The sequence below is a fragment of the Arvicanthis niloticus genome, chromosome 17 (assembly GCF_011762505.2).
Source record: "Arvicanthis niloticus isolate mArvNil1 chromosome 17, mArvNil1.pat.X, whole genome shotgun sequence".
NCBI lineage: Eukaryota > Metazoa > Chordata > Mammalia > Rodentia > Muridae > Arvicanthis > Arvicanthis niloticus.
The window spans coordinates 14,382,882-14,527,060 of NC_047674.1; the positions used below are offsets into that span (position 1 = coordinate 14,382,882).

General features: G+C 45.6%; 1 protein-coding gene across 1 annotated transcript; it reads left to right on the forward strand.

Moving 5' to 3' along the window:
* The first annotated feature begins 12,396 nt into the window (after positions 1-12,396).
* On the forward strand, positions 12,397-91,630 carry Col6a3 (collagen type VI alpha 3 chain). The gene is made up of 44 exons (XM_034521242.2): positions 12,397-12,636; positions 28,724-28,839; positions 30,360-30,977; positions 36,468-37,070; positions 42,372-42,956; positions 45,108-45,707; positions 47,071-47,643; positions 48,159-48,764; positions 50,621-51,226; positions 54,388-55,002; positions 56,133-56,732; positions 57,335-57,672; positions 58,828-58,906; positions 60,792-60,937; positions 62,391-62,483; positions 63,086-63,139; positions 63,967-64,038; positions 64,704-64,730; positions 64,832-64,876; positions 64,988-65,041; positions 65,916-65,978; positions 66,507-66,572; positions 66,990-67,043; positions 69,469-69,504; positions 69,611-69,673; positions 70,039-70,101; positions 70,335-70,397; positions 71,646-71,708; positions 72,214-72,264; positions 72,401-72,436; positions 72,904-72,966; positions 73,868-73,930; positions 75,765-75,797; positions 75,881-75,917; positions 76,025-76,036; positions 76,126-76,619; positions 78,120-78,216; positions 78,754-79,452; positions 80,641-80,743; positions 81,909-82,654; positions 84,013-84,276; positions 85,369-85,467; positions 89,983-90,147; positions 90,880-91,630. The coding sequence occupies exons 2-44, from the start codon at positions 28,752-28,754 to the stop codon at positions 90,891-90,893; spliced, it is 9,849 nt and encodes a 3,282-aa protein (XP_034377133.1). The 5' UTR covers positions 12,397-12,636; positions 28,724-28,751; the 3' UTR covers positions 90,894-91,630.
* The last annotated feature ends 52,549 nt before the right edge of the window (positions 91,631-144,179 follow it).

Consider the following 144,179-nt stretch of genomic DNA (forward strand, 5'->3'; position numbering starts at 1 on the left):
GAGGCCAGGGGAGGGGTTGGGCCTTGCAGAACAGCAGTTGCAGTGGTTGTAAGCTGCCATTTGTGTGCTGGGAACTGAACCCTGGACCCTTCAAGAGCAGCAGGTGCTCTTGTTCATTGAGCCTTTTCTCCAGCCCTTATGGTTTGTGTTTGTTGGCTTGCTTGTGTTTTGTTTGTTTTTGCAGTGCTGGGGTTCCATGTGTTCCTACCCCTGAGCTATATCCTCAGTCCCTGTATTCTTTCATATATATATTTCATATATATGTATATATGTGTATATATATTTCATATATATATGTGTATATATGTATATACTATATACATAAATATGTGATATATATATATATATATATATATATATATATATATATATATGGAGAGAGAGATACAGAGACAGAGACAGAGACAGAGACAGAGACAGAGACAGGGGCTGGGGCTGGCCTGGTACTTGTTACACAACCATTGGTGATTTTAACCTCCTGACTGGACTCCTGAGTGCTGGGGTTACAGGGTACAGCACCTGGTCTGACATTTGAACATTGTCAGACCTTCCTTTAATAAGTTCCTAGTCTCTGAAGGATCAAGAACTCCTTTCAAGGGCTTTACACATGACAAAGTTTTGATCATAGTGTCTCCTACTAGCCAGCAACACCGGCCTCCCAGGTTCCATACTCAGCGAAGCACCCACCCCGAGCAACCTGCAGACATTCCCACAAGTCACCAGGGTGGAGGTTTACATAGAATTTTGGGCAGAGACCAGAGTTAGTTTGAGAAAACACAATCTATCTTTTAATAATAGTAGAGGCAGAATACAGATTGATGGTGAATATAAGAAGGGCCCCCAGCTTTGACATCTGATAGGGTGACTTCTGGAAACAGTAAACTGCACCATTGCGGTTGCCCACAGTCCCCCTCCCCCACCGAAGCTGCCCTGAAGGGAGCTGTGGGTTTTAAGAGTGTGTCAGGTTTTCTCTCTTCCATTTTCTTTCCTTTGCAAATGTTAACAGAAAGGAAAAAAGCCATTGTATATTAAATTATGCCTGAAGGTTTTAAACTTTAAGCCAAAAAGTCTATTTCTTCACATTGAAAAGTACTACTTCGAGACCAACACAGTCAATACTGTTGCTAGGAAACCCATTCCCAATTTTCTACCCTTTAATCATCTTGGCGAACTTGAAAGCAATATCAAAGGGGAGCTAAGCTATTCGGTTTGCAGTCTGATTTTGTGTTCCTCCTTTCAAGAATAATATGGTTTCCCCCACCCCATCTCTGTCCTGCTAGTAAATCCAAACCTACCAAGCCTTCATCCCATACCTCTTCAAACCCTCTCATCTGTCCTGGCAAATACTCTGGTTTGGGCCCCTTATGTCTGTTCCTCCAGGCCTTCAGTTGTCCTTCTCTGGACACCAAATCATCTCTGTCTTATGTCAGCCACGCTCCCCTCCCTCACAAGTGTGTCACAAGTTTTAGTTACGTAACTCTTTAGCTCTAGTTCATGTGTGTCAGAGAATTAATTATGACCCCAGCATGGGTTTTAATGTGTATATATGAATTCATGTTGATCTCCTAAACCCTTTCTCCTGTTTCCCCAAGCTCCCAAACCTCCTTTAGAGCCCTGACCTGGTTTTTTGATCCTGGTACATTGACCTGATCCTGTGCCTCTTACACAGGGCATCCTTGAGTCTGCCTGGAGGCTGTTTTCCTGCAGTTTTCCCAGGCCCAACTTCTTCCCTCTTCCTTGGTTTCCATCGCAGCATCCTTCAGTAGATCCCTGGCCAAGGTAGTAGACAATAATTTTTTGAGGGCTTCTTTAACAGTGTCTTTCTTCTGACTTTACATTTGATTAATAGTTTGTTGAATGCAGAATCCAAATACTTCCCAGGAATTCGGAGGCACTGCTCCATTGTCTTGGGGAGAGGAGCAGGTATATCTTCTGACCCATGATCTTTTGTACAAACCCCTACAGCATTGTCTCTTGTTGCTGTGACAAGACATTTGAGAAAAGCAACTTTAAAATAGAATGCAAAAAGCCTATGAAATGACTGGTACTGGCTCAGGTCCCCAAAGATCAAGTTCTCGGCCAGCATAGAGGAGATTTATTTGTCCCAGGGGGACAGAAGTCAGGGAATAAAAGTCAAAGGCAGCAGAGACGAGAGAGAAGAGGCCAGGAATAAGAGAGAATAAGAGAGAATAAGAGAGAGGGTGAAGGGGTATTTGGGGGAAGGGGCAACAAAGCACTGCCTCAGAATAGATAGGAGACAGATGTGGCCCATAGGAAAATGGCAGTTTATAAAGGTAAAAAAGGAATCCCCATGTTAGGATGAAGGGCTTAATTTTGATCAGGCATGTTAATTAGGTGAGCCGAGGGTGGCCTTTGATCACTGGACTTCAACACTTGGATAGCTGGACTTTTGTAGCCAACTTCAGGAGGAGGAAGTGGCCACATAAGGATCTTTGTGACTAGCTTCAGGAATGGAATCTAATGGTTTTTAGCAAGGGAATGGGGGATGGGGGAAAAGGGCAAGGCCTTTCTGGCAGAGTCATCTTGTTATACCTCGGCTGGCTAGAATCCCTTCAGACACTGAGATGGATTATTGGGAGTAGTTTATTAGAAGAATTATTAATTTCATGGGCAGACAGACAAGACAGACAGACAGACAGACAGACAGACAGACAGACAGACAGACAAGACATGGCAGGGCTTCTGAGGAGAGTTTGCCATAGTGTAACAGCATGGATAGTGTCTATGAAGCAGAATCAGGTCTATGTAGCTGAGTCTGGAGTCAGGTACCTTCTCTGAGGAAAGATTCTCACTGGAGCAGCTAGGCTTCTTAATTCTTCCACAGAAGGCAGGAAAGGGGGTTTGGAGCAGGGCGAGTGGCCACTGGCATCCCTTTGATGTAAACTCAATTCTAGCCCAGAACCCTGTGCACCTGGAAGCCTGTTAGCTAGAGGTTCACACAGTGCTCTCAATAGGGTGCTGGTCAGTACCCGTAGGAGGGCAGGGGCTGCTGCAGGTCTTAGGGTCTCAGCAGAAGTCTGGTCTGGATCCTAGCACTGAGCAAAGATTTGTTTTGGCTCAAGCTTCTGAGGGTTTCAGCCCACAGTCTTGTGGCTCCATTATTTTGGGGGCAGTAGTACATAGACCTCAGTGACATGGAGCAAATCTCACTGTATGACAGCAGCTGAGAAAGAGAGAGGAGAGAAGAGAACGGAGAGGAGAATGGAGAGAGAGACACAGAGAAATACACAAACACAGAGACAGAAAGAGAGACAGGGAGAGGCAGATACACACACACACACACACACACACACACACACACACACACACACACGAGACTGTGTATGGGTTTGTGTAAGTGCCTTTGGATGCTAGAAGCATCAGGAGGCTGAGTTACAGGCAGTTGTGAGGTGAGTTGTGAGTTCTACATCCAGATCTGCAGGCAATAGGAAGAGAGAGAGTGACACTGAACCTGGCTTGAACATTTGAACCTCAAAGCCCGCTTCCCAATGACATACTTCCTCCAACATAGCCACACCTACTCCAACAAGGCCACACCTACTCCAACAAAGCCACACCTCCTAATCATGTTACTACCTATGAGCCTATGGGAGCCATTTTCATTTAAACCACCACAACTTAGGCTTTTTCTCTTTCTTTCCTGCTTTCTCTCTTTTTCATTTTACACTCTCTCTCCTTTTTCATTCTTGCCTTTCTCTATTTTTTTCTTTTTGTCTGCTGTTCACATTTCTGTTACTCTCTTAGGGGTTTTCTTAGAGGACATGGTTGGTTGTTCATATCAGGGAGGAGGCACTGGAAAGCTAGTTGGACTCTCTGCATTTATGGAATAATTTGTTTAACAGTGAAGTTCCCAGTTGAGTGAGGGCTTACCTATTTTTCCAATGACCTTATATACTAGCACAAAGACATCTTTGTTTAGGTCCAGCCTTCTATAGGGGAAGTCTGTGTTTATGCCACCAGGGCATTATAGATTGATGTGTGTTCTTCTGAATGGATGTATTAGAGCCTAACTTTCAATACTCAGTGTGCCTGTCCTTGCTTGGAAGCAGAGCCTCAATTAAGAAATGCCTTTATGAGATCAGACTGTAGGGAAGCCTATAGGGCATCTTCTCAATTATTGACAGATGAGGGAGGGTCTGGCATATTGTGGGTGATGTCATCCCTGGGCTGGTGGTTCTGGGTTCTTTAAGAAAGCAGGCTGAGTAAGCCAGGAGGAGCAGGTCAGTAAGCAGCACCCTTCCATGGTCTCTGCATCAGCTCCAGCCTCCATGTTCCTGCCCTGTTCGACTTTCTGTCCTGGCTTCCTTCAGTGATGAACAGTGCTGTTTAAATGTAAGTGGAATAAACATCATTCTCTCCAGCTTGCTTTGATCATGGTGTTTCATTGTAGCAATATAAACCCTAAGACACTGAGAAATCTGTCCTTGTCTCCATAAATGCAGTTTCTAGTTTTCAAGTCTCTCTGAGGACACAGCTTCTACAGATGTTAGTTGTCCAAGATGTAAAATGCAGATGCCCACTTTTGGCATTTCCAAGCAGGGGTGCTGGACTTTCTGGGTGCCCTTCAAGTAACATCAAGGTAATCCTGGAGGGACATCTCTATGGAAATTTGTCTAGGCACCACCTTCTGGTCTTCGGTCTCTACACAGAGCTTCCCAAAGCACATCTGTTGTATAGAAGCAGGGGCTGAGATGACATCGAGGAGGAGACTCTGGGCACAAAGAAAAAACTCAACCCTGAGATTACTAAAGAGAGACTACTTTTTCACAAATGGAAAACTACATTTCAAACTGAGAAAAAAGCAAAAAAAAAAAAAAAAAAAAGAAACCCCCAAAATGGAATTTTCATCTCACCCCCTAATTATAAAACCAAACATCTCTTTGCTAAAAATCTTTGAATTCCAATCAACTACAGAAAGTTTCTTGGCTCCTCTCATGTTGAGGCTTGTGACATCCTTAAAATTAATCAGCTAAACCTGGTTTACGGCTCACAGACTTCTAGGAAGACTGCTATATTTTTAACTAGGTGATCTTGCAAGATTTTCCTAGAGCCAACTCAGTGCTGACGTGCTACTTCTGGGTCCCACTATCTTCTCAGCTCCCTAGAGGAGGAGCTAGAGTACCTCACAAAGTTACTCACTCGAGATAAATGTTGACAGCCTCAGTATTTTTTTTTTTTTTTGAAAAAATATGTTTTGTCAGAAAAGGCTTCCCACAGTCTTCAGGTCAAAGATTGGTTGTAACACCATGTTACAACTGGGACACTCAACATTCTTCCAACGGTATTGAAGGTTTTATCCCTAGTGAGGGAGGTTATCAGAGAGGAGCTCTGAAAGTGAGTGGGACCATTCCGGCTCTGCTTTTGTCTGTGGATTAACCTAATGAATGGTTTATAATTAATTAGACCATTGGGAGGTGATGAGACACTGGAAGGTGGGAGCATAGTTGGAAGAAGTGAATTGCTGGGGTGTGCTTAAGACTGCCCGAGAGACCAAGGATTGCTGACACAGACAATGCCAGCCAATCGGGAACTGCTGTTTAGGAGAGATGCTTTCTTGGGACCAATGGGGTGTGTGTGGAGGGTATTAAAGGAGTGCCAGAGGAGCTTGCTACATTGTTTCTCATCTGCTCCTGAGTCTGTGCAGTCTGTGTCCTCTCTGCGCCACCTCACCTCTAACCCCCAAGGGCAGATAGGGTCAGGCAGTGAGTAGTCCGGGGCACAGGCAGCACTGTGGCATGCCGCACAGAGACATCCCCTCCCCCACGGTTCTTTCCTATTACTTTTATTCTGTTATCATGAGGTGACCGAGGTGAGCAGCTCCGCACCACAGTACCCTTCCTCCTTAGTGTAGCAACAACACAACCAGCTGGTCATGGACTGTCCTGTCTGGAATAGTCTACAAGCACTTCCTCCTTGAAACTGCCTTTCGTGGGTATTTTGTGACAGAAATAAAAGCCAGATTCCTCACCTGTTAACATTGTGGGGAGACACCCTGCCTTCAGTTTACTTTTTGGGCCTTTATCTCAGTGACAAAAGTTTCACTTTTGCTAGTTTGCTCAGAAGGTTGCTTCAAGGAACGCTTGTAGAAGGGGCTACAGAATTATAGAGGGAATTATTGTGTGGGCCTCTCTGACCCGCTGGCCCAGGACACTTTTTGTAATTTGTCCTCTTTGAAGGCATCATATTTGAAGGCAGGGCATATTTGACTGTTTCAGAAACCTAACTTGAATTGCTGCAGAAAATGAATACTCCCCCCCCCCCCCCCCCCCGACACACACTATAACTAAAGGCAGACTTGAGATGGAAGAGGGCGAGACCAAACTCTGGGGCATTCACGGCTGGAATCTGAAGGAAACTGTTCATTCTGTCTCCTACCTGCTCTCTGCTGTCTGCTTGGCTTCCTCCAGAGGGCAGCAGACAGACAGTGTCATGATTCCCAACATCAAGGGCAGAGGCTAGCTGTGTGAAAGGTGGAAACCCAAGGAGGGTCTGGATTGGATGCATCCACCCTGTATCTTCCCCGTGGAGGTAGCATGGGGAGGGTCTGCAGGAAGAGGGCAGTGTTCCTCTGAACTGATTAAGGGAGCTGAAGGGAAAGGGTTGCTGGAGGCCCAGACATGTTGATGGAAGCCGTGCTGTCAGCATGGCTTCCTTCATACCTGGGTTTCAGCGCGTTAAAGGGAGGGGCCATCTGTTGCTCATTCGACATTGCTCAGGACAGCATTGCTTGTGTAGTGGAACAGAGCCCTGGACAATCTGCACAAACATAAGTGTACAGCATGCTTATTAGGGACTAGGGGAGGGGCAGCAGACACTGGAGAGGCCAGAAGAGCCTTAGGAGTAGATGCTACTCACCTGCCCCATCAGGTGCCCGGCAGGAAGGAGACTCTGTTCTAAATACCAAGCATCATTTGGTTGGTGCCTGGAGTTGGAAAGCCTCGGAGGAGAAGCCTCGAGTCAGCCTTACAGCCATACTTCCTAGGAAGCCCAGCACTAGCCTCTGCTCCATTTTAGGACGTTGGAAGCAAGGTTGCTCCTTGGTTGCAATAGGAACATACCACACAGTTGTGAGCCAGGGCTGAGGGGGTGAAGAATAGTACCCCTCAGAGGCTGCTGGGTGCTAGAATGTGGACTGTGGATGTCTCCTCAGTTATCACAGCTTCTGGAAGCTGTGAGGCTGAACCCGATTCTCATGGCCTGTGACTGTCTCTTAACACCCAGAGGGTGGAGTTTTTGCTTCCCTAAGATGGTGTATCTGGGTTCAAGTGTCCTTGAAGTAGGGTGCCCTGTACACATGATTGCTGAGGGAGACTGCCCACCTCATGAGGGTGGACAAAAGAGGTGAAGGGCAGGACAAGAAGCCAGGGTGTGGCTGAGGAGATCCTAGGATCTTATCAGGGGCCAGGGGGTCAGGATGGCCAGTGTGTGAGTTAAGGAGGGATCAAAACAGGGCTGAGGAGATTCATGAAAGCTCAAAGTGTGGACTGAGGGATCCTAGGGAGTCAGAGTGCTCTTGAGAGTAACCCATGGGAATCTAGTATGTGGGCTGGGTGGGTCCCATGAGGGTCCAGGCTACGGGTGTAGGATGTGGGATCCATGGGGATTTGGAGTGTGAGTCATGATTGGAGGGTGTCTGGCTAGAGGCAATGGCCTGTCATGTTGTACCCACGTAAGCTGGTCCTGGATGTGGGCCACCCCAAAGGAGCTGCTCAGCCCTGCATTAGTCATCCATGGCTGTGCTGTGTAACAAGTTGTCACACAGTGCCTGCCTTGATATCCTGGTCTGGTGTCTGGGTGTGGCTACATGGGTTGGCATCTAGATGCTGGCCGAGGCTCATGTCTTTCTGAGATTAGGGTCTTTCCATGGCTCCTGTGGTGGGTTTCAGGAATCTGTTGTGATGGCTGTAGGATCTACATCCTCCTCCCTTGACAACTCTTGACGTGGGGGCTGTTGGAAGCTCCTAGAGCCTCCTACGTTTGCTTGCCATATGACGCCCTCATGAGGCAGCAGCTGACTTTAAGTCGTAGTCCACTGGGGATGCTGAGTAAAACACAGCTTATGGTGACAAAAGTTTCCACTTCCACAGTTCTGGGGGACAGAAGCCCAAGAGCAAAGCACTAACAACCTTGATGTTTGGTGAGGTCTGCATCCTGGGCCACAGACAGAGTTTTAAATGAGGGCTCCAGTCTCATGGTCTAAACCTCCCAAAGGCCTTATTACAGTTGGTTTAATGTCAACTTGCTATAAACTAGAGTCACTTGACTAGGGAGCCTCACATGAAGAAGTGTATAGGTTTTATTATTGATGTGGGAAGGCCCACCCTGATTGTCCTTGGTACCTTCTGCTATCAGTCCAGAAAAACTGGGATGGTAGACAGAAGACCATCTTTCCATGTGTTTTCTTCACCTGCATCCAGCTGCAGAATTGACTTGCCCTGTTGTTTCTGCCACTGAGTCCTTCACTGATAGCAGAACCAGTTTCCTTGTGAACTAGTGACTAGTGGCTCTCTGGGAACCTTGCTGGCTTCTGACAGCAGAATGGGACATCTGAGGTACTCAGCCTCATGGACCGAGTAACAACTGTCAGGTAACCAGTGAGAGGCAGGCATTGTGGGTTTGCTCTGACTGCTCAGGAACCCAGCCTCAAGCACAGAGTAACTACCATGTCCTCCGCCTCCTAGGTGTAATTACAATTGTCCCACCACCACTTTATATAGTGACTTCAGCAAGGGACTCATCGCCCTTGTCAGGTGCAAGTAATGCTGATTAAGACTCAGGTTCCAACTGCACTCAGGCAGAGAGATTAGATAGGATCTCCCTTCACTGGAGGCCTTTCTGGTACTGTGGCTACCTCACCCATGATATCTCTAGAACGTGCACCTCCCAGAATCCACAGACAGTGGCCTCAGAAAGAGTGCAGATGTAATCCAGTAGACACTGCCTTGACTATGGTGGGTACTGGGAGGGGCAACCACAGCGTCTTCTAAATGATGCTGGCCTGTGGAAACAAGGCCAACCAGAGTAGTCATCAGTGTCTTGGGTTTACCTTTTGTGTAGCACAGAGATCAGCAATGTGTCTGAGGTGCACCTAACCCCCATCCAGTCCCTGAGCGCAAGGGATCCTTGGAGATGGATCTGCTAACTCTTTGTTGGGAAGGCAATAGGGGGTCTTCTTCCTCCTGGGATCAAGCGGTAAGGTAGAATCCCAAATATGGGTGGTTGAGTGAGAAAGACATAGGGCTGGGATTTCCCCCCTCACCAGTATAAGGGAGATTTGTCATTGGGTGCCGGCAGGTTCCAGAAGACTCTTCAGTTACATGTGAGGTGGGAGAGGGTCTAGATCATGGTAACCATTGCATAATAAAGAGTTTAAGTCCTTGTTGAGCAGAGGCACTCACTTTTTTATTCCTCATTACGGCTGATTTAGCACCCTTCTAACAACGGGTGAGCAAGTAGTTATTTTGAAAAAGCGCAGTTGGCATTTGGACTCGACAGAGAGAACCACACGTAGGATCCTGTGCAAAGTGGGGTGAGCTGCTCACCACATTCAGATGTCATTAAAAGTTGTCTATTTGCAGCGGAGACGAGCTATGGGGCAGATGGCTCTCCTTGGTGCTAATCTTAAACTCTACTCAAGAGAGAGGCAGCCAGCACCTTGGTGCTCTGTAAGGCCAGGGTCCATACCTACACAGTGCAGAGAGGAGTGGGGTATGAGTAGGGAATGCTATCCCCCCAACCCACGTCATGTAGGGAGTGTAGTTCGATGCCTAGAGCCTCTGCTCCAGTTTTTACTTAAAGGGGGTGGGTGAGGACTGCCCCTATGCCCAGTTCAGGTCTGCATGCCCATTGTCCAGATCATGCCCAGCAAGTGTGTTCTCAGCAGCAGAGCACCAGAAAACCATAGAGCTCCAGGGTTGAGATTCTTTCTGGGATGCTGCCTCCCCCTCTCCCTTCTACTTGAAGGAGGTGACACATAGGAGTTAATGATTTCATCTTCTGCACATGACTTCAGTGGGATCTCCTAGTAAAATACAGATATCTCCCATGTTTTGCGACATCTAACTATTCACACGGGCCACCATATAACTGAGTGGTGAGAAGTGTGAGGGTATCCAAAGTTGGGGCTCTGACCTGAGCTCTGCTGCTAATTCAGTGGAGGTCATAACAATGTCACCTGTCCTCTTGGGAATATGGCTTTACTCACCTGCGAAACAGCATACTTTTCATGTTACCTAAATTCTCACGGGGTCTGGAGAGATGGTGGGGTGGGCAAGAACACTTGGTATGTAAGTATGAAGACCTGAGTTTGAATACCCAGCCCCCACTTAAGAAGCTAGGTGTGGCTGAGTGTGCACCTGCAGCCTCAACAGTGTGTGTGTGTGTGTGTGTGTGTGTGTGTGTGTTCGTGTGCAGGGTGTTGGGGAGGATGGGACAGGATTGGGTTGCCAAAGCTTGGCAGCTGACAGCTGAGCTCCTTTCAATCAGTGAGAGACTTGTCTCAAGGGAATAAGTGGAGAGCGACACAGCAGAAACCTGTGTTCTTCTCTGGGACCTGAGTACATGAATAGGCACCCCTTTTCCCAGCCCCTCTTCCCAGCCCCTCTTCCCAGCCCCTCTTCCCAGCTCCTCTTCCCAGCATGTATATCTGAAAGGGCTTCAGGTCGGGAAGTCCTTGAGATTTTTGAGAGATGTACTTAGTACTTTGAAAGGTACAAAGCTCCGTAGAAACCCATGTTCCCACTGGAGAGTTTCCATAGGAGTCTGAGCCAGAAAACCGCCCCCATCCCAGTGCGCGTCCCAGAAGGAGAGCCAGTCTCACAATCAGGATCATTATGTATAGAACGCCTGCCCTCTTGCCTTTTGCGCTGGCAAACAGAGCTCTGGTTAGCGGCAAGCCAAGGAGACGACGCTAATTGCTGGGTTTGAGATTTGAAAAGAGAGATTATTAATCGAGGTCTCAGTTCAGAAACTTCAAGAAGAAATGGGAGGGTGTGGTGAGGGTGGAGGGGGGAGATTGCATTTCCTGTTTTTCTTTCTGATGGTGGTGGAAAACCATGGATACCCACGGAGAAATTCCAAAACTCATTTTTTTTTTCCCTGCTAGAGGCCCGGCCCAAAAAGGTGATGGGTAGAAGTGCCTATTCATTAGTTTTTATTGTAGCTACTAAAGTGGGTTTAAATTTAAATTCTTTACTTTATGCGTATAAGTGTTTTGCCTGCATTTATGTCTGTGTATCGTATGTGCCTTGTGTCCTTGAATGTCTGATGGGGGTGTCAGGTCCCCTGGACCTAGATGATTGTGAGCTCCCATGTGGGCACTGGGAACTGAACCTGGGTCCTCTCCAAGAGCAGCCACTGAGTCATCTCTCCAGCCCCTCCATCTTTCTCTTCTCTTCTCTTCTCTTCTCTTCTCTTCTCTTCTCTTCTCTTCTCTTCTCTTCTCCTCTCCTCTCCTCTCCTCTCCTCTCCTCTCCTCTCCTCTCCTCTCCTCTCCTCTCTTCTCTTCTCCTCTTTTTCCTTCCTTCCTTCCTTCCTTCCTTCCTTCCTTCCTTCCTTCCTTCTTTCCTTCCTCCCTTCCTTCCTTCCTTCTTGTTGAGATAAGTTCTCTCTGCTTTTATTTGGAATTTGCTGATTAAGCTAAATTTACTGACCAGTGAGACCCAGGAATCTGTTTTTCTCTGCCTTCCCAGTGATGGTTTGACACCACACTGGCTTTTTTTTTTTTTTTTTTCAATTTTTAATATGTATTTTGGGGACAGACCTCAGGTCCTCTTGCTTAGGCATTGAACATTTTATGGGCTCTGGTGGTTCTCAACCTGTGGCTGGTGACCCCCATGGGGGTCACATATCAGAGTTTTACATTATGACTCATGACAGTAGCAAAATTACAGGTATGAAGTAGCAATGGAGTAATGGTGTAGTTGGGGGCCACCGCAACATGTATGGAAGAGTCACAGCATTAGGGGAGTTGGGAACCACGGGGCTAAATCTGTTTCCCTGGCTCTAGAGGTTCTTTTCTTTAATACACTTTAGTTTTACTTCCATAACCAATAACTGAAAATTATAATTCCTTCTAGCTCATGGTTGATTTCCTTTTTTTTTCTTCCTTTCTTAGAGTTGGAGTCTGCTGGAGTCCAGCTAAATGCTTGCAGGGCAAGACGGCCTTCATAGGTGACATAAGCTCGCAGAGCAGGCCAGAAGCAACAGAGCCCCAGGTCTGGTTTTCATTTACAGTTTGGGTCCGTCCTACGGCAGGGAGGGGAGAAGAGGGGTCTAGAGGAAGGAAGGAGAAGGAGGAGGAGAAGAAGGCAGGGAGGAGGGAGAGAGAGAGGCGGGAGCAAGAGGAGGAGCAGGAGGAAGCCCTGACTGTACCCCTGGACCCTGTCCAGTTTGGAGTTCGGCCTTTCACCAAAAGCTGCTCAGTTCTCCAGGCTTCAGCTCCCAGAAAGGATTGCAAGAGGAGACTGTGTCCTCTGATCCTGGATCCCCCGTTCCTTGGTGAAGAAGGGCTGCAGGAAGAAAAGGAGACTCAGCGAGAGAGAGAAAAATATGCATCCTGGTGAAGCGTGAGTGAGTTTAGAAGCCCAGGGACACGCATCTTCAGGTTTGCTCAGGGTAAGTGTGAGTTTTTGCTTGTTTGTTTCCTCTGTGGCATGGAGGAGAAACACTTCAATCAGAGGTGAGTTAGTGGCTCTTACGCTCACCCTGCCAGTCAGTTTTCTGTACATATTTTAGGTTTCTGGATGAGTCCTCTGCTTTCTTTCCTTTGTGGTCCTGGGTTTCTTTAACTTGCTGAAGGTCACGGATTGTCCAATTATGTCTAGGTTTGCTGCTGCTGGGAGCGTCCTGTGCGTCCCTGCCTGCGTGCTGTGCACCCCTGACTGTGGCGCTCTCTGCCTGCTGGTTTGTTGAAAGTCGTCTCTCCTTCCCCAGCCAGCTGCTTTGTTTGCAGAGGCATCTGATGGGAGCATAGGGCAACCTGAAGAGTGGACCCCAGAGAGAGCTCATCTCTTTGGGTTCTCCAAGGGTCATGGGTAGGGGTATATTTTAAAGTGCTGAGAGGCTAGTCAGGCAAACTGCTGCCTTCTGAGTTTGAAGAGATACTGGTACCAGTCACAAGGCTGGGCTGGAGCTACTCAGCCATGGCCATTAAGGCTGCTTCATCTTTTCAGGAATCTGAAGTCACTGTTGCAGGATCTGTCCTTTGAGGATGCTTAAGGAAACTTCAGGCCTAAAGTGTGCAGAATGTGATGCTAGGGCAACTTTCCCAGTGGATAAGGCAAGGCTCAGGGCCGGGCTTCCCTGGGTTGTCCAGATGGGAGGCCTGTGCCAAGTTGGGAGGCCCAAGGGCTATTCCCTGGCTATGAGGAGGCTGGGTGGGGTTCGGCCCTCTCTCACTGAGGATGGAAGAGAGTCCTTGGATGGTTGCCAGCCCATTTGGGGACCTATTTCAAGCTACCATGGGATCAATGCAAGGGTGGGGTCAATGGGAAGGGTTCACTGGAGTACTGGAGAGAGGCTAAGAAAAATGAATTTCACAAAAGCCCAGGCAAACTTAGGGACTGGCATGGACTTCAAGAACATGCTGTCATGAGCACCAGAGGGGGCATTACACCCTAGAGGAGTCCATTTCTCTCCTTACCCAGAGCTGATTCCAGATAAAAGCCCCAGAGTCTCAGAGCTTCCAGGGCACTCATGGGACCCAAGCATAGTTCCCAGCTTCCCAGAGGAAGGTGAAATGTGGAAAAGCCTTTACAATAAAAGCCAAATTGCTCTTAATAAAACAATATGGAACCAGCTGGTTGCTGTAGCTGCCACTACTGGGACTTTTGGCTTCTTTGCTGGGTGATTCTGGGCTAGAAGCTTCCAGTGTTGCCATCCTTGGCTTACGGCTGAAGAGGAAGCAGCTCTAAGATGCTGGACCACTGGCTGGGCTTCCAGCAGCATCCTTTCCCATTGCTGGAGTCATGGCGTTGATGGCCCAGCAATAGGGGACTCTTTAGACCTCCATGTGGGATAGATTGACAGATTGATCCCCTCAGAGACTGCCATCTGGTACAATCTATTCAAAGCCATAGGGCAGTTGGCTCAGTTGTCAGAAAGATACACAACTCATGGGGAAAGAAGGGAGGCCCACTTCAGGGAGGAGGGCATGGTGCTGTGATTGGGATTCCAGTGTGGGACTGTCTTATGTCCAGGCCATCTTGAGGGCATGGAGGGCTCACAGTAATAGCCTCAGTTTTATTCTGCTGTGGGTTTCTGCTGAGGATGAAGGAATGGGGTTGTAGAACTTCTTTGAGAGAGATTTATAATTGGGAACAGTGGTTCAATCTCTCTCTCTCTCTCTCTCTCTCTCTCTCTCTCTCTCTCTCCCCCTCTCTGTCATTCAGCTGACACTGGGTGGGGAAATGGTCAGGATAAGTGACAGGGTGACAGAAAATAGCTCTCCTGGATTTTTCCAGTTCTGGGAACTAGAGGGTGTGGCCACAGTACCTTCCTTGGGGGTGACTGAAGTATCCTTTGGCCTAAGAGTGTCTCTTACATTGGAGGTGTGTACCACACCCCATTCTGATGGAGACTGTTAAGCCTGGGAGCCTAATGATGTATCTGACACAAAATAAGCATGGTTCAGAGCAAGAGTCATCTGTGTCTCTGCATTTTGCTTTATCCTATGATAACTGCATTTTGTGACTTCAGACAGTACAATGTAATCTATCCCTGACCATAGAGTAGGGAAAATTCCTCTATTTGCCCAGCTTCTGGAGCTGTGGACTTTGACCTTAGTTTTGGAGTGAAACCTACAGACCCCAGTGCTCAAGGCTACAGTCTCCTCCTGTGACCATCTCCCTCCTTCGGAGTGGGTGGAGGCATTTACCATCCAGGGATCAGTTTGCTTTCCCGCTCTTTCCAGACGTTTGGTGACTTGGAGAAAGTGTGGTCAAAGTAGAGCTGCTGTCTGTGCTGTGAAACCACCTGCTCTTATGTGAGATTCCACATTTAGGATTGAAAATTCATCAGTGAGCTGCCAATTGCATTGTGTGAGATTCTCTTGCAGGAATGCGAACAATGTTAGCAATGAAACGGCTGTCATTTCTTTGTGGATGAAGCCTCGAATTGGGTGTCTTCTGGGAAGGGGTGGCAGGTGATGTCCAGGGCTGAATGAGACACTGTGTGCCGAGGAAACTTTTCTTCACTGACTGACCTACAGACAGGGACTGCACATGGTGTCCTGGCTGTGGCAGATAAACAGTAAAAACTGTCATAAACAGTTGATGACTTGGGAAGTGACATTTAAAAATCCTGTTGGTAGCTCAGCCAAACCCAGAAAATGCTTCAAATTTTAAGTATTATTGTTTTTTATTATTTTTAATCATGTACACGCACGTGTGTGGGTGTGAACACGAGTGTAGGTGTCTGCAGTGGCCAGAGGCCGTGGATCCCTCTGGAGCTGGCGTTGCAGGCAGCTGTGAGCAATCTAACATAAGTCCTAGGAACTAAACTCAGGTCCTGTGCAAGAGCACTGGGTGCTCTGACCTGCTGAGCCATCTCTCCAGCCTGCTTCAGTTTCTAACACACACGCTGTTAAAGTAGACGAGAACATTTTTCTCTGTTCTCCTGATTATAGTTTTCTAAAGCTTCTTTGTGCTGCCCATGGTCCAAACCCCAAGTGATAATTCTCCATAAAAACCACTGCCATCTAGATCATGGCCGTGAGTGTCTCGTTGGGGAATGCCCGCCAGGTCCTGGTTTTTAAAAGGAGAGACCCTCTTTAGGAATGAATTATGTTAGCAAAATTGAAATTCTTAATGCATCCCAATCTCCCAGGTCTATGTTGGGAAAGGAAGATTGAGTGGGTACATAGCTGCTTTTGGGACTGCATTCTGGTCTCTTTTCTCCAGAGGGCAGTGTATCCCTTGGAGTGCCTGGAAAATCCAAGTTCCTGGCAGTTTCAAGGGTGGGGTTTCAGGGCTCAAGGGGAGTCAACCAATTTACACCCCAGCTTGTGGGTGGCAGTTAGGATTGTCTGCTTCAGTCCAGTCTCTGTGGTGGCCATACATTTAAAATTCCATTTTTCTTCCTTGCTTGTATATGAGCATACAGAAATGAAATTATGCTTTCATATAACACATTCCCTGCTCTTAAGTAATTCCAGGGCAAGAGCCTCGGGCAACTGGGAAATTTTAAAGGAAACATATTGCCTGAATCTAAGTTATAAGTGCTCTCACGGACAGCATGGGGACCAAAGCACACTTGCGCACACACTGTAGAATCTCTTATTTGAACACCGGAGAAGGTATTAAAATCCTCTGACCTAGTAGCACTTAAAGGGTGCGTAGCCTGCCCTTCACTGCTGTCCCCAGCAGAGAAACATATTTGAAAGAATTTCACATAAACATCCTATTTTAAGTATTTGTTGATTAAAATATATTGGCGACTCTCCGACTTTTCATCATTTATCAGAGAGGACCTGAGGCACTAAATTTCATCTCAGAGCACCGCAACCTTCTGTCAGTTGTCCCACAATATGTCCTCAGGTTTACTTGTCAATCAGGTTCCTTCACTCCAGGGCCCTAAGCTTCAAGATCAGGTTGGCAAAATCCATGACTTCTATTGAGATATTGAAAAGAACATTGTCTTGGTGGATGCTTTCTTCATACCCTTTGGGGACATGGGATGTGTTACTCAGAGAGGTGAAGTGCTGGTGTGTGGTTACAGTGTTAGGAGCAGTAATAAAGCCAGCCCCACCCAAGCTTCCGCACCTGCCTGATGGATTCCACCAGGAATGCACCCAGGACACAGGCACGGGGGCGGGGCAGGGTTGGATAAGCCTTAAGAAGTACCATGGGAAGAAAGGTATCTTATGTTTTCCAGGTTTTCTTTGGAGTAGGTGTGACAGAGGAGTCAGGCAGAGGAGTTGCCTTTGTTTAAAAGTCTCTGGAGGATCTGGGATCCATAGCTCAGTGGAGGAGAGTGATTCCCTGTGCTATGGAATCTGGACATGGTGATGCATGTCTAGAATGCCAGCGTTTTGAAGATGGAGGTGGGGGATCAGAAATTCAGGGCTAGCCTTAGCTACAGTGTAAGTTTCAGGCCAGGCAGAGCTACATATGTGAAACTGTCTCAAGGGAAAAAAAGGGAGAAAAGCAAGAGAAATGAGACAAAGAGAAATCACCTTGCCAAGCCACCATCCAGAGGCATGACACTCACCTTGCAGGGTCTGGCTGTGTGGAGCCCAGTGCCATCCTCTTTCCTCCCTAACTTTAGCAATCAGAAAATACTGAGAACTGTTTGTGAGCTGGAGGTGGCCAGGGAAAGCCTCACTGGGAGCCATCTCTGTAGAATCTCCCAACATGTTCTGTACCCCGGATTTCCACAGTCCTAGCGCTTTGGGAATTGTCCACTGGAAGGAAGAACTCATGGGTCACTTTAATTTCAGAGTTGACCAGCAGCTGGAGATGACTCAGGTCTCAAGGGAAACTATTCCAGGAAACTGGCTTTTCACTTCTGGAATCTTCTCTATTGAGTCAGCAGCCAGCACTGGCATCTAGAATCAGCTCAGCTTAAAACCACCTATGGCCTTACAGGGGACGTGGGATGTCAGAGACCTGCTCAGTCAGATGGAGTGGATGCAGATATAACACAGTAGTTCAGGGATCACTGCCAGTTCACACAATTCACCTTGTTTCACTCCTAGATAGTAAATCTGGGGGGAGGTTACAGGTAGAGACAGTAAGGAGGTGGACAAACTGATACAAGCTCTGTCTACTTAAGATGAGTTTTTCTCTTACCCTTAAAAGCCAGCAAAAAAAAACAAAAACAAACAAACAAAAAAAAAAAAAAAAAAAAAAAACAACGTAACTTTTCCTTAGGCTACGAGAATGCCGTGGCTGCTTGCTTTCATAATTCTGTGTTGGCACACATGGTTTTCAGAGGCTGGTGGAACTCAAGTCCCTTGCCAAGAAAGGAAGAAATGGGGTAAATGTGAGACGTGCTGTGAGCTAGAGCCAACTGTGGCCGATGTCGTGGGTTGGGAAGGAGTGGCTGCTTGTATAAGTGCTTGTGAAGCACTTTGTAGCAGGCTCACTCCCTGACTGCTAAAACCCAGCCAGTCTCTGCCTAATGGTTATAATTAGCTGGATAAACGGGCACAGTATCTCATGTCATCTGGCTGCCACATAGTTCATAGAATGCCTTTTATGTTTCATGGTGGCCTCTGGTACGACAGATTCAGAGCTTTCTGCTTCATGGTTATTTTCGTGTATTTTAGGAATGTATTTTAAAGCCCACTTCTAAATATCTGGACGATTAGTCTGGAGTTTGCTCCTGTTCCCTCTTTAGGAGACAGGGACACATGTAGCCCAGGATGGCCTTTCAAACTCACGATGTAGCTTTCTTGCCTTGAACTCTGGAAATTTTTGCCTCTGCTTCCCAAGTGCTGCTTCTAGAGAAGGAAAGGAGCTGACCCCTGAGGGGCTTAGCATGTATCTGAGGGGCTCCCTGTCTTCTCCACAGAGGTCTTGCTGTTAGAGGTGGTCATGCCCTCTCTCTTCTCAGTAGTAACCTATGGTGGCTGCTAAGCATCTGGGCCTTGCTCTATGGGGTCCCACCAGGAGCAGCCAGCACCCTCCAGTGCTGGTAGGTGACAAGGAGGGGGTTTGTTCATGAAGGATCATATAGGATCAGAAATATTGAAAGAATTTCTGATCACAGGAAAGATGTAGATTCAAACTGTTGTTGTTGAGCATTGTCACAGACCAGAAATGCAAGATCATAGTTGTCAAGCAAACAGAATAAACTTGATTTCTGGTGCGTTTCTTTGAAATGTGTGTTCCAAATCATTTGCTTTGGAAGGTTTCTGCAAAATTGTGCCATACAGTGCTCTAGTAAACCCTGCCCTCTTCTCATAGGCTTCAACATAGGAGTCTGCGAGGGGAGGGGGCAATAAGGGAAATTATTATTTTTATGGCCAGGTGGTGGTTTCTCAGTTCATGGGAGGCAGAGGCAGGTGGATATCTGAGGCCAGCCTGGTCTACAGAGAAAATTCCAGGACAGCCAGGGCTACACAGAGAAACCCTGTCTTGAAAAACCAAACCAAATCAACCAACCAACCAACCACCCTCCAAACCCCCCAAACAACAAACACACACACAGACACACACACACAGACACACACACACAGACACACACAGACACACACACACAGACACACAGACACACACACACACAGACACACACAGACACACACACACAGACACACACAGACACACACACACAGAGACACACACACACACACAGACACACACACAGACACACACACAGACACACACACAGACACACACACACACAGACACACACATACACACACATAGACACACACACACAGACACACACACACACAGACACACACACAGACCACACACACACACAGACACACACATACACACACAGAGACACACACACACACACAGACACACACACACAGAGAGACACATACACACACACACAGACACACACATAGACACACAGACACACACACAGACACACACATACACACACACAGACACACACACACACATACAGACACACACACACAGACACACACACACACAGACACACACACAGACACACACACACAGACACACACACACACACAGACACACACACACACAGACACACACAGACACACACACACACACACAGACACACACACACACACACACACACACACACACACACACACACACACACACACACAGCAGGCCTGGAAGCCAGGGGTGCCGCTCACTTGGTAGGATGATTACTTAGCATACTCAAAGCCCAAGTTGTACCTACTCTGAGTCACTAACTAGTACCATATACGCCATGGTGGTGCATAACTATATTCTAGTACTCAGGAGGTGTAGACAAGGTGGTTCTTGGAGTTCGAGGCCAACCTGGTCTACAGAGTAAGTCCCAGGACAGCCAAGGCACCATAAAGAAATCTTGTGTCTAAATGCCAAAAAATATTAAATTTAATTAACTGATTAATTGTGTGTGTGTGATCACGGCCCCCAAGACCAGTAGAAGACATTGGATCTCTTAGGGCTAGAGTTTTAGGCAGTCATGTAGATGCTAAGAACAGAACTTTGGGCCTCTGCAAGAACAGTGCATCCTCTTAACTACTGAGCCCTCTTTGAAGTCCCTATTTTGTTTCTTAAAAGTCCAGAAATGAGGGTGGTAAAGGCCAGAGTAAGGGAGAACCCTAAACTCTATTGCGATTTGAGATTTCATTCCACAGCAGGAGACGGGGATGCACAGTTAGGCTTTGGTTGTGGCCCCAGTTTAAGCAGGACAGTGAGGTGTTAACAGAGGCTTTGGAACTCTATAGGAGAGCTGCCTGGCTTCATAAAGTGGTGCCCAGAGACAAATCAAATGAAAGACTTCAAAATGGGAGCTCTGGATGCACTTAAGTCTTTGTTTCAAAATTATTTCCTCGTGTGCATGTGTGCGCGTGTGTGTGTGTCTTTCTTAAAAAAAAAAAAAAATTCCAGACATGGAAAATGGAAATGCTTTTAAGGAGGCTTAATGAAAACTAATTTCACAGAATTGCAAAATGGCCTGGGAAAGTCTGTGCAATACGCTTATGATTTCAAGCTGAAGATTATGTAGGGCAACCTTGACAACCAAAGGAGTCTCCTGAGACTTCATGTGGGCAGCAACCACGTGGGAAAAGACACCTCAACTTTGTGAAAAAGAGACAGAGAAATACAGGACTTAGACGTGCTAACCAGAAAGGGGAGGATACAGTTAATGCACTTGGGTTTTTGAGTCTGTTGCCTTGAGGGCACCAGAGTCTTTGACAAAGGACAACCCACCCCGCCCAGCACCAGGGTCCCAGGCAGCCAAGTCTGACTTTTATGTTTTCATATGGGGGAGAAAAGAACCAGACATTCACCAACACCAAGGATGTTTGTTCTTCCCCCTACCAAGACTCTGGGAGTTTCCTGGAGGTCCCTGCCAAAGCCTGCCTAGCCTGTACCATTTCCTGGGCTTCGTTTCTTCCCTGGAGCCGTGGACCTGAGTCTGGATGCTGGCCCTATCTTGTTTCATCTACGTGGCTTTTGCAAATCACCTTTTCCACATCCGTTTTTAGTTTCTCAGCTTTAACACGGTGGGAGCAGTGAACAGCCACTGGATTGCAGGGAAGGAGGTGGGAAATCCTGCCTCTAAGATAGAAACCCAGTGCCTAATTTTCTTCTGCCTAGTGGTTACTTCTCTCTATTCTCTGAGAGTGATGAGTCTGGCAGTGGGAGAAGGGGTGTGGCTAAATCTGTTCCCCTCATTAAAAAGAGCAATCCAGGCCACTGTCTGGGAGCTGACACTTGACACTTTTAGATTAGCGCAATGTTGATAAAAGCTCCCTTTCCTGAAAGTGCTTCTTCTGCTCATCACCGTGAGGATGCAGTCTGATGATGTCTGGGGCTCCTACTCCTTGGGTGAATATTTATTAATGTTTTCATTTACTGTTAACTCTGTGGTGTGGTTCATTACATTCTAGAGTTTAGATTTCCTGACAGCAAACCACAGAGACATTTTTTTTTCATTTTCACACTTGGGGATTCAGCAGCTTTGTGGACCTCAACCACACCTCAACCTAGAGCATCAGCTCTTCCCTGCTTCTCAAGAGGCGAAGGGGCTTCTCCCATTCTCCTCTCTCACTCAACACCTGAATGGAGTCTGGGGAAAACAAAATCTTCTGTTTATGCTATGTTTATTTTGTCTCTCGGAGCCATTGGGTACCTAGGGTGCTGCTCTTCAGAGATGGATGCAGGGAAAATGAACATCTTGGCTCAGGCCACTCACATAACACTAGTGCCATTTCCTTAAAGAAGCTCAATTAGATGGTGGCTTCAAACATCTTCACAGAGCCATGGCATCACCACTTCCAGCTTAGAGAGCACGGAAGGCTAGGGACAGCTTTAGGGGTTGCTCCAGCATGACTCACTATGTGACTAATACATGGTGGGATTAGTGTATTCAAAGGAGTCCCCTGTGTGAGGGGCAGGGATCATTAGCAAACCACTGCATATGACTCAGCCACAGTGAGCTCTCTGTCCATGTGGTCTGCAGAGCCATCGGAGCATTTCCTGTCCTCAGTGTAGACTCAACAGTGGTCAGACAGCCCTTACCTCAGACCCCACCGTTTCCCTTCCATAGATCCCACGGCTCATTGCCTCATAGCAAGGTGCTAGAATATTCTTGCATCCTAATTCTCCCACAAAATGCTCCTTGAAAGATGAGTCAGTGGTTCAGCTAGTGAAGTCCTTGCCTTGCAAGCTTGGGGACAGTTGTAGCCAAGACTCACATAAAAAGCCAGGCGTGGCTGTGCACACCTGTTGTCCTAGCTCTGGGAGGCAGAGGCAGGATTCTGTGGGCTTGCTGGTCAGTCTAGCCCAACCGGTGAACACTGGCTTTAGTGAGAGAGATCTTCTCTCAGATCATGAGGTGGAAACCAGTTGAGGACAACACATAACTTTGACCTCTGTGCTCTCCATGCACACATGCACATATATGCACACACACATACATACACAAGGCTACCAAAGCCTTACATTTCCTGGATTAACTAAATATTTAAAGTCATTGAACTGGAATGTTAGAAGACCTGCATGCACATCTTTTGATGGAAGTTATGATGCTTAAAACTCTGATGGAAGGCGGTGGCAGGCAGTGACATAGCTGGATTTAGAGTCACAGAAGAATGCACCCTGTCCCTCTTTCTGACACATAGTTTGGTGCCCAATGGTGGGAGAGTTTTAGAGTTTTCACATATGTTGACCTGGCACTAAAATACAGCTCTAGATTAATTGTAAAGCCATTAGGGACTCTAGAAGAACAGACTGTATGCCTGGAGAGGGCCCAGAAGGATGCAGGCTCTCCATCAAATGTCTGATTACACAACCAAAGTAGAATGAAGCCTAGCATGCATACAGTGTCTTTTTGTGTTGTCCTGAGTGTGCATCATCAGTTAATTTAACACACACACACACACACACACACACACACACACACACACACACACACAAAGAAAGAAAGAGAAAGAGAGAGAGAGAGAGAGAGAGAGAGAGAGAGAGAGAGAGAGAGAGAGCGCTATTGCACTTGCTTTAGTCTTTTCAATGAAGAAAATCCTAGAATAGTCTAGAAGGGTAAGAAAGTCTAGGTTTCTAGGGTGGAACATGGGGTTGGCAGTGTTCTATAGAGTGAAGGGGGTGGAGCCGGGGCAGTGACATGGAGAGAGGGTGACCATCCCATCAGCAGTGGGTTCCATACTGGGCAGTGTCCCACCACTGCCACTGAAGGTGCATTAAGACATGGCACACTGTGGATCCATAGGGCTGAGAACCACAGACTGCTCTTCAGAAATGTGTGTTTCTGTGTCTAAGAGGCAATGAACACGTCAAGCCAGAAAAACTGGACTGGTCATTTGTACTGTTGCCGTAATCTGATGTCATTGCGAAAACAACTGTGTGGAGAGCTTCCCCAATGTCATTTTAGAATCATCCTCCCTTCTGCTGCTGACATTTTGGCCAGGGGTAGTTGTATTGACAGGTGGTTTTGTGGCAGCTGAGCTTAGTCCCTGAAGGCTTGGAATCTGAGGCACAGAAAGGGTTCTGAGTCCTAGGTGATTCTCACTGTTGATGTTCCTTGGAGATCTAAACCCATGGTGAGTCTGGAAATTGAGTCTCTTGATTATGGTTTCATCTTTGGACATGCCATCCTTCAGCCAGCTCTGTGTCCCATTCTTTAAGTCCTAAGGTTTGGCCTCAGGAAGGAGGCTTAGCAGCAAATCTGTGGATGAGCTGCAGGTATTCTATGCTCTGTCATCGGGTGGATGGCAGCCTCAGAAATACTCTTCTCTCCTAACCCCTGCCCCTCCCATTTTGCCAAGTGTCCCACCTTCTCCTCACTCACAGAAAAGCTCCATCACCAGTACCCTCTCACATCAGTCTCCCAGTGACAATTTTAGGGCCACGAGACCATCTCATCTGGGAAAGTGCACACTTGTGTTCGTTTGATGTGAAGCAGTTACGGTGGACCACAGGACCAGAGGCAAGCCTGTGGGAAGAAGCTCAGACTCAGACACACAAACTTTGGCCTTAGTCAGAGTCTGTACCATGCTAAGATACCAGTTGGGGGAGATGAGACCCTGGTACCAGGCGCTAATGCTCACACCAGATTCTTATTTTCATAAAACTCAGATTTTTGCTTCAAGCATCATCATTTTGCCACTGCATACTTCCCTTCCTTCTTTTCCAGGTGTTAGTTACAAGCAGAAACAACTGTGGTGTTATTTGAATACTGGGGCACAGACACATATGCTGCTTCCCTCTTCGGCGCAAAGTCTATAATCCCTCAATGATCTTCCATATTCAATATCGTTTCTATCAACTCAATGAGTGATTTTAGGGGTGCATCATTACCCGTGTTTTTAAAAAACCATCAGTGGGGCCGGTGAGATGGCTCAGAGATTGCCACCAACTTGTTAACCTTAGTTTGAGTCCCGGGACCCTCATGTTGGAAGGAGAGGACCACCACCTCCTCCAAGATGTTAATTGACTCCCACATGTGTGCTTGTGGCACACCTGTTCCACCCCAGTAAATAAGCAAGCAAGCAAGCAAGCAAACAAACAAACAAATTTGCTGTGATATTTACTGTCTTAATTTTCTAACTTATTTACTTATTTTGTCGTTGCAAATGCATCTTAACGGTGTTTAGCTATACAGTGCAACAGCATTAGCTGCATGTACCGTGTTCCACAGGTCTCTGGATGTTTTGATCTTGTAGAAGTTGCTATAGGAATGGAGCGTCAATACAGCCTTCCCTCCCCTGTATCCCCCATCCATTCTGTTTCTAACTTTGGTTACATTAAATGGCTCCTGTGAAGGAGTCATACACTTTCTTTTTGTTGGTGCTATTAGTTCCATTTCAATTTAAATGCATTTGACTTGCTTTGATTGCCCAATTGTACTAAATGATTAGGGCTTTCTATTTTCTTTTAAAAAGAAGCCAGAGAGAAGGTACATTTGCTGGTCCAAAAAGGGCTCCATTTTCAACCACGTCTTGTTGTTTGGAGATTGGATCTAGTATCTTTCATATGTTCATCAACTGCCCCATCACTGAGCTCTGCCCGAGTAGGGTTTTTTCCCTCGCTACTGTGTGTGATGCTTGCTGGGGTTTTCTGGGTATTATCTTTATTCTGTACTGGTTCCCTTCAAGTCCCAGTGTATTGAATGGTTTATTTTGTTTATCTATATCATGACAATGTGTTAAAGTTTGTCAAATGAATTCTCTGAGATGATCATGTGATTCCCTCTGTCTGTCCATCTGTCTGTCTATCCATCCATCCATCTCTCTCTCTCTGTCCTGTTTCACACCATCCTTGCATTCCAGGAACACATCCTACTTGGTGATGGTATATCTGTATTTTAAGCTGCTTTTGCGTTTGGCTTTCTAGAATTTGCCCGAGCACATCGTTATTTGTCAGGAATATTGACTGTACTTTTCTTTTCTGGTAGCATTTTTTTTTCTTATTCTTGTTTCAGAATAAGCCTGGCCACATGAAACAAGTCTGGAGATGTTGCTTTTTCCTCAGTGTTTTGGGAAGGGTTTGGGAAGAACCCGGTTAGTCCTTTAAACATTTGATGGGACTTCCCACTGCAGCCATTCACTCCTGAGCCTTATTTTCAGGAGGGTTTGACTGTGGACTTTCACAGTAGCTATATCAGCTCAGAGTTTTTATTGTTTTTTTTTTTTGACACAGTCTTGGTTATTGAATGTGTGCTCCCACCATCACACCTTCCTGGTCTCATGGAGTCTTCTTATTCTAACTGCATAATGGTGGAGGCTCTTGTGCAGACCGTGGTACATGACCACTTTGTTCTCTTTTCTCATTTGCCAATAGGCAGACTCAAACCTTTCCTGAGACAAGGGATATAGGAGCAGTTTACAAGTATTTGGAGTTTTAATAAGAGGCCCTGGATTATTGTCCACATTGATTCGAGATAGATCTAGCTAGAGTTTTAATTCACTAGAAGAGCCTCTTTTACCATTTGATACCCTAATAATGAAACATAAATTATGAAGTAAGCCCAATATCCTTAGATTAAATGATTTTCAGTTTCTTAAACCAGACAGACTTTTCCCTTCAACCACAGAATATTCTAGGTGATTTCTACTATCAGACAGTATGTTTCCAAACTCGGCACAAAAGAAAAAAGTGAGAATCTGAACCAATACTGATACTATTATTGGCTCTGGTCTCTCCCCTGGGCCTCTTTGAAATACCCTTGGTCACTAGCGCCTTCCAGCCTTCTAATTTGCTTACTGGGAGATGCTGAGTCCCACCACCAAAGGCCATGGTTCTCTAATGGCAGGAATCAGTGCTTTGGGGCACAGGGAAGAGGGGGAGGAGGAAGGAGACCTCAGCCTAGATGGAAACCCCCAAGCAACTCTGTGGAGAAGTCTTGAGGAAGACTCCAGCCCCAAGATTGGAGAGAAGAGGATGAGGAGGCTGCTGAGAAGCCTGAGGAGGAAGAGAAGATGTCGGCAGACTAATGACACAGCCTGCTAAACATGCAGAACCTGAACATGTCTGGGAGTGATGTTTGCAGTTGTTAGCTGGTGCATGATGGGAAAGTGGGCAATGAGTACTTTGCCCTCAGCTCTGGCTTTATTGTCTCCCAACCAAAATCTCCCTGGGTTTGTTCCATGGTGACGATACTCAAGGCTGTCACATGACAGGGAAAGTGCTGGTTAGCAAGGAAGGAAGAGGCACAGCTGAACACAGATCTCACAGCCTTTGGGTAGGCAGAGCCTATTCCCATCAAGAGAACCAGTCTCCCCCTGCATCCCTGCACCTGCTTCAATTTGGAAAAGCAGTCATATAGTTCCTGACTGTGGCTGGTGTATGCACTGTTTAGAGTTGGAGGTTCTTGCTTAGAGGGTCAGCTAATGCTGGTCTCAGAAGAGGATGCCCACTTAGCTTGTCCCTAGTAATCGGAGTGAAGAAAGGAAGTTCCAGGTTCCACTGACATCCCACTGAAGCTCCAGTAAGAAAATAGAACTACATCTTTCACACTGTGTTTGGGAATGGCCAGTCAGAGATGGGGATGGGTATAATTAGGGAGTGCATGCTCCCTTCCCAGAAGCCTCTCTGCTCCACTCAGAGGCTTGTAGCAGGGAGACCACTCTGGTAGAGAGAGCATTGTGACTCTGACCTTCTGGTGTTTTCAGTTTGGACTCAGAAAAGAATAAATTTTTATTTTTCTTTTAACTTGCCTTGGTCCATTTTTGGGATGCTAGCCCAAGGATAAGCCCCATCTCCTCTTGCCAGATGGCTGTTTGTCCATCACCACTGCAAACAGCATGGCTTTCTCTTTTCCTTGTCCTGATGTCCCTTCTGGCATCCACTGAGATTTACAGAACTTGTTGGCTCTGGTGTTTTCCCTCTTAAGCTCTAATAAAATTGTCCCCAAGCTTAAAAAAAAAAGTCCAGGTGTAAAGTGAGAATCTTCACCACAGAGAGATCTGTGTTCTGTTGTCTGCAAGAGTCTGAGGTCCTGGGGCTGTGGAGATTGGCTGTGTGTCTAAGAGCACTCACTGCTCTTGTGGAGAACTCAGGTTCTATGACTAGAACCCACACGGGGCATACAACTATCTGTAAATCCAGTTGCAGGGGAATCTGACACTTTTTTCTGACCTCCAGGAGTTCCTGCATGTACATGGTACACATACACACACTTTGGAACACACACACACACACACACACACACACACACACACACACACGCACACACACACGCACATATACACACATAGGCACACACAGGCGCGCACACACACACAGAGACACACACAGGCACACATACACAGGCACACACACAGACACACACACACAGGAACACACACATATGTAATAAAACAAATAATAAAGTTTGCAGTCCCTTGGGAAGAGCTCCATATACCCACTTTGTGTTTTCTAGTTTCTCCTCTTGACATCCAACTTGTTTGTAGACTAGAGGACAGAACCAAGGGCCCCACACTCATTAGACAAATGCTTCATCGCCAGCTCTTCTTTCACGTTTCATTTGACACAGGGTCTCAGTGAGTTGCTCAGGTTGGCCTTGAACTCATTCTGTCAATCAAACTGTCCTTGTTTTTGTAAATTTGTGATCTTTCTACTTCAGTCTGCAGTAGCTAAGATTACAGGCCTGCACCACAGGCAAGTGTGTGTGTGTGTGTGTGTGTGTGTGTGTGTGTGTGTGTGTTGTATAGTCATATGTCTCTTAACCATGGGAGTCCATTCTGAAAACTGCATTGGATGGCTTCATTCTTGAGGGGGCATCAGAGTGCATCATGAGAGAACTGTAATATGACTGGGTAATGAACCTTAAGGGACCACTGATATCTATTTACCAACCATTATGTGGCATGCAATGTATCTGTTGTGTTTTTGGATGTCATTATGTGGCATGCAATATATTTGTCTGTGTCTCCCTGTCTGCCCACCTGCCTGTGTATTTATTGTCTTCTCACTTGTTGCTGGTTCAAACACTAATCACACATGAAGCCTGTTCAGAAGTCCAAACAGTACACAAGAAAAGAAACAAATTTTGGAGAACTAAAAACTGATCATTCTTTTCACCCCATCCTTTCTTTCAGGTTCACACTTGGTGCTTAGACATTCAAAATGAGGAAACACCGGCATCTGCCCCTAGTGGCTGTCTTTGGCCTTCTCGTCTCAGGCATTGCCATGACTTATGCCCAACAGCAAGGAGGTAAGGTTGAATTTTGTTCAAAAATAAAAAGTTACTAGCAGTGTCTGAGTCTAGATCAGATCACCCAGAGGTTAACATGGGTCCTAGGAATGTGAGAGTCAGCAGCATACTGACAGGGCTTGACAGGCCTTTCAGATATGGTGTCTAAGGCAAGGTGGTTTTTCTTTTTTTTTCTTTTCTTTCTGTTTTCTTTTCTTTCTCTCTCTTTTTCTCTCTCCTTCTCATCTTCTTCTTGTGCTAAAACTTGAACTTCAAATATTGAGTTGCTTGATAGTAGAATTATCTTCACATTGGGTCTGAGTAGAGTCTCCATCCCATAAAGCTTGCCATCTGCGGGACTTTGCCACATCTCTGTCACTGGTCTACAGGAAGAAGACAATTATTGTGATAAAAATTCTTTCCTTAAAAACAAGAAAATAAAAAAACACAAAACCCAACTTCCTGGTCTCTAACCATAGACACAGAAGAATAGTTATACATGGGACCATTGGTTCTTTAACAAAGACATTTCCTTAAACAACTTTAAATAGCAGACCCCAACACTCCTATTAAGAATTTGCTTTCAGAATTTTGGGACAGCAAGATAAACTTTCTATGTTGGAACTGGAAGCCCTTGATGGGGGTCTCTCTGTCATTGGCCAGTGGTACTGGGCCTTCGGCAGGCCTGTCTACAAGGCTGGGTTCCTTAGATGGAAGGGGAGGCAGCCTACATCAGTGGGAAAGCAAGGCTTAGGGACCTCTCAAGTAAACCTGGGGTAAGTAGAGTTTCAGAGGGAGCCTGGCTGCAGCTTCTGAAGGATCTTCTCAGGGCTTACAATGGCCTGGTCCCAGTGTGTCTGTCTATACTTGTGGGGGAAGCCGATCATCCTCGAGCAAGCACAGTGGTGCTCAGGGTATATGCAGGATCCTTGGAATGGAGAGATGTAGTGACTGCTTCGAGAGCTTGTCTTCATGTTCAAAAATCCAAGAGAAATAAGACTTCTCCCTCTAAATATCCATGGTTTTCCCACTTTCAGAGTTACTTGTCACATTACATTTCTTGCAAGTTTTCTGAAGTCCCACGGGATGGGGGTGAGCTCACAAAGCATCAGTGGGCTCCTTATGCCTCTTTTGGGGCGACTTTTTACCTCACACTGAGAGGCGAGCTGCTAATGACGGTCATTTACCAAAGACAAGAGATCCCTTTGGTCTGGTCAGATGGACATAGGAGGGTCGTATTGTCCCAAAGAGTCATGCCTCAGTTCAAAGACACCCAGGCTTGTTTCTCCTCTTCTGGAATCTTCTGCTGACCCCTGACTTGGGGCTACTAAGTATGGAACTTGGGCGATTGCTGGGTATAGCAGCAGTTGCGTCCTCTTTTGTGGCTCTGCAGGTAAGTCCTCCTACTTGCCCTCATTTAACTGAGATGCATGACTTATTTGGTAATAGTAGAAGGTCTGCTTTAGCTCTTTTAGGAAGTGGTGATGGATGGGAGGCCACTGAATCAGTAGAAAAACCTGAACCAATGTCTTTTTTTAAAGATGTCAAAAACGGTGCAGCGGCTGACATAGTGTTTCTAGTGGATTCCTCTCGGAGTGCTGGGAATGACCATTTCCTGCTTGTTCAAGAGTTTCTGTCTGATGTTGTAGAGTCTTTAGCTGTGGGAGACAATGATTTTCAGTTCGCTCTGGTCCGGCTCCACGAAAACCCGCATACCGAGTTCCGGTTAAACACGTACCGCTCTAAACAAGAAGTCCTTTCTCACATTCAGAACATGTCTTACGTTGAGGGAAGCAATCAAACTGGAAAAGGATTAGAATACATAATTCACAGCCACCTTACTGAGGCTTCTGGAAGCCGGGCTGCCGACGGAGTCCCTCAGGTTATCGTAGCATTAACTGATGGACAATCGGAGGATGGCTTCGCTCTGCCCTCAGTGGAACTTAAGTCTGCGGGCATTAACGTGTTTGCAGTTGGAGTTGAGGATGCAGATGAACGAGCCTTAAGGGACATAGCAAGTGAACCACTCAGTATGCATGTTTTCAACCTAGAGAACGTTACCTCACTTCATGACACAGTAGGGAACTTAGTGACCTGTATACACTCCTCTGTGAATCCAGAAAGGGCTGGGGACAAGGAAAGCCTTAACGACATCACAGGTAATAGCTTCACTGCCAGGCTGCTCCCTGCCCTGCTGCTCTGTGGCTGTGAGCTTAGCAAATACTGCCCTAAAGCAACATAGTGCCTAAGAGATGCTGGGGACCTAGGGAAGAGATGTTCTCAAGCTTAAAAACAAAGGCGTGACTACCCTTCTTCAGTCTCCTCAAACACAACCTCCACCTGTACCAAGAGAAGGCTTCTGAAACAGCCAACATTCAAATTTCAAAATCCACATTCTGATGCCATCCCAGGGTTAACTTACATTTCTTAAAAAGAAAGCTTCCCTCGGATGGGCAGGCATTGCCCACCTAGGAGCAGAGAGCACCAGGAGGCACTGGGCTGAAGAACGAGATGGAGCCTGTGTTTGTTTTCAAGATTTATTAGAATCAGAGGACAGTGTCGTAGCTGTTATTTGGTCCAAGTTTTTTGTTTGTTTGTTTGTTTTTGTTTTTGTTTTAGAAGAAACGGAGTCCTGAAGCGTGGGTGACAAGCTTGGGAAAGAACCAGTGCTGAGCTGTGACATTACTGCCCATGATCTGCACTGTTGTGTCTTTTGTGCCCTGGGACTGTAACCATGAGATTCTTCAGAGTCGTGGTTACCCTGGGAGTATGCAGCAGCAGGTCCCCATCACATTGCATTGTATGTTAACATTACACAGTGCGATGGGCAGACCCAGTGACTGGAGAGTCCTTAAATCAATCAAGACTATTGCTTTTCCATCCATTGATAAGTGCCCAAAAGACTGAGAGGGAAGAAATGTGACAAGAATGTAAATTCTACTGCTCAACAGCAGTCTTGCCTTGTGGCCAGGACTAGCTTCCTCATCAGCCCGGGGGTGGGGGTGGGGGATGGGGGGTGGGTGTGGGGGCAGGGCACCCTGCGCCAGAGCCCAAGTCCTTGGAGAGCACAGGTCAGAGCAGCAAGTGGGAGGGAGGGAGATCTTGAGAGAGTGGGTGGGAAGTAGAGAGGCATGATGGGAGAGACTCATGTCTCCTCCAGAAGAGGGAGGGTCTGTATCCCTAGGATTCTGGGGTGGGGAAGCTGAGCAGCCCCAGGGGGAATGGGCGTGAATGGAGGAGAGTGCCAGGCATAGGAGCCTGCGGCTGGAGCTATTCTGATACATCTCAGATGTAATGAGGGGCTAACGCTTAGGAAATGACTAGGGACTTGCAGCAACACCCACTAAAAGCCAGAGCTTGCCAGCCAGGGGACATTCACCAGTATGGCCCTCCAGTAGCTTGCTTCAAACTCCTCAGGTACGTTCAGAAGCAAAAGAACTCCCCGACTGGGAGTTTTGAAAGAGAGAGTCACTCAGGTGATGCAGAATAGAAGCTACTAGAACCTTAGTCACATCCTCCTGGGGAGTCCTGGCAAAATGGAAAGGGGGTGAAATACTGGAGGGAATAGGGAGAAGTTTGATTGTCACAGGATGAGACTCCCAGAGACTGTCCTCGGGACAGTTGACTGTGTCTCAAGAGTACAGCCAGCACGTAGTAAGAGGGCATTTGGGATTGTGGAGTTGGAGAATTGGAAGGGTTGCTAATGAGGCCGGAAGGGCAACCTACGCGCACTAGGGAGGGCTTCTCGGGGAGAGGCTGAAGAGGTGAGAGGCTGGTCATCCACACAGCCATAAAGGTTAGCTCTTGAGTATGCAGTGTGGCCGCAGGTTGATTGCCATGCGACTGGGGCCATGGAGAGAGGCTAAGCAAAGTGGGTGGTAGCTGGTTCTTGTTGAGGGAAAAAGTGATCTTGCAGCCAGGACTCAGGAGGCATGTACAGGCAGGAGGAGGTGGTAGAGGAAGCTAAGTTTATGGGCAGCTTTCCCCCTCTACCAAGAGGATAGCCGAGGCAAGAGGCTGGAGATAAAGCATCTGGTGAAGCCAGTCTCCTTCAATGGAGATGCTAAGGAGTGGGCTGAAGAGGCAGTAGGGAATTTGAGGCATGAGTCAAACACTCCAAGGAGCGTGTGGGGGACCTGGGGGAGACAGACAGAACAGGGGGCAAGCCTTTGGGGTTATAATCAAACAGGGGTGGTGGGTCTGAGCAGAAAGAAACCTGCTGCCATGGACAGGACATGCAAGGCTTGGGTACATAGGGTTTTGGGAATGACACATCCTAAGAAGTTTCTGAAGACTGGTTCTCCCATGGCTTCTCCACAGTTCCCCCTTGATCTCAGCCCTGGTGGAACTGAGGTCACCAAGGTCTGCCAAATGACAGGGAGGAGACTACCTGGCCCACTTATCTGTACTACTAAGATTCCCTGCTTCCAGGGGGTTAGGGGTCTTTACTTTGTCATTGCTTTACAATTGCCAGGTTATAGGAAACAAATATGTGTTCTAGAGACCACCCTGGATGGTATTCCAGTTTCAGAGGAAGGACAAGGGGGCAACCGGAGGAGCTCTGTGTGTCTACTAAAAGTCTCTGACCCATTCTTTTCAGAATATGGGTCTGATGACATACTCAGTTAAAATGTGGTTAATAGAGAATGGCACATTTCTAAAGTTAATGTATTGGCCAACTAGCGAACACAAATAGGTGATGCAGCCATTATATCAGTGTCAGAAACGGAAATGGTCACGGCAAGAGCAAAGAGTCTACAGACTGCATATTTCTACACAGCTAAAAACCTTTGTTTTTATGCCAAGAGAACATCTCTGTCTTCTATATCTCAGTCACTGGCAGTGCCGGGGTGGAATATTATTAGTCTGTTGTTTTTTTCTGATTAACTGCACTCTGCAATTCCTTCGTATCATGTCTCACTAGGTGTTCATCCATAGTGAGACTGAAATAAGATAAAATGCGTAGCCAGGATCATAGTTGTGAGCCCTGCAGAAAATTCTGGAAAAGGTACATGGGTGGTCTGACCGAGGTTGCTGCAGGGACCTTAGACGTTCCCCGTGGACTGTTCTTGATTCTAACGTGAGAGCATACACACGTAAAGCCTTAAGGACCACCATTCTGAACAGACTCTGCCCTGCTAGTTACTCTTGGTTGTGTTTTCCTTTTTTAATTTCTTTGTCACCCTTTGGAAATGGGTGCTGCTGAGATGTGAGACCTTTATTCTAAAACAGAAGCTGAAGGTGATTCTGAGGAGCCCCACATACATTTTCTTTACAAATTGTGTTTCTCACAGGAAATAGGGGCATGATGTTCCCTGGGCACCCAGGCAACTGGAGCTTAGGGCTCTTTCACGGACATCTTGAACTCTTCCCATAGAAAGTACCACAAAGGGTATGACCCACGAGGCACATGGTGTAGATCACCAGACAGCTTCCACACTTTACACTTTCAAGCTGATCTAATTTCTCTTGGAATTGGTGTTGGCCGTTTGCGCGCCTTGCTGCACACAAGAACCTGGGATCCCTGGGTCTCTGTGTGGCTTCGGCTCTCGCGGCTAACAAAGCATGCTCTGTGTGTTCCATTATTGTGTGTGTAAGAGGATCATGGTTCTGACTCAGTGATGACAAATTATCCATCATTTTATGACCTACCACTGACAATGTTCAGCCTGCCCTCCTATCCAGAGAGCTCTTGAGTGATATAGACACCATTAGAAACTGCTACCAAAGAATGGTAGAGGTGGATGTAAGGAAGAGAGAATCATGCCACACTATGACTGAATATTTGTTTATTGTCCATCTTGATCACAAATAAAACCTTCTTTTAAAATGTCTAGATAGGATGTGTAAGAAACAGGTCTGCCTGTGTCCTTTGAGGTCACTGGAAACATGGAGGCATTCTGTAGTGTTCTCCATGCAATGGTAAGAGCTATTTTTACAATCCGTACAATTCACATTCCATGGCTTCTCTCAAGATCCTTCAGAAATCCTGTATTCTGGCTAAAGACTGGGGAATACTTTGGAATTCAAACCAAGGGGTCTGGTCTTATGTTGATTTTGTCTGACAGTTACTAACACATAAGATCTCAGCCACTGTAATAAAGTAATTATCCTCTTGTATCTTGTCAAGAAAACAGTGGTAACAACATTCCAAGTTACTACCTCTCCCTGTGCCAAGGATTAAACACTGAAGGGGTTGTCAAGGTCTTTTAAGTAGGTAGGGAAGGAAGATCGTGCCAAAGCCTGGTATTCCCTGCTTCACCTCTCATCAGAACACCGCCCAAGAGAAAAAAAAAAAACAATTTTATGAGATGAGCTTTTCCCAGTGAAAATATAAACAGACTTTCTGGCACAAGGAAAAACTAAATTTAAATATAAAAGGCTCACTGGCACTCAAAAACCTGAATGAATGGTCCTTTCTTGCATTACAGTGTAACAACTATGCTTCAGAGCCCTAGAGTATGAATATCCATCCTCACACAGAGGTCTCTCTTGTCCCCAGTACACCCTTAATTCATTAAAACTTTTGCTAGGGCAATTTTGCCCTTCTTCTAGTATAAAGCAGTTTGATTTTAGTGTGCAAGTTGAGCCTTTGGGCTTCCCTGTTCTGGTTTGTAGGCTGACTCACCGTTCCTCTTACCCCAGCCTCAATGTAACCCCCCATTTCCAGTATTGGAAAGTTCAAATTTCTCTCACTGGGAAAAAGAGGTCTTTGGCAACCATTTTTATGTCCTTCAATGATGACAACACTGATTGGCTTAGGATCTCTCAGCCAATCTTAGTCCTGTTAGGCAATCCACTAGGATGTCATAAAATGAGGTTGGATAATTATGTCATGACTGGCTTCACACCACTCTGCTTAACATTGTTCTCCATTGTTTGACTGAATACAGAGGCAATGCAAACCAAACATTTCTGATCCCAGCCCGACATTTGGATTTCACATAGCCAAGCACCCGAGAGACTACTGTAGGATCTGACACATGTCAAGGGATCTTAAAATTAAGACTTTAACTGTGCCTGAGTTTTGGGTCCCAGATGTGTATGGGGTCATCCATTTTGATTTTCAAAAAACAAACCAAACAATAGTTATCTAAGGAATTAAATAACCTTCTGGAATTATCAGTCACTGGGCCAGGAACCTGGGCTTTTGTTTACTAAACTGGGCATTTGCATCAAAATCTTCACAATCACTTAACAAGTTGGGAGAAATGAGCACAAATTATAAACAACCTTTGAATTTATGTCAATCTAATCATTTCTCCTGCAATATAGTATCCTATAATCAAATACAATTATACTTTCTTCTAAATTTAGAAGAAAAATCCAGAATGTTGATTTCTCTTGGGGGCATGATGCTTTGAAGTTTAACTATAAAGATATCACAGACGAAAATTTGCTATAAATGGTCCTACTTCAATCACAATCCCTGAGACGTTGCCTCTTATCCACTCAGAATGCAGAACTAAAAGAGACTTCACATTCCTTCATCGACATTGTGTTTTGTTTGTCTGTGTTTCGTGTTTCTTGTTGGTTTCCAAGGAAACACGTCTGAAAGCCAGGATGATGCATGTGGTCACTTGTTCTAACGCTTTCACTTTTTTCTTTTTTTTCTTTTTTTTTTTTTTTTGCATTTCTTTCTTTTAAAGCACAAGACTCAGCTGACATTATTTTCCTTATTGATGGATCACAGAACACCGGAAATGCCAATTTCGATGTCATTCGAGACTTCCTTGTAAATGTTATTGAGAGACTCTCAGTTGGAAATCAGCAGGTCCAAGTGGGGGTGGTACAGTATAGCGAGGAGCCCAGAACCATGTTCTCCTTGAACAGCCACTCCTCCAAGGTTTCGGTTCTGGATGCTGTGAAAAGGCTTAGCTTTGCTGGGGGGGAGTCAGCCAATATAGGCCAGGCCCTCGACTTTGTAGTGGAGAATCACTTCACACGGACAGGTGGCAGCCGTGTGGAGGAAGGGGTCCCCCAGGTGCTGGTCCTCATAAGTGCTGGTCCTTCTAGTGATGAGATTCAAGATGGGGTGGTAGCTCTGAAGCAGGCTAGCGTGTTCTCGTTTGGCCTCGGAGTCCAGGCCGCCTCCAGGGCAGAGCTTCAGCACATAGCTACGGATGACAGCTTGGTATTTACTGTCCCGGAATTCCGTAGCTTTGGGGACCTCCAGGAGCAAATACTGCCGTACCTTGTTGGTGTGGCCCAAAGGCACATTGTCTTGCAACCAGCAGCTGTTGTCACACAAGGTATGTATGCCCTTTTTTGCCATCTATACAGGAATGGGGGTGTGTTATATGGTATTTGTCATGAAAGGAAAGTGGGCACTGGAGTGATTCACTTTGGGAGAACCCGTAAGTACTCACAGCCAGTCAGTCGTCATTCTGTCATATGCTGGCTTCTGTATGGCCTGTGTGTGGTCACTGCATTGTTCAGAGGAATCTAAAGATGGACAAGTGAGTGGAGCACTCTCTTAGAACATGGGCTGTAGGGAAAGTGTGGTCTTTAGGCTAACAATGTAGCAACTGTAAATGTAACTGCTTTGAGCTATTAGACATTGATGCATTATCTACTTACCAATCATCTTGAAAGAGGCTTAAGGGATTCATCACAATTCTGAGAAAGCCACTCCACAGTAAAGTCAGTGTGTTAGAAGTACACTCATAAATAGTGTCTTCCCAAAGGCAGTGAGGGAGAGTGGTTTCTGCTCCTGTCTCAGTGTAGTGGACACGGGAGGGATATTTCTGAAGGTAAGGCTCAGCCAAGCTCCTGCTAAATGGGGTAGTTATAAAACATCCTGGTCCTGTGATTCCAAATTTGGAACAAATTGTTTTGAATGACATGCTTTTGACAGCAGAGTCAACTAGAGTCACTTAAGAAATGCAAGCCAACCAACATCATGTGAGAGATATACACTTAAATACACAGGACGAGTGAGGGCACCAGACAGACTGTTGGTCTGGGACTCCATCACAGGTGGTGTCATTTTCATGACCCTAGACAGGCAGTGGAAACCATCCAGTAAGTGGGGGACACAGTTGCTCCCAAAGGCTTCAGTATCCATAAACACCCACTTCACTTCTTCCTGGTGCTGTCTTCGAGTAGGGATGCAATCAGATCAGTCCTCGAACACAAGATCCTGTTCCTCATTGTTCTGCAGCAGAACACAGGCTCAGTGGAAGTGAGCCCAGGAAAGAGGCTCCTGGGAAACTCTGGCTAACATCTGCAGCCTGACATTTTGATTTGTCTGTAAAGAACTACTTGTGTGTCCAGCAATGTTTGCTGACTTTATAAAGAAAATCTGAACTTGTGAGATGACTGTTGTCATAAGTAGTTTTTACCTCTTGTATCCCCGGGATTCCAGGCTGGTCTTTCTTAGCCAAAGGGGTAAGTGTTTAGCCAAAAATAAATGTTTTGGTGAACAGGCCATGGTATGAAATGAACAGAACACTTTAAAGTCTGAATGAAACACTTTAAAGATCCCCACTGGCTCATGGATGGAGCCGCTCTCTGCTGCCCAGCACTTTGATTGGTGGTTCTAGTCATATCATGGCAGTAACAGAAACCTCATTGTGAAATTCAGCCAGAATCAGGATAGCTTCCTTCAGATAAATTTAAGACAGAGCTCTGGTGATAATGGCAGTTGTGACAGGAAGCTCGGGGCTCCAGGGCACCTTCACCTGACTTCGGCACTAGAGCTGTTTGTGAGAACCTCTTTCCTGGGAAGGCAATTGGTAAATCTGGGTCAGAGGGCAGTCTGGCTGCAGCTTAATGGGCCCCATTTTGCTTTCCTGCTTCTCCTATCCTGATGGGGGACAGGATGCAGGGAAAGAGATCAGCAGCCTGAGCTGGATTCTCTGAGGGGAAACGTTGAAGGACTCAGGTCTGAGTCCTGCCCAGCTGTGGTTTGAGTTGCAGCTACCCATCCAGCGGCCATGCTCTGGCACTGGTGGTTAAGGAAACAGTGATGGGGAAATGCACAGCCCACTGATGCTTCTCTGTCCCCGCAGACACCAGAAGCAAACCATTGCTCTATGCTTTAGGAACAGAATCAACACCATGGCTGCCTACAGGAGAACTGGTTTTTTTTTTGCTTTGTTTTTATTTTATTTTATTTTATTTTATTTTATTTTATTTTATTTTATTTTTGTGACCCTGGACAGATCATACAATATCTCTGGGCTCTGACTTCTTAAATTCTCATCCAGGAATTTACTGGATGAAGATATCTCTGCCTTAAGAAGCCTCAGCATCTGTGTTTAAATACTGCCCTTACATTGGATTTCTTGTAGTTAACTAGCATTTTAATCCCTTCCTCATAGACACGACGGTTAGTCTCGGTGATGAACTCATAACTAACTCTTCAGCAGATATTCTCGACTATGTTGATACGTGCCAGTCACTCTGCCAAGCACTGGAGACATAGGGAGGAGAAAGAGAGATCCAGTTATTGGGTCCGTCACATGTGAGCTAATGACAAAACAACAATCCATTTCTCAAGTCTGACAAGCTACAAGGCCACCAAAGGGGGCTGTGATAGAGAGGATGGGGGCCGGGAACTTAGTAGAATGGTCTGCAAAGTTATAGTACAGAGATGAATAGGGAGAGAAGAGCTGAGGGAAGGGCGCTCCAGATAAAGGAAGCAGCAAACCTTGCATCAAAAAGTGAGGTCCCTGTCCTGGCCTGACGGACAGATGACAGTTCAGCTGGAGTGAAGGGAACACAGGCAGAGGTTTGAGAAGCACTGGCTTGGGGGAGGTAGAGTCTGCAGATATTGTAGTTGTTAAGTGTCAGGTCAGACCCTTCTATGGCAGTGGCAGCAGTGGAGGACTGAGCAGAGAGCAGAGTACTGAGGTGGTTCTTTCGAAGAATAGGGAGACCAACTTCCTGGGGGTCTCTCATTGTGGCATGTTTTTGCCATCACCCATGTGTGCTCTGAGGTCCCAGCTGTAGAGCACAGGCTTCCTGACTGTGCATCTGTTTGTTGGATGCTACAAGGAAAGCAGGGAAGAGCACCATGGCTGCTCTCCAGGAGGGTCTGATGGGGAGATGGGGTCAGGGGAAGTGAGGACTAGTGAATCAGAGAGCCCGTGAGCATAGGCCCAGGGCTGGGGTTGAGAGGCTAGGAGTGGTTGGCTGAAGGAGAAGGGTTGAAGGTCAGGTTTGAGAACTCTATGGATGAAGAAGTGGGGGTTTCAGTTGACTGAAAGAGAAGATGCTGGGCAGGTGGCAGGATGTGTATGATCTGTGGTGACCATGAGATCATAGGCATGACCCCAGAAATAGGGGTATAGGGGATGGGAGGAAATACTCATTGCAGGTCCTGGGGGCTTCAGATGATGGTCCCCAAGTCCTTTAGAAGATGGAGAGAGAGAAGAGGATGAATAAACGGGGTTTCAAGGACAGGACATAATAGTATCATGGATGGGAAGGTAGTTCCTAGGGTGGGGACAGGGTGGCTATTTGACAGGAATTGGTTGGAGATGTTAATGGGAAGAATGAGGATATCCTTTTCCAACTCCCAAACTTTCGGGGGAGGAAGGATACTGGGGTGTCCTCTTGTCCATCCCAGGAGTGAAGGCTGATGATCAGTCATGGCTGACATTAGATGGACCTTCAAGGTCACTTCCTAAGAGACAATGACTCCTCCAATCTCTGGGGAAGAGATGGGGGCAGGGCATGGGTGGGTCATGGTGGTGAGAAAGTGTTGGTCTTCCTTGAGAGAATCATGAGGCTTGATAACTGGGTGTGGGATGGTTCATAAAGCAGCTCCTCCATCCCACAGAAAGAGAAGTCCAGAGAAAGGACCCGGTTCTTCAGCTAGTGCCAGAAGCATGAAGCGAACACAGAAACCTGATCACTCTTTGAGTGGTGTGGGACTTTTCTTTCTGTATTATAGTTGCTTGAGCATCACTCCAGGTGTCTCCCTGTTAGCAGCTTCCAGAACTTTAAACACAAACCAAACCAAGTGACCTCTTTCATAATCAAAGAGGACATGTCTTATGGAACCTGAGAGCCTCAAGGCATACTGTAGAATCTATAGAGCTGAGTCTATGGTGGATGGTTTTCGTGTCCCCCACAAGTGGACATCTGTCCTTCCCATGGACCATTGGTCAAATGTATGATGAAGTGTTAAAACTTGTGAGGTGGTGTGACTATTATCAGGTTACAACCTGGAGATAAGTTTGTGAAGGAGCATGTCACCTCTTGGGTGGCCATCCCATGGATATTTGTCTATCAGCCCGCTGCGTGAGAGATGCATGATAAATATGTGTGTGCACAACATATATGTATGTGTACTTGTGTGTATATTGTTCCTAGTGATGTAAGGAATAAAAAGTCCACTATACATACACAGGTGCACTAGGTTTATCTGTAAAGATATTTTTATATTACAATCAGACTTGCAACCCCCCAGAGACTGCATGCTCCAAATGGAAGAAGGAAAGAGCTCTCTCAACAGGTGGCCATATCCATGTTTGTGGCCTAGTGAGCAAGGGCAGGTAATGTTGCATACACATTTGCACCAGCAGGTAACTGGACTCCTGGGATAAAAGTCTTATGCAGGAACACCTCCCTCCTGGCAGAACTCAGCTTTGTCTCCTATTGGTGCAAAGAGTGTTAGAGGAGGCCCAGTCACACTAATGCCATTCCTTATGGCAGCACAAGGGACTCTGGAACCATATTCCTAGCCTCTGGTCCCTGTGACCAGGAATGAGCTGTGTTTTAGAATACTTCGTGAGAGGTGTCTCTAGCTCTTAGGAAGCTCTTCCTCTCCTCTATTTCTAACCTTTCTTCTGCTGGGTAAAAAACATTACGTTGCTATGCCAGTTGTCTAGTACAAGGGATATACAGGTGCTTCTTTGTAAACACAGCTCAGCTCAGCTAGAATGTTTACAGTCTAGAAGGAGCCCGAGACATCAGGAATAGGCTTCGAGTCTGGCAGAGGCACTGTTCCCATCAGTCGCTGCCAGAAGTGATCTGGCCAAGGTGCTTCGCTTTCATAGTTTGTCTACGTGACCCAGAGCATGGTATATCGTTGGCTGCCATTCCTACCCTGGACTGGGAAGTAAGTTGGAAGCTATGGCTGCCCTTTGGTGGGGTAGACGCTGGTGCCTTTTCCAAGATTTATGATAAACCAGTAAACCTTTGTTTCTGCTTGCCAAAGGAAGCCATCAATATAGAAGCAAAAAAACCAGAGCATTCCTGTTCTCTTTCACACTTGACAGTGTGTGGATCTGAAATCAGGCTAGTGATACGAAGAGCAGACATGAACTTTACTCGTTTAAACTATGTTGGGAAATAAAGAGTCAATGACCTCTTTAGTGTTGGTGTGTGAAGCTAAAAGTAACTTTCTTTTGTGAAGCTATTTCTGAAACACATTACAGGTAGGTGGGCTTGGAAAAATACTCGTCACTCATGTGACAGTTTTCCCAAGGACATTGACCAGGGCAAGGGAGAATAGCCTATACGTACTAGGATTTACCATGTGTCTGTTGAACACGACTCCTGAGGCCATTCTGTTCATCTTTTATTATTGCTATCTACAGTCATGGAAGTCAACAAGAGAGACATAGTCTTCCTGATGGATGGTTCCACCAGCCTGGGGCAGGCCAACTTCAATGCCATCCGAGACTTCATTAGCAGAGTCATCCAGAGGCTGGAAATTGGACAGAACCTGGTTCAGGTATCAGTGGCTCAGTATGCAGAAACCGTCAAGCCTGAGTTCTATTTAAATTCCTTCTCCAACAAAAAGGATGCCGTAACTTCTCTGCGGAGGATGAAGGCCCTGAACGGCTCAGCCCTGTACACGGGGTCTGCTCTGGACTTCGTTAGGAACAACCTCTTCACTAGCTCAGCCGGCCATAGGGCCGCTGAGGGGGTTCCTAAGCTTCTGGTGCTAATCACAGGCGGTAAGTCCCTCGATGAAGTCAGCCAGCCTGCCCAGGAGCTGAAGAGAGGCAGCATCATGGCCTTGGTCGTTGGCAGCAGGGCCGCTGATGAGGACGAGCTGAAAGAAATAGCTTTCGACTCCTCCCTGGTCTTCATTCCGGCTGAGTTCCGCCCTGCTCCTTTACAAAACATGCTGCCCAACCTGATGGCACCCCTCAGGACCCTCACTGGAACCACAGAAGGTATGGTGGCTGTGGTTTACACATGCAGGAGGGGGCTGGTAGGCAAAAACTTTGAGCAATACCTGGTGACATACTGATGTTTAGCTGACAGACTGCTGCTTTGTGTTGATAACAACCATTTAGTTTTTCCACAGGTTTGAAACATAGAGTTGAAAATGTCACTCTGTAAGTGCATATGATTTTAAACTGTAGCATCACAGGATCACCTGTCTGTGCTGCTTCTGGCCATAGAAGTCACTCTCAGTTCTCTGATTGACATTCCTTCTGTTTTTATTAGTGACCTTTTCCAGGAACCTCCCCTCAGCCAAGGACTTTCCTTTCTTGAGCTGACAGAATATCTACTCACCGATGGTGTGGTACCCCCATCTTTTCTCTGTGTATAAGGGATTCTCTTAAACAAGAAAACACACTGCTAGATGGGTGTGAAGACCCAGCCCATAGTCCTTCAGCTGCCTCACTTAATATGATTGACAGTGCAGAGGTATTTCTAGAGACACTGAAGTTCCCAGCCTGTGAACTGGGTTAACACAAATCTTCATCCTCAATGAAGAGAAGATGAATATCCTGGAATCTAGCTTTCCTTTCTCACTGACCTCACCCAGAAGGGCTGTACAGTGCATGAACCTACTGCATGGGTGCCTGCTTGCTCCTCAGACAATTGGGTCTTGAGAGTCCTCAAATATTCTCTCTCTCTCTCTCTCTCTCTCTCTCTCTCTCTCTCTCTCTCTCTCTCTCTCTCTCTGTCTCTCAACCCTGAATCCACTCTTTTATAGCCCAAGTTGAATGCATGAACTTTCCTATGTCCAGTTAGTCTGAATTACAATGGAGCATGGGGAGTCAAGTAATGAGTTTAAATGTGCCCTTCAGCATCTTAAGGGGATAGACCAATTCCCTCCATCTGTGAATACAGAAATCCACAGACGCTCAAGTCCCTTCTTTAAGATGGTACAGTGTTCAAATGTAATCCATGTATATCCACCTATATATACTATAACAAATGCGAGGCTAGCATTAAAGCCAATTATATAGGAAGTATTGACAAGGGTCAGAATCATATTCAGTAAAAATATGCTTTTTTTCCAAATATTTTGAGCATTGGTTGAACCCCTAGATGTGAGACCCACAGATAAGCTTTTCTTCATGGTCAAACACAGGATATGATCTCTTCATCATCCAACTTCTCTGATATCTGCTACAAAATACATGACAAAGTCAAGGTGGTGAAGGAAGGTTGATTCTGGCTCACAGCTTGGAGATGCTGTCTGCAATGGCGGGGGAGGCCTGAGAGTAGGAGCTTGAGGTGGCTGCTCATATTCATAGTCATGAAGCAGAGAGAGATGGATGTTGGCTCCCAGCTGGATGCTCTTCTTCTTATTCTTGCCCAGGAAGGGACCCAGCTCACAGAAAGATGGCATCTCCATTTAGGGTGGATCTTTCCACCTTAATAGCTCAACCTAGAAACTCCCTTACAGACCTACACAGAGGCCTGCCTCTTAGGTGATTTTAGATTCTAAGTTGACATCTATTTTAGCCACCTGTGATGCTGCCATACCTCCTTGGATGCTCTCTCCTGGGTACCCTATTACCTAGTACTGAAATGACCCCTAATCAGAAAGGGACAGGGGGATGAGGACTCCAGTTGTATGACTACATCCTTTGATTGGAGACAGTCTTAAAGAAGCTGTGTTACTAGGTCCATATGGGCTGATGTTTCTTGAGCTTTGGGTAGAAAGAGCCATCTATGTGCACCCAGGTGAGTCCCAGAGAACCTAGCCAGCATAGGCAAGGATCCCGTGACTGGAGCTCTGGAGACAATAGAAAGAACAGCAAGCACCCTGTGGACTTCAGTTCCAGGGAGGAAATGCAGTGTTTCGGGATTCGTCTGGTGTTGTTGGTTGTAAACATTCTAACTCTAGCACTTTGTCTGTCTGTGAGCAATCTTGGTTTTGTACACTTGGCTATCAGTGTGTCTCACAAGCTCCAGCCACCGCAAGAGGAAAATATGCAGCCACTTGCCATATTTTACCAGATGACCCGCTCTGCCACGTTGACTCCCTCTGTGTTCTGAGTGTGCCATGTGTGCCCTCGTGGACACACATGGGAAGCCCTCTTAGGGGTGTGTCTCACTGTGTTTTCTGTGCTTCACTGCAGTTCACATAAACAAACGGGATATCATCTTCCTTTTGGATGGCTCCGACAACGTTGGGGAAAACAATTTCCCTTATGTGCGTGACTTTGTAACCAACCTAGTTAACAGCCTCGATGTCGGAAGTGACAATATCCGTGTTGGCTTGGTGCAGTTTAGTGACACTCCAGTCACGGAGTTCTCTCTAGACACTTACCAGACCAAGTCAGAGCTGCTCGCTCACCTGAGGCGCTTGCAGCTCAAGGGGGGCTCCGGCCTGAACGCAGGCTCTGCCTTGAGCTATGTCCACGCCAATCACTTCACGGAGGCAGGCGGCAGCAGGACTCATGAACGTGTGCCTCAGCTGCTGCTTCTGCTCATGGCCGGGCCTTCTGAGGATGCCTATTTGCAAGCTGCCAATGCCCTGGTGCGCTCAGGCGTGCTGACCTTCTGTGTGGGGACCGATCGGGCGGATAAGGCTGAGTTAGAGCATATTGCTTTTAATCCCAGCCTGGTATACCTCATGGACGATTTCAGCTCCCTGCCAGCCTTGCCTCAACAGCTGATTCAGCCCCTAACCACATATGTTAGTGGAGGTGTACAGGAAATTCCACTATCCCAGCCAGGTAAACCTCCCAGCAGTGTGGGCCCCTTTTCCTCTCCGGATGCCTCTCTGGCAGCAGTAGCCAATGACACCTCAGAGCCTGTGACTTGAGGAAGGATGGCGGGTTCATTTGGGTTGGGACGGGTGTTAGCAAATGTAAGTCTGGAACATTGAGTTATGCCTTGTTCATGTTGTCTCACATTTACTGAGAAGCTGAACAAGGTGAAGATTCTAGAGTTCATGAGAGGAGAGGTGGCAGAGGAAGGGAGGGAAAGGGAAAAGAGAAGGGAAGGAGACACAGAGAAAGAGAAAGATGGATGATTGATTGGTTCTGTTACATGATTATGTATTGGCATCCTTTAAAGCTTGAATCCCTCCTTTATTCAGACTCTGTTTCAAAAGCACCTGCACGTAACAAAGAGTCTGTGTTGCTACTACTGTGGCAGATTATTATGTCCCTTGGTGATGGATACATAAGACCTATCCACTTTGCTGCTTTCACTCAGATGGGTAGCAAGCCTGAGCCAATGGCTGTCTCACTGAAGTAGTTCTCAGAACTGTTTGAGATGATATTTACATGATGGTGTAGCACCCACTTTGCTGTCACCCGTGTTTTCTATGGTCCAGTTTTGGTAAATTGGAAATGTTTGCAGAGGTTTGGATTGGCCTCCCCCTACCAAAGTACTAGCAGGTAATATTTAGAGTCTTAACTCTTGACCTCACAGGTTCAGAAGTTCAGTCCATTATTATCAAGACAGGAGCATGGCAGTGCCCGGGCAGGCATGGCACAGGAGGAGCAGAGAGTTCAACATCTTGTTCCAAATGCAAACAGAAGACTGGCTTCTAGGCAGCTAGGATGAGGGTCTAAAAGCCCATGCCCACAGTGACACACCTACTCCAACAAGGCCACACCTCCAAATAGTGCCACTCCCTGGGCCAAGCATATTCAAATCACCACACATGTCAACCCAGATGTCAGTGGGAAGTTAGAAAGTAAATAGTCTCTATCGCAGGAGATAGAGGACAGTTTCCACAGAGAAGTGTAGAAAGGAACAATTTTGATAGACTTATTTATAACAATAAGAAAACATTGTCTAGTCTCAGTGGTCTAACCTGCTGCAAGAACAGGGTGGGCAGGCTTTCCTGTAACTTGCTTTGTCAGTCTGGTGGTGGGCTGGTAGATAACCAGGGCAGTGCTATTACTTTGCAAATATGTGCTGCTCTGGGATAGCAGAGGCCATTGGCATGGGCTTTGTTCTTCTCCCTTGCTGGTACGGTGATGTCATAAGAATCTGGTGAACTCCCGAATCTTGTGGTAGTGCAAGGCAGAATGTACTTGGTGTCAGGGTCTCTTTGCTTACTGTGTCCATCTGTTTTCCTTGTAGAGAGCAAGCGGGACATTCTTTTCCTCTTTGATGGCTCAGTCAATGTCATGGGTCAGTTCCCTGCTGTCAGAGACTTTCTCTACAAGATCATTGAGGAGCTTGATGTGAAGCCAGATGGGACCCGGGTGGCAATAGCTCAGTTCAGTGACAACGTCAGGCTGGAGTCCCGTTTCAGTGAACACCAGACTAAGGCTGAAATCCTTAATCTTGTGAAGAAGATGAAAATCAAGACAGGCAAAGCCCTCAACCTGGGCTACGCCCTGGATTACGCACTCAATAACATCTTTGTGAGGTCGGCTGGCAGCCGCATCGAGGATAACGTCCAGCAGTTCCTGGTGCTGCTTGTTGCAGGAAGGTCGACCGATGCTGTGGCCGGGCCTGCAAACTCCCTGAAGCAGAGAGGTGTGATACCTTTCATCTTTCAAGCCAAGAACGCCAATCCGGATGAGCTGGAGCAGATTGTGCCATCCCCCGCATTCATCCTGATTGCAGAGTCACTCCCTAAGATTGGAGACCTCCAGTCCCAGATTGTGAGCCTTCTGAAAGCCGAACAGAGTTCAGGTCCTGTATCAGGTACGGTTCAGCAAGCTACTCCCACCCCCACCCCTGTGCATCCCACCCTCTATCTTCAGATCTTTAGTAGAAGCTGTTGGCTCCAGGTTCTCAGATGAATCCCTCCCAGGTCTTGTGTCAAACATGGAAATTACAGGCTATTTCTAGGAGAACAAAAGAACAGGAGTATCCTCTCTCTGATTTTCTAACTTGTGTCTTGGAAGGATACTGGTACATAGTTTTTAAACGCACTAGAATATTTCACAATGAGATGCCTTATAGAGGTTTAGATACCAACAGTTTATGTCTTGAAAAGTTTCTGATAATAAAGCCATACACCATGGCTATGCTTATCGCTAAACAGTCTTCATTTGGACATAGTGTCAAGTTATGTGCTTTAGTGGCTCTTACTAATGTAAGTCATTTATTTACATTCATTGGAAACCAAAGATGCCAGAGAAGGCAGATGAATTCAGTGTCTCTAGCTGCTGTGCCCAGTCCTGTGTGAGTCAACAGATGTTTTCCTTCAATTCCAGGTGAAAAGGATGTGGTGTTTCTGATTGATGGCTCCGAGGGTGTCCGCAGTAACTTTCCCCTGCTAAAGGAGTTTGTGCAGAGGGTAGTGGAGAGCCTGGATGTGGGTCCCGACCGGGTGCGTGTGGCACTGGTGCAGTACAGTGACCGGACCAGGCCAGAGTTCTACCTGAATTCCCACATGGACCAGCAGGGTGTCATCAGTGCCATCCACAAGCTGACACTGCTGGGCGGCCCTACCCCCAACACAGGGGCAGCACTGGAATTTGTGTTAAGGAATATCCTGACCAGTTCTACTGGGAGCAGGATAGCAGAAGGTGTTCCTCAGCTCCTGATTGTCCTCACAGCAGAGCGGTCAGGGGATGATGTGAGAGGCCCCTCGGTGGTCCTGAAGCAAGGCGGGGCTGTGCCCATTGGCATTGGCATTGGGAATGCTGACATTTCTGAAATGCAGACCATCTCCTTCATCCCTGACTTCGCTGTGACCATCCCCACCTTCCGGGATCTTGGGACAATACAGCAGGTCATCTCTGAGAAGGTGATCCAGCTTAACCGTGAGACACTGAGCACGTTGAAACCCATTCTGACGCTGCCCTCACCAGGTGCAGGTGAGGGGTTGGGAGTGGATTCTTTTAGTTTCTCTCCACATAATCTCCTTAGCTACTGGCTTGGACTGTGAGGTACAAAGCATTTTTGGGCATGTTTCCTCCGCCACATAACATGTGTGGAAAAACTAGGAACCTTTTTATATTTTTTATTTTTATTTTTATTTTTGGAGATGTCAAGCAATAAAGTTAAGATTCATGTCTGTGGTCAACTTAAAGCATCCAAGAGGGCATGCATACATAATATAGATCCAGGCTCTACAGAGGGGCCTGAGGGGGGACCCTTGATGAGTGTCCAACCTAAGTGGCAAGCAGTAGCCTTCTGTCATCTGGAAGAGCCTAATCACAGGTGCTCTGCTCTGCCAAGACAGCTGGAGTCTCTGAAATATTTTTCATCTGTAGCACCCATGTGTGACATTTGCTTGAAGCTGAAAGGTGTCCCAACTGTGGGGAGGCTTTCCTGTTCTCGGCATAAGAAGCCTGAACAAGGTCTCATGCACTCACCCTCAGTGCCAGCTGGCCCAGGGCCACGCCCCCTTCCTGGACACTTTGGGGGGGGCTGTCACAGGACTGAAGGAGAATAATGTGGCCCAGTGTTTTCATTAGAGGAGAAACAAGGGAACAGGGAAAGAAGGTAACACACTGCATGTGGAGAAAAGTCAGAGGCAGGATTTGTACAGTGGATTTGCACGTCCTGATGGGTCAGCTTCCGAACCCTGGTGTTCAGGAGAGAGCAGTGTGCTTTTTACACTTACATGGAGTGATTGAAGATGTTCACACTCACATTTGGGGGAAGTCTCTGCCTCTCTCTCTCTCTCTCTCTCTCTCTCTCTCTCTCTGTCTTTCTGTCTCTCTCTGTCTTTCTGTCTCTCTCTGTCTCTGTCTCTCTCTGTCTCTCTGTCTGACAGAGTAGAGGAATACAGCCATTTCCAAACCCTGTTGAACCACAGAAGTGTCTATTATGATGCATCTCAAGCCCTAGGGCTCCTGTATGTGGGTGTGGGTGTGGGTGAGTGCACGTGTGAACCCTAGCACTCCTGTGTGTGGGTGCATGTGTGCATGCATGCTCACAGAGGCTTCATCTTGTGAATCCATTCACTGTCCCACACGCCAGAGTGGCACTTGGTGCACGTGCCCCCTCTTCTCATCTAGCTCCACCCCTCTCCCATGCCTTGGTCTCAGCTGCAGACCCTGAGTCCCACTTCCTACAGAATGTTCAGAAGATCTGCTGGGTCTTTCCAGTGATGGTTTCACTTCTCAGAGCATTCTTTTTCTTTTTTCTGGGATGGCGCTTCTCTTTGAACCGGCTCAGCACACCCTCTTCATGTCTCATCTGCCCTGCCCCCGTCATTCCTGCTCCTTTCTCCAGTGTACTGGATGACTCTTCTTGTGATAAGTGCACTGCCCAGACGGGTTCTCTCAGTGCCCTACAGGAGAGCCTCCACCATTAATAGGCTTACATGCATTCTGAGTGGTGTCTCTCCTTCTGTCCAACTCATTACTCACCCTTCCTTAGAAGGTGCATTCTCCAGAGTCCCATGGCTGCCTTGAGGCACTAGTGCTAGGCCAGTGGGCAGTTCCTACCACCGTGGATGCTTCCTTCTAAAACATCATTCCTCTTCCTGAAGTGGACACAACTCTTTGGTTTCTGCCTCCCTCAGACTCACCTTTCCATGCCTCGTGCTGGTTCCTCTTTCATCTGACATTCAGATGTGGAAATACACAGGACTTGCTCCGTGGCTTGCTATTTTCCCTGTAGTGCCTGGTACTAGATTTGATGACAGACTAGGAAGTGGCTTAAGGGTGATTGCAGTCTAGTGCCCTTGAAGCTGAAGGCCATGGTCACATCTGCTTTACAGGTGTTGGCAGCAAGAAAGACGTCGTCTTTCTCATCGATGGATCCCAAAACGCTGGGCCCGAGTTTCAGCACATCCGTACCCTGATTGAGAGGCTGGTCGAGTACCTGGACATAGGCTTTGACACCACCAGGGTAGCCGTCATCCAGTTCAGTGAGGACTCCAAGATGGAGTTTCCTTTAAACGCCCACTTCAGCAAGGATGAAGTACAGAACGCTGTACGCAGGCTGCGGCCCAAGGGTGGGAGGCAGGTCTACATCGGAAATGCTCTGGAGTATGTGCTGAAGAACATCTTCCAGAGGCCGCTGGGGAGCCGAATAGAGGAGGGCGTTCCGCAGTTCCTAGTCCTCATTTCTTCTGGGAAGTCTGCCGATGAGGTGGACGACTCAGCCGTGGAACTCAAGCAGTTCGGCGTGGCCCCTCTCACCATAGCCAGGCACACAGACCAAGAGGAGCTGGTGAAGATCTCCCTGAGTCCTGAGTACGTGTTCTCCGTGAGCACCTTCAGGGAGCTGCCCAGACTGGAACAGAAACTGCTGACGCCCATCACCACTCTAACCTCGCAGCAGATCCAGCAGATCCTGGCCAGTACTCGATATCCCCCTTCAGGTAAACCCCGTGGAGGCGGGGCTTGTAGGCTGAGCATCCCCGCCCCCCCCCCCCACACACACCATATTAGCTACTCTCTCTTTTCTTCCTCTTCTTTGCTCTCCTATATAGGTGGTTCTCAACCTTCCTAATGCAGGAACCCTTTAATACAGTGATTCCCCCAACCGTACAATTATTTTCTTTACTACTTCATACCTGTAATTTTGCTTATGTTATGAATAATAATGTCAATATCTGTATTTTCTGATCGTCTCAGGCAACCCCTGAGAAAGAGTCGTTCACCCCTCAAAGGAGTCATCATCTTTAGGTTGAGAAGCACTGTCCTAGACAATTTAACTTCTATTTTTTGTGTCATATATACCTCTATGGTTTTATGTATCTTTATAATATCTAGAAACCGCAAATGAGAGAAATTAGTCCTTCTGAGACTAGTGTGTCTCATTTAACATTGTCTCTAGGTGCATCCACTTTCCTGAAAACAGTGTCACTTTGTTCCTCATGGCCGAAAAAGAATCCCATTGTGTGTGTGAACCACATTTTATTGAGATTCTTACACTAGCCATAATGGCCATTTTAAAAAAAAAGAATAACAACAAATGCTGGTGAGAATATGGATAAAATGGTGCCCTCATGTGTGCCTGGTGGGAGTGTAAACTGGTTTGACCGCTGTGGAGGCATTTATGGAGGTTTCTCAAAAAACTAGAAAGAAGTCTTCATACAATCTAAATAAACCACTTCTGGGTGCTTATTTGAAGGACTCCAGATCAATGTACTTCAGCACTTGGTGTAACAGTGAGTAAAGGAACCAACCCAAGTGTTCAGTGACAGAAAAATGGGACAGAAAATGTGCATCTCCTGCAGTATTTTTATATAAAATAAATACACCAGGCTCAATGACCCCCATAGTAAGGTGTCTTAGTTTGCTTCCTTTTGCTGTGCTAAACACCATGATCAAAAACACCTTGGAGAGAAAGGATTATTTTGATTTGGCTTATATGTCCTGACCACAGTTGATCATCGAAAGAAGTCACGGTAGGAGCTCAAGCAGGAGCAGAGACAAGTACTATGGAGGAATGCTGCTTGCTGACTTGCTCGCCATGGCTTGCTCAGCTTATATTTCCCAGGACAAATTGCCTAGGTGTAGAACCACCCACAGTGGGCTAAGCCTTCTCCCATTGATCATTAACTGAGAAAATGCTCACAGACTTGCTCACAGCCCAGCCTTCCCTCTTTCTAGAGTGGTTCTAGTTTATGTTAAAAACCAACCAGCACATAAAAGAATTAAAAATGCAAGGTCCTTCTTTGCTTTCATGAAGTCTTTCCTACCAGCCTAAGAACACCAGGATGCACTGTTAATAAGGTGGCTTTTTTCTGTCAGTGTGGTGCAGGAAGACGGGGGATGTAGCTGAAGGGGATACAGGGTCTGAACTTGTGATAGAGATTACTGTGAAAGGCTCAAAGCAGGGGTTCCTTGGCCAGGATTTGGGGCTTCACAGAAGTTTGAGATAACACTGCACATGGCCATTGCTATCAGTCTTGTCTAGAAGGAAGAAGGCCTTGGAAAAAACTGGAAATGTGTAGCTGTCAATCCTACTCACCAGAATAGGGCCTGTGGACCATCCTTGGGGTTTTAGACAACGCTCTCCTTTTTGTATATAGACATAGTTGGTAGAGTGTTCTTATCTTTATGTTACCCCTTCATAGTCAGAGTCTGCCTGATACTGAAGTCCTGGGGTGGAGTGGGCTTAGCAGGAGACCCCAAGGTTGTGACCTAGCTCAGCTCCCCAGTCTTCCTCTTTCTTAGTGATGGCTTCATTTCATTTTATAATCAGCTCAACACTTCGCTTTGTAGTATTGCACTCTGAAAGCTAGGGATTGAGCCAAATAACAGGTCAAAATTTATGAAGGCAACCTATTAATTTAGTTAAAGGCTGTTCCCAGAGGCATTTGGAACTCCAACAAGAAAATGTGGATTGTCTCTCCCAAGATATTCTGGTTACTTTTATACAAGTTGAATATCTTTAATTCAAAATACTAGGGACCAGAATGGCTTCAGATTTTGGATTCATTTCTATTTTAGAATATTTGCATACTCTTAATGAGCTAATGTAGGCACAAGACATGAAATTACTTTTGTTTCTTATAGACCTAATGCAACAGACTGCAGGTAATTTTGTGAAATTAAAAAAAAATACTCAGAACAAAGTAAAAATTCACAGTTTTGAGAGTTCCACAGCTAAAAACCATGTAGAAAAAAAAGAGAAAAGAATAGTAAAAAGGCAAAAAAATAAATGCTATGGATTCACCAAAATACAGTTTAACAAAACTCAAGGAATATAAGAAAGCTAGTATCTGGGGACAGTTAATGTGACTCTTGGCACACAGCATTGCATTGTGGGAACTCTTTTCCCCACGGATGAAGGTGACAAATGCTGGGGAACCACATGGGGTTCATCTTAGTGCAGGACACTGCAGCCAAATGAAGGTAGTTGACTTCAGTTGTCTCTCTCTTTTCCTTTGATGAAGTTGCTGACCCCAGCAATCCCAGTCTCTGTGGTCACTCATCATTCATAATCCTGTGGCTATGGTAACATAGGATTAGTTTCTCAACACTCTCCAGAGGTTTTAAATTAGTAGCAACCCAGGCCACAAGGCCAAAAGCGTGTGCGCTAGCACACACACAACACACACACACACACACACACACACACACACACACACACACACACACAAAGAGTTATCTTAGAGAATGTTTTGGATGACTTAAAATGTTTGAAGTAGTTATTAGCTGTATTTAGAATACATTTTTTTGTTTAAAATGTGTGTGTGTGCGTGTGTGTGTGTGCATGTGCACGTGCGTGTGTGTGTGTGTGTGTGTGTGTGTGTGTGTGTGTGTGAACAACTTGTAAGAGTGGTTTCTCTCCTTTTCTGGGATCTGAGTGTTGAACTCAGACCATCAGGTAGGTTACTAAGCACCACCAACCTAGAAAACCCAACCCTGAATGACTAACTTGCAAAAGCCCAACACATGTGTTGGAATATCACTTCACTGTTGGGTCACCACGGGTGCCACAAACACAAGTTCCAGAAGCTGATATAGTGGAAAAGTCAGAGAAAGGGCTGCTCAGGAACTAAACTCCATTTTTTTCTTTTGTCCTCAGTGGTTGAAAGTGATGCGGCTGACATCGTCTTTCTGATTGACAGCTCTGATGCCGTCAAGCCCGATGGCATCGCTCATATTCGAGACTTTGTCAGCAGGATCGTTCGCAGACTCAACATTGGCCCCAGTAAAGTGAGGATTGGGGTCGTGCAGTTCAGCAATGATGTCTTCCCTGAGTTCTATCTGAAGACCTACAAATCACAGAACAATGTACTTGAAGCCATACGGCGTCTGAGGTTTAAAGGAGGGTCTCCCCTAAATACGGGCAGAGCTCTGGAGTTTGTGGCAAGAAACCTCTTTGTGAAGTCTGCTGGGAGCCGGATAGAAGATGGAGTCCCTCAACACCTGGTCTTATTCCTGGGTGGGAAGTCTCAGGACGATGTGTCCAGGCATGCCCAAATCATAAGCTCGTCAGGAATTGTGAGTTTAGGAATAGGAGACCGAAACATCGATAGGACAGACTTGCAAACCATCACCAATGACCCCAGACTGGTCTTCACAGTTCGGGAATTCAGAGAGCTGCCCAACATAGAAGAGAGGGTCATGCTTTCCTTTGGACCTTCTGGGGCTACTCCTCAGCCTCCTGGGGTAGATTTTCCTTCTCCTTCTAGGCCAGGTAAGAGCCATTTGATGCATGGTTATTGAATGTGGTGTCAACTGTTTTAAATTAAACAGTAACTCCTTTCTTTGAAATATTTTTTTTCCTCTAGGGGTTGTATCTGCAGATATTAGAAATCAAATATAGGGGGATATAGTTTATTTGAAATTGTAGAGGCAAACATGTCCCCCCAAAGTGTATGGTTACCAATCCTTCAGTTTTCCTGAGGTTAACTGTTGGACCACTGAAAAGCTTGAAGTAGCTGTCTCCGGGTATCACATTCATTGGCTAGAGTCAGTCAGTCTGTGCCCCACTGGACATAGCTTTGGAGTCAGGGCACCCCTCGTGGTGAGTTGTGTATTGTGTTCAATTCTTTGGACTGATAAGGTCACCAGGATTGCCCTACTTACAGCAGCCTCTCCATCTTTCAAATTTTCACCTATGAGACTCTAATCCAGTCCCTGCAGGCTTTCTTTTTTCCCCTTTCCCTGCTCCTCCTCTGGGTGACACTCATTCAGACACTCATGCACTCAAACAGAGCTGGTATTTCTGAAGGATTCACAGCCCCTGTTTGTTCTTTAATGGGCGCTTCAGAGCTGGGCATATCCTGCATCCCTCACACCATCCCCAAACTCCCACTTTGGTCTAGTCTTGATTAGTTGACTAGAACTGGAAAGTGGCCTCCACATGGTACAATCCAGGGCATCTCCCATGTTATATTAAGTCTCCTCCAGTCCTTCCTTGCTCTGCCCCTAAATCACCTTTCCTCATCCCTGCCAGAGGATGAGTATCTTTAACTTTTTGAGCAAAAAAAAAGTAAGGATCAGTGACATTTTCTGAAACACCTGTGATCATAGAATGCTGACTTCATGTCCCTATTAAACCCACAGCACTAGTCCCTGTTGCCAGGCAACTGGGGCTTGATTGATGAGTTCTTATGCTTCCTTTTCTCTTTATTTAGGTGACTTGTCATCTTTTCTTTCAGTTTTTAGTGTATTATCTGATGGAGCTAGAGGGGCATGGTATAGAGAGAAGGCTCTTCATGAAGAAGTGTAGTGGAAACGTTAGTTTCTTTGATTTGCATTGTGTGCGTTCATAGTTTTTTGGAGGCCTGGGTTCTCCTCATCTTCCCTGTGATTCACTTGTAGAGAAGAAGAAGGCTGACATTGTGTTCCTGCTGGATGGTTCCATCAATTTTAGGAGGGACAGTTTCCAAGAAGTGCTCCGCTTTGCATCTGAAATTGTGGACACTGTCTATGAAGACGGTGATTCCATCAGAGTGGGGCTGGTCCAGTACAACTCAGACCCCACAGATGAATTCTTCCTGAGGGACTTTTCTACCAAAGGGCAGATTATCGATGCCATCAACAAAGTTGTCTACAAAGGAGGAAGGCATGCCAACACCAGGGTGGGCATTGAGCACTTGATGCGGAATCACTTCGTACCTGATGCTGGTAGCCGCCTGGATGAGCGGGTCCCTCAGATTGCCTTCGTGATCACAGGAGGAAAGTCAGTGGAGGATGCTCAGGACGTGAGCCTGGCTCTCACCCAGAAAGGTGTCAAGGTGTTTGCTGTTGGCGTGAGGAACATCGACTCGGAGGAAGTGGGGAAGATAGCCTCTAACAGCGCCACAGCCTTCCGGGTGGGCAGCGTGCAGGAATTGTCTGAGCTGAGTGAGACGGTACTTGAGACCCTGCATGACGCGATGCATGAGACCCTCTGTCCTGGTGTGACCGATGTTTCAAAAGGTAACCGTCGTGTGCACAGTTTCACTCTTCCCGCTGATGCTGAGAGTGGCCTTAGTGCCGTCCTTTGCGTTCCTCAGGCTCATGGTTGCTTTGGACATTTATCCATGTCCTCGGTGCTCACCTACACACTGTTCTAGAAGGTTCTCCCAGGAAAAGAGTCAAAGTCTTATAAGCTTTACTTTTTTCTCCCACTGTTTGATTCCCCAGATAGTTTAGACTCACTTATCTTTAAACGCATATATATTTTTTTTTTTTTTGGAGACATAGCCTATTTTGGAGCTTAGACAGACCTGGAATTCATGAAATTCCTGAGTAGGCTGGTGCTGGGATTATAGATAAGCCTCTCAATATGTTTATTGGATCGGTTGCCTGGCTTGGGGCATTTGTGTTCTGAAGTACTTTCAATTTTAAACACCAACTTGGGTAAATACCAAAGGTATACTATTCTTCCTAAATAATTAAACCACACAAAGAGCAAACATATGTTCAAATAGCCCACAGTTTTGGTTCCTGGCTGTAAGAGGGAGTCAGATCTGGTTGCTTCTCTGGGCTCATGTGTGGAAGATCTCATTTTGCTCTGTATCTGCCTCTCTCTTCACCAGCATGTAATCTGGAAGTCATTCTGGGTTTTGATGGATCCCGGGATCAGAATGTGTTTGTGAGTCAGAAGGGCCTTGAGTCCAAGGTGGATATCATCTTGAATAGAATCAGTCAGATACAAAGGATCAGCTGCAGCGGCAACCAGCTGCCCACTGTGCGGGTGTCTGTGGTGGCCAACACGCCCTCTGGGCCAGTGGAGGCCTTTGACTTTGCCGAGTATCAGCCAGAGCTGTTCGAGAGGTTTCGAAACATGCGCAGCCAGCACCCCTACATCCTCACGGCTGACACGCTGAAGTTGTACCAGAACAAATTCAGACAGTCGTCCCCTGACACTGTGAAGGTAAGCAGGCCAGGGCCAAAGCCCTGTGTAGTGCTCTGGGCTCCTTTGACTTCTGTAAGTCTGTCCTGAGTGATTAGCGTGCATCACAGTGGTGGGACAGGGTGGTTAGCACCTGCCTTCGAGGAGAGTTGCTTTCTTAAGGACTGGCCATAATTCTGTGTCTTCTTCCTCTTATTAGCTTCCCTTAGCCTCATCCACACCAACAAAACACAAACACACACTACACACATCTCCATACCCCCACACACGTAACATACATACTCATCACATAGCACAAACACATAACAGACACACACACATACATATATCACACTACACTGTACATAACACATACACACTCACCAAAATGTACATACACATACATGCACACACCACACTGCACATATATAAAACACACATTCACCACAATACGCGCGCGCGCACACACACACACACACACACACACACACACACACACACACACACAGAGTTATATTATGTGCACTCTGTATTTTTTTTTTAACTAAGGCTGCCAAACAAAATACCACAGGCATGGTGCCTTAAACCACAAGGATTTCTCCCAGTGCTGGAGGCTGGGAGGCCAACATTTAGTAAGACCTGGGCAGGGCTGCTTTGCTCTGAATCTCTGCTGCTTAACTTGTAAATGGCAGCCTTCTCCTTGGGTCCTCACAGGATCATCCCTTTGGCTGCTTGTGGCTTGGTCATCTCCTAGGAGGTCACCCATTGGACTAGATTAGGGACCACTCAGAGCTTACACATCTCGGATGCTTCTCTAAGGTCCTGCCTGCAAGTGCAGTCATCTAAGGTACTGGAAGTCAGAATTTCAACCAGTTTTTGAGAAAACACATGTCACCCTAGGGCCCATGTTTGTATGTGCACATGTGCACTCACACATGCAGACACACAATTTCTAGAAACTGTATCTCATAAGGACGAGAATACGACAGACTACTTTTATTGTCATTGTCGCATGTAGTTTTAAAATACCAATCAAACGTGGATGCACATTCCTTTATGTTCCACATTGCCCTTGGCCTCCAGTCTCCTCCACTGTAGAGGAGGAATTTGAACTCACCATGACCACTCAATTCCCTTCTGACTCCCTATGATGCTCCCTGGCAGTATGGGTGAGCCTTGACTCCTCGTTGCTTACAGGTAGTCATTCACTTCACGGATGGAGCCGATGGAGACTTGGCTGACTTATACAGAGCATCTGAGGAACTCCGGGAAGCAGGTAGGTTCCAGGCTTCCTCCGTGTGAAAAGTAAGCCCCTCCCCACTGCCCAAGACAGACTGGCCAAGTTACTGAGAGATCTGTCAGTGGAGTTCTGGGGTGTGGACCTTCCGAGGCTCTTGTCCTGCCATCTTGGCCATCTCTTCCCTGCTTGTTGGCTATAACATAAGGGTCCTGAAGGTACTTCTGAGCCAGGAACAGCTTTAGTGCTGGGTCAGCTTCAGACACATTGACGGCGGGTGGGGCACCCACACTGCGTGAGGCTTTTGCAAGAGTTCAAATGTTAGTTCATTCAAGGCCATCACATACACTAGGGATGAGCTGAGCAGAAAGTCATTACACCATCAGTTTGCAATGATCACAGCTTAGTATTCAGACCACTAGATTAATATAATACAACCAGTATTAATCGCTTAACTTAATATACACAAGATTAATATAAAATAAACCACACAAGCAGACTTTTCAGGCAGGCTTGCCAATGGCTACATGAGTAGCCTCGCTTGGTTGGATGAGCTTTGGAGCATCCCAGTGCTGACTATCAGACAGTTGCCAATGCAAAGGCTCTAGATCCTTGGTTCTCAACCCGTGGGTCACGACCCCCCTGGGGACTCTAAAAACCCTGTCATATCAGATACTCTGCGTGTCGGATTTTTACATCATGTTTAATAACAGCAAGGTTAGAGTTATGAGGTAGGAACAAAAATAACTTGATGATTGGGGGGGGGGGTCACAGCAACACGAAGGACCATATTAAAGAGTTGCAGCATTAGGAAGGTTGAGAACCACTGCTTAGAAGTTTAGGAAGCAGAACTATCCAAGCACATTATCTTTAAATAAGACTTATTTATCAATCTGCTTATCTATCTATCTATCTATCTATCTATCTATCTATCTATCTATCTTTATATATTGAGCGCACGTTCGCATGTGTGTGAGTGTGTGTGTGTGTGTTTACCAAGTGTTTTCAGATGTTCTCAGAGGCTGAGGATGGCACTGGATCTCCCGGAACTGGAGATACAGACCGTTGTGAGCTACCCATTGTGGATGCTTGGAACTGAACCCAGGTCCTCCTCCAGAGTAGCACACACTCTTAACCGTTTGAGCCATCTCTCCAGACCCACCTAAGCACATTCTATTCATTAGCTCATCCCTCCCCACACAGTGGAGAGGACACTGCTGTGGCCTGACTTTAGTTGCGATAATACTTCAGTTCTTCCCATGGCATACTCCCAGTCTGCAGGGTCAGAGGTGACAGGTCACAAATGTCACTTCAGTTACTCAGAAGAGTTCAGTATCCCAAATATCCTAAGAAGCAAATTGGTTTCATTAAACACATGTGGATTACAGCAAAAATTTAACTGTGAAATTTTCATATATATATATGAAAATTTATATATATATATATATATATATATATATATATATATATATAAAATTATATATATATATAATGTAAATATAATATAAAACAACCCAGGAGCTAGGAAAACATCTCAGTTGTAGAAAGCATGCATAGCATGCATACTTTGTGTTCCCACGTTCCCACTTTGGTGGTTTGATCCCCCCAGGACCACTAGAAAGTGAACAACATGGGCCAGAGAGATGGCTCAGTGGGGAAAGGCAACCACCACCTAGCCTGTTAACCTGAGTTCGGTTTTCAAGGGTAGAAGGAGAAACTAGTTCCTGAACATTGTCCTCTGTCTGCCCCGTATGCACAAGGCACTTGTATTCCCCTCATTCCCCTCACAAAATGAATAACTCTAGCTGAATGACAACAAGCCCCGCCCCCAATCACCTAACGGAGTAAAACCAGAGTTAGGAAAAAATGAAATCCAGCTCCCCAATGCCTAGGTGAGGTGTATTACATGGTTCCTTTCTCTCAGGTGCTCATGCCCTGATCCTGGTGGGTCTCGAACGTGTGGCTAACCTGGAGCGGCTGATGCAGCTGGAGTTCGGACGGGGCTTCATGTATGACAGGCCTCTGAGGCTCAACTTGCTGGACTTGGACTATGAACTGGCAGAGCAACTTGTGAGTCTTTGTCTCTTTCAAAGAGTTTTACACACACACACACACACACACACACACACACACACACCACACACACACCACACATACACTGATTTAGATTTTTGGCATCTCAAGACAGCAAAGCCAGATGTCTTAGTGGCCTGGTGACTGGGGGCAGGGTATATGTATGTATCATGGGCTCCCTCAAGTCTTCCTGTATTGCTACATGAGTCTTGCATATGGTATCTGCCTGTTTTACATGATGGCATCAAGGATATGCAGGGAAGGAGAGATGGAGACCACTTCAAAGTGGAGACGTCGTCTCCCTGCCCCTCTTTCTGGGCTCTTCTCTCAGTGAGAGCAGCTGCCTTCTGGGATGGGGAGTAGGTGGGGGTGTAACCAGTGATTCCCAGAGAGTGACTAAGGCCGTAGGAGTGGGAGGGAGTGCTTTCTTCCTCTTTCTGTCTTAAAAACCTGGATGTTTTTATTGGGTAGAAGCAGCTGTAGCCAAGAACAGAGGAGCGGGTGCAGTGAATGGCAGTGTGTTTGGGATGCGTTAAGGTCAGGGGCTTGGTAAGGCAAGGATGCAGCGGTGGCTGGTGACCCAGATTGGGACGATCCTGGCTCAGAGCCCAGGGCCCCACATGCTGCCTACCCATGTCTTCTCCAGGGACTCCCCCAGGCTAGTCCTGGTTTCCACTACCCCAACTGTGCCTCAGAGAAAGACAGGCTGTGGATTTCTAATGTAGAATGTTCTTTAAACCTCAGTTTGCTTCAATGTGTTGGTTGGATTTTATATTTGAGGTTTGGACATGAGGAGGTTGTCTTAGTTAGGGTTTCATTGCTGTGAAGAGACACCATGTGACCAAGGCAACTCTTATAATGAAAACATTTAATTAGGGCTGGCTGACAGGTTCAGAGGTTCAGTCCATTATCATCATGGTGGGAAGCATGGCAGCATCCAGGCAGACAGACATGGGGTTGGAGAAGGAGATGAGAGTTCTACATGTTGGTCCACAGGGAGCAAGGAGGAGACTGCGTTACTGAGCATAGGAGACCACAAAGTCCACCCCCACGGTGACACACTTCCTTCAACAAGGCCACACCTACCCTAACAAGGTCACTCCTCCTAATAGCGACATACCTCATAGGCCAAGCATCCAAACCCATGATTCTACAGGGGCCATACCTATTCAAACCACCACAGAGGTTATACTGAAAAGACGAACCTTGAATGTCCGTATTGGAAACTTCTGGAAACTGAGCCTAGTCTAGTATAGTATAAGTTGAATTTTCTTTTCTCTTTCACCAAAGACTTCCCACCCTATGCGGAGAGCTGAGCCCTCAGCTGCAGCTAGCCTCTGAGGGAGTGGCATTAGGCATTAGGCTCACTGTAGCAGATTGGGACTAATACCGGCACCTTGGTAGTTTCCTGTTTTCTCTTCTTGATATTTGTTTACTTTTTCCTTGGCAGGACAATATTGCTGAGAAAGCATGCTGTGGGGTTCCATGCAAGTGCTCTGGAGAGAGGGGAGACAGAGGACCCATTGGCAGCATTGGGCCAAAGGTATGGCAATGGTACTCTTCACACCATAGGCTAGACTTCACACCACAGGCTAGACTTCACACCATAGGCTAGACTTCACACCACAGGCTAGACTTCAGGCTCTGACACTATTTGGCTGGGTGACTTCTCGAATATCATGGATGAATATGAGAGAGGCAGAAGGGCCCTGGGCATATTGCCAATTCTGGGCTCCATGGTACTGCTCTTCGATTGATAGCCTCAGTGTCTTGCTGGCGATGGAGAAGGCCCAAGCACCTGCTACGTTCCTCTTTTCAACTGGATGAGACAATTTTCTCTTTGACATATGGGCCTGTCATTCACAAAACAATGTGGAAACCCAAGCATACCCACTGGCAGCCTCATGATGTGGGTCAGTGAGACCCTTAGCAGTTACCTGAAAAGAGAACCACAAGCTCTCTTGAAAATGAAAAGCCTGAGCTATCCCGATGGAGATACCATCACTGAAAAGAGAATAAGATGCTCAACCCTGGGCAGTGCCCACTGCCACGCTGCGTGTCACCACAGCTCCATTGAACGAAGGCGCTGCTGAGACACTTTATGCAGAACACAGGTGACATGGGGACTCATGTGCTTTATTTCAGGGTATCTCTGGGGAAGATGGCTACCGAGGCTACCCGGGTGATGAAGGCGGACCCGTGAGTAAAAGCTCCCCTGCCCCTTGAGTTTTTACTGGCTTTTGTTCTTCCCATGTGGGGACTGAATGGTAGAGTTTGAAGCCTGTCTGGTGACCAGGGGCTTTCTCATCAGGAGAAGATTTTTCTCTTAACTTACTGAACCGTTTTCCTTTCATTCCCGAGCTAAGAACTGTGAGGTTCTTTGAACGTGATGAGCGTGTGTGTGTGTGTGTGTGTGTGTGTGTGTGTGTGTGTGTGTGTGGAGTGCATGGGGAGACTTGCTCTGTTTAGAGTGGAGGAAGGTTAGACCAGGGACGGCCAAGTATAGTGTGCTCAGTGCCCACTAAGTATATGAGCAGAAACCAATGGTGGTATGCACTCCTAATCCCAGCTTTTGATGCTGAGGCAGGAGGATGATGAGCTGCTGAACTATTATGTAGCAAGACTCTGGTAAGTACAAGGCTCTGGGACCATAGAACAAAGACTGGGATATGGGATGGAGGGGCTCCTGGGAGAGTAAGTGAAGGTCTCCAGGTGTCCAGACCAGATAAGGATGTGAGTGCTGACCCTGTTGCCATGGGACAGCTGGAAACCATGATGATACAGTGTAATGGTCAGGGGAAAGAGAAGTACCCTGTGGACACTGCAACCATCCCAGAGCTTACATCCCAGCCTGTGAAGTTGTGAATTCTTGCTCAGTCAGGAGCTGGGGAACTGAGGATGTTGGTACATGTAGCCTGAGTACAGTGAAGCCTTCTTTGTGCTGAATGCTATTCTTTGAGACAGAGTTAGAAGACACACCCAGACAAGGGATTCCAGTCTGCAAAATGCCTTTGTTCTCTTTACAGGGTGAGCGAGGTCCACCAGGTGTGAATGGCACACAGGGTTTCCAGGGCTGCCCAGGCCAGAGGGGAGTGAAGGTACAGTATGGATTCTTGTGTAGGAGAGTCAGCGCAGTGCATGCAGGGAGGATATGAGCTTTCCATGTGCCTTGGGGAGGGCGGGTTGCAGGCTGGGGTTTCTCCATTTTCAGAGCCCCAGTAGCCAGGGTATCTCTCTGAAGGTAGCTCTGCTTTGGGTGGGTCAGGAGTGCAGAGCACAGGCTATCACTGGAAAGGAGCCTGGGGGGGGAGGGGAAACATAGTTTCCTGGGGAAACATTTAGCAGCCAAGAGTCAGTCATGAAGCACAAGGTTCTGGCTGGGCCCTGGGAGGAGCAAGGGGGGTGGTGGGGAAAGGTTCAGGAAAGAACTGCACAGGACTCCAGGGTCGGCTGCTTGCTGACTTGGAGAGCAGGCATGGAAGGGAAGAGCCAGCCCACTGCAAATTATGAAACCAGCCTTCTGTCTTTGGAGTTGCCCCTCCTTCCCAGGGAGAAAGACCACCCAAGTGTTCATCTCCGGGCAAATTTACTTAATAGCACCCCATGTGGCAGTGAGAGAGGGGGCAAGCCAGACTGTATGTTTAATGTATAGAACCTTCAGAACCAAGGGTATTCAGACACAGGTGAAGGGACATCACTTGGTTTTTGTCCCAAGGAACTGGCTCTGTATCACTTATGTTTTCTCTGTTCCCTTACCTTCCAGGGTTCTCGAGGATTCCCAGGAGAGAAGGTACTCAAGTTTGTTTGTTTTAGTGAAAACTCCCCCAATGCTTCTTCTTCTCCCTGATTGGGATAACTTGTTTCACTCACTATCTGCTTTTTTCTTCTCAGGGTGAATTAGGAGAAATTGGCTTGGATGGTCTGGATGGTGAAGAGGTGAGTGGGTTTACCTCCCACGTCCCAACTGCTTCTAACCTAAGGTGCTGGTCACCAGCAGTCCATAGGAGCTGCCACACGGTGTACAACACACTCTCGTTGTCTTTACAGGGAGACAAGGGGTTGCCTGGTTCATCTGGAGAAAAAGGGAGTCCTGGAAGAAGGGTAAGTGTGCTCTTCTCTTCCTGTCCCAGAGTGGGTGGGAGACATAACCCCCTCTCTAGGGACCAGTCAGCATTCTTCCCACGGTTTCCTGGTAGATGTCTGAGTGACGGCCCCTCTCAGCTGTGAGACCCTGTATGTCATTTTCTTGTTAGAAAGCATGCCCTATAGGGTGGAGACTGAGTTTTTTCTGTTGTAAACACATTTCCAATGCCTGGCACTGAGAGGGCTCTCCAGGAAACATTTGTGGACTAGGCAAACACATCAGAAATATTTTGACATGATTTGGGAACTAGAGAGATGGCTCAGCAGTGAAACACATACATTGATCATACGGAGGACCCCAGTTCAGTTCCTAGTTCTCAGATTGAATGTTTCATAACTGCCTGTAACTCCCACTCTGGGGATATGATGCCCCCTTCTGGCCTCTGCAGATACTGCACTCAGGTCTGCATATACAGACACATATGCATACTTATAAAGAAAATAAATCTTAGAAAAGAAGAATATTTTTCAGCTTCATGCTAAATGGGAAAATGGCAACAGGTGTTCTGATGAGACTCATAAAATGAGGAACGTGATTTTGATGAATGATGCAGAGGTCTAAGGTGCAGCTGGAGGATTATAGTTAGGAAACATCACTGTATTAGAGATTCTGGTTGGAAAGGCAGGTACCAGCTAATTGATCACAGAAACAAAGTAGTGGGGCAATAGGTATGATCATTTTCTTCACCATAGCAACCACATGTGTATATGTATGTGTATATATGTATGTATCATGGCATCATGTAATAGATCTCAAATACTTGCTAAAATACTTGTCAAAATATCCAACAGAAATATCTAGTTTTAAACTTCCACTGTGTGATTGATTTAGGGTGACAAAGGACCCAAAGGAGACAAAGGCGAGAGAGGAGATGTCGGGATTCGAGGTGACCCGGTACGGAAGATTTCTTTATTTTGGATTTCAGGGGAGGAGGCCTATGGAGGAAGAGAAAAGGGGTCGTTTACATTTTGAAGTTGCTTTATGATGTGCTGATAAAATATGAGATTCATCCTGTCCTTTCAATTTGGGGGTCATTGGAGATGATTTGTTTCCAATACAACAAGTATTTTCAAGACACTCGGCAGTTCTTCCTGAGATGCTCTGTCGGCATTTCTGCCTTAGGATGAGTCCTACGCAGCTTTCTGGCTCATGGATTTGTAAACCCTTTAAGCAAAGGACCACAGCTGAGATGGCCTGTTCTGCAGGTCACTCACCTCTATGGGAGAGGATGGAATGTGAGGCTGAATGTCCCCGCTAGGGAAGGATTGGTGCCACCCCATTGGGGCCAGGGTTAGGCTTTGACTGTTAGCTGGATACTTGAAGGACTGTCTTTGAGAGCCTTCCCTTCAATCTGTTGCTAAGAATTCTAATGGCTGTGGCTTTTCTTATATGGGGCTCACTCGACAACACTGTTGTTTTTAGGGTGACTCAGGACGGGACAGCCAGCAGAGAGGACCCAAAGGAGAGACGGGCGACATCGGGCCCATGGTACAGTGATCCATACCCAGAGACCCTCTGTGCTGAGGGCAGCACACTGACTCTCACAACAGTCATGCCTCACCCACGAACTGCAGCGTCTATGAGACCAGCAGCACTGTCCCCCAAGGCTGGCACCTGTGTGCCTGGGAAGGCAGCCTCTGTGGGACTGGGCATCAGGGCTGCTCCCAGGCAGTTGTTGTGTCCTGCAGCTGTGTGCAGAGAGCTCTGGTGAAGCCAAAGTCTTAAAGGGGATAATAGTGACCCGAAGCCTGATGCTTCCCAAGAGTGCCTGGAGCTCTGTCCTCTTGTAGACAGACCTTCCCTGAGAATAGACCTCCCCTCCCCATGCTTCCAGCAACACACTATGGGGTTTAATGTTCTCTGCAGGTGAGAATTTCATGTTAATTTTTTTTACCCCCACATCAGGGTCTCCCAGGTAGAGATGGCATCCCCGGCAGCCCAGGAGAACCTGGGAAGGATGTGAGTACCTTGGGTTGTTGGGTTCTGCTCAGTGGCCAGTGATTGATGCTTAGTGCCTGGCACTCTGCTACAGTGCAGTTTCTTACTAGGGGTGTGGAGCCATTCCTGAAACCATCTATCTGTCTATTTTATGCTGTACAGACACAGTAATTAAAACAAGACCATTTGCATCAATATAAAATAAGTAGGTTTTGGCTTCTGACTTAATGTTGCTTCCCTAGATTAAACAATCTTATAAAGAAAATGTAAATACTGGCTCACAGTTCTGAAGGGTTCAGGGAGGCCCCAGAACGTGGCATAGGTAGCTGGCAAGGGTGTTCATGCTTGTCTTCCTACAGAGGAGGGTAGAAGGCAAGATGTGGATCTTTACACTAAATTTGTTCCTGATAGGACGTTTTCATTCTTAGCTTCCTCCCGCACCCATCGCTCGCCTTCCCTTGGTCCTTTCTCCCTCCTTCAGTCCTTTTTTCTTTCCCTCTCTAAGAACATTGAACACTTAAAAGAAAAAGTCTCTGCTGTTTTCACGTATCTGGTCAACTCTTACCCGCTAAGTAGCTAAACCAGCAGAACGGAAATGCTAAAGCTGGCTGGTGGGAGTACATGGGGGAAAAGGAAAAGCTGGCTGGTGGGGGGACATGGGGGAGAAGGAAAAGCTGGCTGGTGGGGGGACATGGGGAAGAAGGATGAAGAGACAGATTCCTGTTGCCCATATAATTGCTTCTATATTTGTGCCACTCACAGAAGGAAACTTAGGCACAGTGTGGTTTAGCTTTTGTGTTTTCAATACATTCTGGAGCGTGTGTCACTGAATAGCTTGTTCCATACTCACTGAAGGAATGAGGAAGCCAAGGTGAAGTCCATAACCCTTTATGAAGCCACTTGAAAGCTGCCAAGACCCAGGCGAGCAGAGAGCAGGGTCCAAGTCCTGGAAGATGAGGAAGAAGAGGCCAGGAGGTTACAGTCCTTAGGGGGATTCAAGAAGTTAGTGGGTGCCTAGGGAAGGTCTCTGCTCATAAATGAACAGAGAAGGAAACATAGGGCATGGACAGCTCAGGACAAGGTCCTTAGCATCACTGGGTTCAGTGGCTGACCACCACAGAGAGTTCTTGAGGTATGGGGCTTTCCAGAGGAATGACTTGTACTCAAATAGCTTCTAACTTTTTAAAAACAAAAATTAAATTGTTACCTTCAAAACTTTGACCATTAGACTGGTGAGCTAGCTCAGTCAGCCAAATTCTTAGCAAATAGGCTTGGGTTTGTTCCTCAGCATGCATGCAAAAGTCTGGGGTGCAGTGGTAGGTTAATATAGTTGAGTCACACAGAGACAAGAACTGTTCTAGACGCTTTTGTAACACAGCGCTTAGGACATGACTGAAAGTCCAGCTGTTGGTATGGTCCTGTTTGGTGCCATGGGTGAGGCAGAAACTCCTGTTGGGATCAGGGCCTCTTTTAGTTTCAATTTAGGGGCTCACTAAGTGCCAGGATATGGAACACAGTAAATTTACCTCAGGGTGAGGATCAACAGAGAGGCCATTTGTCTCTTTCCTCTCTGCCATGCCAGACATAGGCCAAGATGTGCTCCAGGGTGTTAGAGCACTTCTCAGCTGCCCCTTCTGGCCTCTGCAGGCTGCCAGTGAGCGATGAGGCAGGAGTCTGATGGAAAAGCATGTTCCTTAGAGAGGAGCTGGGCTTGGTCGCTTCTCTGTGCATGACAAGAGCAGCTCTCATATTTACACTGACCCCAGGAAGGAGGCCAGCACAGTGGTGGCTGCAGAATGGCCAACTGCTGGTCTGATCCCCCTGGGGGTAGAGAATGTGACTCCTAGGTTGACCAAGTCCCTGGCCTTGAAGAAACAGCTGAGCACACACCCGCACATCCCCTCCCCCAACCCTACACTGGAACACTCATGAGGTGGGGAATCCCTGGATCCGTCTGCAGTAGGTTCACATTTTTAAACTAAGGCTCACCTCTGGAACATCCACAGGAAGCTGCCGAGACAAGAGCCCAACTCTCAGGTTCACATGTGTGCACTGGGGTTGCTCTTGTTGTATTTGGCTGAGAAGGTTGAGAGTCCAGGACTCCCTTCACCACAGTGGAGCATCTCGAGACTCTGCTAAGTTAGAGCAATGGGCAGGTTCTCATTCCTGTTTCTCATTCTTCTCTGGGAACTGGCTGGGATTCTGCAGCCAGAAGCCATTATTTGCCTTGGCAGGTCAGAAATCATTCCCAACCATTCATTGGAGTAACTCACAGGCACAGCATAGAAGTAGAAACTGCTGGCGATTGGGAGGAGGGGTGAGCGCACCAGCCTAGGTATAGGGACTAGTTTCTGGCATGGAGTTTGTACTACAGTGGCTAGACACATGTGTCAGGATTCATCATCTGTATCACCTCCTTCCTCAAGTCATGTGCCTTCCTCCACAGGGTGGCTTTGGCAGAAGGGGACCTGCAGGAGCTAAGGTAGGCAGGCCACTGGATTGGCTTGGCATGTCTCTTGTCTCTTGTACCCTCACCCCAGTCTAGTGCAGAGAGCTGATTTTGTTTACCTGCTTGTCTTGTTTCCAAGGGCAACAGAGGTGCTCCTGGCCAACCAGGCTTCGAAGGCGAGCAGGGTACCAGAGGCTCACAGGTCAGTATCCTAACATGACTGATGCCTTGTAGTATTTCCTAGACCTTTGTGGCTTTGTCTTAAATTAAGGTGATGGTCACATGACACAGATTCTGCCTTTAGTAACAATCCCTAGCTCTCAGAGCACTCACTGTATTGTTGTATGTTTGGCATAGCATTCAGAACTCTAGACATGTTATAGCATCTACCATGATTGCATTCCTTTCACTAGCTGAGTAATATTCCACCACATGGATGAAAAAGAAAAATTTTTTTCATTCACTGGTTGCTTGGCATTTGGGTTGTTATCACTCTGGTTACTGAGAATGGGTTTCATAGACTCAGATCAACTGCACTCACCTGTGACATGACCTTTTACTCCCCAGGGCCCACCTGGTCCCATTGGTCCCCCAGGCCTGATTGGGGAACAAGGAATTCCCGGACCTCGGGTAAGCATCTGAGTGTGGCACCCAGACAGTTGGCTGGTAGAGCTAATGTGGGGGTGGCTGATAGTGTGGAGTCTGCAGGACCAGCTCTGGGACTCTGTGGGCTTAAGTGGGCAGCGCTGGGCATCAGTAAGTACTTGGGATTTGTGGGTGAGACAGGGCTCTGACTGGTGACTGTCAGGATCTTCAGTCTGGACAGTTGTTCCTTCATGCCCACCCTTCTCTTTACCTTACAGGGAGGCGGAGGTACGGCTGGAGCTCCTGGAGAACGTGGCAGAACTGGCCCGCTGGGGAGGAAGGTTTGTCTAGAGAATAGTAGAGCTTGCTGAACTGGATGCTGCCACCTCCCCACTGCCTGCCCTCTCCTCTGCCTCTTTCCCTCAGCCTAAGCCCTGTGCACCACTGGTCACAGACACAACCCTAATGTTCTCCACTATTCACACATGTATGTTACAGTTAGTGGTGGTCCACACCTTTAATCCCGGCACTTAGAAGGCAGAGGCAGGTGAATCTCAGTGAATTTGAGACCAACCTGGTCTACAGAGTGAGTTCCGGGACAGCTAGGACTATATAGAGGTCTCAAAACACCCCTCCCCAAGTGGAACAAAGAAAAAAGATAGATACAGAGCCACTTGTGGTGGCTCAGGCCTGTAATCTCAGCACTTGGTGGAAACTTAGGACAGGAGAATTACTCTTAAGTTTGAGGCCAGCCTAGTTCATATGGGAAGATTACATGTGTGTGAGCATGCACACACACATACACACAAACACACACATACACACAAACATATAGTCGGTATTTTGTTTTATTATTGGATTTTTAATACGTTTTAAAAACAATGTCTGTCTGTCTGTCTGTCTATTAAGTGTGTGGTTGTGTACGTACCATACTGGGTATGTAGACATCATTGGACAGTTTGGTGGGATTTGGTTCTCTTGTTCCACCACATGGGATTTGGGGGTTGAACTCAGGTTGTCAGGCTTAGTAGCGAAAGCACTTTTACTTCCTGAACCATTTAGCCAGCCCCTACATTTACCATTTTAGAATATGCATATAACAGCACCCATTTATAGGGCACAATGTGATAATTTCATACATACATATAATGGTAAGGTCAGAGAAATGGGCATTTCCTTGTCTTGGGGGCCACTTGAAACTCTCTCTTCTGAATATGTAACAAATTGTTGTAAACTACAGTCATCCCATGGTGCCCACTAGATCATTCTCCTCCTGCCTAAACTGTGTGCTGGTACCTGTTACACAGTTATGCTCTGTCCCACAATGCTCTGTCCCTACCAGTCATGAATCTCCACTCTGTGATGATGTCAGCCTTTGCTGCTTCATGTGTGAGACAGCATGTGGCACTTGTCTTGCTGTGCTTGGCTTATTACGATTAAAATCTGATTTCACGGAAACCTAAAGGATGATATAGGAGGTACCTTCCCCCTGGACATCACTACCCCCAGCATCAATACAGCAAGTGTGGGGCTTGGGTCCCCATGAGCTGGCCTCCACTCAGTATGTCATCTTTGTTCTCCCCATATAGGGTGAGCCAGGAGAGCCAGGGCCGAAGGGAAGCATCGGGAACCGTGGACCCCGTGGGGAGACGGTAAGGCCACCCAGTGCCTTGTGGGACTCACTAACTGGGATGAACGATGCAGATATGTCTTCCCAACACGCTCCTCTCATTGTGGGATAGTTAATAGTGTTTCCTCTGAATACCTCACATGCCCATGGGCTCAGGCCTGGGGACACAGAGCCCAGGTGTTTGGAGGAGGGCTGTCTGGAAGGGGTGGCAGGCTAGGACAGGAAGGCCTTAGGGACTGGAGAGTAAGACATATGCACAGAAGACTCAGGATGTCTGAGAGGTTAAGGTCAGAATTCCTGCTCTGAGGGAGACTCACAGATAATGTTCGCAGAGATCTGTGTATCTCTACAAACATGACTTTGCTCACACCTGTGGAAGAGGTCACAGAGATGGAAGGCTTCTTTCTCTTGCCCTTTGGTCCTCAAACACTCATGCACTCCCTCTCTGTTGAGGGGGAAGTGTGACATGGTGGCTGTGAAGTGCACAATGCAATGGCTTGTAGTAACACCCTCTCTGTTCCTCTTAGGGAGATGACGGGAGAGATGGCGTTGGCAGTGAAGGACGGAGAGGCAAAAAAGTACGTATCTGTTGAAGCTTCTGGAGCCCCTATTGTTGACAGTTACCAAGGATGGCTTCTGACATCTTGTATCAAAATTGATTTTGGATGGCTTTACGTTGGGACCTGATACTGAGGTGTTTATGGTCTTTTACAGGGAGAAAGAGGCTTCCCTGGGTATCCGGGACCAAAGGTGAGTGGCCCAAGTAATGGGGTGTCAGAATTGTTTCTGGATAAGCCTGGGCTTTCCTATGAGCGGAAGTCAGAGTAACTCAGCTTTAGTTTTGTAGTCAGCAACTCTATGACAGGGCCATGCTGGGAAAGTCTCTGAGCTATCTAAGACACTCTCTCCTTTGTGGACCAAGTTGGCAGTGCTTGCTCTCCATGGTGCTTGAGGTTACGTGGACAGTGGAAGAATCTGAGACCTGTAAATGCCACAACCCATTTGGCAATAATGCCAGTGATGACATAAACCCAGCCTGTCTGTAAATGGTACCAATACACTGGAGCCATTTGTAGATATGAACCTGTTAACTATTTGGAAAGTATGGTCCAGATGCTCTTGCTGGGGTCTTACCCCAGGGACTAATCCCCCATTCTGCCCCCAGCAGGACCTTCTGTTGAAGACCTTGATGTGTAACCTCTTGGCTCTCTTCCTAGGGTATCTCTGGTGAGCCAGGGGCAGATGGACCACCAGGACCCAAAGGCATCAGAGGTCGAAGGGTAAGTTCGCCCACGCCTTGCTACAAGTAGAAATGAGCAGGCTCCTGGAAGCATGTTTGGATGCTGAGACTTCTAAAAGCCATCCTCTTCCTTCTCAGCCTGATCAGTGATAGCCCCAATGGTAGAAGAGAATTGCAAGTTTCAAACCAATGCCCTTACAACCCATAAGAGCCCATGACCTATTGTGAGGAGGGCCTGAGAACACTTTTTCTGGCATGTCTCAAAAAGTCACTAGCCCACGTATTACACCCCATCATGGTGCCAGGGAGGCTTAGGTCTTGGGCTGGATGGTGTCATGGCTATTCAGATGTGAGGAAGCAGGGCTTAATGAGAGGCGTGGGCTGCTTAGCAAGCCTGTAGCCTCTCAGATGAGCCATGTCTGGGTTATGGGCTCCTCATTCCCAGTTGCTAAGATCCCTCTGACTTTAACCACTGTTGATTCTAGAGTTCTCTCTTCAATGTTCATTCACTTCCCCTCCAACATTAATTGGACAGAATCTCAATTCATAGTCCAGATGAAAATAATGCTACTAACAGTTGTTTTCAGCCAGAAATATAGTTAATAACAATAATTATGCAGGGAATTTAATCAGTACAGACAGTCCATCTAGATCATTTTGAAATGGGCTAGTGGTGTCCATGAAGACTTATCTAACTGATTGGCATTTACTAATTCTCTTGGATACTTAGAGGGATTTTAGTGATGGTTTGGGACAACCATCTACCTTACCTGAGCCTGCCAGATGTACAGTATGGGGACTCAAAGAAGCAGTTTGGGGTCCTTTATCCTTACCCCCAAATTTTGGAGACTTCTCATGGGGATGGGTAGTTTGGAATGGATTCCTCCTGCCACCATTTTCCCTACAGGAGATAAGAACGTTCCATTTTTTACCTCCTCTAGGGAAATTCAGGACCTCCTGGGGTAATTGGACAGAAGGGAGACCCTGGCTTCCCAGGACCATCTGTAAGTATCCATCCAATCAGTAACGAGTCACTAGGTGAAAGAAAGTGTGATTGGTGCCTTACCTCTAATCTCTGAAAACTTTTAACCATCCCCTTTTCTCAAAAAAATTCCTCACATATGTGTTATTTGTTTATTAAACTTATTATCTTCTGATGTTGCAATGGATAAAAGCATACTTGAGTTTTGAAATAATAAGCTTTGAAAAATGTTTTACAGGGGCTGGGAACATAGCTCAGTAGCAGAGCATGTGCCTGTCATGAGCAAGATCCCGAATGTTGTTCCTAGAACCACAAACAAGAAAATAAGTAGCATTTTTTTTTTTTTGTGGTACTAAGACTTGAACCCAAGGCCCATTCATACCGGACACTCTTCCATTGATCTATAACTAGGTTTATATGCTACTTTGTGATCTAGGGAACATTATAATATTTGCCTTTATAATTTCTTACTATAGGCTTGTTTGGAGAGAACAAGATGCAGTACAATTGCTTGTATCGCAAAGAAGTTGCACGAGTAGACCAAATCTGGACTTTTTTTAATTGTTTATGAAATTCCCAAGGGAGCCACTAACTCAGTGTTTAAAATCCATCAGTCATGCTTTCCCCAGAGCCCAGGAGGAATCTTTTGTCACTGATACTACTGTTTCCATATTTGGTTTGCCCCTCTATTGAAATGCATGAGGTTCAAGGAAGAACAGACCACACAAACCAGGAATGGTTCAACCTCTCCTAAAGGGAGATTTGAGGGATTGGGTTGTTCGAAGGCAAGGGGAGACGGCTGAGCCTTTGGGTGTGATGGAGGCAGACTGAGGGGTGATGCAATTAATGGGGTGTGCTGAGCCAGTTATTTCAGGTTAGTAGCCAAGAGAAACTGCTTCAGGGAGAACCAGCCAAGTAGCTTCAAAGGTTGACCATCAGGTTGACAAAACATGAAGACAAAACACAGAGGTCGGTCATGAGTCTGTGTCTAGAGTCTAGGGGATGAAGTACACATGACATGGAGGGGACAATGTGATAATTCCTAACCTATGCTTCCTCAGGGGGAAGGGCAGTCTATGCAGAGTGAGCATCAGAAAGGAAGTTGTGTCCTCAGGGGAAGATTTTTTTTTTTTATTGCCCAGAGCAGTTGAGAGGGGCCCAAGTGGTTGTGGTTAGAGTCATGGGTAAACAGCAAGCTACCAGCTGGGAGGAGTAGAGCTTATTCAAAGCGAGCTCACCTCTGAGAGAAAACACTTTGTCTTCAAACGTGTGTTTCTTCTGCTCCAGTGGTAGAATCCAATTTAGACTGTGAAAGCTGAAGGCTATGCAGTGTCTGTTGTATTTCTATTACTTTCTACTCTGTTCCTTTGGCTAAAGAATGGCCTTTTTTGTTTCTTTATTTTTCTCTTATAATTCTTTGGTTTTTTTTTTTTTTTTTTTTTTTTTTTTTTAAGATTTACTTATTTATGTTATGTACACAAGTACACTGTAGCTGTCTTCAGACACACCATAAAAGGGCATCAGATCCCATTACAGATGGTTGCGAGCCACCATGTGGTTGCTGGGAATTGAACTCTAGACCTCTGGGGGGGCAGCTAGTGCTCTTAACCACTGAGCCATCTCTCCAGCCCCTTATTATAATTCTTAACACATATTCATTGTACAGGCTGTTGGGTTCCACAGTGACATCTTCTCATGCATACATACCATGATTCTGTTGTGCTAACCCTCTATTCTCCCATCCCCTTTCCCTTCTTAAGCCACTATATATATATATATATATATATATATATATATATATATATATATATATATATCTGCTTCCTCTCTCAGACTTTCATTGCTTGGTTTTACAGGGTCACAAGGGCAATCGAGGCGACTCTGTTGATGTAAGTAGTGTGTGTGTCCAGAGTGAACTGTTGTCTTATGCTCCTGTCAACTGTTCTTCCTAACACTTTGGTTACCTCCACAGCAATGTGCCCTCATCCAAAACATCAGAGACAAATGCCGTAAGTACTCACTCTTCTGTTGCCTGTAGCACATCATGTCTTTATCTTCACCATTCTCAGCCTGCAGACCTGACTTTCATCCTCTCTTCTCTTTGTTTCCTTTATAGCTTGCTGCTACGGTAAGTATTGGTGACTTCACATTCTTCTGAGGAGAGACGGATCCTCTGTGGTGAGTAGGGCTTATCTCTGGAATCTCCATTTTCCATAGGGCCCCTGGAGTGCCCTGTATTCCCAACAGAACTCGCCTTTGCCCTGGACACCTCTGAGGGGGTTACTCAGGACACCTTCAGCCGGATGCGAGACGTGCTTCTGAGCATTGTGGGAGATCTGACCATTGCAGAGAGCAACTGTCCGAGGGGTGCCCGAGTGGCTGTGGTCACCTATAACAGTGAGGTGACCACAGAGATCCGGTTTGCTGACTCCAAGAAGAAGTCTGCCCTCTTAGACAGTATTCAGAATCTCCAAGTGGCCTTGACATCTAAGCAGCCGAGCCTGGAGACCGCAATGTCATTCGTGGCCAGAAATACATTCAAACGTGTGAGGAATGGATTCCTGATGAGGAAAGTGGCCATTTTCTTCAGCAACAAGCCCACGAGAGCAACCCCCCAGCTCCGAGAGGCTGTGCTCAAGCTTTCAGATGCGGGGATCACACCCTTGTTCCTTACAAGTCAGGAAGACCGACAGCTCATCAATGCCTTGCAGGTCTGTGATCTGGGCGTTACCTCCCCCTCCCTCTCGTCTTTGAGAAAGCTCTAAGGAATGCCATGTTCTCTATGTAGAATTTGTGTCCTTTGGCTTCTGAAAGGTCTGAATGGGCTGGGATGGTTGAGATCTCTTGTGAGGTGTCTAGGGCAGCCTAAGGCTTCAGCATCTGCACCATCTGGAGGACTGTAACATACTCCTTCCAGATCCCACCATACATGGCGGTAGCTCTGGGTAGGTAGCAAAGTGCTGTGTTCTTGCTGGTCAAGTGGAGGTTGTCGGTGTGAATGGTTTCTGTCTCTCAGTGGAGTGGGACAGTTCTTGCTCCTCACCAAGTGGCGCAACTTGAGTTTTATACGACCCTGTTCTGACTCCCTTTAACACGCTGCTAAATCTTTTACTTGGTTTTACCTTATGGGTTAGAAGATCTTGAAGTTAGTAAGGCTCTCAAGTATGGAGAAGCTGCTGGGCCACTAGATTCTGAGGCTTATGTACTGGACATAGCTCACCCTGCTCTGTTCTTGAGACTCTCCCAGAGCTGGCCATTAGGACATTCAGCCTCTCAGTGAGGTCCTCAAAATACGAGTGACCTCAGGATCCTCCCCAGCCCACATTGTGCAAACCTTTCCTTAGCTAGCTCCCCCTGTCAGTCTATGCAGAGGACATGTCCTGTTCTCACTTGTATGTCTTTAATTGTAACTGACCAGTAGTGTATTTAGGGCCACCTCTAGTGACACTAGTCAAGACACATGGACAATAGGTATAAAGGACAGGAACCCCAGATCAGAATTAGGTGTCCTTAGTCCCCATTGCCACCAGCCTTACACCATGGTATGTTAACCCCTTTCTGTGCCTTGAGTTTCTCCCTTGTGAGGTGAGGCTGTGTGACTGGGCTCTGTGCTTTGACAGTCGGGAGCACCACTTTCTGCAGTGCCACTGTCTCTTAATGTTTATTCTGCCAAACTGCAACCTGGTTTGGGGCCAGATGCTGGTTTTGGAGTTCAGTATTAAACTTGGGCTCCTGGCCATGAGTTCTTGCAAGGAAATATTTTTGTTCATTTTGTTTTGTGTGAGCTGAGGGACCCAGAAGCACATGTGACTCCACAGATCAGAAAGGAATCCCCTTGCCCATTCATATCAGTTATCGTTACATGGATGCTACATGCCCATCACTGTGATGGGCAGGATGTTTTCATCTCCAGGGAGGGCTACCCTTGTTTGCCTTGTCTAACCTGGAGACAGCAGGGAAGGGGCAGACCAGTGCTTGCTGCTACTGTTAAAACCACCACCATGATATTTTAGCTCTCACTGTTTGCCAGGGGCATATCAGACACTTGGTTTAGTGTCTAATTAATCATCTGAGCAACCAGAGTCCAAACGATAAGGTGCTGTACCATGGGCAAGTTTATCTCATTGACTTTTGTCCTGTTGTTACTCTGTGTTTTTACAATGGCGTCTTCTGTGTGTGTGCATCCGGATATCTTTCTTTGCCTAAACCAGATCAATAACACAGCAGTGGGACATGCCCTCGTTCTGCCTGCAAGGAGGGATCTCACAGACTTCCTGAAGAATGTCCTTACCTGCCATGTTTGCTTGGGTAAGCTGTTCATCTATCTGCCATGGGGATCTGTCCAACCATAACCACTAAAGTTGTGATGACAGAGGGACATTTGAATGAAGAGTGATAATGTTAAGACCCAAGGCTCATCGTATTTACTAATGCAAAGGCCACTCAAGGGAGTTCTCATCTTGGAATTTAGAGCCTACACATTTGTCTCAGAAGTACTTTTAGAACATATATCTTTAAGGCACAGCAAGTGACAGGAGTGTTTTAGTCTCATAGAGCACTATGAAGACTTTATGTCATTGACAAGTTTCATCTAGTGAAATGAGGGGACAGAAACTGAGATCTGGCCACAATTAAGGCAGTGAGACATAGTCTAAATATGTATCCTAGGTTGCCTCAAATTAGTGATTCTCCTCCCTCTGCCTCCCAAGTGCATGAATGTTAGGTGTGCATCCTTTCCCCAGTGAAGTTTCTATCTCCTGTGATGATTGTAGTCACCTGACCCCATAAGGTTGGGATGCTGCTGGGTCCACATTGTAATGAACGAACCACTGTAATTTTTTCTAGACATTTGCAATATCGACCCATCCTGTGGATTCGGCAGCTGGAGGCCTTCCTTCAGGGACCGGAGGGCAGCAGGCAGTGATGTGGACATAGACCTGGCTTTTATCTTGGACAGTTCAGAGGCTACCACTCTGTTCCAGTTTAATGAGATGAAGAAGTACATAGGGTATATGATCAGACAGCTAGACCTGAGCCCAGACCCCAAGGCTTCCCAGCACTTTGCCAGGGTGGCTGTCGTGCAGCAGGCAACCTACGAGTCTATGGACAATGCCAGTGTGCCACCTGTGAAGGTGGAATTCTCACTGACAGACTATGGTGCCAAGGAAAAGCTGCTAGATTTCCTTAGCCGGAGGATGACCCAGCTTCAGGGAACCATGGGCCTGGGCAATGCCATTGAATACACTATAGAGAACATCTTTGAAAGTGCTCCAAACCCACGGAACCTCAAAATTATGGTGCTGATGCTGACCGGTGAGATGCAGAGGCAGCAGCTGGAGGAGGCCCAGAGAGCCATCCTACAGGCCAAGTGCAAGGGTTACTTCTTCGTGGTCCTGGGCATCGGCAGGAAGGTGAATGTCAAGCAGGTCTATAGCTTTGCCAGTGAGCCCAACGATGTCTTCTTCAAATTTGTGGATAAATCAACCGAGCTCAACGAGGAGCCTCTGATGCGCTTTGGGAGGCTGCTCCCATCCTTTGTCAACAGTAAGTCCTAGGCCACATGTAGTGCGCTCTGGCTATGGCTTTATTCTGGCCCATACTGTCAGGTTACAAGGCTGGGTGAACAGTCATAGAAAATACATCTTTGTGCTGATGTGACCTTGGTCATTCATCCAACAAATATACATATTCACACACACACACAGACACACACACACACACACACACACACACACACACACCTACCCTGTGCCTTGAGTTAGGAACTAGAGCCAACAAAGCACACATAGACAAATCCCTTGTCCTCCTTTCTTCACCCATTACGTCCATTTGACTTATGCTTTCTATCCATAAGGTACTGATGATGTTCCAAAGAGTCCATGACTAGGTTGGCAAATGGACCAAACACACATTGACTGTACATGACCTAGCATACTAGTTGTGCCATACATGAGGAAGCCTATCCTGTCAGGGGGCTTCAAGGAAGCTTCCAGAAGGGGTTGCATTGATTTGGGATTTGCTGCCAAACCTATGTCTGCCTCTGGGCAGATCACATCCCCCACCTCATTTCCTATCCCCTTATGGACTTCCTGCTCTGCAGTTATCATATGAACCAATTTTCAGTAGTCCCCACCTTTGGACACTGGGCTTAGGGTATCTGTTAATTGGCTTATGGGTCTTTTGTCCCTATACGGTGATCTCTTGAGACTGCATCCTCCATGGGGATAGTTCAGATCTGACATAGTTCACAGTGAGTGAGCTCAGGCTACATAGTAAATGGGGGAGGTCTGTAGAACATAAGACAGCATGTCCTCACCAAATAGTCGTCACTCGGGAGAAAGTTGAGGACTGTGAACAACACGGTATTCACATTAGGAAGGCCTGTCCTGCAAAAGATTTAGGGGAAGATGTGAAACAAAGCGAAGCCTCAGCTTTACCCAGGGATCCATGCTTTTGCCTTAGGAGGATTAAGCAAGAGTGAGTGTACCCAAGCAAACATTCAGAGAACCCTGAACATAACTGGGTTATAATTTGATGTTCAGCGAGTGTCTGGAAACTGTGATACTCTCTAAGTCAAGTTTCATCCTATCCTGGGCTAGCCTGGTCTAGCCTCTCACACTGAGGACATAGTACCTTTAAATGAATCATCGGAGTAGTTATGCAACTAACCCACCTCACTAATTTTAATTCTCATATGATTCACACGAAGTTTGATTTTTTTTCCCCCTCTAGGTGAAAATGCCTTTTACCTGCCTCCAGATCTCAGGAAACAGTGTGACTGGTTCCAAGGGGACCAACCAGTGAAGAATGGTGTGAAGTTTGGTCACAAACAGATGTAAGTGGTTATGATTGTCATACCAAATATCATATAGTACTATGGTAGCTGTAGAAACCCTCTAACCTATCCCTAGCTTCATGGATTGAGACATTGAAATATAGAAATATGAATTCCCTAAAATAATGTGAGTTCTTAAACATTCTTTTGTATTGGTTAGCTTCTGCTACATAATGAAATACCCAGAATTTAGAAACCTAAAACAAGAATAATTTGCAATCCTCTGGGTTAGAAATTCCTGACTGCGTTCAGCTGGGTGGTCTGTCTGTCCATCTGTCTTTCTTTCTCCTGGCCTCCTTTATGCTGATGATAATATGTTTCTCAGTTACAGACAGGCTGGTCTAGCCTGGTCTTAGGTGGGAAGATTCATCTCTGCTCTACATGATTTCTTATCTTCCAGTGGCCTATCCTGGGCTTGTTCACAAGTTGACTAGGAGGGTTTTCATGAGAAAAGGACTAAATATAAGTTCTCTTGAGACCTAAGCCAGGCCTAGCACATCGTACCTTTAAACCACATTCTATGGGTCAAATACGCCCAGAGCCTAGATTGAAGCATGCCAAGCATGAATGGAGTTGAGGACTAAATTGCATTATGTAGTTCTTTCCCCCTCTGTCCCTATTATCTCTTTTTATCTTTTTGAGACATGGTCTTACCGAGTATTCCATGTTGGCCTGGGATTTACTTGGTAGCCCATGCTGGTCTCAAACTCGTGGCAATTCTCCTGTCTCATCTTTCCAGTATTGTAGGATTACAAGTGTGAGCCATCCCACCTAATGAGTAGATACTTTATGGCACAAACAAATAGTACTGATTTCTGTTGTACACGACTCAGTTGATTGTTTAAATTAGAACATCGTTAAATAAAATTTAGTCTTCTCTCTTTGACTTTCCACCTTTTCTTAACCATTGAAAATAGGATATCAGATTTATGAATAATTAATATAATCATTTTGAATAATTCTATTTTAATATCCTGTTCAATATTCTCTTAGGGGCAGATTCTGAGAGTAAGAGTTGTAGTATATGTAATATTATAGAAAGATTACAGAATCCAGCATCTTCATGTTGCTAATACAGCAAGTTTCCTGTAGTTCATAAGGTTATAACTCTCTACAGCATGCAAAAGTATGGCTACAGGTAATGTTTGATTTGTTTTTTTAACAGAAACACTCCACATATTGTTAATTCAAGTCTTACATCCAAAGTTGTGACCACAATGAAGCCAGTGACAACAACCAAACCAACAGCAGTTGTAAATCTGCCACCTGCTAAACCAGCCCCAGCTAGGCCAGCTTCTGCTCAGCCGGTTCTTGCTAAGCCAGACCCTGCAAAGCCAGCCCCTGCAAAGCCAGCCCCTGCTAAGCAAGCTTCTGCTAAGTCAGTGCCTGTTCAGCCAGTCCATGTTCAGCCAGCCCCTGCTCAGCCAGTCCATGTTCAACCAGCCCCTGCTCAAACAGTTTCTGTAAAACCAGCCCCTGCTAAGCCAGCCCCTGCTCAGACAGCTTCTGTAAAACCAGCCCCTGCTAAGCCAGCCCCTGCTCAGACAGCTCCTGCTAAACCAGCCCCTCCTCAGACAGCTGCTGCTGCTAAACCAGCCCCAGCTAAGCCAGCAGTCCCTGCTCAGCCAGCCCCTGCTCAACCAATGCATGCTCAGCCAGCCCCAGCTCAACCAGTCCTTACTAAACCAGCTGCTGTGAAGCCAGCTCCTGCCAACAAGCCTGTGGCAGCCAAACACGTGGCCACAAACACAGCTACAGTCAGACCTGCGTTAGCAGCGAAGCCCGCAGCAGCGAAACCCGCAGCAACTAGACCCCTTGCTGCTGCCGTAAGGCCAATTGCTACAAAGCCAGAGGCTCCCAGGCCACAGGCCAAAACAGCTGCCACCAAGCCAGCCACTACTAAGCCTATGGGTAAGAAAGCCTGGTTAGAGACACCATCTTTTATGCTCATCTACTACTTCAAGGACGTGGTCCTGGAAGCTGGTTTACAGAGTAGGCTGCTGACTCGAGGTTGGCATAGTTACATGATAGACCTCAGAAGATGCTAGCCATGCATAGGATTGTCCATATATTGCTTGCTAGCCATGCATAGGATTGTCCATATATTGCTTTCGCTTTTCTCTGTATCATGAAGCAGTTTTTCCTTGTACAACCTCTCAAGGATACCAGGGTCCTGAGGAAGACAACTTCCTGTGAGTTCAGCCCTGCTTCCCTGGGTGTAGCTTCTCTGTCATAGAACCCCATCCTGGTTCTTTGGCTTTTGCAATATTTCTGCCCATCTTCCATGATATTCCCTGAGCCTTAGGTACAGAGGTTGTGTTTTAGATGTTATCAATTAGGGTAGGGCACCCCATGGTCAGTTGTTCTCCAAATTTTCTCAATGCATAATTAATTGTCTCTGCTGCAAAAAGAAACATCCTTTCTTCTTCCCTCCCTCCCTCCCTTCCTTCCTTTTTTTTTTTTTTTCTGGAACCAAACTTGCTCCTCTTCAAATATGGCTTGGAAAGATCTAAGCTGGTATTGTGAAAATCTATTCCTTCCTTCCAAAAGGGATGTGGTCACAGAAAGGGGCCTCACACTGAGTAAAATGGCAGTATCAGGGGTTAGTTCAATAAAGTGAGAAATTATACCTCAGAAACTCAGTTCTTCCTCAGAAGCTACCAGCATGCTTGTTCTGACCCAAGAAAAGCACATTCCTGATTTTATTAGTTGGGGGTAAGTAAGTGGGTAAGTCAGTGAGACCCAGGGGGTATGATTGTTAGCTTTTCAATGACGATGTAGGAAGATTCTACAGAATGTCATAATCTATAAAGGAAGATGAGTCCAGAATATATGTGCTCACGAAAAAGTAGAAACTATCTTTACCTTATGAGCAGACAGAGAGCTGAGACAGTATGTATTTGTCATAGCCTATACCATGATTTTCCACCTTTGAAATCCTAGAGCTGGTTTTGTAACTTCCTGTTAGCATGCTGGGACTTACATTAAAAAGTATCTTCTTCACAAGGGATTTTTTTTTATAGAAAAATGAAGGTAGTTACTTATGTACCATGTTGATGAATAAGGATGTTTTTGAGTCACTGTGCTGTTACATGCATCAGACAGGCAGGCTGGTAGAGGATGTGACTGGTGAATGGGACACTAGTGTCCTTTCTCAGAAAGCTCCGGGCCAGCTGTCCACAAACATCTCTCAGATCTCCTCTGAAGCTTCCACATGTGTTCCAGCTGTGAAGAGTTTTACTTTTTAACTCTGCGTTCTGATCTTTCAGCGAGAGTGTCCCGAGAAGTCCAGGTCTCTGAAGTCACCGAGAACAGTGCCAGACTCCATTGGGAGCGGCCGGAGCCTTCTAGTTCCTATTTTTATGACCTCACTGTAACCTCAGCCCATGACCAGTCCTTGGTTCTGAGACAAAACCTCACTGTCACTGACCGTGTTGTCGGAGGCCTGTTGGCTGGACATCTGTACCATGTTGTAGTGGTCTCCTACCTGCAGTCTCAGGTCAGAGCCATCTATCAAGGAAGTTTCAATACAAGTAAGTACTGATGATTTGAAAGCACTCCAGTCTTGATTTCTACATGGCATACCAAACAGGATAGAAAACAATGATGCTTTGAGTCCATTCTGAAGCACAGATACAATTAGGCAAAATTTATCAATCTTGGGTACTTAGGCTACCCCCTGAAAATTGAAACCACAGCAATAGCATGGGAGACAGCGTTCCCTGTGCCATGTGCCCTCATCCTTGGCTCCTGGGACACTTTAAGGGGTGGGGGACCAGATTTGCTCTGCCTTAGCCTGTCACATCCAGGTGGCACCTGGGAAATGGGGGCCTGAATCCTGTCAAGAAAGACGGTAAGGTCTCTGTTGCCACTTCCGGTCCCTGTTTCCAGTTCAATGAATGGAAGTGACTCCTTAGAGATCCAGGGAGAGTTTGAGAGCTCTTCTTGTGCAGTCATGGGGCATTTGAAGCTAAGGAAGACAGGCTAGCAGACTCCTTTCCTAGCCCTACCTGCCCGTACTTGGTTGGCTTGTACACTTTATTCAGGTGTTTCCTCGTAATCCCTTTCTTGCTTCCCTACTTTTTAATTTAATTTACTTTTTTAAAGCTGTGATCTTTATGTTGCATGGCACATTCTGAAACCCTTGTGTTCAAATAATCTTTCCATTTTACTCCCCGAGTGGCTGAGACTACAGCCACGCACCGCCTTGTCCTTCATTTCCACTCTGAACCACACATGTCTCTCTCTAGTCTGAGTCATTTCTCAGCCCCTCACCTGCTTTATTCTTTATTCTGCTCCAGAGTATGGGTGGAGCATCTCCTTAGTTTATCATGGTTCACATGGTGGAATCATTCTTGAAGAAAGGAAGGCCCACCAGTAGCCCTAGGTTAGAAGGTCCAAAGATCCACCCAACTCCAGGTGCCATTCTTCTAGATCAGGAACATGCCTGATCTTAACAGGTGGATTTAACCATATATTGAAGCATCTGTAGTGAGTTCAAACCTCTCCTATGTTTCAATAGCACCCATCACCCAAGAGATCAACCCAGAACGGCAAGCTTAACATTCCCCAGCCCTTTTAGTTTCTGAACCAACTACTAGCTGCCTGTATTTTTTTTCTTACAGAGAAAACTCAGCCTCCACTTCTTCAGGCAGCCCATCGGGCATCCAGCTCAACCGTCAACCTAATGGTGAACACAGAACCATTGTTTCTCACTAAAGCAGGTAGGTAATGGCAGTCGTAGGCCCCTTAATGGACTTCAGAAAGTATTCTCTCAAGAATTGCAAACCTTTTGAAGTTGAGGAAACCTGCCTGAGACTAAGTCACATGACTTTTTATAGGGGAAGTTCCAAAGGGGGTCTTCAGCTCCTGGGCTTCATCTCAGTCTACACAGTCTCAGTTTCAAAAGCAGAGGAAGCATGCTTGTCACCATAGTGTTAGAGGAAGCTGGCTGGCTGCTTCTGAGTCTATGGCTATTATGCATGGCTCCATTAGTCACTTCCTCTGTGTTCTGTTGAGACTAGTGAGGGTTGACTTTGTGATCTGTGGGACTGCAAAGAATAGGGTTTCATTCACTCACTAGATTATCTACAAGACACTGTTTAGGAGACACAAGGTAAACAGATTGGACCTCACAGAGCACGTGGGTTCCAATGTATTCCCAGTTCCCGAAACACCACATCCTGGCTTGGTCTTGTATACCACTATTCCTGGATATCTGAGCAAGGAGTGTGTCTGTTAGCGATAGGCAAGATTTATGTTCTTGGAATACAAGTCTGAGAACCTGTAACATACCCCCTCCCATAGAAGTTGCTTTTCAATTGCTATGACATGCTTTTGTCATATGGTCACTTGGTCATGACCAAGGCAACTTATGGAAGAAAAAAATTATTTGGGGGTCACGGTTTGAGAGGAATAAGGGTTCATGATGGTGGAGCAGAGGTTGCAGGCTGCAGGAAGCTGGAGTAGCAGAGAGATCATTTTGTGATCCACAAGCAGGAGGCTTAGAACTCATTGGGGTGGTGGGAGGCTTTTAAAGCCTTAAAGCTTACCCGTGACACACCTCCTCCAGTAAGACCATATCTCCCAATTTTTCTTGAGCAACTGGGGACTGTATTTAGCTCAGTTACTGTTGCTGTGATGAAACACCATGACCAAGCAACTTGGAGAGGGAAGGCTTTATTGGGCTCACACTTACAGATCACCGTTCATCACTGAAGGAAATCAGGCCAGGAACTCAAACAGGGCAGGAACCTACCGTCAGGAGCTGATGCAGAGACCATGGAGGGGCGCTGCTCACTGGCTTGCTCCCTATATATGGCTTGATCACCCCGTTTTCTTACAGAACCCAGAACCACCAGCCCAAGGATGGTACCACTTATAATGGGATTGCCCTCCCCATCAATCACTAACTAAGAAAATGCCCTACAGGCCCGCCTACAGCTCGATCTTATAGAGACATTTTCTTAATTGAGGTTCCCTCCTCTCAGATGACTTTAGCTTGTGTCAAGTTGTCACGAAACTAGCCAGCACGGGGACCAAATGTTCAAACATATGAGCCAATGGGAGCCATTCACATTCAAACTACACTCTGAATTAGCAGAATGGAGGCTTGGCTAATTAGCTTTGAGGAAGTTACTACACAGCACTCGATATATTTGACTTAGGCACCAAAGGCGCCATTACTAACACGAGAACTCAAAATCCTGTGAGGATTTAGGTATGGTTCTGTTTCATAGTCCTCAAAGTGCAAGCTCCATGCTTATCATGGAGAGGGTCTGATGCTTTCTGGTGAGTCAGGAGGAAAGGATGCCCAGTACTATGTGCTTTCTTTCTGCAATTCATCCTTCACTAAGCAGCATTTGTAGCTGCCTTTGTAACTGTACTAGACAGAAGACCTACCACAGTTGTTTAACAGCCAACGACTGCCTGGTGTCCAACGTCCCTAGCCTTTCCTGTGAAAAGACTGACCAAAGACTAGGGAGTTTTCTCAGTAGAATTTTATGGGACTGAGGGAGGTGAGACTCTGTACAGTTGGTGGTAGTTAACCACAACTGCAGAGAGACTCTATAAAAAGCCTTGAAGAAATTTAATGCTATTATGTAAATACAAACTGGAAAACCGTAGGTACAATGAGAGTTGGTTGGGGGAGGGGAGGAGGAGGGAGAAGAAGAGGAGGAAGAGGAGGAGAGGGAGGAGGTGGTAAAGGATGAAGAAGAGGAGGAGAAAGAGGAGGAGGAGACTCCATTCATTGTTCATCAGTTTCTGCTGCCCGCAACAAAGACTGCAGACAGACTTTTGTCTCCAGCCTGGTTCTACCCAGTCTATTCTGGGCTATTCATACACTGCCATGGTAAGGATTTGCCAACATGAACGCTGACCTCAAAAGAAAGCCACATCTCTGTGGCTGGAGTTTCTTGGATTTTCCTTCAAGATACTGTCACAGGGCCAAGGAGATCGCAGTGGGTAAAGCACTTGCGGTGTAAGCCTGAGAACCCAAGTTTGACCCCCAGAACCCAGGCAAACGCGGATGGCAGCATCAACTTCACGACAGGTTCCTTTGGCCTCTATACTCATGCCACGGTTTACCCCTCTCTCCTGTCAGGCATGCGCACACAATAATAACAAGTAAAATTTAGAAAAAACAATACCAGCCAAAGAAGACCCAGAATGCATTCACTTTAAAGACACAGAAAGCTGTATGTTTTATCTGAATCCCTCTTCTTGGCGTTTGCCTCTGTGAGTGTGGAAAATGTAAAATTCCCAGCAAACTCTTGTTTCATTGAGAGACTTGGAAGAAGTCCTAGATAGCAGGATTCAGGGATATGTTTCTTTCTTTATGTGTGACTCTGAAGGATGAGACTGTATAAACAGTGTTTAGTTAGTGTAAACAACATAATCTTTATACACGAATCTGGGTCAGGCTGTTCTGTTTTTAAATGTGGAGTTGCTGCTTCCAGAATTAGGGAAGGATTTTCTACACAGACTTGTAACACTGTCTGGCGAAGACGGGTGATTTTGTTTTTGTTGTTAACTGGGACCCACGTTCCTATCAAGGCTGCATAGCATTTGGTAGCAGGTGTATCTAAAAATCTATTTCCTTCACGCCGATAGTGATGAGGCATTTGACCTGCGGATGCCGGTGGATGTCTTCCTTTGCTTGACATAGCCTCACAAGGGGAGAGGAGTCTGACTGACTCCATGTTCCCCATCTAAAGTTTGTCTTTTTGGTAGAGGACTGTGCTTCCGTAAGACCTTGCCTCAGGATGAAGGTTGATTCTGCCGGGAGACCTCTAACATCTTCCGTAACTTGCCTTTCAAGATTCTAAACTTTGAAGTATTACATTTAAAATGGTTAGAGTTTGTATTTTTAGAACTAAGCAAAGTAAACCTTCCTTAAAATCTGCACTCTACCCTTTGCTCTCCTCAGCTCTCAAATATTGCAATGCAGCCATTTTAAGTAGTAAGGTTATTGCCTGTTAAAGTCTCTTAGCAATGGCAGAGGGGTGCTCCATGAGGGAGAATTGCGGGTCAGATTGGTAGCTACTCCCACGAACATGCAGATTATCTGATCCCGAGCTTTTGTTGAAAGAAGGCTTAGACTTTCAGACTTTTAGATTAAAACATTTTACATGCACGCGTCTTTCCCAGCAAACTCCAGCGTTTGCCAGGAAGTTCTGTAAACAGAAGCCTTGCTGTTTACAAGCTGTAAATTTACCTCTGTAGGCATCTAAGGGACCTAGCTTTATTTTGCAACCGGGCTCCAGCAAAAGTGTGCGTTCAAAACATGAATTTCCTTAACTGGAGAGAAAACAAGCTTCTGGCTCCCACACAGTCTTGCCTTGGGGCATCTCTGCTGTTGGAGGAGTTTCAACTCCACATTCGTTTTATGTGAGAGGCCATGGGCTGGAGAGACGGCTCAGTGGTTATGAGCACCGACTACTCTTCCAGAGGTCCTGAGCAACCACATGGTAGCTCACAACCATCTGCAGTGGGGTATGATGTCCTCTTCTGGTGTCTCTGAAGAGAGCAATGGTGAATACATAAAATAAATAAATAAATCTTAAAAAAAAAAAAGGAGAGGCCAGAAAAATACTTGACTAAAGGTATGTGCACATACACACTTATCATAAAGAACATCTCTTGAGGGCCTGGTGGTTAAGAGTGGTTGCTGATCTTGCAGGGGTCAGAGTTCATTGATGTCAGGCTGCTCACAACTGCCTCTAAGAGATCTGACATCACAAGCATAAACAATAAAGTATATGTAGTTTTTTTCAAAAAAGAATGCCTACTTACTTTACAATCTACCTAAATTTTCAATCTACTTTCTTCATATCCTTACATCTGACATACATTCTAACAGAATTTAATGCCATTTACCAAGGAGTAGAAGAGTCCATGGTCTGGAAATTCAGTTTCTTCTCTGGACAGTATACACAGAAAGAACTGGAGAGCAGATGGCCTCGAGAGTAAAATGGGAAGAAATTAGTCATTTTATTTTTCTTAGTCAGTGACAGCTAATAGCTGAGATTCTTGGAGTTACTTTTGTTTATTCTTTGCAAACCTGAGACTGACTGTTATGTCAGTGTAGTAATGAAGCTTTGGTGGGTTAAAACCTTCCCACCAGGAAATTCTTCTCTACTGTAGCATTGAGATCCAACCACAGGCTCCAATATGGAGTCTGGAGGCTAAGGCATTGACAGACCAATTGATGTCTCTTTCTCCTCTTGATCTTGTAGATATATGTAAGCTACCCAAAGATGCTGGAACTTGTGTGAACTTCAAATTACTATGGCACTATGACATAGATAGCAAAAGTTGCATGAGATTCTGGTACGGAGGTTGTGGGGGCAACGAGAACAGATTCAACTCACAGGAAGAATGTGAAAAGATGTGCAGTCCTGGTAAGTGGCCCCTCCCTCCCTTGGGTTCTATTTTTCTATTATGCATAAAGAGAAGAGATCAGGGTTAATGACCTCACCACTGAGAAATGCCTAAATTACAATGATTATGGAAAAGCTGAAAATAGTTAAATCACATCTTCAGATAAGATGGACCGATAAACCATTAAAAAGATAAAATTTTTAATTTTACACACACATGAAAAAAACCCCACAGGAAATTAGTGATTGGAATGACTGATTTGTTTTCTGAAAGCATATGTGTATCTTCGGGAGTTAGAAAACTCAGAGGCATCCAAGCACATCAAGAACATTAGCACATCCTTGTCACATTAGAAGTGTCACAGCACACATGATTGTTAGAATAGAATAATGATCAACAACAGAAAACTAATGATAAACACTTACGTATATTCATTTGTAAATAGCTTTGCTTTCTATTTCTATGAACAGTGACGTTGACAGCGAGGCTATCCAGTTTCTCCATCATAGTGAGCAATTCAATTAGTAATGGCACAGGGCCTGGGTGAGTTCAGATTTCACACAGCCCAAACCTGAAGCCACAGGGATCACAGGAACCAGTGAGGAAGGGGTACAGACTGGAGGCCGTGAGGTCATAATGTGTGGTAAATGCAGTCTGTTTTATGTCTACTGACCTCTCTTCTTTTCTTCTCCCTCTGTCTCTCCTTCCATTCTTCTTTCCTTTCCTCCACACTCAATGTTCTCCATACCCAGAGTTAACAGTCTGACGAGAGTGCCTAAGCATGGCCTTCGGGCAACACGTACCTCTGGGAGAAGGAGGAGGCAGCCATTTCTAACTCGTTTTTATAGAAGCTCTGGGTAGATGCCCCAGCACGGTGCCTTTTCATACTTTGATTGACATCCAACCTCGGGAGGAAACCCTCTGCACGTGACCTGTCAATATGGTGCTAAACGTGTCTGTGGACCCTGCTCTCCGTCTCCAGGCAGTTCTACCGTATACTTGGACCATTGTGTAATAGCTAGCCACTGCTGGTGTTTATGTGAACATTCCTATAAATTCAAATTCCCTCTGGAGTTCCATGCCACGCCCGTGTCAGGCAAACCCTGTGCCTACAACATAGCCTCGTCCTCACAGCTACTCTGTACATTTCTGCTTGGTTCATTCCTCTGTAGTTGCATGGCTTAGATGGAGAAACAAGAGTCTAACCTTCTCACAGACCCGGTTTCCTGGATTAGACTTTGAGCAGTATTCTTCAAGATCCTCTGACAAATGATCCAGCTAGAAGAAATCAGACCCCCTTTTCCTGTGCACATTGCTGGGACAAATGCCTCCATTAAAGAATTCAAAGAAAGTCATAATCGAGAATCTCTTGGGTGGTCCTCTAAGGTGAATTGTTTTTTCAATGCTGTTGTCTTGGAGCTTGGAGGTGGGATTCAATGTTTAAAATTTTTAGGAAATTTATACAAAGAAACTTTTAAATAAAGTATATTGAATGTGCCATGAGTTTTGGTGTTCTTGGTTCTCTTCTTTCTGTAGTGTCCACTGTCAGGATTCCCCTAAGGACAAGGACATTTGACTCAGGCCCAGGCTCTGGTTTCATTGAAAGGGACAGAAAATGCCGTGGGGCAGTGTTCCAGGAGGCCGGTAAGGTTGGCCCTTTTGTGGAGAATCCAGGAGATACTACATATCAGGGCTGGGCTCTCTGTAGTCTATCTGAAAAGCCCTGGATAGTTTGAGACTCAAGAGAGGATGTTCATCCTCTCTTCTAACTTTTGGTTGACTCAAGGACCTCAACTTCTGACCCCTTTATGGTGATTTTTTTAAACCTAGGGACTAGATTATTGCTATCTAACAATGGCTGAGATGGGATGGTTCTCTTTGACTCTACCGCTTCCCTGGAATCTCTAGGACAAAATATATGTTGCTGTCGCCATGCTCCCCCTTTCTTCAGAAATATCTCTCTTGGAGCCAGAGAGGTGGTTCAGTGATTAAGAGCACACAAACACTCACAACCATCTGTAATTTCAGTTCTGGGGAATGGAGCCCAACACTTTCTTCTGGTCTCTGGGGACAGCAAGAATACACATACTACATAGACATAGCTGCAGGCAAAATAGCCATAAAATAAAATGAAGTAATCTCCATCATTCCCCACCTCTTCTTGTGCACATGCACACATACACACACTATGGGCACCAGCATCATAAACAACAACACTACAGAGCAGATACACTTTCAGATGATAAGTGCAAAAAAAAAATTCCCACTGTGGAAGAAACTATTTTTTTGAACAGACTCCTTCTGCTCAGCCAGGTGCTGATGTAAGACTCAGATAGGATGTTAGGTGTGAGCAGAACTGTTAATGTAAGATCGAGGGTAGATAGATTTGCTAGTGGATCTGTAGGGAGGATGGAGAAAAGAGGGACAATGGGAGGTGCAGAACCTGGGAAGTTAGGAGAGACACTAGCCTCAAGGACTATTCTCAGAATACTGCCAGATTCTCAAAGGGAATTTCAAAGTTCTTAGAGTGGGCAGGCAGTTTAGAAACAAGAACAAGAACTAAGCTCTTTGCTGATGTTACTATGTAGACCTGAAGAATGGCTGGGGAGAGGGCAAGTTCTACTGAAACTCAATGATGGTCTTGGGAAGCACTGAGAGCTTCCTAGTCCAAGGCGCTGGGGGACTTGAGTTCACCTATACCTTGAGTCTAGTTAACAACTGATTTTCAGGGTGGCTTTTGGGGATGTGCAAAGCTTTGGGGATGTTTCAAAAGCCCTCACAATCAGGTGGTCTGGAAGTCTATGTTGGACGATTTTATCTCAACACAAGCTGAAGTCATCTGAGAAGAGGGAAACTCAATTTAAAATAATACCTCCATAAAATCAGGTTTTAAGCAAGTCTGTAAGGCATTTTTTAAATTAGTGATTGATGTAGAGGGCCAGTCCCATTGCATGCGGGTGGTCCTAGGTTCTCTAAGAAAGCAGGCTGAGCAAGCCAGAGAGAGCAAGCAAATCAGCAGTACTCCTCCATGGCCTCTGCATCAGCTCCTGCTTACAGGATCCTGTGCTGTCTGAGTTCCTGTCCTGACTTCCTTCAATGATGAACTGTGCTTTGGAAGTGTAAGCCAAATAAACCCTTTCCTACCCAAACTGCTTTGGTCATAGTGTTTTACCACAGCAATAGAAATCTTAAGACAAAATCTAAACCAAGATATCGGCAGAACTATGCTACCTCTAAAACAGAGGGGAGACTCCCCTCCCTGAGTCTCTTCCTGACTTTCAAGGTTGCTGCAGTCCTGGGTATGCCTCAGCTTGTAGACAATACCCCACCAGTCTCCTTCATAATCAAGAATTCTTCTTATGCATCTCTCTCTTCACATGGCTGTCTTCTTATGAGAATACCAACTAAATTTGTCTAAGTTCCCCATCTTCTGGTCTGACTTGATCTTAACTAATGACATCTGCAGTCACCCTGCTTTCCAATAAGGACATTGTAAGTGACTTGGGGTCAGGAAACTATCCTTTCAATCAACAGCACCATCTCATCACCACCAACGTCTGCTCACATCTCTGGATGCTGATCTGTCTTATTGTTAGACAGTGGCTCCACAGATCAAACCATAGCAAGTCCCACTGTTCCTTTGTCACGATTGGTGCCTGAAACCATCACTACTGAGTCTTAAAACTGGAATCTCTTATCCATTTTAGAGGTTAAATATCAGATCCTAGATAAAGCCTTTCTGTCTTAGCCTCATAGAGGCTTTGCTCCCCCAGCAAAGGTTCACCTCCTGGCTCTGGGTGGAATTTGAGTGAAATCTGACACCCCAGTCTTTGAGTGACATGGTGGACTGTTTCCTGGAGTCTAAATGGGAGGTGTTAGCTGGTGGCTGTCAGTTGCTATTGCTCTTGGCTCATGTCTGTGACAGGTTTCTCCTGCCAACTCCTTTTCAAGGCACATACTGCCTCTCTGGAGGATTCTTGGTTTGATTAGCCTGGGGAAGAAGTTCCTTTTCTCTTTTGCATCTCTGTATAAGGCAATGTCACCCACAGGCTCTCAGTGCTAGGGTCCTTTACCAGACAGCTCACCCTCTGGTGGAGCATAAGAAAGTTAGCTCAAGCCCATACCTCTCTAGGCTCATTCAATCTAAAGAAAACTCATGTGACATTGCCACATAAGGTGGTGTTCCATCTTTCTGTTTAGTCACCATACATCCTTTGTGAAAGAAAAGGGGCTGGGCATGTGGTCAGTGGAGAGTGGAGTCCATCCTGTGACTCAGAGGTAGGGGAACAAATGGCTCATGCCTACCCATACAACTTTGAATGTCCTCTGTGGGTCTCCCCACTCTCGTGCATCATTAATCTACATCTCACAAGGGCAGAGGGAGTAGAGACATCATGCAGTGGGGGAGAGAGGAAGGTAGGGTGAGAGGGGTACATTCAAAAGTCCTGTGAGTATGTACAGTAAATAAACCACACAGGACCTGCAGTCAGTAAGCAGGTGATTGAAGGCTTATAAAATTTTGGGGGACTGAGGGCAGGGACATCCAGGATAGTCAAAAGGTCATTGGCTGGGTGCTTAGGATACCTGGAATGCCTCATTAGCATGGGGAAGCATTTCCCAAATCTCAGGTGCTATCTGAACAGGTTCTTATTGGGAGAAAGGAAAATGATCCTGTAATCTAATTGAGGCTATGTAACATTTCTCAGGTAGAGGTGTGTATGAGGGCTTAGAATTCCCCAGACAAGATCAAAGATGAAGAAAATCTGCTAATGAAGGGAGTCTCTCATATTGTGCAGAGCCAGAAGCCATTGGTGGACTTTGAACTTAATTAGCAGAGTTTTCCCATAGTCCTCTTGGCTTTGAGGAAGGATCAGCAGAATGCCCCTCCTTTCTTGATAGAATATGAGGGAAAGCATATGTCTTCTTCCAGAAGTCCTGCTTTGTCCTTCCAAGACCAATAGGACCTTTTGTCCTGGTCCTCTTTTGTCTCTGAAGTGACCTTGGTGGGCTCAGTTCAGTCCTCTGGAGTATTGGTGACTGATGGCACTGCAAAAACTGGGACTGCTAGTACCCAACACCAGCCTCGGAAAAACTCGGTAGCAGAGAACTCTGGACCCTAGCAATGGACTGAGCTCTGTGTCTTCCTTCTTGACTTATATGACATGGACCTAAAATGATTATTTGGGGGAGGGGGTATTGTTTAGGTATCTCCAAAGCAGCCCCAGGGTGTTAACCGTGAGTTAGTTCTTTGAGAGATGAAGGGACCACAAGAGAAGTTGGAGAGTGTGAAGTGAGACAGAGGTGAGACCAGGATTAAAAGGTGGTAGATAGCTCCCACTGTGTGCGAGGGGTGGTCAAGGGTTTAATTGTACATGGAGAATTCTGAGATGCAGCCTAGCTGTGGGGTGAAGGAGCGGGATATGTCTCACTGATTCCCAGGGGTAGCTGTGCATCTGTCCTAGAGAATGAACCGACTGGTTGTTCCTGCCTGCACATCCACTGGCCACGGGGCCTATGTGTAGTGTTCTGGGAAAGACCTGTATATACATATGGTGTCTATACAGGGTGGGACCAGTGGAAGGGACCCTTATGTTTCTGACATCCCTGAAGGGTCTGCTCTAGGTAAGCTACAAATAAACTGGGTGGCATCCATTACTTAAAGAGTCATTTTTCTCCTGCTGCAGAAAGAAGCCCTCTCTGATCTTCCTACCTGCTGTTGCCAGCATATTTTTGCCATCTCTCTGATTTGGTCCACTGCAGCTGTGTGCTGCTTTTCTGCACCTGTTCCTTGAATGCTTAAGGTTGCTGGGAATATCACACCCACCACTTCTCCAGAGTTAGAATAGCAGATCACAGAAATCCAGGTGGTCGGTTGAGTAGGCTGGCCATTCTCATCCTGGGCATCCATGTTCCAAAGAGCATCTCTGTGAAGGAATAATTCCTTACTTTCAAGAGGCTCAGCTACTGTCAAGAAGAACTGGTTCAAGCCTTGTTCCTACCAGGTACACCACTTTCTCTTCCCATTTAAAAGATTCCATGTTACCTGGTGTCTTAGTTTGAGTTTAATTGCTATGAAGAGACACCATGACTGTGGCAACTCTTATAAAGAAAAAGATTTCATCAGGCCTGGCTTACAGTTTCAGATGTTTAGTCCAATATCATTATGATGGGAAACACAGTAGCATGGAGGCAGGCCTGGTGCTAGAGAAGAAGCTGAGAGTTCTACATCTTGATCTGCAGGCAGCAAGGAGGAGACTGTGTTACCGAGCATAGCTTGAGCATAGGAGACCTCAAAGTCTGCTCCCATAGTGACACACTTCCTCCAACAGGGCCACATCTACTCCAACAAGGCCAAACCTCCTAATAGTGCCATTTCCTATGCCAAACATTCAAATACATGAGTCTGTGGGGGCCATACCTATTTAAATCACTACACCTGTCATGAATTGAGAACTAGTTTTATCCTGTAATGGGATCAATGACCCCTCAATGAAGAGCAGCCACTACCAAGTCTATGGTTTGAATCTATCTAACTTCTCTATAGCAGGCTGAAGGTCTTATTTCTCAACAACTGCCTCAAGACCCACTCAGGGTTTGTCACCCTCTGTACAAGCAAATGCAATCCTGACCCTGGATGAAGCATTGCCCTTGGGAGAACAATTACCCCACAAAACATAAGTGGCTGCCATTTTCCCATTTTGATTTTGGGAGCCATATTGTTTCATGGTGGCCATTTTGCTTCCTGGGAGCCATATTGATTCCTGAGTTTCTCTTGCTTCTTTCATTAAAAAATAGAGTTTATTTATATCCGTTGAGATTGAATACTTCATGCATAAGACATTCATTTATATATACTGACTGGTAATTTTCCATTTTTACGTATTTGTATTCTTTACTATATATTAATATATATCAAATTTTGTCATCTTTACCCCATTATTCTTTCTCACTCCTCCCCCTTTTACACTGAAATCTTTATTCTTTTCATCAAGCCTCCTTTTATTTTGATGTACGTTATTTTTAAATGTGTGACTCACTGAGTTTAATTTTGGTCATTTGCATGTTCCTCTTACAGCTCCTATTAAATGCCAATAGTCCTTCAGTGAGGGGTGAGGCTTCATGAACTCCCTACCAATACAGTCTGGTTCAGATCTTATGCAGGTAACCATACATGCATAGAATTCATGTTTGCAATGGCATTGTCATGTGCAGAAACATCATTTTGCAGCACCCCTCTGATCTCCCTCTTCTTTTCTGTTTTTACATATATACAAACATGCCATCTTTGTAAACTGGTCATTTTAATCTAAAAGCTATTTTCATGAGGAAATTATACCATTTGTGAATTAAATTGTCTCATAATGTGTCCTATGTGTATATGTATAGCTATGTACCTGCCCTAGTTTTGTTTTAACACTATAATAAAATACACTGACAAAAAAAATCAATCTAGGAGATAAAGAGGTTTTTTTTCCACTTATAAGTCCAGGTTACAGCCCATCATTGTGGGGAAGTCAAGGCAGGAGCTGCAAACACTAGCTATATCACATCTACAACCAAAATGTGTAGAAAGAAATGAATGCATGTTTGTCCACTTATTCACTCTTTGTGTTCAGCTTAACTCTTACATGTATCAGGACCCTATGTCTAGGGAATGGTGCTGCCCACAGTGGGGTATATCTTCCTACACCAGTTAAGACAGTCCTCCATAAACATGTCAACAAGACAACCCAATGCAAATAATCCTTCACCTAAGATTCTCTTCCCAGGTAGTTCTAGGTTGTTGACAATTAAAGCTGTCACTCATCCATCCATCCATCCATCCATCCATCCATCCATCCATCTTTCTCTTCATCCATTCATCCATTCATCCATTCATCCACATGTTTCTGAAGCATTAAGTGCATGGTGGGCACTGGAGATATAGTTCTTATGGAACCATAGAAAAGAGATACTTCTGTAAAGTGCTGGCACATAGGAAGTGCTGAGGGTAGTCACTATGGCAGGCTTCTTTTCATTGCTCATGTTCTGTTCTGATTCAGTTGGGACCTGGTATTCTCATGGGAGGGAAACCACTATAGACCTTCTATCTATACCCAGGGATTCTCAGAGATACAGGCTGCTGGAAGGAGAATCCTTTTGCCTCAAACACTCTTTGTGTATTAGAAGTAGCCTCCCTTGGCCAGTAGCTGACTTCTTCTGTCTACCTATACCAAATTTGCTTTGTATCTAGTGCACATTCCAAAGTAGAGTGGTTGACTTGTCCACAACAGACTTTGAAGTTTGCATGGAACTTCCAATCCACACAGTTGCTGGGCCCAATAAAGACAGTCAACAGATGCTACAATTGATTCAAGAGGAACAGTGCTGATCCTGTGTGCTATTCTAGGATTGGAGGGTAAATGAGTGAACATGTGAGCCCTGGATTCCTCTCCTGAAATGCATGAGGATGAACAATGACAGGCTGCTGTAGGGGTGATGATGGATAACTCTGGGGATTGTGTATGGAAAGGGACAGAGTGGCAGCACCAGTCTGCGATGTCACCATTACATCATCAGATCTCTGTAGACCTCCCCAAACTGACTTTGATTAAATACTGAGGGAAGTAAAGCAGGCAGACAAGAAGGAAATATATAAGGTCAGTGTTCTTCACAGCAGTAAATCCAAGACCAAGGGTTCTCAAAGGAGTAACAAGACTGGTTAGGTTCATGGTGGAAAGACTGCAGGTTGAGGTGGCCTTTGGGTGATACAAGAAGACTGGCATTGCTCACTGAAACGCTATCTGTCCAGCAGCATGGGAAGTTCACAGACACTGAAGGATGCTCGGGTGGCCATAAATGGGTAGACAAGATGCCAGGACTGCACAGTCACAGAGATTCCCTGCAGAAATTCAGGGAAGCCCATAGTGATGCTTGATGAAACACCAATGTGGTGGCTTCTGGGTTCATTCTGATCCAACAGATGCAGAGTTACATATGTTCCCACACAACAAATGGACCTAAGACATTTGTGGGACTGTTTGTGTTGGTTAGACCCAGGAGAGTGTGATGGGAGCTGCAGGGCTCCTCCTGATCCTTCTTGTTATTCTTGTTATTCATAACTTCTTGTTATTCTCTACTCCTAGGGACTGTTCTTCACTAGACTGCCTGAGCGTTGTGTCTTTTCTTGATTCCTGACATGTTTGTAACACTAGTGTCCCCTCTGTGTCCATGGGGCAGCTTCTGGCTTGGCTTAGCAATAAGACCACTTCCTGTGTTAGATTCTCTTTTGAAAAGAAACTGATGTCTACTGGGCTAAGGCACTGAAGCCATGGGCTGTTCTAGCAGCTGATGTGACCTCGGTATGTACAAGTTGCCCTCATCAGTAGCACTGAACTGTGGCATGGCCGTAGGTGCTTCACACACAGCATCATGGGTAAAGTTCTTCAGTGGAAGCTTTTAGTTTAGCTGTGCAGATGATAATTCAGAATGTCAGAGTGGTCCAGTTCGCCCAGCTATTATATCACACACAAATCATTACAGCCCAGCAGCAATCCCAGAGTTCCAGTGAATACTGGTCCCTGAGTGAGCCCAGCTGTTGTTCCTCAGAGGCCTTGGCTGTCCCGCTGAGGTCAGAGCATCCTGTATCTTCTACCAGAGCCAAGCTCACTCCCTCTTGTTAGTTTTGCTTGGACCTTCCATTCTTCTCTCAGACAGAGCATCACTACCTTTCCCTGTCCTTCCACTGACACCTTCTCTATCCTGCCAAGTTCCTCTGGCCTCTGTCAGAAAGACCTGGAGGAGCAGGCTGTCCTGGAATATGTTTCTGGCTTGTGGGAAAGTGGCCTGGACTGAGGACCTCATGCAGCCCAGCATTCTGTCCTCCAATGTGCTGACTTCCATGTCTGACTATGCTGAGAAGCCGTGGGTTCTGGTGCTGAGGTAGTGAGCTATGGTTCAGGGCTGCTGGGCCATGATGCTGGGTGCTGGGCTATAGGCTGGGCAGGCAGGATGACTGTGGTACAAAGCTGGTGGGGCCTGGTGCAGGGAAGGCTCTTTGCTTTGCTCCTTCTCTGTTTCCTTGCTAGTGTGAGTTTCCATACTGCCTGTGGGCCCCATACTCTCTTTCTGCCAGGGGCCGGTAGCTGCTCTAAGGTTCACTGCACTCCTGGGGCATCTTTGCTGTTTGCTTGGCATCTTGTGCAAGGGGTGACCTGCCCTGAGCTCCTGAGGCCCCACCTGGATCCAGTTCACATATTAATTCTGTGACCTATGTGTGGGCACTTCATTGCTATAGACCAAAACACCAGAGGGCAGATCTCATACAACCCAATTGTGGCATCTTGTAGGGAGTGATGAGTAGCGACAGGGGAGTTGCATAATGAGGACATCTTTTAAGTAATATTCATCCCGATGAATAGACACTGTGCTCTTGCCTCAAGTCAGAGGCAACTTGGAAAACCGTCACAGTCATCTGATGGAAGATATTTGGGTATCTGCTGAGGAAACTAGCTACATGTGTTTGATTTCAAGAGAATGATGGATTTCCAGTATTTGAAAAAAAAAAAAAATTCCAGAGATCTTGGGAACAGGAATAGCACAACAAGAGGAAATTGGTATCACTGTTACACCTGAGAAAAAGTATTTCTGCTTTTGGAGGTTAACGTTAGAGCACACATATAGCTACTCTGTCCAGTCCAGTGAGTTGAGAGGCCTTGTATAAAACAGGTTGCCTGAAGCAGACTCTCATCCAGTCTTTCTACAGAGAATTGTAGAAAATGAAAAAAAAACAGAGCAGCGAGCCTGTGTGTGAGAATGTCAACACTGGTACCTTGAGAGCAGCTGAGGTTCGGTCACACTGAGCCACCGGGGAGCTGGGGTCAGTGTGGGTTGAGAAGCAGGAAGCTGGGTGCTTACCTGTTTACTCTCAGATCTTTGATTGGTGGTTAACCTGGTGATGCTAACTCCCTTCATTTGTTGGAGAACCTGCACAGCACTGTTAAGGAGAGGGTTTGGGTGGCGAGTCAAGGGATGAGGACCACTGAGGTAGACAGAATAGCCAGAGACATCTGCCACACCACAGACACAAGGGAACTCAGAGGTGGGCTGAGGAAGGAATCACACATGCTACTGACCAGTCACGTTGGACACAAACCTAAAGAAATGGTAATGGAGATGGAATTAAGATGATGAGAGACCATATTGCCCATCCTTTAGAAGAATGAAAGGGGTTCCCTGGCTGTGTAAAGATTCCGAGGAAGCACCAAAACCTGCTGTATGCCTGACTCACTACCACTTGGGATCAGTAAAGTTCACTGGTAAGGAACCACGCTCAAGTCAGGTAAAGTAACTGAGTCAAGAACCTATCTATCTGTACCGTGAACTCTGGCTGTGGTTCTGGATGCCTAGGTCCCTGCTTCTCATCTAGTTTTGGAACTGAACCTATTTTTTGAACACCACCGTTGTTGTTGCTAAGAGCTACTCAACAGTTTTCACAGTTTTTTCAATAGCGGGAAAGAACCGGCAGGTTCTAACGCAATGTGACGGAAAGCCAAGGGAAATCTGAAGTCAGGAGGTGACATTCCGATACCTGAGTAGGGTTCCCTGGTCATTCCTAAGCCAGGAATTAGAAAAAAAAATGACTGGAGGCTGGGCTAGAAAGATGGCTCAAGGGGAAGAGCACCTGCTGCTCTTGCAGAGGACCTGGGTTCAGCTGCCAGCACATGGTGGCTCACACGGATCTGTAACTCCCGTTCCAGAGAATTCAACATTCTCTTCTGATCTCAGTGGGTACAAGGCATCACATGTTGCAGATATATACATGTGGACAAATACCAATACTCATGAAATAAAAATAAATAAATAAATAAATAAATAAATAAATCTTAAAAAAAAAAAAAAAAAAAAAAAACCATGATTTGTAGTTTTTTTGGCTCAAGCAAGCCTGACTCCCAGAGCAACTCTGGGAAGCAGCAGGGCTCTAAAAAGAGAATTAGGCTGAGGGTGTCGGTGAGCACACTGGTGTGCGCACCTGTGACATAACAATTTGTGCCATTTAACAAACTGTGTTAATATTGCCAGTGGGCCAAGCTTTAATCTATACAACTCGTGCTCTTGATGTTCTCCAAAAAAAATCAAAGCATTAGAAATAAAACTTTTTAGTTTTGTTGAGGGGAACACCTGAGGTACAGGATTTGAGGACTTTTGGAGTCCCCTCTGCTTCCCTTCTCAGGGACCAGGAAAATCAAATCTTTATGTGGCTATCAACCAACTGTCTCAGATAGACTCTGACTTTGATCAGCCCCTGGAGTTGGATATTAGAGGACCCGTGCTCACCCTCCAGGCAGATCTTGTCTTCCACTCACTTTCTAATGGTCTTCCCTCTTGTCTATACTGGATGATCTAACCCTTGACAGAATGGAAGGCAGGAATGTGGTTAAGTGTTAATATGACTCTAAAGACCCTCCCTCCCTTCCCACTCCATACTCTCTCTATATATGTCAGGTGTGGTGGAACATGACTTCAGCCCCAGCTCTTGCGAGGCAGAGGCAGGTGTATCTCTGAGTTCCAACCAGGACTACATAATGAGACCCTGTCTGAAAAAAATTACTTTTGTTTTTCTTTGAAGCCAAAGAGGGCTTTGGCAACAGGATGCCTTCCTGTCACTTACCACTAATAGTCTGCTGAACCTCCCATCTCAAGGGATTTATATACTACTCAGGGTAAGACACAGCTACAAGATAAAAATAAATATTGGCCGTTTCTAGAGACAGCACTTTTACACACCTTGCATTATTTCTCAGAATAAAGAATGACAATGATGACATATTTTATTCTGTCCTAATTTTAATACTCTATTCTATTCTTCCTTCAGAATGTATTCCAAATGTTCCCTTTTTGTGGGGTTACACTGGGGAAATCTGGCGCCAAGGACTAAATCTGTGCAAACTGTGACCAACTGGCTGTACAGCTTTGATTTGAAAAATAAATGCCTGGAGGAAATGTATCTAGGGGCCCTGCCTTTGGGCAGACTGCGTCACAGCTATGGCTTCTAATGTTGTCCCTCTTGATGCTTCAAAGAAAAATCCTGCTTTCCTCATAGGCATGTTCATAAGGAGGTTTGGGGGAATTTGTTGTCCCAAGGAACTCTTGACAGGGAACATGTCTGTATCTGGGGTCCGTATTCCTAACTCAGTCAGTCCACGGACTTTCTCGTGCCTTTTAAGGGAGCAGGCACTGTCCCCCACCTCTGGGAGTGTTTCTGTCTCTGCATACCAGCCTGCACATGTGGAACCCTTTGCCTGCCATTGAGCAGGAGCTTCTGCTGGCATGACAGTAAGGATGGCTAAAAATAGCAGGGTGGACTCCGGCAGCAGCCGGTTTTCATCGACTGAATATAGGGATGTCTCACTGGGACGCTGCAAATGCCCTTGTTTGGCAGAAGCTATTACTCACCCCAGCCCGAACTAATCACTGGTGTTAGAGAAATGGCACCAGTGTTGAATCTCACAGAGTCCTCCTCTGGGAATTCTCCAAGCATGAGACTCATACCTCCTTATTATACTCCAGAGCCAGGAGGCATCACCTTTCTGACAAATTATGCCAATGCTTCTGTTGTTTGAGTAGGGTGGGGCACTTCTATCGTTTTGGAGGGAGTCACGTTAAAAGATTTTAACATACTACAGTCAAATGAATGTCTTCTGGGCAGATATGGACCTTGGGACACTGGGTCACAAACTCTGGTTTTAGAAGCACTGAGTTAAAATTTATTTCCAAGGGCAGGCTTCTGTGTGTGGTCTGTGATCTATAAAGGTATAAAACGCTGTACATAAAGATTGTGTCTTTGGCTTGGGGATGGTTCACTGACTGTGACCATTACATAAAGACTGTACACATGACAAGGTTTAGGGCGTATGATGAACTGATCACAAGGCTTTACATGTTGCTTGAAGTCCAGTGGGCTAAGCAAGGAAAAGAACGTAGAGTCCCTTACCCACTGCAGGTGGGCATTGTGCGTGGGCTACTAGTTACAGATAGAAGACTGTTCTGTGATATGACTCAAATGCTGAAGAGTTTTTCACAAGCCAAGAAGCACAAAGAAAGTTCTAGAAGTAAGATTGCAGGTCGGGGCACCCTTTTCAAGCTGGCTGTAGGGATGTGGCCTCGTTTGAGCACCATCACGGTCATTGTAAAGTTCATGCCTTTCTAAGACCCAGTGGGTCAGCTGGCAGGGCACCACAAGTTGTCACCATGGTGGCTGCTTGATTGACTACTCACTGTGGCTCCAGGGAAAACAGTGGTCCCGAGGTCCCTGTTGTCACCCCCAGTGAAACATCAGGAGCACCGATTCAGAGCTGTGGATACAACAGCAGCCACACTGTTATGGTGTGGTTCTGTTCCTACACACTCCCAGTCAATCCTGTGGTTTTGGTCCTTAGAGTTGCTGCTGTGGCCAGGCACTGGGAGGGGCCTATCGGCTGTCAATCAAGGCACGAAACTGCACTCATCTGACAGGTCTCATCACTTAAGGAAAACCTTTCAGGAATGCTAATAACAAACATTAATATGCAGTTGATCTTTCTGGTGAGTTTTCCTATTAATGTTCCCCTTCAGGCACACAACCTTAGACAGGGTTGGGTCCTTCTGATGTCTGTCAGGGGACTCTAATGGCACTGTTAGTAACCCAGGTGTAGGTCCTTAACTTCTTGTCACATCCTCAGTTCATCCTGCAATCCATCCCTCATTTGCTCTCAGTCAAGTATATCCACCCCACACTGCAGAACACTTACCTTTATTATGGAAGGTACCAGAAATATTGACAGTAGGGCTGGAAACTACCATGTGCATCCTTTACTTAATGTCTTTAGTTTAAGGCTGAGTGGCTCAGGGCTGGAGAGATTTCTCAGTGGTTAAGAGCACTAGCTCCTCTTCCAGGGGACTCGGGATTGACTCCCAGCATCTACATGGTGACTCACAGTTGTTCGTAACTCCAGTTCCAGGAGATCCAATGCCCTCTTCTGGCCTCTACAGATGCCTGGCATGGACTTGGTGCACAGGAATACATGTAGGCACAGATACATATGCATAAAATATTAATAATTTTAAAATTAAGTAGAAAAAGAGTGAGTGGTGTCTCTTGGAGCTGGAGAGATGGCTCAGCTTGCAGAGGACCTGGGATTGGTTCTCCAAACCTGCATAGCAGCACATAACTGTAATTCCAGTTTTAGGGGGTCCAATATGTTCTTCTGGCCTCTTTGGGCACTGCATACATGTGGTGTGCATACACATATGCAGGCAAACACTCACATATACTTTTTAAAAAGAGTAAATGATTTCACCACATTCTCTCTCTGTCTCTCTGTCTCTCTGTCTCTGTCTTTCTCTCTCTCTCTCTCTGTGTGTGTGTGTGTGTGTGTGTGTGTGCGCGTGCGTGCATGTGTGTACCCAAGCACAGATGTGTTTGATGGGGTGCACATGCCACAGGACAATTCTTTCCTTCTACCTTGTGGGTCCAGGAGATTAAACTCAAGTCATCAAGTCAAACTTGCTGAGCTATTCTGCTGCTCTCCACTTTTAAATGATACGTTTTAATTTTGAGAATGTTATTTCTGAAAATCTGGACAACTTCCACTTTTTATTCTCCAGCAATTGCATATCAGCCAAGGCTTTAACTGTGGTCCATCGTTTGTGAACTTTGTGACCTAGAGACTGTTCTGACACCACAAGGAAGGCTAAGCTTGAGATCAAAAGCATCCGCCGCCATTGTGGAAACTTGTATGAATTAGCCATGATTCATCTCCAGGAAAGTATTTGTTGCTGCGTTTGTCATAGAAACCCTGCTGTCTAGCCTTGGCATTGGGTTGGCAATGTCACATACATTACTTCCTTTTACTTCCCAGCAGGCCCATGAAGGGGGCACAAAGGGAGGACGATGCAGTGATGATGAAGGCTTTGTTAAAGAAGTGGGGAGGGCACAGTGAGCCCACTACACAGTTGGAGGCATCAAATTCTGAGAGACTCAGGCTACCTCTGAGTTAAGGCTATGCGTGTAGAGAGGGGACAGGGGGAAATGGGGAAGGGAAAGGCCAACAGATGGAGAGACACAGAGAGAGACAGAGACACACAGAGAGGAATCCACATATCACCAGATTTTGAACAAATCCAACAGCTGCTCTGTGTGGTCAGAGGAAGGCTGAGAAATCACAGCCACACCACGTGCTGCTTCTCTCTTTGGTTATTGAGTACCACAGACTAGCACGTGTGATTGTCCACTTGTGAGAGTCCCTCATCAGATGTTCTTGAGACCAGGGACTCCACTTCAGCTCATCCCACAGCTTTGAGTGCAGGCCTGGGCATGCAGGAAGTGAGCAGAGGTTTCCTGTCAACATCACTGGATAACTTTTTTCTTTGCTACACTCCCCCCCCCGCTTCCCCCACCAAATGCTAGAGCCATAACTTAAGCACTTTCCTAAAAATAATTTGAACTGTGAAGTATAGAACTTGTCCTATAAAGATAAGGCAGGATGGGTGGAGTGGAAGTTAGCGGGGTGGGAAGTTCTCCCAAGATTACCCATATACCATTTATAACCATTTGCATCGTCAGCAACTTCAGAACTGACCGTATATAATAGGTACATATTAAAATATTTTATTGATTAAATTTTTCATGCATGTACACAATGCATTTAAATCTTTTTCACCCACACCACCTCTATCAGCCCCCCCCCGGGACCTAAGGAGGTTATTTTGATTAGAATTGTCCCAAGCTTTGCAAAAGGTGTGTGGTGTGTCTGAGACGGGGTGGGGGGTGGGCAGCTGAGGTCATGGAAGGTGTGCTGGGATAGTGCTGTGATTGCCTCACACACAGCGCTGGAGGGAAGTTTCCACCACGCAGGTTCTTTAGCTCAGCTCTACTGATGCCTACCCTAAGTCAGAGACACACAGGGCAGATACAGAAAACCAAGCGTGCTCCTGTATGCCCGAAAGCATACAAAACAGACCTGATTATGGAACTCTGCTCTTCTGATTCTCTAGCTGAAGCATCAAGGGAGCTAAGTATCATTGAACTAAAGACTTGTTTGAAGTCATCTTTGTCTCTGTTGTGCTTAATGGAAGATCTAGGGGAAATACCGCACCCCCTCAGCACCCCCAGCAGCCACTGCCCACAGAACTCGCTTCCTCCTCTGGCAAGCATGGCCCTGGGAATGTGGTTGCTTTTTACAGCATCTGTTCTCCATTAGGACATCTTACGGTTCCTGACTATGTGATGCAGCCAAGTGGGGAGCTGTGTGTGGAGGCCATGCAGTGAGGTGTATTACTTACTGGTTAGTGGTGACCAGAGGAATCTCTGATTTACTAAGGCAGAGTTCTGGTTGTGGTTTGCAGGGCTCTTGTCCTGATTCTAGTCTGGGCAGTGTTTTAGTCAGTGCTGTGAACAGAAACATGGCAGTGAGAATTTTCACACTGAAGGATGTCACAAAGCTGAGGAAGGGGAAGAGATCTGGGATAGAACGGCCCTGATTTATAAAGGTCAGACTGGATGTGGTAGCACTTGCCTCTGCTCTCAGCTCAAGGCAAGTCAATCTCTATGAGTTTGAGGCTAGCTTGGTCTACACAGGGAGTTTCCAGGTTAGCCTGAGCTACACAATGAGACCTTGTGTGCTGGTTAGTTTTATGTCAAGTTGATGTAAGCTAGAGTCATCTGAGAGGAGGGAACCTCAGCTGAGAAAATGGATCCACAAGGTTGGGCTCTAGGCCCAGGCATATTCTTAGTGATTGATGTGGGAGGCCCAGCTCACTGTGGGTTGTGCCACCTGAGGGCTGGTGGTCTTGAGTGCTATAAGAAAGTAGGCTGAGGGCTAGAGAGATGGCTCAGTGGTTAAAAGCACTGGTTGCTCTTCCAGAGGTCATGAGTTCAATTCCCAGCAACCACATGGTGACTCACAACCATTTACAATAGAATCTTATGACCTCTTCTGGCATGCAGATAGAGCACTCATACAAAAAATAAATAAATAAATTTTTAAAAGGAAAGAAAGGAAGAAAAAAAGAAAGAAAGCAGGCTGAGGAAGCTAATGGAGAGAAAGCCAGTGTGCAGGGTCCTTCCATAGCCTCTGTATCAGCCCTGCCTCCCTATTCCTGCCTTGTTTGAATTCCTGCCTTAACTTCTTTCAATGATGAACAGCTATATGGAAATGTAAACCAACTACTTCTCTTCTCAAGTTGCTTTTGGTGATGGTGTTTCATCATAGCAATAGAAACCCAAGTAAAACCCTGTCTTAAAAAAAAAAAAGACAATCGATCTACCTCCCACTATAGGATGAAGAAAGGCACTAGCTTACTGCAACATCAACTCAGTTTAATCAGAACACATGCAGACTGAACCTAGTCTACAGTGAACCAGGCAGAAAGCTAGTTTGATCTCATGCAGGGAACAGTAAGGTATCCAGGAGGAAGGCTGATTAGAACATGTCTATGTGACTGCCACTCTGTATGGCCTTACAGAATCAGTAGCATGTGGGGGACACTGTGCCTAGGTGTAGGGAATCTGCCAGAATGTGTCCTGAGAGGATAGTGAAGGGATCAGAGCTGTTCCACATGACAAAGAGGAGATGCAGGATGGAGCCTGTGGCTCCATCCTCTGTGTGAAAAGCTTTCTGGTGGGAGAAAGACCTTCCTTGTTCTCTTTAGGTATAGGGATGAAAGCACATGGGATGCTGGTAGGAAATGGGCGGGGCTTCCCAGAGTTGGCTCTGTGCTTTATGCCAAGTGGATTCTAGTCCAGACTGTTACCATGAGGCAGGGGAGACTCCAGATGGAGATTTCATCATACGGCTCTCATGCTCAGCAGCCAGGTTTGCCCAGGAAACGCTCCAAGGTAGAGAAGAAAGCCATATTGAGCTTTGAAGAACACAGAGGCCTGGGCTGCAGGGGTGCTGGAAATGTCCCAGAAGTCACAGAGCAAAAGAGCAAGCAGCATGCTGGGTGACCAGACAGAGCCAGGAGAATGGAGCGGTTGGAGACTCCCGAAGTTAACCTTGTGTTTGATTATGCTCTGCCACTGGATAGCCTTATGATCTTGGTGCTGCAGATAGAAGGATGGCCCTGCAAAGATGCCCCTATCTCAGACCTCGGGACATGTATGCAAACATGTCACTTACGTAGCGTAGGGACTTGAGGTTGAAAATGGAGTTGAATTTATCTTGAATTATCTGGTGGGCAGGATGTAATAACAAAGGTCCTTAAAGGTAGAAGAGCAGGGCTGTGGAGACAGCCTAGCAGGTCACATGCTTGCTTTGCAGGCATGCCACGAGTCCAGCTTCCAGAATCTAAGTAGAAAAGCTGGTCGTGTTGGCACATACATTTAGAGATGAAGATGAGAGAATCCTGGAGGTTCATTGTCCAGTCACTTTAGCCAGTTGGTCAGCTCCAGTTTCAGTGAGAGACTCTGCTTCAAGATGAACAGTTGAGGAAGACACCAGAAGTTGACTTCTAACCTTCACAGGTACATGCATGGTCACATGCATCTGTGCTCATAAGTGGGCACTAAGTGCTTTAATTTAAACATGGAAAATGGAGAATGGAGACCAGAGTCAGAGAGGCAGATGTGATACTGAAGCAGTCTGAGCTGCTGCACGTCTGGCTTTGAACCTGGGGCTGGGGCCACAAGCCAGGAGTGTGGCAGCTCCCACAAGAAGAGAAGACAGAGGGGTATATTGTCTTCTAGAAGGTTCCCAGCAGCACTTTAATCTTCATCCACTGGAACCCAATTTAGACTCCTGCCTCACAAACTTGAAGAATGATACTTTGTGTATTTTTATGCCAATAAGTTTCTTTGTTTGTTAAGCCAACAGTTAAAACACCTAATGCATTTGGGATAGTTTAACCTCTTCAAGTCAGGTTATGTTGTATGTACAACAGAAATACTGTTGTCTAAGTTCTAGAAATATTGAAAATAAAATACCAGTTCCTTACCTGGTGCAAGGTAAGGAACATGCTCAACAAAGACAGTAGTTATTAATAGAGTTATCTGAGTGAATTTCCCCAACATCATTTAGCTGTTAAAGGAAGCCATACCTCCCCTGTCCTCCGGGCATGGTATGGCCATTTCTGTCTTGAAATCAAAGTAGCTCTGATTACCACACAGAACTCTGACAAGATTGGGAGATCACTCATGAAAGGACACATGAAACCCTGCCCCTCCCTAAGATACAGAGGCAGTAAGTGATTACTGGGCAGAGAGATGTAGACATTTTTTTTTCTTCTCCATGCTATAGCCTCTTCTAAGTTGCCTGTGTTCTGGTAACCATCACTTGTGCTACTGTAAGTAAACTCAGTTGGACCCATTGGCCTCCCAAGCTAGCCCCCAGGGTAACTGATTCTTTGGTTTGTGGTTGGTGCCCTAACTAGGGTGAGTACACAGTTTGCTCACAACTCCTCCAAAGAAAGATAGGAAATAAACTTATTGGCCCTGCCACTAAATTTTGATTAAATACCGTCCCAACCTAATCAGGTCAGCTGTGTGTGTGGATCACAGCAAATGCTATTTCTAGGTAAGAATCATGAAGCAAACTTTCTAGTCTAGAGTCTAGTATAGAGTCAACTTGTCTAACTTTATACATACATAAATACATACATACACATATACAAACATACACATACACACATACATACACATACATATATACACATACATATATACACTTATATACATACACATACATACACACATACAAATATACACATACATACATACACATACATATATACATGTACATACATATACATATACATATATACATACATATATACACTTACATACACATACATACACACATACAAACATACACATACATACATACACATAGATACATATATACACATACAAACATACACATACATACATACACATACATACACACATACAAACATACACATACATACATATAATATGCATACAAACATACACATACATACACACATACAAACATACACATACATACACATACATATATACACATACATACATACACATATACATACATATATACACTTACATGCATATACATATACACATACAAACATACACACACATGCATATACATACATACACACACATAATATATATATATATATATATATATATATATATATATATATATATATACACATGTGCACACACAAACACACACCACTCATCACACCCAGAAGTCTGATTGTGGAGCTGCCCCTTTGATCTCAGCTCTAAGGATGGCCTTGGGGTAGGAGGTAGGCTTGACATTTTCTTTTCTCTAAGTAACTTCTACTATGAGATAATAGTAAGTCAAATGATTTAATTATAGCCACTTCTGAGACAGAAGAGAAATTGTCATTTATGACTTGTTTTGAAGAGGAAGCTATGTGCCAAGTAGTACAGCTGGGAACCAAACCAAACATATATCACAGCATCGCAGAGCCACACCATCTCCGGCTCTTTCAGATACGTGCACAGAGCATGCATTTATCTTAAACTGACTTGACTCAGGGTGATTTGCTAAGTGTCACATATATCCCACCCTTATAGATTTTTGTTGTTCTTGCTACCAAACATACTGGGTCCAAAGTTTATGGGGAGACCTGCTATCCTCCAGAGGGGGTTGAGAACAAAGCTTACATTTTCATTGTAGTACAAAGTTGAACACTCCATGTTTGTAATGAGCTCTTGGGATACTGGAGATTTTGGCTTCTGCAGACTTCTGCCCCCTCCATCCTCATGGTTTTGGAAAGTGAGTGGTGAGACTAATGGTTGCTTATGTGCTCAAGAGTCTTTTTACTTCCATTTGTGTGTGTGCAGGTATGGTGTGCATGTATGTATATGAACACAGGTCACATACATGTGGACACAGGTATGTATGTGGGTACACATACACATGGGTATGTCTGCACATGGACATCTAAGGTTAATGTTGGGAATCATCCTTGATCTCTCTTCCACCTCATTCATTAGGACAACCTCTCTCAACCTCAGAGCTTGCTGATAGGGAGGGCTCTTCTCACTAGGCAGCTTCTTCTGGCCATTCCCTGTCTCTATTTTCTGAGACTAGACTCACAGTCAGGCTGCCACACCCACCTGCATTTGCATGAGCTAACTTAGCATCATACTTAGACCACCAAGCCATCTCTCTAGCCCCCAATAGTTTATCTTTCTGTAACAGCTGGTAACTTTTAAGAACTTTATTACAAGAGTCAGATTTATTAATCTCAACATCTAAGACATAAAATTTAGTTCTGAATAAATATGAAAAACTTCCACTGGATGTTCTCATATTAGTTAACTACCAATAATATGGTTTTGGAATAGAACAAGACTTCATGCCTTTGGCCTTTGTTATTTACATTTTCAGCTGGATTATTCTCAAGCCACCGACATTACGACTATAGCAAAAACATCTGAGTGACAGATCAGTGCTTAGTAACAGTGTATTTGACAGTCCTATTATTTCTCCCATGAGGTGAGGCTGTTAAAAAAAAAAAAAAAGCCCATACCCTCTCCACACAGCTATGAAATGTGGAAAATGGAAGTAGGTTCTGATTTCTCTTCTGCCTTTTTGCTTCACTTCACTCTGTGCTGAATTACTAAATGGAGTCCCTGAACCCTCTGGGGGCCAGTTAAGTGATTTTATTGAGTCTGAGGAAGAGAAGCTGTTTGGTGGCTGGTGGGTCAGAGCTCAGGTCACAAACAGGGGTTTATGGCCAGCAGCTGGAGGTAGAGACAGTCTTGGGGACAAAGCCCTGAGAGGCCTCCTCCAGGCAGATGATTTCAAAGCAGTATTGGGTTATACCACACCCAGATGATGAGGTCTGCTTGGATGGAGAAGCCCTGCCCTGAACATCTGGAGCAGGTGGCAAGAGCTGGTGGTGGAGAAGCTGGGTTTGTTTGGGTTTGAGCTGATTGTCCCATTATCCTCAGAGGCTTTTTTGAGTTTTAACTCCACATTAGCTGAAGTAGATAATATCATGGACATTGCTGTAAATCATACAGCAGCACAGATCCACATTGGAATAAGGAGTTTAAAGGAGTTGGGAAATGGCCACCACAGTTTTCCTTACAGCTTGGTGCTTCTGCTTTACTATCTAAGAAATAAGACAATGTTGCAGTTGAAGATACAAAGAATAAGGCAATGTTACAGTTGAAGATACAAACACGCTGTTGAATCTGGGACTGAAAAACCAGACTCTAATATTAGGCAAGATTCTTGCTACAGGAGTATCCTAGCCTAGCTGTCTTGCTAAATTCCTTAACCTTTCCTGCCTCAGTTTCCCTGTCTGTAAAATAAGGCTAACAGCACCTAGATTTAAGGGTTGTCGTAGGAACGAAGGAAACACATACCCCTAGCATTAGTTAGCACACAGCCACTCTTACTATTCGCACACACACCCTGCCCCCGCTACTTCTGAAAAATGTATTTAAGGTACCAAGTATCCTAGCTCCAATTACAGTACAACACTTCCTGAGTTCCCTTGGCTTTTATTATAGTGTGATATAACTCTAACTTTAGAATAGTCAAAGTAAAGGCCGGACCAAAATGAACTCTCTTCTTCATTGTTCTAAAGCTGGCTGAGAAAATGATCAGCCTAGAAGATGGCAGTCCTGAGCGGAAAGAGGAGGAGGGAGGAGTCCATTCTTCTATAAAAGGAGATTCGCTGAGTAAACAGCGCTGCGTGGCCGAGCACCGTCCAGATGAGCAATGATTTATGAGTGGGAAATCTGGGCCGCCCGGCTTCAGCTAAACAGTGGGGGAAGATGGAAAGCAGATGTCTGACCTTCATCCCAGAGGCCCTCCGGTGAAGAGTGAGTGGGAGCAGGGCAAAAAAGCAGCCAGGGATCTCCAGGAGCCTGTGAGCACTGGGGAGCCATGGAGAGAGCAAGGAGGGGAAAGGACAGCAGAGAGAAAAGGCTGATGGGAAACAAGCTCCCTCGATGAGAAGGCTCTCAGCCAGATCTGGCGCTTGTGTGGAGCGGGTGCATTGCTCTCAGGGGTTCCTATGGAAACCAGCTGGGAAGGTTCAGACATTTTCATTGACTGGACTGCTTGGATTACAAGTGTGTGTGTGTGTACCCAGAGCTTGCTTGTGTATGTATGTGAGCATGAATGTAGGTATGTGTGAATAAGTGTGTGTGTGTATGAGTAGGTGTGTATGAGTGTACAAGTGTGTGTGAGTATGTGTGAACATGTCTGAGAGGTTGTTAGTACTGTACTTGTACAAGTGTTTATGAGTTTGGTGTGTGTGTGTTATGTGTGTGAGTGGTGTGTATGTATGTGCATACACAAATACCTATGCAACACAATACATTTCAGAACACTGTGGTAAACTATTTCAAAACATTGTAGTTAACGCTCTCTTCCTTTTCAATCAAATCTCGGCAGAAGTCCAATTTCCCAAAACCTGAAAAGAAGTAACTCTAAGAAAGCTGAAATCATTCTAGAGTGTCCTCACTGAGCAGCCAATGACACATGTCATTCCATTTCATTGTCATCAATGAATGAGAATGAAGATCTGGCTTCGGGGTTGGCAAATGGTGGTCCAGGGGTGAATTTCTGCCCACAGCTTGTTTTATAAAGTTCATTATTACATGTCATGCAAAGTCTCACATGACATTTGGGCCATGTTTGACCATTTGTCAAGAAGTCTGCTAATTCTTGATCCAGACTGTCACTATGACAAGTGAAGTATCACACGTCTATCATGGGTCAGCAGGATGGTACCACCTGTGAGGGGACGGTTGCTTGAAATACATTAGGGAGCTACAGGGTTCTGCCTGGGTTACAAATTTGTCACCTCACTAACTGTCAAGCCCCTGTGAGGCACCTGAGAAGCTGGTACTAATCTGCCAGATCTCAGGAAAAGTCAGGGGAGAGTGATGTTTCTTTCACTTTGAAGATTTCCACAGAACAAGGCACACGGGAGAGGTGGTCACCAGATAACCGTGGTTGAGGTGTGTATAAACCACGATGATAATAATATGTTTATTATGATGGTATCAGGAACCCAAACTATAATTAAACTAATGGTAACTAAAATCAACTGTGTGTTGGGAATGTCGGGTGACTGCTGTGCTGAGCATCTGCTGTGGGTTACCATGTTCAGCTCTCATCCTAATCCCTGAGAACGAGGGAATAGACTCAAAAGGAAGCGGGCATCTTCGAGGCCAAGGAACCACAAAAAGGCCGATGCATGGTCTGAGGTCCAGCTCTGAGCCTTCAATGTTATCATTTCTCAGATGGAAAGCCCAAACAAAGTGTTCAGGCATAACTAAGTAGGACACAAATGGAATTGAAAAGATCATACATTATATATTATATATTTTAATTATATAATAAATTACATATAATATAATTATATTATAATATAATATGATTATATATGTATATGATATAATATATAGTATATGTAATACTGTATGTAATATTATATAGTATTATATATTTGTAATAATTTATTTACATATATTTATCATAAAGAATCATGTTTTTCTCTCCAAAAGCCTGCAAGAAAACTCTCAGTGCCAAGGTATCACATTATGTGGTTCTGGAAGTTGATAGAGTAAATCTAAGAAAAACAAATTTTTCTCAGCCACTAAAGCATCTCGAGTTGTGCTGGGGTTGGCTGCTTACTGTTGGCAGGAAGAGCTTTGATATATTTGTCTGGCTTTTTTTTTTTTTTTTTTTTTTTTTTTTTTTTTTTGCTGTGTTTGGGACGTAAGACTGTGTTCAAATCATTTTATTGTGGCTGTGAGCAGGTGACTATTTTTGTGTGTGTGTGTGTATGTGTGTGCGCGCATGCATGCGTGCATGTGTGTGATGCATATACTTGCATGTGCATAAGTCCACAGCACAAATGCACAGGCCAGAGGAGGATACCAGGTATCTTTTCCCATTGCTCCTGAGACCTTTTCCTGGACACAGGGCCATCCACTGTTAATCCTGTACCCCTTTTTATGTGAGGGTTGTGTTCTTATTTTGAGAAATGTTCCTCGTTTGTCAAATGCTTGTAAATGCATTGTAGATGAGGTGACTTCAAGCCTTTTAAGAGAGGCAATACTAGGGATAGGACTTTATGTACCTATTAAGGATTGTGGTTTCTATCTTGTGAGGTTGAGACCCGCTAAAGAGGGTGACATGGGAGAATACTCATCCCGAAGATGGTAGAAGCAATGGGTAGAATGGGTTGATAAAAGGACAAAGATGATGCGTCTCCATCTCTTCGAGGCTAGAGAGCAAGTAAGAAGCGAGGGTGCAACACAGAGGCAACAGTGGGTGTGGTAGAGAGCGCGCGAACCGTCACGAGGGTGATGGCGTGTGGGATAAGGCAGCTGTAGGCATTCTCAGAGTTTCGTCTGGAACAAGAGGCTGCGTGACTGCTGCCTTCACTAATGTGGTGCTGTAGAGCCGTATCAGGGCTTCTCTGGGGCATAAAGATGGGGGACAGTCTCGGGGTTAAATAGATACCATTTGGAACTCAACGTGGAGCTGGCGATGGTGGCATTGCGTGAGGCTGGAGCTCAGATAGGGGTGGAGTGAGAAACAGACGTTTGAGAAATTCAACCCACAACTAGCGTCTGGTGTCATGGCGGATGCGACTACAACAGAGGGTCTGCACGGAGACAGCAGGCTTCCACAGTCTGCGGGGCCTTTGGGAGGAAGGTTAGAAGAGCTGCGGTGGCTTGAAAGGGAGAGAAGAAATTGCCACAAAATTTATAGGCAGCATGTGTCTTAAGGGAGGGGGGAATTATTTGAATGAGGCGTGTTTTAGGCAGGGGCTGCATGTGGTTCTACGTGTAAAGCTGTAGATCGGCAAGAATGATGCGAAAGTGGGGTTCCTGGAGAAGGAAGGGCAAGGATTGGGGTTAAAAACGGGGTCCAGGGTTCATCCTTAAGAGCTCCATGTTTTATGTTAGGGAACAATGAGGTCCTCTGAAGGTCACTTTCCTCCACTTAGGATATCACAATGACATTTGCATCTGGGAAGGTCAGTGCTCCCCCCCTCCCCCCCTAAATGGGAACAGCAGAGCTAGCAAGCCCAGTGGTGTTTAAGCTGTGGCTGGAGTCTTAAATCCTATAATCTGCTTCCCCTTGGGTGGGCTCCTTTGTCTTACATGAGTGACTTTCAAATTGATGTCAGAGAACTCTGGAATGCCTTTCTTGGGATTGCCCCCAAACCAGCCTGCCTTTGAGAAATCCTACCTACCATCCAGAAGTGGTTGTGTTTCTGCCTTGGGCTGCGGTCATGGGCTTCTAACTTTTGCCCATTTGCTCTCTCAGGAGTATGCCAAAACCTTATTGGTCCACCATTGCTCAGTGAGTCAGTTCCTCTGGGAAGTGAAATGATGCTGCGGTGTGCACGGAACCCTTATTAGGAAAGGAAATTTAAGTAGCTTAGCAGCTAAAGCAGAGATCTTTGAACACCCAGCTACCAAATGCAGTGTGTTGGGATCTCTGGCCTCCAGACTGTCCCTAATTCACTTTCTGTTTGGATTTTAAGTAGAGACAGCAATGGTCATTGTCTGAATATTCTGATTTTTTTCCCCACTTGAAACAATTATTATTGTGTGGCAACAGCAAAACTCCAATTGTTTTCAGTCAGTGATACTTTTGGGATAACACACATTTTGCTACGTGTTCTCTGTTTGGAGAGAAAACTTTTTAAAGGAATGAATAGTGGGGACTTTCTCACATAGCAAACATCTTTCACACACACCGTCACTATAGGACACTGAATGAGGCACTGAGGACTCAAATGAGAACAAGCTGGAGGAACTACTGTCTCCTCCACATCGCCTGTGTTTGGATCGAAACTGCTTAGAAGGCACACAAATGCGGCAATGGGCCTGTTCCACCCATCCACGCCAGCTCTCAGCTCCTAGGTGTTTGTTACTCTTCTCAGACAAGGATCTGACAATGGCTCCCTCACTGGTGTCTACAAAGACTGGGCATGAACAAGCACCATGGCAAATTATTTAATACAGCCACAATTAGAGACCCTGGGATTGGAGAGATGGCTCAGTCCATAAAGTGTTTACTGTGCCAGCCTAAAGACCTGAGTCTGAGGCTCAGGACACATAAAAAGCGTGCATGGTGGCACATGCTTATAATTTTCCTAGCACTGGGAAGGCAGAGACAGGAGGATTCTGGGGACTGTCTGGCTACTGAGCCCTGGGTCCCAGTGAGAGATGAGTCTCATATGAACCAAGGGGGTCTTTTAAAAACCTGCATGTTTGCTTAGTGTCTCCAGTGTGTGCATGGCTGTAAGGTCGTCCACTGGAACATGGACAGCCTATCTATCAGGAGGCGCATTTTAGAAGAAAGCTGACTCTCCCTCTGCCAGCAGCCATCAATCGCCAACAGTTCTCCAAACAGAGGTGAGGCTGCCTGAGCCCCTCATCATCCATCCTGTCATTTGGCTACCTTGATCTTGTGCAGGTCTTGTGATAAATATACATCATATGCATTTGTAGAATTCTCAAACAAGTTAAAAGAAAAACTGAAAAATCAAGGTAGATGTCTTTTTAGTCAGGAACCACACCCGCCAGAATTGATGATTAATCTACATACACACCCACACCACACCACCCACCCACACCCACACACATTATATACCACACCCACAACACACACACACACACACACACACACACACTCAAGAAACTCCACCCTACTTGATTCACTGATTCATTCACGGAGGTGTTATACAGACATGGTTAGGATCCCCATAGACTTTCTGAGAATAATGTGTCTATGAAGCCAGCTGTAGTGTGTCATCTCCTGATATTCTAGGGAAGATGGCAAGGTAGGTATTATTTATCCAACCTATTCTACAGTGAATGGGAAACACAGTCTCTCAACCCACCCTTCAGGCAAGGTCTCTTGTAGCCAAGGCTAGCCCCAAACTCATTGTGTAGGTTCTATAGCTGAAGATAATCTTGAATTTCTGCTCCACCTGCTTCCCATTTCATAGTTCTGGGATTGCAGGTATGCTCTGCCTCACCTGCTTTAGGAACAGCCTTTGAGAGTTTATTGTGTGCTGAGTCCTGTTCTGTCTGCTGTAGGGTTTAAAAAACATTGAGATGAAAATGATGTGGCTATCTGAAGAAACTCTCAGAGCTCAAGTGCAGAGGGAGTAGTATGTCCAGAGGGCATTCCTCCAAGTCAGGCATGTCAGGGCAACCTCTTCCAGCCACTGTGGGTCAGATGGCCTTGTGGGACTGGGTTTTCATTCTGAACCCTTGGGGCAAGTGAGAGCCAATGTCCCTGCAGATATGGATGATGGCTAGTTCTCATGGTGTGTCCTGGGAGCCATTAAAGACATTTCCTTTAAGGATGAGTCACTAGAGAATGAGCAAGACGTGGGGGAGGATGGTCTCTGATGGCTTCCCTCACTGTCCTGGATGACGGGTGTCAGCTCCCATATGCACGGTGCAGCTTGTCAAGGTTGCCTCATTCCAAATAAGCTCAGAACTTCTTGGTCCTGTTAAACTGCAGCTCAGAGATTTACAGCCGTCCTTTAAAAATTCCATCTAGTTAGTTCTGGCTCCCGCTCCTAGTTTCCTTCTGCAAGGAGTGGATTAGGGTGGACTGCTCAAACCTCTCTTGGTTCTAAGTTCTGTAGAGCTGCCTTGCTAGGATTCTGCCACATCGATGCCACGAGACACACAGATGAGGTCCCAGGAGGTGCCTGTCAGAGTGGAATGTGTGAGAACAGAAGTGTATGGTGTGGAATGGCTACCCTCATGTAGACCCCAAAACTGTCATGCATGATGAGACACCATCCCATGGTGTTGCTGGTGACTCCATCTTCTTACACTATCTTGCCAACATCACTATCTGTAGACCCCTGGACACCTTCTCGTCTCAGCTTTCAGATAGTCTTGAGGTACCATTGCCAGCAGCTTTAAAGCATCTTCCATCCCCATACTGAGTATCTGTCTCTGGCTCCCTCCATCATAAGGACTGGACTTCCAAGCATCTCTTTCTACATATCCTGAGCATCTTTCTTCCACTTCATCCATCAGTGCCACATGCACTAGCGTCTCTTGCTCTAAAGCAAACAAGTACATACGGGCAATCTCTCCAACTACTTCTAGCGCACAGTCTTCATGATTCAACTCAACTTCACAGCCAAGCTGCTCCTAGCCTCTTTCGATGTTAATCTCACTGCAGTGGTTACGTCCCAGACCCTAACTACCCAGCAGTATGCAGAATCTGGCTGTGATTCTGATACTGTCTAAGGGAGGTGATTTGTGGGTTATCCACAAATCCAGATTATCATCTCAAAAGGCAAGTGAGAGCTTTCAGGATGAAACCAGACAGGAACACCAAGGTGAGGACTGCAATTTAGGTAGCCCACCTGGAGAAAAGTGAGCTCTGTTCCCCCCCCCCACCTTTTTTTTTTTTTTGGCTTTTCAAGACAGGGTTTCTCTGTGTAGTCCTGGCTGTCCTGGAATGAACTCTAGACCAGGCTGGCCTTGAAGTCAGAAATCCGCCTGCCTCTGCCTCCCAAGTGCTGGAACTAAAGGCTTGCGCCACCACTACCTGGCTCAATTTTTTATTTTTAATTGAAATATTATATCATATCCTTCCTTCTCTTTCCTCTATTAACCTCTCCCATGTTCCTACAGTTCCCACCATTTCAGTTCTACATTTTTTTCCAATATGTTTTGGGTTTTTAAAAACATACCACCTATTCCACTCTTACTCTCTCTAAAATTGATAACCCTTTTTCTTTATTATTGTCACACACGCACACGCACACACACATGATACATCTTTCTGAATCCATTGATTGTTGCTTGTTTGTGCATAATTTCAGGCCTGACCACTTGGGATTGAATATACAATGTGGAGGCTCTGTTAATATGACCCTTCATATTAAAACTGTCTTATTCATTATCAGCATACTGAAAGGATGTTCTGGATTTACCAGGAATGGCCGTGGCTAACATATGGAACAGCTGTCCTAAGTGGTTGTGTGCTCATATAGTAGTTGGGAAAATGAAGGTTGTCTCCAATTATGTATATTCAAATACCGGTCTTGTCTATGGGCTTTTGTGAACATTCCCGTGTTCTAATATAAATCCATGAGACCTAATCACTAATATCTTACTCTACTCCATAATATTGGAATTCCAAAATTTGTGCATAGCTGTCTTTTAAGTAAACATTATTCCCTACCTGTAAGTTTGAGCTCAGTGCATCCACTAGAAGAGACAATGTTCACCCCTGTAGGTGGAGTGTGGAATTTATGTCTTTATGGCCTAAGTCTCAATTCTGATGACAGCTATTAAGGGCTTTATGTTGTAAGCACTCAAGCACCCAAGCACAGGAGATTCTGCCTGCTGAGTGTAATTCAGAATTCCCTATGGAGATAAGACAATGGTCAGGAGCCCCAGAGAGATGATGGAGAATGACAGACAATTACAGAGATTGATGGAGAGACCAACAGAAAACTGAGGAACCATGGGAATTTGGCCACTTTGAGAATCCTCAGAACGACATGCCCAGTTTCATGACCACACTCCAAAACTTTATTTTCCTCTTTTTACTTTTATTTAGCAGACAGTTTATCTTTGAAAACTATGTTTTTTTTTTTTAAGTGTTGGGGGGAAAATGTAAGACAGAGGTGGTGGGAGCAGATGGTGTTGGGGTTATCCACTGCCAGCCAGTAGAACAGAAGTGGTGGGAACAGATGGGGTGGGGTTAGTGACTGCCAGCCAGTAGAACATAATTGTTGGAGACCAGATTGGGGAGGGGTTAGTGACTGCCAGCCAGATGCAGGGTTTCTCCAAGGTCACTGCCCTTTTCTGTCTTATTTATTTATTTATTTATTTATTTATTTATTTATTTATTTATTGAGGGAGCCTAGAATAACAGGTGACAAGTGACGTGAGATGGGATGGGGTCAGCACGTGGCCAGGCCTGGCTGCTGCTGGTGACTGCTTTCTATTTGCTGCCCAGACAACAAAGCTATCATCTCAGGACCCTTCCTGCTAGCTGCCGGTTCCCAGAGGTAGTATCCACACAGTGTCTGTCTGCCTTGCCCCTGCCATGTCTGCTGACCTGCCCTGCCCCACGCCCACCACTGGGGTTTTTCAAACTGCCCCTGTGCAAGTGGTCTTATGCTATCATCCTCTAACTTTACAGCCAGGAACCACTTCCTCCACGAAGCTTTCCTTGGTGCCTACTGGTTTTCAGGTTTACCCTTAAGTTGTCAAACAAGACTTAGAAGTTTTAAAAGGACAGAACTGTGAGCCCGGAGTCTCCTCTCACAGCTGGTTCTGCTTGCCATAGAATACTGAGATAAAGCAGAGCTGGTGAGCTCTTCATGGAAGATGTGCAGGTCCCCTCGAGCAGCTGGGAAACTGCTTGGACATCAGGAGACACTCCGCTGTCATTGACAAGTACCTCCAAGTTTGCAAGGAGACAGGGAGGGGCTGGGAGCAGGTGGAATCTCATTGGCATTGATACCTAGTGGCTGCCTGGCCTGGAATGAATAACTCGGTAGCTCTTGTCTAGCACTTTAACCTGATGCGCCTGATGTAAACTGGTAAGATGTGTTTTAGTGGCAAAGAAATCCCAGAGCTACTCAGATGCTCTGCCCAAGATTAGACCAACCACCACATTATGATTATTCTCCACCCAGGATCCTGAACAGAGTGAGTGGCCCCAGTCCCTTCTGCTGTTTGCTCTTTGTTAAATAAAAGCTTCAAGGCTCCCTAACATGTACCCAGGAGGCTCTGCTCACCTGATAATACAATACAGCCAGAGAGTGGGGGAAGGAGTGGGGGGCACGAGTGGAGCCCACGTGTGGACACTGCACCCCTACACACACACACACACACACCAACTGTCCCAGAACTTAGCCCAGACATCCCTGACAGCCACAGATGGCAGCCACACTTGCATTTTAGTATTAGAGGTAGCAGACAGATGGCTGGCTGGCTGAGAAATGCTGGCTCACACCTGGATAAGCTGCTTTAAATTCTGCAGAGCCACATTCCCTAAAGACCCCTTCACTGAGAAGAATCATCCATAAGTATAGACCTGCAATGGCAACTATGTCTCAGGTAGGTCCTGAGATAAGGAAAGGTTAGGGAGGAGGATGAGTTGGCAAACCAGGGCCAGTTGGAGCCTGCTCCCGGGGGATGGGGAAGACTGAGGCCCTAGCTTCAGAGCAGGCCTGTAGGCATGTGCCTGCCTCTTTCCAGAAGCAAGGAGAAGACAGAGCAAAGCTTCTTCTGAGAGTAGAGGGTGAGCAGCTGTCCCTGTTCATCCCAGACAGGACACCTCGGCCTCCAGGGACTCTGCCAGCAGGCACGGGAACAGAGGCTGGATGCTCATTCCTCTCCCCACTTGGCAGGGAGTGGCCCAGGATGGAAAAAAACATTCAAACCTCGGTTTGGAGTTTTGCAGCCAGCTTTCTGCTAATGGCAGAGCAATGGAAAAATCACAAGGAGCTTAGGAGCCTGTCTGCCTATGTTCATAGGGAGAAAATCCTGGCATTTATTTAATCCTCTCAAACTAATTCCAGGCAGAATTCCCTAGTGGCTTCATTTGGATATGCACTAATTGGATTATTTTTATGTAGTTGTGATTATTCGTTAGCCAAGTGAATAATTTTATAGCTCAAAGAACCTGAATTCAGGTGCCAATGATCCCAGGTGCCAGCATCTGCCAAGTTGATGCATATTTTATTTATGTAGGCATTTGGGGGTGGTTGACAAGGGTGGTGGTCTGTAGTTATGATGTTCTCTTCATTGTTTAGATTGAGTGACAAGACAGAGAGAAGGAAGAGGTTCTGGAGCAAGGTGGTATAGGATGCTATCTGCGTCATCATTGGGAATGTTGGCAAGTCACAGAACTTCTTATATAGGGTCTTGGTAAGTCTAAGAACATACAATGACTGTCTGCACATGGCATTCAGCACATGGCCAACACGGCCTTCTTGTAAAATACAGGGTCAAGCGTGTGTAGACTGTGGGCTGAGCAATTATGTTCCCCGTGGCTATTCTGTGGAGTGGAGTCCCACCACATTCCAAACGCATTCTAAACATTGACTTCCCCAAGATCCAATGGCCAGTAGTCAGCAAAGCTGAGATTTGAACTCACACGGTATGGAAGGATCCGGAATTGAGTCTTTGTTTCTCCAGGAGTGCAAAGAAGAGATTATCGAGTCTGTCCTACAACCATCAAATGGGGGAGGGTCACAGGATGTCAAGGGCAACAGAGAGAGCAAGAATGAAGACCATTTCAGGATAAAGCAGGTCTCCATGGTAGACACCTCGGGAGAAGGAGATGAGCCAGAAGCTGAGGAGGGGTTTAGGCTTAGGTCATCCTTCTGTCCCCTTCGGGGTCAGCTGAGCTAGAGAAGAAGAGGCTGCACAAGCTCCTACACATCAGAACGAATGACTGGGCCAAAGCTGGACCCAGTGTGTCAGAACTGAAGCTATTTCTAGAGTCATTCTTGATATATTAGAGATGAGGTCTGGAAACTTCCAGGAGGCAAATGCCTTACCCAACGTGATGGCTTTTGAGCTATTTTCCTTGGCAGACTGCACCTCATCGTTGATCCAAACTCCCCATCATTCATTCCTGACAATTCAAACAGGGCACCAAGTATAGAAGTGGCATTGAACCCAGGCTGCCAGCGATCCATGCAAAAAACTGTTTCCACAGAAATAGGCCTGTCACCATGGAAACCACATGAGGTCACTTGGGACAGAAACAACTGCTTCGTGTTATTTGTTCCAGAGTAAAATGACTTTTAGATAATTCTGTCATTTTTTTTTTAAAAAATAAATAATAAAAAGATTGTTTCTTTTCTAAAAATTAAAATTTAAAAATTTATTATTATTAATTTGTGTCCCAGGAACACAGGTCATCGGGTTCCAGTTGATAAAAGCCTTTACCTGCTGGCCCACCTCAGCAGCCTGGCTTTGCTGTTGTATACACAGGTAAATTATATAAATTCTTACCACCCATGTACCTGAATGAGCTTCTCAAAGCAAGTGGCTAATGGCTAACCATCTTATCACAGATAATATGAAAACACTGAGTACCAGAAATGGGGGTGGGGTGGGGGGGTGTCTCAGGTGGAAAACTCCAGTCACATTTATTTGATAAGGAGGAGCCCTCAGCATTTAAATACGAGAGCTTGTTTCACAGGACTGCAAAACTGTCCTTGCATCTTTCCTCAGAGATATTTCTTATAGTTTTCAGAGGGACTTAGAGACAGAACTGTCTTTAACAGTAATTTTATTATAAGGTAAATAAATCTTTCTTGAGAGACACTGTGAGGAAAGAAGATATGAAAAAGATAAAGCTGGACCAATCACCCCAACCCCTGGTTAGCTCGAGGGCTCATCTCAGTACTCTTTTAACTTTTCATTCTGTTTTCAAATAAAAACACAGTCACTTGTCCACTTTTTTTTCTTCTTCTTCTTAGGATGACGATTTCTATTATTTTGAGTCTAGTATTTTAAATAAAAGCACAGTAGGATAACTCTTGAGAAAAACAAAGTGCTATTGTATGTGACAGCTTTCAAAATTTTTAATCAATTAGCCAATTAATTTAAAATTTATATGAATGTGTGTGTGTGTGTGTGTGTGCGCACGCGCGCGCGTGTGCATGCCTGCTTATTACATGAATCCAGTGCTAGGGGATCCTCTGGACCTAAAGTCTCAGGTAGCTGCATGAGCTACCCAGTGTGGGTGCCGGTACCTGAACCCAGGTCCCCTGTGAGAGTAGCAAGAACTCTTAACTGGTGAGCGTTTTCTATACACTATCTATGATGGTTTTAATGAAGCTTGTCCCTGAGAGTTTGTCTTGGAAGACCCCGGGGGTGGCACTGTTATGAGGTGGTGGGCTTTCAGGAGAGATGACCGTGGTTCTTCTGGAGTCCTAACTAGTTCTCTATTGAGTAAGTTGTTATAGGAGAAGCCTTGGTTCCTATCTTTCCACACTTGCTACATATCCATACAACCACACCGCTATGATGCCATCTGTCCTGATGTCATCACCAGAGCCATGTTGATCAGGTACTGTACCCCGAACCTTCATAACTATGAGCTAAGTAAACGTCTTATAAATGCCTCAGATACTCCATCACAACAGGAGAAAACAGTTGAATACGTTATATTACAATACTCAAAAATGTATGTGTTCTTGTCATATAACCTTGGCATAGACCTATCTTTTTATGACTTTAGAGTGGTTACAGCCCTTCACCTTTCAGAGACAGTTTTCTATATGTCCATATGTGGATAGATATGGGAATGTGTTTTGTCTTAACCCAAAGTTAGATAAAAATATTTTCTCCATCCTGCTTCATGTTTCATAACATGGCAGCTGGAATACCAATGTGGGTGGTTTGTTTATTTATTCATTTATATTATGCTCATTTATTTAGTGTGTGTGTGTGTGTGTGTGTGTGTGTGTGTGTGTGGTTGTGCAGACTTTGTGGAGATTCTCTTGTGGAAGTCAAGGACAACTTGTGGGAATCTAGTTCACTGAATTAGGATCACATTAATTTCCCTCAATTTTCCCCTTTATTATGTGATGATGAACAGCTTCATCAACATGATTGATAATCTTTTAGAATAATTTTCTAGAAGCCCTTTGGCAAGGCAGGAATCCCTGGAGCAAATCACTCAGTTAGAAACTTAACCCAAGTTGTCTTTCTCTGCAGTTCTGTTGGCTTGTCTGTATCTTTGCAAGATGGAGAGCTTTTGTTGAAGTCTTCTAGTTATAACCTTCTGAGAGTCCTTTCTCACTTTGATGCTGACCAATGTCAAGCAGCTGTCTTGATAAAAGTATGTAGCTGGGTTCTTCTCTCCTTATGGTTCTTTCATCCTGATATGGAGTGTGGCAAACTCATCAAAGCACTTATGTTAAAGTACATCTTTGTCATCTGTCACTCTTCTCATGGGGGAAGCATCTAGGTGACATTCTTTCTTCAGGTAGGATGTTCATTCCCAGCTCTGTCTATCTGCCAAACCATAGATAATTTTTATGGTGATTTTTGCATGACCTAATGTGATGGCCAGTTTTTATTTTCAACTTGGCACAATCTAGAATCACCAGGAAGTCAGTTTCAATGAGGGATTGTTTAGGTTGGCCTGTGGGAGATTATTTTGATTACTTTGTGATGAGAAGATTGTGGGTGGCACTATTCCCTAGGCAGGGGATCCTGGAATGTATAAGAACAGAGAAAGCAAGCTGAGCAAAAGCAAATGGGCATTCATTGCTCTCTTCTTGATTATGGATGTGATGTGACCAACTCCTTCAAGCTCCTGACATTATGGACTCTAACCTAGAACTGTGAGCTGAAATAAATTCTTTCCTTTACATTGTTTTATTAGCTATTTTACCCCAACAACAGGAAAGGAAACTAAAATAGTTGCTTAGAATTTTGACTCCCTCAGAAAGGATAAAGTCAACCAGTTACTCCATAGCAATTTATTCTTCTATTTTAATGTCTTATTAATGTGTCTTATTTAATGTATTTTAAGGTAAAGAAACAAAGCCATAATTTGTAGGACTGGCCTGAAGTTAGAAGTCCCATGTGTCCCTGGTAGCATGCTTTACCCATCCACTTTTGGCTTTCCATTCCTCTCCTTTCTGTTTGCTAGGGGGAACAAATCCATTTCCAAAGCCCAGACCTGGTGTTAACTCACAGCTATGGAAGCTATGCTCTGGGACCCAGGGTGATGCTATTCATAGAAAATTTGCCAAAGGGAGAGTAGGGACCCAGGACCAGCTCTGGAGTGGACTTGACACTCACGTCACCTCTGACAAACTGAACAGCTTTGGCAAGCATCCTAACCTTTCCACTGGGTGTATCTGCTGATTTACAACAGCCAATGGAAGGGCACAAAGATGCCTTGGTTCCCTTTGGCTTAAAAAACCCAGGATGCTGGACTGAAGAGGATGCATAGGTGGAGTGGATGGGTGAGCTCAGCTTTGTGTGAAAGTTGTGGGAGCTGGTGGCTCATCGGTCCATGAGTCAGCGCTGAGTTAGTGGTCAAGACCAGTAGCTGTACCAGCTGCAGCAAGAGTCTGATCACAGAGCTGTTGAAGGGCACAGGATGACTCACCTGGTCTTCTGGGACACCTCCCATCCCTATTCATTATTGGTGATGTTCTAGAGTCATTCTTCTAGGCAAGCCTCTCAATGGCCACATACAGCTTATTTGTTCTGTTAATTTGGGGGGTGGGGTGGGGAATGGAGCTTTTGCTTTATTGAGAAGTTAATTAGAAGGTTTAAAAGTCTGGTTCTGCAGTTTCTTGTTTGTTTTTGTTGTTGTTGCCATACTGGGGATCAAACCCAAGGTCCAGGGAGTCTGAGCCAAGTGTTCTGCCACTGAGCTATGTGCACCCCTAATCCTTGTGTTTTCTCTTTACTGGCTAAGTTCTGTAGCTGCCCAGCCACGCTCAAGCTCAGCCACACTGTGAGTTCTCCTTCCTCCAAGGCTCATGACCCTTTCCTATAACCCAATGCCGGGCACCCTGCCAACCTCTGGTATCATTCATTCTGTATTTATTGTAATAAAGAGAGGAATTAAGTATTTTTCAAGTTCTTCTTAATTCCCTATAAAGACACATATCTTTTTTAAAAAGAAAGAGCAAGAACACTATGGTTTCCAAGAAGAAGAATGATCAGATGTATAAAGACCCAACTCATGGATGCGTGAAAGTGAAATGACTGTGCACTTATTTCTCCCCAAGAACTGTATCCACAAAACCTCCAAGTGGAACAATAGTAGTTTGTTCTACTAACCAGTAAACATTTATGAGGAATGAAAAACCCGGTGGAAAATGTAACACACTGTAAAAGCAGATTACTCCAACAGGTCTGTCTCAGTTACTTTTCTGTTGCTGTGATAAAAGAGCCTGTCAGTGACTTCAGGGAGGCCGGTCATCTGGGCTTATGGTTCTAAAGGGACACAGTCCATCATGGAGGCAAGGTGTGCTGGCAGGAGCAGGGGCTGGCTAGTCACACTGCAGCTACTCTCAGCCCAAGCCTAATAATCTACTTCCTCCTTAAGGTTCTCCAGCATTCTCCAATAGTGCCACCAGCTGGGGAAAATAAGTATTCAAGTACACAAACCTGTGGAGTACATTCCACACTCAAACCAAACACACACACACACACACACACACACACACAAACACACAGCTTTTAAGATTCCAGTAACTGATATGCCAAACAACAACAAAAACAAAACAACTTATGTTGTAAGTGAAAATAGCCACCCAGATATAAGGTCAAGTTAATCAGCTTATCTCCCCAGTGCCCTGAAGTTCTATGTTCTGCACACATATACTGGTAGTGCACTTGGAAGTGCAAACAGGAAGAAGAACATTTAGGGGAAAGTTGGGAAAAAGACTACTCACTTGCAGTGATGTTTTCTTATTAGTAAAGAGAACGTAGATACCAACAAGGCTGTCTATGAGCTGTAAACTGTGCTCTCCCAGGTGTCAGTGAGGATCTTTTAGGACTTTGGAATCTGCTGTGCAAGTTATCCCATGGTTTGAGAGGTCACATAGTTTTTGAAAGCTGAGAAACATCATAAAGTTTAATGTAGTTGGGTCAGAATGAGCATGTATGGTCACAGATAGGTACCTTTAATAGTTGTGTTAGTTGGGTAAATCCACACAACCCAAGATGCTCAAACTAAGTGACCATTCTTGCAAGCACAAGGGCTTGGACTATTCTCAGCAACATTCCCAGAATACTTTGCGCTAAAAAAGGAGAACACAGGTGTGAAATGAGTCAGTGAATCTGACATGGTCTTGCTCTGAGCCCTCCGTGTCTCTACACTGAGACCATGCAGTTGGGGGTGTGTGGTCACTACTGTATGTGCTGTGGTGTGGTGGTTTGAATAGAAATGGCCCCCATAGACTCCTATGTTGGACTGCTTGGTCCATGGGGAGTGGCACTCTTGGGAGGTGTGGCCTTGTTGCAGTAGGTGTGGTTTTGTTGGCAGAAGTATGTCACAAGAGGGTGGGCTTTGAGGTTTCAGATGCTGAAGCCAGTTCTCCTCCTCCTACCTAATGATCCAGATGTAGAAGATGAAGTTCTTTCTCCAGTACTATGTCTGTCAGCACGCCCCCATGCTGCCCAATGTGATGACAATGGACTAAACTTCTGAACCTGGAAGCCAGCCCCAACTCAATGTTGTCCTTTATAAGAGTTGCCAAGGTCATGGTGTCTCTTCACAGAAATGAAACCCTAACTAAGACATGTGGGAAGGCCACTATTTCTAACATGATACCAAAATGCTGTTTTAAATCCACATGATAACATCTCAGAAGCAAACAGTCCTATCCCCTGTAGCAAATTTGGAATCAAGACTCAGTGCTTCAGTAAATTTGGCAAAAATGAAGTTGATGTTTGGCTTTTTTTCCCCTCTCCAGAGGCAACTTGCTACATGATTTTTAATGATTCAGTTCACACATTGTGAATTGGTCCATTTTCCTTTGATTCACTGAATGTCAACTCTGGAACTGTAGGAGTGAGAGGCGAAATCCAAAAGTGGCTTCAGACATCAGACCTGGTAAAAATGGCCCAACACTGGGCTCTTCGCTTTCCAAAGTGTACAGGATCAGGAATGAAAACAAAGCGACTGAGCCATTATCTCACTCAGCATCAATCGCAGGTACCCTCTAGACAGAGGCTCTCAACTTCCCTAACACCGCGACCCTTTAATACCATTCCTCATGGTGTGGTGACTTCAACCATAAAGTTCTTTCATTGATACTTCATACCTCTAATTTTGCTACTGTAATGGATCATAATGTAGATATTTGATATGTAGGATCTCTGATATGTGTTCCCCCCAAGGAGTCATGACCCACAAGTTGAGAACCACTGCTACTCTAAATCATGAGGGGACACTTTGTAGTGTGGGAGGTCTGTCAGCACATGGGCAACAACCCATTCAGGGGAGCTTGAGCCCTTATAGAATGGATTTGACGTCTGTGAGCAGCAATGATAAATACGGACCACACACACACACACACACACACACACACACACTTTGCTAGCATTCGTAATAAAAAATTATAATTTTGACTCTGTGCTGGTTTTTTTTTTTTTTTTTTTTTTTTTTTTTTTTTTTTTTTTTTTTTTTTTTTTTTTTTTTTTTTTTTTTGTCAACCTGATGCAAGCTGGTATCATCTGGAAAGAGGAAAGCCTAACTGAGAAAAAGCCTATGATCAGATTGTCCTGTAGACAAGTCTGTAAGGGGTTGTCTTGACTAATGATTGATTGATTGATGTGGGTCACCCTAGCTCACTGTGGGTCCTCCCACCCTGGGCAAGGTGGCCCTGTGTAGTGTAATAAAGAAGTCAGAGCAAGCCAGTAATCAGCACCCCTCCATGATCTCTGCTTCAGTTCCTGCCTCCAGGTTTCTGCATTGGGTTCCTGCCCTGACTAACCTTCACGATAGATTATAAGCTGTGAGCTGAAGTGAACCCTTTCTTGCAGAACCTGCTTTTAGTCAAAGTGTCTTTATTCCAGCAGTAGAAAGCAAATGTGCTCGACTTCAATTCAAAGGTTATTTCATTTCAGATAAATAACCAAGAAAATAATACTTAATCTTTTTCCGTTTGTATTTTTCCAATTTTGAATAAAAAGTGTTTGTTTTCAGATGCGTCATGGTTTAGAAAAATTAAAGTTTTGAAACCTGTTTCCTTGGGTTCATCTGAATTTGTGACCCCTGGTCTTCGGTGGGGATTGATTTCTGTCAGATAGAGCTACAGCCAGAGACCCCCCCAGGAGCCCATTGGTTGATGCTGCTGTTGGGATTTGGGATTTGCCATAAGGGACCAGTGTGGACGATTGTAGCTAGGACTCAAGCAAGGACCTGCCTGGGGAGGAGATAGTTGCATACAGTTCTCCTGACAAGCTAGTTTGTGAGCTGGCAATTCACGGGATCTCAGGGAAGGGCAGATATTCTGAAGTCTGCGGACCCTGTATCTCTCCACCTGTGTTTTGAATCAGGCTTAGCTGTCTTGTAGCTATTGGGTGAGCCCAGGTCTTGTTCTGATTGGGGCAAGGAGTCTATGAGGAAAAGAAATGATTACACAGGTAAATCAAAGTGACTTGGAAAACAAGAACCATGAATGCCCTTGACCCCTAGCCTGGTGGAGCAGGCTGTTTAGGTTATAACTTTAGAAATACATGCTTTGGTTTTAGGTTTTCAGAAAAGTTGTGGGAAAGTCTAGATGGCTCCTGGGAGCTCTGCAATTTCACCATATGTTAGTCAATCTCTAACATCAAATGGTGTGTTTACTGTGGCCAATGGGTGTTCCTATGAACAGGAATCCATACTTGTTCATTCTGCCTCAGTCCCTTTCGATTCCAGGATCCCACAGAGTCATCAGTTCTTCACGGGCTCCTCTTACCTGTAGGCTAGTTCCTCAGATGCTCTTTGTCTGTTTTTGTTTAACAGCCTTGTCAGCTTCAGTGTGCACTGGGCAGGGTTTTTGCAGAATGCTGGGTGCCTGACAATTTTGTTTTGATTAGAATGAGAATCTTAGGAAGGAAGGCCATAGCAAACATGCTAACAACTTATTGTTAGCCATTGCCCTCGGTCACCAGGATGGGTGGAGTCAGTCAAGTGTCTCTATGGCGATGCTTCTTTCTCTCCCTAGCACATGGTGCTTCAAGGAAGACATGTAAGCTCCACCTCCAGAGTGTGGGATTTCCCTTCATGTCTTTGATGGTCAAGTACTTAAATTTATGTGGAAATCTGTATGGGCAATTTATCTCTCCTGTTTATTTTGATGTCATAATGGACTAATGTTTTGGTGACAATCCCATGCTGCTCTATCTTCTTGTTCAAATCTCTCTGCTTGGCAAAAGGAACTTCTACAGTTGGTTCCTCCAACACTAACCCTGTTGTTTATTTTTCCTTTAAAGATATTTTGAGTGCTTCCTTACTTTCTGGCACTAAAAAGTGCTCAAGGATCATCTTGTATATTTCTTTTTCTTCTTTTGAGAAAGACTTATTTTTATTTTTAATTGTGCGGATATGTGGGGGAGGTGCAGAGATTATACATGTCTTACATGTGAGGAGGGGCAGAGGTTACACATGTCTGAGAGAAGCCACCTGTGAAATATAGAAGAGGGCATTAAAATACCTGGAGCTGGAAATACAGGTAGTTGTGAGGGGCTCCATGTGGATGCTGAGGACTGAGCTCGGGTCCTCTGTAAGAGCAGTGTGTGCTCTTAACCACATTGAGCCATCTGTCTAAGCTACCATCTTGTAGATTTCATACCCAATTCCTGGAGTCAGCTCTCCTTCTCTTTCATTTATTAGAGAACAGTACTATAAATCAATATGAGGACACTGGTAGGCTTTGTTTTCAATTTCTTACCAACCACATTATTCATTCAAGTATGCTGGGTCTTTTTCATGTTTTCCCAGTAGGAACTACTACAGTTAGTCACGTAAGAGGTAATGGGCGTGTGCTTTTGGAAGAGCGTGTGTCAATTCTTTATTTCACAATAATATCCTCTACAAGAAGTCGATCAGTCACCAGTAGTAGTAAGATGAGCACGTGCAGGTGGTTACTGAGGCCTTGAGGCTTGAGAGTCTTAGCTATCCTCATCACTGTAGGATCATTTGCTCATTAAAGGTGAGAGGTTCACATATAGGCAGACTGGTGGCCATGCTCTGTTCAGTGGCTCCTGCAGACCACCTTCTGACACTGTTCTTTCTCTTCAAATCTCAATGCATCTGCACATTTTACCCAGGGGAGAGCAAGGGGATCATTATTCTCTGAGTCTCTTGATAGCCAAAGCTTTAAAGGTTTCTTCACAGGGTGAGAGGAGATGTTCACTAGGTTAACCTTTCGGTGTAAAGGGTGAAGTTCGTCACCATAGGACAGACTGAGGTGGATGTTAAAGACCAAGTTCTCATCAGTCAGTGAGTTTGGCAAACACATTAGGTTACCCTCTCCAGCAACAGCTGCAACCCCAAGTCTCTCAAGCCATGGTTTTCAAACAAGCTTTTGGCTGCTTCTCTTTTCCCATGTTGTCAAATATGCTGAACCCTATGCTGTAAGATGGCCTGTAAGGTCACTGTGCATTTCACCCCCACCTCCTGCTCCCAACTTCATCTCTTCTTCATCATTTAAGAATTTAATTTTTAAGTAAAGCTGATTTGGAAGATTTGATCATAAAGATTTCTCTACAGGAGACTTATGTGAACTATGGTTTCAATGGCAGGATTAGTAGATTACTAGTAGGAAAATTAGCTGCCCAGCCAGCTAACTGACCAACCAACTAGCCAAACAATCAATCAGTGATCCAGCCAGACAACCAACCAACCAACCAACCAACCAACTAGCCAACCAGTCTGTTAGCCTGCCAATCAATCAACTAACCAATCAACCAACCAGTCAAACAGTTAGCCAGCCAATCACCCAAACATCTAGTCAGTCAGCCAGCCATCTAGTCAGCCATCTGACCAGACACAGCCAAACACCCATTCATCCAGCCTCCAATCCATCCACCTAGCCATCCATCCATCCATCCATCCATCCATCCATCCATCCATCCATCCAGTTTGCCTGCCAATCCACTAATTTATCCAGACAGCCAGTCAACCAACCACAAACCAAGCAGAAGACCAACCAACAAACCGATCAGCCATCAGAATGAAATGAGACTTGGTCTCCAAGAGGCTTGAATGGGACCTAGATCTTTGCTGTTTTATCATGGCCATGCTGTGATGCACTCCTACAGAGATGGGTATTCTTAGCAACATGCTTTATACAATTTGCTTTCTTGCTCCTCTCTTGCTGGCTTTCTCATCAGGTACCTCTCAGAGGAAGGAGAATGAGAAGTGGGATGACCTGTATAGTCTTCAGACATGTAACTAAGATGCCTTCAGGGTCTATTACCAACTTGCTGCTTCTCAGCTCCAGTTTTACCCTTCATTGCCTGACCTGGGGAAATAAAGAGCTCTTTCAATATTCTCCCCTCAGCTACTGGAACAATCTGTCAGTAGGAGTGTCTAGAAAGTCGTGATGGAAGAGGTGTATCCTTCTATGTTGCAAGCATCCTGCCATGCTCCTGCAGTTTGGAACACGCTTGGCACTTCTACAGTGTCAGTATTTTCTCTGGAATGGAAAGTTGTGCCGATGTTAGGCTCAGGTGATGCCAGGCTGCCACACACGCCCCATGGTGTCTTCAGGTAGATGGCTTTGTGGCAGTCTCTTTATCAAGATGCCTTTTTATGAATAGCTCTTCTTGAAGGAATAGAGGTCAGCAAGTTTCAGAGGCTGATATCTAGTGAGCTTCATGGATGCCATGCCACAGCCATTCTGTGTCACCCAGTGAGATAGAGCAGTGTGTTGAATGGGGGTGGTTCTTCTTCCCTGCCCCATGCTCCCAGAAATAAGACTCAGACTCAAAATATATTGACAAATACTTTGGTCATATAGCTAGATTCTTCTTTGATTAGTTTATAACTTAAAATAACCCATTTATTTTAATCTACATTCTGCCACGTGTACTGAAACACCATATATCTCTACTCATCACATCTTCCTGGGCAGATGGCCTGCCTGCCAGTACTCCAGAATCCTTTCTACCTCCCGGATGTCCCATCTCCTATTTCCAGCCTAAGCTATAGACCATCAGATTTATTGTTGACAGGTGCCCCATCCATACAGACACAATAGTCTCTCTACAGCAGTGTCTTCTCCAGCAGGTGGAATCTTCTCAGCCCTGGTGGGGAGCAAGTCTCTCTTGGAGCATTGTTTGTCTCCATTCCAAGGAAAGTGGCTGTTCCTTAAACCCATGGCTTCCAACTTTGTCAACTTTTATCTATTACCACCAAGCCCCCTGCTATGCTAACCCTTCAGATCACAGAAGCTTTTACACACAGCTGACCCTGTTTAAATTACTGTGTGGCTCCTGCTACCTGTTGTAGTGTAACTGATACAGAACCACAATCTTACAATGAGAAAAACTCACTTTAGAAGTTGTTAAGAATCACACTGCTTGCATCGATGAACTTAGAGATGTTTTCTTTTTTTCCCTGGCCCCCTTACGAATTTGAGTTCCATACATCTTGTGCTCTGCTCTTATTTGTAAAATAGCTTTACTGACTTTCAGCCAAAGGCAGTCAGGGTGCTTTCTTTTTCCCACAAGTGATCAACCCTGTGGATAAAATAACTGTCTTTTTGGACAAGGCAATGTTCCCAGTCTGAGCTTGACCAAGCTGTAAACCAGCTGGGTTCAGGACTACTTGAGATGGGGCTGGGGAGAGTGGAAGGCTTCCAGCTAGAATGCGTGCGTGCCTGTAGGTTCCTTGTGTTTCATTTTATGACCTCAAACTGTAATCTAAAAAGAAGGAAAAATCCATCAAGACTTCAAAGGAAAAAGGCCTTTTAATTTCTCAGTGGAATGATGGTAAGAGAATCCCCTGCAGCTGTTCAGGATGTAGTGCTGGAAAGTCATTTCAGATCCTGTATCAGGCCAGCTCCACCCAAGTGTCAGAACCAGCCCAGGGTATTCCCGCCCCAGGGCAGCCAGGCCAGGCAGAGATGCCTGACTTTGATGTCTTGGAGGGTCTTTTGGCCTCTTACCCTTGAAAGCTCTTCCTTGTCTAAGTGTTGAAGGATACAAGGCCAGTTCAGCTCCAGAATGAAACATCAAAATCTGTTTCCCCAAGAAAGAAAGATCCCTTAAACAAAAAGGCAATCCAGATAATATTTAGTTAGTCAACATTACAAAGATGTAGGCAAAGCCAGTAGCACTTGAAATTGTGTGAGTGTGTGTGTGTGTGTGAGCGCGCGCACGCACATGTGTTCTCAGCTTTTCCAGGGTGCAAATGGCTGTTGCAGGGCTAGTTCCTATTGTATAAATAATCAATCTAGTGAGTTTCTTTGTGAGTGCACACAGGCACACACATACACACATGCATATACACATGTAAATATTGGTTTTGTTCCTCTAGAGAACTCTGCCTAATCCATTGAGGATGGCTTGGTCCACTTCCAGAAAGTCTTCTCTTTTGGCTGCTGGTTCCATGTCAGAGCCTGGGGCTCCTGGCTGTTCCCTACAGGGCGGCTCCTCAGTCCCTCAAATATCAGCTCTGTGGTTTGTGAAGAAGATGGAGGACTCCTTTTTATACTGTCTTTAGCATTAAAGGAGACAGCACCAAAACCCTTTGATAGCTCCAAACCCCTTTGGTGTTATGTAGTAACACCTGAATTCAGTTATCAATTTAACTGCTGTGAATTGGCCAGCCACCATTGATGAGATGCTATACATACTCAGGAACATAGCAGCAAGAAAATCGGACATGATATTAGCTTTACAATCTCTATTCTGGGGACACACATGGCACAAAGCAAAGACACCAAGTTCTGCAAATGACATGTTTAATTTTAAAGTTTTTTTCAAAGGCTAAACCCTTAGAACTGGCTCTTGTATTAAAACTTGGGATGGGAAGATGCCAGGACCTTCCCTCCCACTTTGTAACTATGTGGGCTTTGTGAGGGTGAGGTAGGCTGTGTGTGTGTGTGGGGGGGTTAAAGTTTGCATCTCTCTGTGTGTGTGTGCATGCACAGGCATACATGCATGCTTGTTGGTATAGGTTCATGCAGAAGCTGGAGACTGGTGTCAGTCAGTATGCATTTTTAAATTGCTTCTTCACTTTAGGTTTTGAGGCCAGGCCTCTCAATGAAATCTTGTGTTTGCTACCTTTTGACAAGAAAGCCTCTGGGGATCTACTTGTCTCTGTCCCCCAGCAATGGGATTGCAGACATGGGCCACCCTGCCTGGCTTTATGATGCAGGTGCTGAGGATCTGAACTCATGTCCCCATGCCTCTGTAGTGAGCCCTTCACCTACTGAGCCATCTACCACCTCTGTGTGGACTCCTTTCCTGAAAAGCCACCACATTTACCCTTACAAGGAAGCATCAGGACCTACAACGGTTTTCATCAAGATGGAAAGTTTTTTGGCATACACCCGACTTGTGGTTAGATTTAGTACGTAAAATCTTGGTGTGCATTTGAACATTTAGAAGCACAGATCAGCCACTTGATTTTTAGATTTAGACCAAATTGATGGTCTTCATTTTCATACTTTCTCATGCTCCTGGAGCAATAAATAGGCTTGGGTGTGGAAGGAAAAACCAGTCCTGCACAGTTAACAAAAATGGACTCCATAGCCAAGTACCAGCATGACTCACTACTGTCTTGTAAGAACCAGAGGCCATTGCTCCCCTCCTGTCTGAAGTTGTTGGTGGTGGGTGTGGGGCTCAGACTGTTTTAGGACTTCATGATAATTTAATAAATGAGTCACTTTCCACACACAGAAAGGGCCCAAGTATGCAGTTCTTAGGAAGGTTTTGGATGTATCCCATCTGTTCTTTGGGCCTTTGAACCCACAGCTCTTTTCTGGTCTCAGTGATTCTAAGGGAACTTTCTGTGAAAAATGACTTAGCAACTCCATCGCAAACACACAACATGTATACATTATTCATTGGTGGCCACATCAGGCCTGGCTTGATGGGTTTATAAAAAGTCATGACTTTAACAGCGGATACCTTGGAAACAAACAAAAAGCAAAAGCAAGAGGTTCATTAGAAAAACAGACTAAATAGAACAGATAAATTGTTTCTTGTATGTTCGGCCCTGAGAGGCCAAGTACTTGACCTTGGTGGCTAATTTGGGCAGTGTATGCCCCAGCGGCCCTCCACTGGGTCAGGTCTGTTTCAGGCGAAAGTCCAGAGCTGCAGCTCTAGGACTGGCTCATCTCTAAATGCTCAGTGGACATGTCTAAGACTTATGCTTTCCTAGAAGGAACACCCTAGGGAGTTCCAGCACCTTCTATTTCCAAATGGGTTTGCATAGAATATTTTATTAGTTATTTCAGAGTTTCAAACATGTATACAATATATTTTGATAATTGCACTCCTACTCCTCCTCTTAACTCCTTCCAGTCTACACACCACACCCCCAACTTGAGGTCCTATTTTTTCCCAATAATTTACTTAGTCTAATTTGTGCTGCCAATATACTTCTGGGTATGGGGCATCCCACTGAAGCATGGTAATGCTACCAGGGACCACATGCTTAATCCTTAAAGAAAACTGATTCTTCCTCCCTCAGCAGCTGTCTGCTCCCAATAGTTCCTCAGTCATGGGTGGGGCCTTTAGTGCCCTCTTCTCCGTCCCAGAATGGTGACTGGCTTGATCTTGTGCAGGTCTTGTGCAGGCCCCCACAGCCGGTACAAGTTCATGAATGTCATCCTGACTAATCAGTACATTGAAGGCCATCCTGGACTAGAGGCTCTGTCTTTTAAAAAATAGAGAAAGCTTAAGGGAATGGCTCAGTGGATAAAGTGCTTGACACACAAGCACGAGGACCAGAGTTCAAATCTCTAGAATCCACACAAATGCCTAGAAGTTTAGAAGCCCTCCTGCAATCCAAGAATTCTGAAGGCAGAGATGGGAGACGCTGGGTAAGCTGGATAACTAGACTGTCTCAACTGTGAGCTCCAAGTTCAACTGAGAGACTCTGCCTCACTGAATATAGTTGGGGTGGAGCAATCAAGAAAGATGCTGAATGTCAATCAACCCCAGGCGTCCACACAGATGCCTGCACACTAGTCCACAGGCATACATAGGTAGGTATACCATACATGCATGACCTGCAAAAAAAGGAGTCATCACAGACCTCTGTATTCTCCAGATGGGAGGGCTTTCTCTCAGCCAACCAGCAGATAGCCACACCTCCAGCAGACTCAGGTTTGGGTCCTGTAATTCTGCTTACTCCCGACACCTACCTGGCAATGGCATCAGATCCCACAGACAGAGGCCTCAGTTCCCAGAACTGCCCCAAATCAGCTTATCAGAAGGCATCCACTAGCTCCAGAGAGTGTTGTCTGTACCTCTGATGAGCAGAAATACAAGCAGGACACACAGATTGGGAACCAAGACCTTACAAAACTGTGCCCATGGTACAAATAGGGAAGCCTGTGATTCAGTCAAGAGTCACCTCTAGAAAGCAGTGGTCAAGCTGAGAGTCTGACCTCTGATGGGTGACACCAAAGCTCATCCTTTAACCTCTGCTCTCCACTTTACTGGTTTTCTACTTGGACTCAAAAATATAAGAGGCAGTCAAGCCAAGTATGTATTGTGGAGAAATAGATGCTGTAGAAACAGTTCATTTCTCTTTTATGTTTTTGGTATTTCTTTCATTATTCATTCATTCATTCATTCATTCAAAGGATATATATAAAAGGCCCTGGGCTAGGCCTTCATGGCTAGGCCTTCATGGAGTTCGAATTCCAATGGGAGAGACCTATGAGAGACAGGGATAGAGTCCTAGGGAACCCGAGAGCACAGAGGAGACTTGTTCTGGGTTGAGTATGAGGTACAGGTTCATCAGCAGCAAGGAGGGGCGGGCATGCAGAGCTTAGCTGGCCTAGTTGTCTGGGCCAGCAGCCTGCAGAGGACCCCTCCTCACCCAGGTGTATGCATGCTTTATTGCTCAGCAGACTTTGCTCTCCTGTTGTAGTAAACTGTCTGGCTTCTTCAGACCCTTGCAACCACACACACTCAATTCAGACATGCACTGGGTACGCACGTTCCCTAAGATGGACATTTCTTTTTGGTGACAATGCTGAGATTCACATCTGGCTCCATACGAACTTTGAAAAGAGCCACCCTGGGTGGGAGCAGCTTCTGCTTGCATCCGAGGCTTCCTTCATTTCTTTTTTTAAAACCAGTCAGCCACGTATGGCTCCACCCTTTGATAGGATCATGTGTGACTTCTCGTTACTGCCAGGATCACTTTTTCCTTGGAGGAAAATACTTCACAGATGAAGCAATCCAGCTACAGTTTTGAGCACCTACTTGGAAGGCGACTCTGAAACAGTCACTTCTCCACCCAAGGTTCAGTTGGCAGGATTGGAGACAGTCAAGAGGGCTCAGATACAGGGCACATACCCAGGAGTGTGGGCTTGAACAGACTTGAGGAACAGTACGTGTAGAGAACAGGGAGAGAGCATGTGGGCCAGGTCTGAGTTAGTGTGTCCTTTATGCAGATTACAACAAATAGCCGCTTAACAGAGAATAGCCAGGGCTGAGTAGACGGACAGGAGGGGCCCATGGGGGCAAGATGGAGATGCAGCCAAGTCAGGCAGGTAGTTAGAATCAGGGGAGGAGTTACCTTGCTGGGAGACAGTGTTTTCTTGCAGCTACTATAAGTTCTTGTTCCATGAAAGCAATGATCTTGGAAACCCAGTGTATCAAACAAAACAACAACAACAACAAAACCCAAACCAACCAAACAAAATAAAACGAGCCTTGGGGATGCAAAATGAGATCTTAGCATAGAATAAACTGTTATAATTCTTTCCATTTTCCATAGTTAATCAACAAATATACTAAGCCTCGACTATATGCTGGGCTATATGTGGTGGGGTTCCTTGTGTGGGCGGTCTTCTCATGGGTCACGTTGTTTAGAAGGGCCATTTGTGTTTGCCCTCACTCCCCCTATGCATTCCTCTGCAAAGCGGAGAGGAAGGCAGAAGTCTCACATTCTGTGTGGCTCAAAGACCGACCTGTGCCAAGTGGCTGTACTTTCAGGTTTGAATGAGTGACTTTCTTAAGCATGCAGCAAGCAAAAGTTAACAGATACATAATAAGTGGCAGATAGAGAGCAAGATGTCATCAAACCGATGCTCACAACAAGCAGCGGCGACTGACACAGCTCACGGGGAGAGAGAGAGCAGACAAAGGTGAGGTGACATCATCAAATCTGGGGCTTGCAAACAACAGGAGAGATGGAGAGGGTGGTCGAGGCAGTCTGCTGGCACTCCTGGCTAAGATGTTTCTCCATGGATGATTATGTATTCCATTCCCAGCAAGGACTTTACACCACGGGGTAAGCTATAGTTACTTCACTGAAAATCGTTTACATTTTAGCTGTTTTTAAGAATTCGGTGTTTCCATGTCTTTTTTTAAACATCCATTTAGTGTGTGCCATGGGTATCTATAAAGTTCAGAGGATAACCTGTGGAATTTGGTTCTCTATTTCTGCCTTGGGATCTGGGATGGCGGTGAGGGTGGGGTCATACTTAGGTCTTCATTCTTGGTGGCAGGTGGCTTTACCCCTGAACATTTCACCAACCCCAAGGGCCTGTTTTATTAGTTAGTGCCTATAGTTGTTTACTATCTTTCTCTGACCCCTCACAGAGCCAGGGATGGGTAGCCCATCTCTAGGTGAAGAGCCCTGTGTGACAGTTTGACAGAAACATTCCTGCTAATGGCAATGGGTTGACCCTGCTTCCAGAGGAGCTTCTTAGTAAGTTTAAACAGCACACAACAAATGTGTCAGTATGATGTACATTACACCCCAGAGGCTGGGGGTGGGATAGATCTTTGAGCGTTTCTATCTAAACTGAAGATAATTCTTTTTGCCTCTGTTGACAGAGAGCTTCCAAGTGACCTGGTTCTTGGGAAAGAGAGAGAGAGAGAGAGAGAGAGAGAGAGAGAGAGAGAGAGAGAGAGAGAAGGTATCCAATAGGGGATTTGTGTGTGTGTGTGTGTGTGTGTGTTCTCTTTTCTAAGACCAAAGAAACATGGCATCTTCACTGCAGCTATCTTCCCTATCCTTGTTCACTGACACTTTAGCCTTCGTGCCTTCCCCTTGACCCTGACATGCACGTGTCCAGGCAGCACAGTGAGTTCTCTCTCTCTCTCTCTCTCTCTCTCTCTCTCTCTCTCTCTCTCTCTCCTTCCTTTTCTCCCCCTCTATGTGTGTGTCTCTGTGTGTGTGCATGTGTGTGTGTGTGCATGTGTGTGTGTGTGCATGTGTGTGTGTGATATGGGAGGAGTCCTACAACGCTGCCCCACCCATCTCAGGTTTCCATGTTGTGAGTGCCACTGTCTGGTCTGGTTTTCCTTTGGCCCTTTCTTGAGGCAAGCAGGCTGATCTGCATTGCTGGTCTCAGGAAAAACACAGACCCCTTCCTCACAGCACATGGATGACTTTGCATTGACTGATCTGAGTGAAAGAGAGGTTGGGGTTAGTGTCTGGGAAGCCAGAGAGAAGCTTTAGGGCATGCTGTTATGCTCTTAGATACAACACTACTGGGATTGGATAGTTTTGTCCTTGTGGGCTTGCCATCCCTGAGAACCGGAAATCACAGCACTTCCTCAGCATGGAATGAGATGTACAAGTCGTCAACAGGAACTGCTGAGCGCCATCACTGGCTGAGACGTAGATCCAACCTTCCCACTGCTAAGACTGCCTTATCTCCTGTGCAGCCCACACTTAGGGAGCAAAGGGGCATGTGTCCTTCTCTGGGATGGAGTGTCCACATTAATCACTTAGAACTTTTCTGCAGGAAAGATATGTCTCTCTTTTCTCTCCCTTTTGATTAATTCCATTTATGAGTTTGAATTGCGGCTTTTCATTTTATACTTTGGAGTATGATCTAATGCTGTTCATTTTGTTACTTGAGTCATTCCAGTTCTGACCAGTTGCAGCTCTTGAACTTGGCCCTATGCTGTTTTTAAAAAAACAAAAAACAAAAAACAAAAAAAACAAAACAAAACAAAAACATGGCCCTGTAAATGTAGACTTTCTGCCTCACTTTTGAGCTTTTGTTATTTCCGGCACTACAAAATGCCTCAAGTTTTTTCTCATATATTTCTTTTCCACCATCAGAGTCAGCCACTGCTCTCTGATCTCCAGTCCCTTCCACCACAGCATGGCACCATACACTAAAGCTTGAGTGAGAGTCATACTTGCTGAGACTGGGGACAGCCCTCCTCTCCAACCGAAGCGTGTGGATGCTGGCATACATATCAATAGATGTTCTGTAGGTAAATATTGGATTTACATTAAATGACCTCGTGCTGAATTCTGAAATCCCACCCTAATTATCACATGCCACTCTCTACTGCCTCCTAGTGGCTCTCCTCTTGGAGTCCCCGTTCCAATATCAAGAATCTTCCTACCAACTTCCATCCATTACAGCCCTGCTCAGCTCCTGC

Bases quoted from the DNA above. Each gene is read 5' to 3' on its own strand.
- Col6a3 (XM_034521242.2), top strand. From the start codon at position 28,752: ATGAGGAAACACCGGCATCTGCCCCTAGTGGCTGTCTTTGGCCTTCTC. The intron at 28,840-30,359 runs GTAAGGTTGAAT...CTTTTTTTAAAG, and splicing joins TTATGCCCAACAGCAAGGAG to ATGTCAAAAACGGTGCAGCG. The intron at 30,978-36,467 runs GTAATAGCTTCA...TTTCTTTTAAAG, and splicing joins AAGCCTTAACGACATCACAG to CACAAGACTCAGCTGACATT.